The 144,179-nt window shown below is 39.0% G+C and overlaps 2 protein-coding genes across 4 annotated transcripts; one reads left to right on the forward strand and one right to left on the reverse strand.

The window, feature by feature from the left end:
- The first annotated feature begins 1,950 nt into the window (after positions 1 to 1,950).
- Positions 1,951 to 71,912, forward strand: RASA1 (RAS p21 protein activator 1). Of its 2 annotated transcripts, XM_087761368.1 has the most exons (25): positions 1,953 to 2,724; positions 19,060 to 19,209; positions 22,785 to 22,920; positions 23,802 to 23,872; positions 26,516 to 26,633; positions 27,684 to 27,715; positions 30,802 to 30,854; positions 31,564 to 31,714; positions 40,421 to 40,499; positions 43,466 to 43,586; positions 45,738 to 45,894; positions 48,268 to 48,355; positions 51,008 to 51,085; positions 52,363 to 52,520; positions 52,818 to 52,894; positions 57,717 to 57,889; positions 58,092 to 58,251; positions 58,435 to 58,577; positions 59,284 to 59,399; positions 60,771 to 60,857; positions 64,277 to 64,344; positions 67,174 to 67,262; positions 68,856 to 68,933; positions 70,201 to 70,335; positions 71,049 to 71,912. In XM_087761368.1, exons 1-25 carry the CDS (start codon positions 2,270 to 2,272, stop codon positions 71,130 to 71,132), a joined length of 3,057 nt encoding a protein of 1,018 aa, XP_087617494.1. In that variant the 5' UTR covers positions 1,953 to 2,269; the 3' UTR covers positions 71,133 to 71,912. The 2 variants fall into 2 exon arrangements, 1 of the variants encoding a protein (XP_087617494.1); XR_015705590.1 differs by lacking the exons at positions 64,277 to 64,344; positions 71,049 to 71,912 and having other exon boundaries at positions 1,951 to 2,724; positions 70,201 to 70,261.
- CCNH (cyclin H) lies at positions 71,119 to 83,379 on the reverse strand. Of its 2 annotated transcripts, XR_015705591.1 has the most exons (10): positions 83,221 to 83,379; positions 82,927 to 83,049; positions 81,517 to 81,590; positions 81,037 to 81,247; positions 80,569 to 80,732; positions 79,337 to 79,407; positions 77,345 to 77,456; positions 76,683 to 76,743; positions 73,465 to 73,598; positions 71,119 to 71,255 (listed from the first exon to the last, which is right to left on the reverse strand). XR_015705591.1 is itself a non-coding variant. In XM_087761369.1 (9 exons), the coding sequence occupies exons 1-9, from the start codon at positions 83,335 to 83,337 to the stop codon at positions 73,560 to 73,562; spliced, it is 972 nt and encodes a 323-aa protein (XP_087617495.1). In that variant the 5' UTR covers positions 83,338 to 83,379; the 3' UTR covers positions 72,046 to 73,559. The 2 variants fall into 2 exon arrangements, 1 of the variants encoding a protein (XP_087617495.1); XM_087761369.1 differs by lacking the exon at positions 71,119 to 71,255 and having other exon boundaries at positions 72,046 to 73,598.
- Between the last annotated feature and the right edge of the window lie 60,800 nt (positions 83,380 to 144,179).

Consider the following 144,179-nt stretch of genomic DNA (forward strand, 5'->3'; position numbering starts at 1 on the left):
AAGAAGTATCATGAAAAATATCGTTACACTTGTTCCTCCATCCAAATATATTTGTGTAAATAAAGCCCCATGAAGGCTTGTACAACGGGAGTCAACTTGCAAGCCTTAAGACAGAGGAAATGCAGAGCAATGTGCATTGCCTGCAGCGCCAAGCAACCTGGGACAGATGACTTTACCTGCAAAGGCAACAGAAATGGCGTGTCAGGGGCAGTGATGCAACAACTCGGCTGATCTTATTCGAAGCTCTCTTTCTGTGGAACCCTTGCCAAATTTAAAGCTGCTCTCCCCAAAATAAATCTCCTAAAGGAGTGCTGCTGCCACATTACCCCTTCCTGCAGGAAATTCTTAGCACAGCTGTCCTTCCAGTCCCCACACACCTATGCACATGCGCCTGCCCTGGAAGATACTTAGAAAAGCCTGCCTCATAAAGGTCATCTTATAAATATTTAAACTGCATTTCTATATTTAGGCATATTACTTCTACAACAGCAACAAGGCTGTGTTAAAATCATTTTATTTAGAAATCAGGGAAAGCAAACAGCAATAAATGGAAACCCACAGAGACAGCAGGCTACGATATTATTGGAAATTACATTTATAATACTGTAACACGGTAACGCAAAATGAAAGTTGTACAACTGCCATTGAAACTGCAATTTCTTGAACAGAAAAATGGCAGGGTATGAATGTGTTACAATGCTGTAAACTGAGGGCTAGACCCAGCTTCTCCTTTCACTGACATTGGGCACAAACCCAGCATAATTCCACTGATCTTAGTGGTGTAACTAGAAGCAAATTTTGCCTTTAGAAGGCAAGATATGAAACTTTGTTTCAGCAGATAAAAAGACTTTAGCTGGAAAGCTGTGAAAGTGGGAGCAGTAGTTTGTTTTAGTGGCCTCAGGAAAAATTCACTTAATACTTTTGGGTAATGCAAAGCTTTGAAAACCTGAATGTTTAGATGCCTTCTGAGAACTCTTGAGAGAAGTACAAGTGTCAACGTGCTGCTATTTGTCAGCTCTTTTAACACCGGGGAGGGGAGAGGAAAAATAAAAATCAAAAGGTATCTACATGCTATATTGCCCGGTAATATTTGTCACACGATGACTTCTTCATCACCAAGCTACTTACACGTGAGGTGAACCTGATGTGCCAAGAAAACCCACTTAGGTTAGCAGAATTATTAATGACAAAGTGAGGCTCGGGGGTGCAAGAGTCTGCAGGCTTGAGCAACTAGAAAGAAAAAAAAATACAATCTCTGGAAAGTGCAGAGTAACTACCTTTTCAGTAGCAATGGAGTCACAACTCTTACAAGATAAACAGTATCTTGTAGACTACAGGATGCATTTTTTTTACCCTTATTGCTAGAAGACCAGGTCTTTGCACTAAAAGGGTAAGGGTCCTTTTTAAGTCGATTTCTCTTAGGAAACCAACCCCCGTGAGCAGCTTGGCCACCCCCTGTGACGGCAGCCAGGCCCGAAGGCGGTGAACCAACGGTGGCTCCCTCCACTCCCTGCGGGCTCCTGCCCCTGAGCCGGGGCGGCCGGGCCGCGGGACGAGCGGGGCCCGCAGCTCACCCTGACCAAGCCCCGCCGAGCGTGGGCCCTGAACACCGCCCTCCGGGAAGGCCCCACCTGCGGCCCAGGGCACAGCCCGGCCACTCGACCGCCACCATCTCCCCTCAGCCCCCGCCTCCAAGGGCCGGGACCAGCCACACCACCCCCTCGCAACTGCTCCTCACGGCCAGCCCCCCGCCCGCACACCACCTGCCGCCCGCCTGCGCCGTTTTGCCCTTTTTATTCCTTTTTTTCCCCCCAGGGGAGGGTGAGGGGGGACGCCCCACTCCGCTCCCCCCGCCCCGGGGTCCCTCACGCCCCCCGGCCGCCCACCCGCGCAGGCGTGTCTGTGTCTCTGTGTGAGCGGAGGGGGCGCGGCGCGCAGGCGCGGTGCGGCACGGCCCGTTTCACTCCGCGCCTTCTCGGGTCGGCCGGCGGGAGGGAGGCGGGCTGAGGGTGCTCGGCGGCGGGAGCCGCTCCCCTGGCGGCCGCCGGGGCCGAGGCAGCCGCGCCGGGGCCCTGCGGAGCTCCCTTGCGCGTCCAGCCCCCGCCCAGCCGGGTATTGTTCCCAGCCCGTCTCCGCCGGGGAAGTTTTCCCCTCGTCCCGGCTCCGCTCCCCGCCGGGGCGGGGCGGGGGGGCCGGGGCCCCTTTGTCGCCACCTCCCCGGCGTGCGGCGGCCGGCGGAGGGGGGCCGGAGGGGGTGGCGAGGCTCAACATGATGGCGGCCGAGGCCGGGGGTGAGGAGGGCGGCTCGGTTACCTCAGCTGGGACGGTGGGAGCCGCCGCCGCCGGCGCGGAGCCGGGGCACTACCCCGCCGTCTGCCGGGGCAAGGGGCCGGGGCCGCAGGGCCCCTTCCCGGCCGGCTCCGGAGGCGGCGGCAGCCCGGGCGCCGGCCCCTCGGGTGGCCCGGCTTTGTGCTCGGTACTGGGGCTCCTGGAGCTGGGCGCGGGGCCTGCCCCTCCGGCGGCCGGCTCGGGGCAGGGACCGGAGGCGGCCCGGGCGACCGATCCCGGCACCGCCGTCGCCTCCTTTCCGCCGCTGCCGCCGCCGCCGCCGCCGGTCCCCTTAGCCGGGGGTCTGGGGACTGTGGACGAAGGCGACTCGCTGGACGGGCCGGAGTACGAAGAGGAGGAGGTGGCCATCCCGCTCAACGCGCCCCCCACCAACCAGTGAGTAGCCGCCGCCCCGCCGGGGCCCGCCACGCCCGGCAGCTCCCCCCCTTGCCCGGCCCGGCCTGCCGCCGAGCAGCGGGGGCCGCGGCGCCGGGCCCCCACCTTTGCCCGGTGGAAAGTGTGTGTCAAACTCCCGTGCAAGTCCCGCAGAAGTTTTGTGCCCCCCCGCCCCGGTTCCGCTCCGGCAGGAAAGCTGCTCCGCCGGGAGGGTGCCCGGGGACGGGAGCCCCGCTGCGGGCAGACCCGCCGCCCGGCCCGGCGGAGCGGGCAGCCCGCCTCCGCCCGCCGCTTCGCAGCCCGCGTGAGCGGCGGCAGCAGGGACGTGAAGCTCCCCCTCGCTTGAAGGGGGTGCTCCGATAATAACTGGGGTCAGCTGCTGGAAAAAAAGGCGCTCTGCTCGAGCCGAGTTAGGTTTTTTTGCAAGTTTTCATAGCGATACTGCAGGCTGCCAGGAAGAGTGAGCTATTCCGGTTGTGGTTTAACTACCTGTTGGGGAGACTTTTCCAATCTCCGGTAGCGCCGTAGTCTTTCTCAGAAGAGCCATAAGCTTTATTTTTCTTAATAAAAGCTAACAAAAATGCTATCCAGGGTGTAAAATAATTCATGTACCATGTCATCATTTTGTATTGCATTGTTTTCTACTAAAAAAAAAAAAGTATTTAGCTTTTCCTTTTTAATGTACGAACATAGCTAAAGTAATGCGCACGTGTTTGGTCTTTTTTTAAATTCAGGCAGTCTTGAAACGTGGATTTAAAATGAATTATCATTAATTCTGTATTTTAAAGTGTGAGCAGAGAGGCTATTTTTATAAATAATGTCTAACTGCTTTGCTGCTCAACCAATTTAAAATTAAGTTGTTTTTAATTAGATTATGTTTGGAGAAGGGAGGAGGCAGTTGAAAAAAAGAAACTGTAAACCTGTAGTTAGGTTTTATTATACTTATCCATCCATTTGGTTAATCGGGATTCCTGCAGTGCTGGTAGTAGGAAGAATCTTGCACTAGAGGCAGACCAGTTCTGTGTTTATATTGTGTGAAATATAAGATCAGATAATGTTATATAGAGTTCATGTAATTAGTAAGTACTCTAAACACAACCTTTGGGTTTAACTATAGAAAGTGTGCAGGTTTACATACAGCACTGGCAAAGGTTGTATTAGAACGGAAAATAGCCCTTGAGCAGGTACCATATTCTCCCTAAAATGAAGTTGCTTCAAAGGTTTAAATTGCTTTCGTCAGTGTCTAGAAATACATTGCTCCTGAATTTACAGTGAGTATAGTCAACAGTCTAGGGTTTTGAGGTACAGGGTGGCAGATGTATTCAAGATATAGGTCAGAAAGTTAATCTGAAAACCCATCTGAATTTGGGTTCTTTTTTTACGTTCTCTCATAACTCCACTGTCAGAGAGTTAACTGCTACACTATTTCAGGTACTTTGAAGATTTCAGGAGCCATTGTAGTTACCAGGAGGACATAAAATGTAACATTATAGGATTTCTTTTAAATTAATCTCTCTAACCTTGACAGGCTTCTTAGTAATCCTTTATTCTTTTAGATTCTGGACTTTTTGTGGAATTTTGTAAACATTAAGGCCTTGTTTTATGAAGACAGTGTTTGAATAATCTTAAACTTCTAAACTTCCCTAACGAGCTCGAAATAGGATTAGGCAGATTTGACAAAGGGTAAGGAGAGAAATAGCACATAAAAGCAAAGCTACTTCTTCAGTATTGTGTGCCAAGCTGGTGAGATACAGAATTCTGTTCTGGTTTTCTTTCTGAAAGATCAGACTGCTTCTTCTCTTAGACCTGGCTAAGTTCCTCAGAGAACTGAGGAAAAAGCCAAAAAGCAAGCTTTTTTGAAATATTTTTAGAAAGTGGGGTAGTTGTTTATGAATAATTGCCTGTTTGATACTAAATAATTGTTACCACATCTACAATTCTGAGTGGAATTTGCAATCAGAATATTGTCTTGTGAGTCACATGCAAGCATGATGGTTAATTTCCATGTAAGAGGGTGTTAGATTTCTGACAAGGAGTAGATGCTAGAGGAAGGCTGCAAAGGCCCTGATTTTGTTTTGGTTGACAAGGCTACTTACCTTATTCAGACAAGGGGGACATTGAAGTTTTTGCAGGACCAGGGCATAGCTCTGTAGTTACATCCTCTTCTCTTGAAGATTCTTTAATACAGAAACATCCAAGAAATAAAATACATTTAAAAAAATGATTCAGAAGTTCATACCTCCATATACTTAACCTTTTTACTTTGTAATTTTCTCCTTGGTGTGTGACTTTTCCATTAAAAAGACTTAAGTTGGCTAATTAAAATAATTAGAAGCCTTTTTCCCTTTCATTCATCTCTTGCTTGTTTTGTACAGCATCAGTTTTTACCACTCTCAGTTAAGACATTTAAATATGCCATATGTCGATAGTAAATTGTATCCTTCCAGTCCTGCTGTTTTATTTTGGAAGTGCCCTTTCTTTGTGGTCATACCATCTGCTTCTACAGAGCTGAACTCTTTGATTTATTATCAAAAACAAAGATCAATATTATCTATCATCTTATATAAGGAAAGGTCCAATACACGTCTTTAAGAGCAGTAATTGATCTTGTAATTTAAATTTGGATTAAATTTCTCCAGTTGAATGTGATTACAAAACTGCTGTTCCATTTGTTTAAATATGACTGCCAGCTCCACCCTTTCCCGCTTCCTCCTAATTCATTCAGTTTTTATAGGAGGCATGCAGGGTTGGCTTGATGGATAATTCCACGATTCTGTCAAATGGTTTTGTTTCTTTGTCTTAATTGCTTACAATATATTATGTGTACATCAGGAAATTGAGTGCTCTTCACTCCTGGCCTCACTTTATGTGATATAAAATTACTATTCTCCTATATGAGAATGAAAAGGCATTAATTTCTTTCATAACCGTAACAACTCACTAGGCTTCTTTGCCTTCCCATGGGCGTGCATCACATTTTGGGACTTGCTGCATGGTTGGTTACTGATTCCAAACAAAAATACTGGTAAAAGTTGCTGCTGGTGTTTCCAAGTTCATACATCAATCTTAGATTAGACTTTTAAGTATAAAATGAAATGAAGCTTTCTGTATAAACTTAGATGCAACTTCATCACTTTTTCATCTCCTAACTTGTTATGCAAATTAAAAAAAACAAGACAAAACAAAACACTTGCAACAACCAAAATCTTGAGTGGGTTCCCAGTTTGCAAGTGTTAGGCCATAAAGGTGTTACAGACCAAATGTTTTTATAAATATGAGTAAGTTTTTAAATACTGTAGAGCTGACAGTCTGGCTTTCACAGTAACTAACCTGAAGGGATGGGAAGTGAAGCAGATGCAAGTTCTGCACTTCCCATCAGGATGCTGTAAATATAGTTTGTTCAGAGTAGTCAGGATGTGTTCGTCTTCACTAGCAAGCACCTAATACACTTAATTTCCTCTTCTCTTTTCCACATACCTAAGGAAAAGGGGAATATGTCTTCCCTTAGTGTGTTTTCTTTAATTTTCTAGCAGTGGGTGGAGATTGTCAGCATGTAACAGGTTCTCTTTATTCACAAACTCAAAATCCCTAAGTAGGCTGATTTTTTTTATCTTCTTTGATCCTAAGTGAAGCTGACTTGAGGATTGTGTGTTCACTGTGTGTGTGGTTTTTCATTTTTCTGGAGCACAGTAGTAGTATGTTTATATTGTAGCTTAATACTAGGGGGCGGCACAGGATGCTAGGGAATAAAATGGGCAACTCTTGTTTTGGTCATTTTTTTTCTGCACTTTCTACCCCCTTTGAAAAGCTCTCTGACAGAGGCTGAAATAGTGTAAGAAAACGCTTTCAGATTTAATGAATGAATGCTATTTTATTCGTTGTAAACCAGTGGTGTGTGGAATAGTTTAGTTATTTGTGTATTTGATTAAAAATCTTAGTTGACAAAATTATTTTAGATCCTAGTGTTCCACTGAGGTGGCAGAAGCAGTTCCAGTATATTCCAGCCAGACTGACATTTTTATACAGTGTTTTTTGAGCAGTGGTTATCAGTTTGAAATGAAAATCAGTTGAAATTGAAAGCTATCAACCATACAAAATGAAATAGGCTGTCAAAATACTGTCTGGTTAAAACAAATCTTACCCAAAGCAGATGTGTTCTTGCAGTCATTGTTGGTGCCTGTTGACCAACCACGGATAGAGTGATATTAAATAAGCATGGGTTGCATGAAAGTAGAACATTTTTCTGCCTCAGCATAGTGTGAAGTTCTAGTTTCTTCAGGTGAGTGTGGAAGGTGGCAAGTCCAGAGTCCTGCAGTGTTTGTTTGTTTCAGTAACCTATGAAAAGGCATTTTTTTCTGAATAATGGTTAAAGGCCCTTTTCCATGTTGATGAATGAATCTGAAAACTGAGGGGAAATAATATTGGCATGTTCAGTAAGTTGAGTATAAACAATAAAAAATGAAATGTGATGTAACTTGATTTTAGTGTATGAGGTTTCTTTCCTGTTCAGCAGTTAATGTGGTTAGCAGGTAAACTTTTCTTTTTTAAATAATGAATTTCTTTATTAATTTCTGTGCTCTACTGAAGGGAAACACCTTACTTTTTTAAAGTTGATGGGTAGTGTGCTAATTTGGCAACTTAAAAAATAGACCTGAATATAAATCTGGTTTTAGTTCTGGAGAAATGTGTGGTGTAAGAAGTGATGTCTTAAAAGAATGATTAAAAGCAGCAGAGCAAAATCATACCTAACCATATATAGGAAGTGAAGCTGTAAGTAAACTGAGTATGTTAGGTACGTATATAAATGGAAGCTTCAGGTGAAGAAAACCAGAAGTAGAACAGTATTTGATGCCAGGAAAAGTCTGAGGAGGATTTTTCAGTAGTTTAGTTAATATTTCTAGCTAACATCAGATGATGTCATTTTGTTTAAACAGTGAATAGAGTCTCTTGACCTGCACTTCAGCTAGTTTTTATTTTGTGTCATATATTGACTCCCAGAACTTCAATGTGGGACTTAGGCACTTCATCTACTGTTTTACCCTATTGAGAAGCTTAATATTGTGTCCTATTTCTTCACCTTTTCTTGTCTTAATGTTTTGTGGCTGGGGAGTGGGGAGGAGCACAAACGTTACCAGTGGGGGCATCCATCTCTTCAGTGTAGGACCCCATCTGTGGTTTCAGCCATAAATTCTTAGGACTGTTATAGTAGTTTTCCAGTTGCTCCCATATCTTCCTTTCTCCTTGAACAAAAACAAAAAAATTTGGTATTTGTCTCACTGGTAGGCACACTAGGAGGGAGGAGGAGGCATCTTGTTTTAACATTGTCTGTGTGCTGCACAGAAGTATTGCAGTGAAATGATCGTGTGTCCCTCCGGAGTATGGTCAGCACCAATAAAATCTTACCAGTGCTTCACAAGTTTTATATACTTTTTCTGTTTTATATACTTTCATATACTATATAAAGCCTGCAGGCAGTCTTTAGTATTTTTTATTTTTATAGTATCTACTTTATCACACTGGAGCAGAAAAAAGTTACTGTTCTTACATGAGTCTGTGTACAAATTACGTTTTGCGTTGAAGGTGATGGGGAGTAGTTAGCCTGGATTTATGAGGGGGAAATCGTGCTTAACCAACCTAACAGCCTTCTACGATGAGGTCATTGGCTCAGGGGGAAGTGGGGAGAGTTTACTGCGACTTCAGTAACGCTTTTGACACCATCTCCCATAGCTTCCTCATAGACAAGCTGACAGCGTACAGGTTAGATAAATGGACCACGAGGTGGATTGAAAACCAGCTGAATGGCCAGGATCAGAGGGTGGTGATCAGCAGCACAAAGTCCAGGTGAAGGAAAGTCACTGGTGGTGTTCCCCAGGGTGTACCCAGGGGCCAATGCTGTTTAACATTTTGATTAATGACCTGGATGCTGGGACAGAGTGCACCCTTAGCAAGTTCACAGACAATGCGAAACCGAGAGGCGTGGCTTAAACACCAGGTGGGTGTGCTGCCATCCAGAGTGATCTGGGCAGGCTGGAGAATTGGGCTCTGAGGGATTTCGTGAAGTTCAACAAAGGAAATGCAAAGTTCTGGCATTGGGGAGGAAAAACTCTAAGCACATGCTGGGGGCTTACCAGCTGGAAAGCAGCTTTACAGAGAAGGACATTGGCATCCTGGTGGACAGAGCCAGCAATGTACCCTCACAGCGAAGAAGGCTGAGTATCCTGGGCTGCATTGGGAGGAGCATTGCCAGCAGCTTGAGGGAGGTGATCCTTCCCCTTTGCTCAGCACTGGTGAGACACATCTGGGGTGCTGTGTCCAGTGCTGGGCCCTCCAGAAGAAGGGAGACATGGCCTTACTGAAGCAGGCCCAGTGCAGGGCCACCAAGGTGATGAAGGGATTGGATCATCTGTCAGGCAAGGAGAGGCTGAGGGAGCGGGGACGGTTCAGCCTGGAGAAGAGGAGGCTCGGGTGGGTCTTATCCATGCATATAAGTACCTGATGGGAGGGAATGAAGATGAGGGAGCCAGACTGTCCTCAGTGGTGCCCAGTGACAGGGCAAGAGGCAATGGAAACAAATCAAAAAAACTTGAAATTCCATCTGAATACAAAAAAGTGCCTTTTTTTATTGGGTGGGTGGTCAAACAGTGGCAGATGTTGCCCAGAGAGGTTGTGGAGTCTCTGTCATTGGAGATATTAATTACCTGCCTGAACGTGGCCCTGAGCAACCTGCTGTTGCTGACCCTGCTTTGAAGGCGGTGGGGATGGGGGGGGGATGGGGGTTTGGACTGGATCCCCAGTGGTCACTTCCAAGTTAAGTATATGTATAAATATACTGTTCATAGTTGAGGATCAGTGTTGCAGGACCTATTTCCTGAAAATTGTTACTTGAAGTAGACAAGAATCATGTCAGTGGCCATAGCTAGTAGGGAAGACTTTAAAGGAAAGTACAAGTAATATGCTAGGTGGGTAAATAGAATATGTCATTATTTTCTATGTAGGCAGATCTCCTAATTTCTGCTGTAAAAGCTCAAGAATTTGCTTTTTAAAAAGATCTTTCTAAGGTAGCTAACAGTGCTGCTTAAATATTTAATAAATTTGCTTGGAATGCCTACCTTTTCCTTCTAAGTTACTTTTTTATTACAATTATTAGTGTGTACAAGTTAATGTATACAAACCAGTGTTGCTAAATTAACTTGAAAGCTCCAGTCATATTTCAGGAAAGGAGTATCGAGGTTGCCAGGACACCCAGTGTATCCAGTCAGTGTTCTAGGAAGTTAGCAGTCTAATTCTTGTGATGATCAGGCCCTAAAAAAGTAATTTTAATCTTCAGATTTTGCTATTTTCAGCTGCCTCTCAGGCCAACTTCATACCAATTCTTTTTTTTTTTTTTTTTTGTTAAACTGAAATAGTAGTAGTTATTCATCCTCAAGTGCTAATTGGGATTTGTAAGTATACAGTTTCATCAAGGTTGGAACATATAGAATCAGAGAACCATAAAACAGCCCAGGTTGGGAGGGACCTGAAAGATCATCTGGCCCTATGGGAAAGGGAGCGTAGTTGAGATTATCTAGCACCCTGTGCAATTGCATCTTGAAAACCTCCCGTGATAGGGGCTCTACCACATCCTTGGGTAGTTTGTTCCAGGAAATGATTGTTCTCACTGTAAAAAAAAAAAAAAAAAAAAAAAAAGTACTGGAATGCAGTGGATGGTGAGGTCCCCCTGAGCCTTTTCTTCTCCAGGGAGAAGAGACCTAACTCCTTCAGTATTTCCTCATGGGGCAGGTTCTCCATCCCTTTGATCATCTCATGGCCCTCCTTTGGATCCTCTCCAGTCTGTCTGCATCTTTCTTGAAGTGTGGGGACCAGAACTGGATTGTACTCCAAGTGCAGCCTGACAAGTGCTGGGTAGAGTGCGATGATCACGTCTTTCTATCTGCTAGCAATGCCCCTGTGGATGCAGCCCAGAATCTGATCTGCCTTCCTTGCTGCAGTGACACACTGCTGACTCGGGTTCATCTTGTTGTCCCTCTCAGTCAGACTGCTGCTCAGCCACACAGACCCCAGCCTGGACTGGGGTCTTTGGGTATGTCATCCCAGGTACAGGACCTTGCACTTGTCTTTGTTAAATGTCATACTGTTCTTGCTAGCCTACACTTCCAGCCTGCCCAGCTCTCCCTTCTGACACGTCTGCCTCACCACCTAATCTGGTATCATCAACAAACTTAGTGAAGGTGCTTTCAATCCCATCATCCAGCTCATTTATGAAGATATTGAACAGCGTAGGGCCCAGTATTGATCCCTGGGGGAACGCATTTGTGACAGGCTGCCAGCCCAAGTACAAACCTCTGATCACCATGCTGTCAATATGGCCCGCGAGCCAATTTCCTACCCATCTTGCAGACCACACATCCAGTCTGTATCTTGCCAGTTTGTGCAGTTAATGTTAGTGTTGAAATGTTAGCTGTATGTAATTATATTTGAAGAAGTTGAGTATGTAACCACATGGGAATATTTAAAATGTTACAGTTAAGGATTACTGTCATTGGCTCAGCAGTGGTAGGTATGTGATTTTCTTATTAATAGCTACTTACAGATATTTGGACAAGGGTTTCTTCGATGAACTTCCCCTTGCCGAGTACACTGCTTTCTTTTCCAGAGTAGTTCCCAGAAAACGTCTAGGTTTAGCCAACCTTTGATAATCAGCTCAGGAATGGTATAGTAATTCTGTGTAAATCTGTGTAAGAAGTTTTTCTAAAATTTTGGTCTCCTTTTTTTGTTGTTGTTATTTTAAGTCCACCTCTTGCTTTCTGTAAAATTATGCATATGTATGTAAATGTTCACCTATGTGTAGGACACACACAAAAGGATATTATGTGTGTGGCTTACTTACTGGGTTTTGTATGGTTATTTTATAGATAAATTGCATCATCTTTTTCTATATATAAAATTTAAGAGTAACCATAAATCAATCAATGCCTTTTTTGTATTACCATCTGTTAGTAGAGTAACACTGGACATGTTACAAGATTCAAGCTTGGATACTTGCTTAATCCAAAAGATTAAGGAATTGCTTGCATTATCTTGTTCATACCACACCTTTTCCCCAGATTTTTTCTTGCATAGATCTTTGTGCTTTCTAAGCATCTGTGGAGATTTTTTTTTTGTTGTTTCCACTCCTTGGCAATAAAAGGGATGCTAGAGAAATGTCTTTATTCCTCCAAAAGCAAAATGTTACCAAGCCTCTGTAGTACAATCATCTCATTCTATATTCAAGTCTAGAAACAGTTTTTTTGTCCATTTCTTAGTTGTACACACGATTCTTTTATGTCACGCTGTTGGAGTTGTTGTAGATGGATTGTACTCTCTGGGTTATATTCCCCACCGTTCCTAGTGCATGTGGATATTGGACGTCTTTTAATTCGGGGATTGTACCTATCTTTGATTTCTAGTGTATAACTGCCAGGGTTTTCTCATTATAGAAGCAGTTATCTATCCGTGGGCGCGATGCACCTCCCTAGGGAGGCATTCCAGCTTGCAGGAGGAGGTGAGAGTGGAGCACAAAACAAAAACCTGTGCTTGGTTGAAGAGGGTGAGGTGTAAGGAGGAGGGAGGTGAAGGAGCCTCTGGTACATTTAATGAAGTTAATGGCAGACAAGATGAAGATCTTAGAAATTCCTTAATTATTGCCAAAGAGTATCTGCTGATATGTGTAGCAGTATTAACATGGTTTCTGTAGTAGCTACTCTTAGTTCAAACAGAAAAAGGTGTATTTTTGACCTGAGGGCACAAGTAAGAAGCATGTAAAATGGGAAGCTTCTTGCTAAAAATATTAATGAGTTCCAGAATTCACTTCCTAAGCTGACCTTTCAGTAAGAAAATGCAAGCTGTTTCAAGAGCTATTTTTCAGCCAGTTTAGCTATATTTCACCTGGTTATCAGTGGCTCTTGTGAAAATGAGATAGGCAATCAGTCGTCAGTAAATATATATCAGGTAGGATTGGAAGGAATCTTTTGGCTATGTTGGATATTATGCTGTTGTCATGTCTCTGTCTCTTTTAAAGCTGATAGCATTGTTCGTTACAGCAATCAAAACTTTTAGAACTTTTCTTTCCTTAGTGAAGTTATTTAAATGTATTCCTCTTTGACTGTATGCTTATCTTGCTCTTTCATCTCTGCATAGTCTTTTTATTAAGATGTACTGAGGTTTTTGGTAGTTCGGTTTTGTTCTAGCCCAGAGTTGATCTAAACTCTGCTGAAAGTGCTTTAATGGCTTCTTTCGGAGGTGTGTGCAAGTCCCACGGTTAACATGTTGGCACAGCTGATATACTGAGAAGTGCCTACGGTAGTGACTTTCTACCTTAGTTGGCTGGTTGCTAGTGTTGAAGTGCAGCATGGTTCAGTTTTCCACATGCTGTTTCTAAGGGGTTTTGGAAGAGTCAAATGAGAAAAGCAGAATTATTCTTCATTAGGCTTACATGGGTATGCTTACATGCATTGTACCACCTCTTAGAAAAGTGCATAGGGATGCAAAAGGGATAAAGACCCCTCCCTCCCTTGCCTAGAAGAGTGTGTAACACTCAGTTTCATGTATACTGGACAAAGAATAGTTACTTGGCTTCAAGTTGGTTTTCAGCTCTTGTTTCATTATCTTAAAAGGTGCATGCAGTGTAGTAGTTGATACATATTTTCGGAGCTTTTTATGGCAGGAAGTTCTTTGTGACGTGGAGAAGTGCAAAGACTCGGTCAAAAATTGGTAACTACTGAATAGTAACTAATGAGACAGAAGAAGGGTGTGAGTTAAGTAAAGTCTGAGTGAAACTTTATTTAATCTCTACAAATAACGTGCATGAAGTAAGTAATGCAGCCTTGCATATCTGACAGAGATGAGGGATACAGTGTTAAAAGGCAGAGTCTGGATAAAAATCATAAAACTAAGAATGCATTTTAGGCTGAGAGAAACTGTAAGACTGAAATGGAACTTCAACAGTGAATAGGAGCATCAAGTCTTCAGATGGAAGGCTTCAAAGGGGATGGCTGGTGTTAACAGGATAAGAAGAAACAAATCAGAATACAGGGTATTTTGATGTGTTTTTTTTCTCCTCTGTCTTCATGAAACTATACTTGAGATTTCTGTGTGCCTTTTGAAATTGAAGATTTTCCCAGTTCAAGGTAATCATCTTTTGCTTCTAATGGGAACAGAGCTTATGGAGTCTCAGGAGGTGATAACAAGAATCTGTAATGTGTGAAAGGTACTAAGGCAATGACCGAATTGATAGGAGGGGAACTCTGGCCATGACTCCTAGAAGTTCTCCATTCTTCATATGGGTTTTGTTGAAGCAGCAAGGTATGGCTAAGAAGAGCTTTGAGTTAAGTGGATATGGCATTTGATGACTGTTTTTCCTGTGCACCATAACTTTATTCTAGACAGAAATAGAGAGGTCTGCAGCTATTATCAGCATCTACATTTGTACTAAGTTTACTCCCCTTCAGCACTTTCCCTTGCATTCCCTCCTCCCTAACCTACTGGGTTCCTAAATAAAAATTGCCGTGTACTGTAACAGCAGAATCCTTTAGTGGAACAACAGAGTTTCATAATATTTGCTTTTCCCACATGTAAAAAGGAAATATGTAAATGAAAGGATTTGGTTGAACAATGTGGCATGCTTCCACACACAATAGCAGCTGCCTCCTTCCAGATGGTGAATTCACCATCTGCTACCTCTTTGTGAACAGCCTGTGCCTTGAATGGACCTTGTGGTGTGTCCATGTTGGGGGCCAAAAGTCCTGCTACTATACCATGAGCTTGCTCAAGGAATGCTGTGTAGTTGCATTCCTGCTCACAGTAGAAAGTGCTGGCTGGGCCTAATGAGGCTGGTGTAACTGGGTGTCTGGTACCCGGCATCTTCCGTGGAGTGCAGGAAAATTAAGGAGTTCTTGTTCGCAGGTCAGAGGTATCAGCTCTAACTGCAGTGCACCTCATTTCATGAGGTTCCTCACCTGGCTCATGGCTGTCAGCCACATGATGTGGCTGTAGTGTTGGGACCATTCTCCTGTGCAGCTGTATGTTCCTTGTGTGTATATATAAGCTGTTTCTGATGTTGTTGTGTCTGTGTTCTGTCTGTTTGCTGTAACTGAGTTTGTGATACATAGGGTTGGAGTTTTGAATGTGCTACTTTTGATTTAAACTGGCAGATGGGAGTATTTTCTTGCACAGCTTCTGACTGCTTTGTGAAACATGGAAGTCTATTACTGGTATTCTGTTAGAAGCAAAATAAAGGTCGCAATTTAGGTAACAAGTTAACAAGCTTTTTACAGCAGTTAAATGGGTGGTCATGGAAACAACCACCTACATTGAGATCCATATTTGGTAAGACATTTTATAGCTGAATCACTCCACAACATTCTGTCGCAAGGCTACTTGTGTTTTCTCTTTTAATGAATCTCATAATAGCTATTGTATTGTCAGGGCACTAGTTGTGATTCAGAATGTCATTTAATTACGTTTGCTCATAACACTGTGAAAATAGTGGATTGTCAGCATTTAAAAATTGGCAAAGTTAATGTTAGAAATACAAAAGTGTTCCTAGGTAGGACTAGGCAAGCAAGCAGAGGTGACTGACTAGAAATGATAGGGATCTTGTCTTTGGCAATGATGAAGGATATACATCTAAGTGGTAGTGAGTTACGGTTTTGAGTGCACGCATTTGGTAAGTCACAGCCACAGGGGCAACTTTCTATTTACAGCTAGCCAGGTTTTTTATTTGATACCCTCCTATCCAAACCTTAATTCCTTTCATGAGACTTGTAGTGCACTATAGGTAGCACTCCCTTTTACGTCTGTTCAGGAGCTGTGTTGGAGGTAAATCAAGAGATCTGGTTAAGCGTTGCTTCTGACTGTGAGCATGTTAAACTTGAAGCTGTTAAAAAAACTGAAGCTGTTGATCTTGACCTATAAAACTCAAAATGGTGCAGAGCCTCCAAAGAGGGCAAGGTAGTTTCTTGTGATGTATTTTTGCAGAAACACTGAACTCAAAGCTTCGTTGAGATACCTGATGGAGGGTTAAAGCTAGAGCATCTGGGATTTATTTTATTTCAGAAGGTCCTGTACCTTCAGAGTGTTCTGCGCTCTTTATTCTCTAATGAAATTAAAATGAGTAGGGCAGGTTCTGTAGTTTAGTCATTTCTGTTGTACCTTCTTTTGATAACATTGAGTATGGAATGGATATTCCTTTATAACTGATAATACAGTATAAGTGATCTTAACATTTCTCACTAGTATGAATTTATGTGCAGTGCATTAGCCAATATTCACAGAAAAATTGATCTATGGATGTATTTCAATGCAAAAAAATCCCACAATCTTTTAATGGAATTATTAAAAACAAGATAATGCCGCTCCTTAATTGAGCACTTGATATCCTTAAATTGGATCAAGTACTGCAATTTTGTAAAATAGTCTTTACTATTTACTATCAAACTACTTGAAGATAATGATACAAAGTTGCAGAGTGCATCTTCATATAATATTGAAAACAGGTGATAGCAGGATGAAATAGAAGATGTGCACTTCTAAAAATGAAGTCTTTCAACACCATTATACTGTATATTGCTTGAATAAAATGGTTCTGTCTAGTAATGAAACTCTGCTTTCTGGAAAAATGCAGTTATTTCCCAACAAGCATTTTGCATACTCTAATGGTATCTTAAAAGCTTGTACTTCAGTGTGTATCCTGTTTTTTAAAGATGTGTGCTATCTGCAGAGGCTTCCTGAGGATATTACTTGAGCTGTTTTCTGCTATAATTGCTCAATATTGACTGCTCTACTGCCATTTGTATCTTCCTATCAGTTGGTAGTTAAATTCAGTGTTAATGCTTATTTCTGTAGCTAGTGGTATAGAGTAATTTGTGCATTACGCTAATGCGTAGTGAGCTGTAAAATACAGTGTATTTTGTGTCAGCTATTAATATTTCAAATATGTGTTCAGTGACACTGAGTTTAATTGCCCTTAGAACTTAACTAGAAATTTTTATTTCAGAAAACAAACCTTTTCTGAAATGGGGGAGCAAATAATTTTTAACCCTGCTTCTACTTTACCTGGTAATAAATGTCTTCTGTTATCTTTGACATAAAACTGTTGAATGGGAGAGAATATATATAGCCTGTTCAGCGTTAGAGGAAGTGATCTCCAATATGTGGGATATACCTGTGTGTGTGTGTGTGTATATATATATATATATATAGCTGTCACTGGTAAGGAGTGAGTTCTCTTTGTTCAAAGCTTCCAGTCTTAAAATTTGAGCACCCAAGTTTGTGCTGTCATTGTAAGACATCCCGGTCTCCTACAGAAAAGTTGAATGTTTTGTTTGCAAGTAATCCTGCCTTTTTATTTTCCTAGTATATTTTTCATTAGTAATTTGCATTCTTATTAACGCTCCCACCTTCCCCATTTCGAAGGTATGCCTTGTAATGCAGTGTGTCTCTCAATAGAGTTAAGATTATTTTTCTTAAGTGGGTATAAATAGGAACAAATAAAAGCTAGTGAACCTATTGTTAATTTAAAATAGGCTTCATAGAATGTTGGTTTCAAAGAATTTCTTGATCAGAAAGGTTTCTTGGGTCTCGGGGGGGGGGGGGGGGCGCGCAGTTCTTACTTCGTGAAAGTTGGTCTGTCCAGAATAGCAAAGCCCAGTTGTTGTGACAGGTACTGGGAATGAACAGACTCGTGTTTCAGCCATATTGTGCACACAGAGAAGCAGAGTATTTTGTTGTAGGTATTTCAAAATAGATTGTCTTGATTTTGTTTGATTTCCTAAAGGACCCTCCTGGCAGGGGTAATATGATCCACTTTTTTGCAGACCGTCTTTGAGCAACAGGTTTCTGTCCATGAGGCTGCGTTGCTCTGGAATGGGATGAAACAGGATCTCGCCAGGTTAGGGTAACTCTGCCTGCAGCAGCCTCAAGTGCTATACGTTGTACTGACACAACAGTGCTTTTTCTGGTTTAACTTGTTTTGATCAGGATGAGGAAGAGAGGCAAAGGAGAGCTATACTAGCAAGCACACAGCTTTGCCAGGATAAACAGTATCTATGCTGGTGCTACTTCTGCTGGTATACACGATGTTTATCGGTTAGTCTATCTGATTTTCATTCTGATAAAAGCTCTCAAAACTTTTGCTTCCATTTCGTAGAAGAAAAATGCTTCTGGTTAGATTTTACCAACAGCCCAGCTATTCTTTTCTTTTTTTTTTTTTTTTTTAACTGTAATCTGTGTAGTTTTTGGTATTCTTGCATGTATTAATTCAAAAGGTCATTTACATATCTTTTCCAAAATGCGTTTTTATGACTCTTGCAAGACATATGTAAACTGTTAGAACTAAAAGGCAAATGGTCTGAAGTGGAAAGTGATTTAAATTGTCTGAAACAGTGGCTGTATGGAAGCTGATGTTTTCTTGAGTATAGAAAATAAAAGTTGAATTAAGCATAGTTAGTTGATGGATGCAGAGCTAATAAATTATTACAGTATGTAGCTCTGGAACATACTGTGACTTTGTGAGGGTGATGAGAGCAATGCTTGGCTTTATATTTGAATGGCGCTCTGCATTGCTGCCTTTTTTTTTAAAAAAAAAAAACCTAGTACTTGATCATTTGGAGTAGAACGAGCATTCTGACAAAAGCTGTGTAAATGGAGGTAAGGGGAATGAATGCTTGAATGGTAACAGACTAACTCTTACTTTAGACTGAAGTGTTCCTTTGTCATATTTTGCAGTCTGTGATTTGCCATGCATCTGCACTTGCTTTTAATTGATAGGGTATGCATTGTGATTTGGAAAGACTGTTTTGGGGCTAGATGGTGGTCTAGTGACTGCTGTCACTCCAATTCAGTGCAAGCTTTGCCACAGCAGTATCTGTGGCAGCTGAGAAACACGTTGTTAAAATTCACTTCTCAATTTATGCTTTTGGAAAATCCAGCCTGAACTGAAGCCTGTCTAGGTTTAAAATACAACAGTCTTCCAAGTCAGATCAGTCACCTCCGGTTCTGTTTATTTAAAATAAGCAAATTAGGGAGGAGAGAAAAGGTGATGATGTGTACAGAGTGTCCGACCCTTGGGATGATTCGCTGGGAGAAGCAGGTTATCTGAAAAAGTATGCTGTCTTAAAAATACTGTTTATTGGAAATAAGTAAACTGGGAGGTTGAACAGGTAAAGATGTAATAACTTTGAAACAAAGGTTTGGGGCTACATCAGTTTTGACTGAAAGCTTTTGTTAGTTTCATAGGTCTCTTCTGTGAGAACAAACAAAAACCTTAAGTTCTAAGGACACCCGTTGTTCTTTTCTCAGGTGGTATCATGGAAAACTTGACCGAACAATTGCAGAAGAACGTCTTCGACAAGCGGGAAAACCTGGAAGTTACCTTATTCGAGAGAGTGATCGGAGACCAGGTTCATTTGTGCTTTCATTCCTTAGTAAAACAAATGTCAATCATTTTAGGTGAGAATTAAATGTTTTACTTTAAAATACTGTGATCTGTTTATTTTTGGTTTTAGGACACAATAGACTACAAGCAGAAAACAGTCATTGTATTATTATTGAATATTTTTGACTCTTTATTTTTGCATGGTACAGCTTCTTACTCATGTTTAATTGTTTTAAAATATTCTGCTTAAAAATTACTTCATAGGCTAAAGAACAAAAATGTGAGGAAACCAACAACATCTGGATAGAGAAGCCTGTCTAAAGTGGTTGTGAATAGACTTAAAGCAGCATACAGGTTTCATTAGTGAGTCAAGGAGATTGTTTTGAGTCTGTTTGGTAGCAGCCGTTGTGGCTCACAGGATATACTTAAAGTGCTAGCACATCCGGTTGCTTCCTTAATTTTGAGGGGAACGTCCCCCAGAAACCAAAAAAAAAAAAAAAGAAGAAACAAAGAGATTATGTATTGAATAATCCAAAGGTTTGCTGGAAACAGCTTTCAGTATGTGTTAGTTGTTCTAAATACAAGTAGCTCTTTATCCAAAGTTGTAACTAGGATTATTTTACCTTTGCGAAACTGTGTAGGTTAGTAAGTTCATTTGTTCTTTGGTATAAATGGGATGTATTCTGAGAAGAGCTTGAAGGTTAGTCAGCAAGTGGAGTGCTGCAGTGTAATGTTCATCTTTACAAAATAGGAAAACAAATGTTTCTTCCGCAGTGAAAGAAATCTTTGTCAGTTGTCTTGATAGCAACAAACAAATTCAAAGCAAATTCTTCAACTTCTGAACATAGGAATTATCCAGAATACCAACATGCGAGCCACTACGTGCATGGTTTGCAAATATAGGGAGTTTTTTGGTTGCATATGCTGTGTGATGAAATGTGGTTCAGGGGTCCTGATCTACCATTGACATGAAGGCGTAACTCTCTTAAGCACAGACAATGTGGCACACAAATAGTATCTCAAGTTTGCATCTTGCCATCTGAGCTATCAATTTCAGCTTGTCAGCTCTACTGATACTTGTTTGGGAACTGCTTACTGTGTAGCAGTAGCAGAAAAGTAAACCCTGCTAATACTTGCTCTCTAGTGCTGTTTTAAGACTCCTGGATAATTTTTAATAACTTCTTTTGAAGCTGGTATCAGGCAATTGACTAGTGGTTCATGCCCACCATAAAAGTGTTTCTGGCATCTCGGGTAGAAAATAGTCTAATGATTTCTGATTCCCTAAGGAAAGGGTCCTTACAGTACTTTCAAACCTTAAAGAATCTTCCATTCTGAGATCCATAAAACACAGCAAAGGAATCAGTTTGTTAGTTAATACTATTCTTCAGACATTGGACGTGTGCAGTTTCATTCTTTGACTGCCAAGTGTATACTTTTAATTGTTATTAGAGAGGCAAGCGTTACACTCAGAAACATTTTCAACCTCGAGAATGGCAGCCTTAAAGTAATTTCAAGCAAATACAGGGATGGATCTCCTATGTCCCACGGAGTAGAAGTGCTGTTTCCACCAAAGCTTGAGCTTTGCCATTTGCAGCCTACCAGGAATGGGTGAAACTTCCATTGCTAAAAAATGTCCCTCATATTTTGTTTCCTAAAAGTGTTATTTTTTGCATTAAACTTCTCTTAGATTTCTGTGCAACTGAAATCTCAACATTTTCCATGAAAGTTTCTTAAACTCTTTTAATTCTTTTGGTGCCTCTTGAAAGTTGCATACAGACGTATATGCTCATGCACCATATGATTGTTTTATAACATATGAATCTGTCAAAACTAAATTTTTTTCTCACAGAAGTGTTACCTTTTTTTGGTGAGTCAGAGTGATACAAAATATTTTGAAGGAAAATATTTGTCTTCCAGTCTTGTCCTCTGGAATTTTCTGTGATTACAGAAGTCTTTCTGTATTTGCTGTCTCAGTGTTCTGAAGAAAAGTTTAATTTAAGCTTGATGAAATAATAATCTGAAACACTAGATTTCATTTAGAACCTAATCTCTATTGAATAATTTACCAAGGAATCTTACAGAAAATATGCCAAAAGTTCTAGCCTATGTCCTTAAAGTTATATTGTTTTCTGACTCCCCTTGCAGTGCTATATACTTAAAAACTTCAGATTGCATCTCTGAAGATTCATCTTTGTATACATATTACATCACTCTTTCGGAGAAACAATTTAGTTCAAAGAATTGACTGAGAAGGAAGCTTTTTGGGGCAGGAATGTATCAGAATACTGACCTGCTAAAGAAAAAGAGTAAAAATGGAAGAAACCAATAAATAGTGTACTCATTTGAGATAAAGGATAAGTTTCTTGGCAATTGAATGTTTGGGGTTTGGGTTTTTTCCCCCTTTTGTTTCTGAGATGTTCACAAGCTTTGTGAAAAGGTCAAACATGAAGTACAACACCAAGAAGATTCAAATATGTTTATTCTTGGTACTGTAATTTATTTTGAAATATCCTTAAGATAATTTGTCTCTCTTCTGGAAACTGGAGAGACAGTTAACATGAGCTTTTAGATTTTAATTTTTTTTAACAGAAAAATTTGCTCAGCTTGGTAATAATTTGTTTCTCAATTTTTTACGTTTTTGTAAGAATGCAAGTGAGCTGCTACTCAGGACTCCTGTCTGATTTCTGTGTTGCTGGAAAAATTGAAGTCTGCTTGGTGCCATCGATTTACATAATGTGATCATTTCTTTGGATTGTCTAGTCAAAAATGTTAAAGTTGTTTCAGCTTAAGTACTTCTTCACTTTTGCAAATGACTCTTGAGTGTAACAGGAAGGTTATATTATATGTTACAAGTATTGTCAACTCTTTTACCTAAATAAGTAATTTCTGACTGCTTTTAGAATTTGTATGGATGTGAACAGACATAGTACTTCCTATTTTTGATATGACAGTGCATTAACGAATCTCCGTACTTTCAGAAAAACACAATCCTTAAAGGATAATATGAACAGTTTTGTAAAGACTTCTTTGTTGTGTTAAACTACTGAAATGGTTTTGTAAGCTTTTTTCCTATTAGTTAGCATATTTTTAAATTGAGTATAAGGAGATACTTTGATTATTCCAAAGTAATTTCTTAACTTTTAATATGGATGCTAAACTAACTGTAAGCAAGTGACTAATTTTTGAAGGTGTTTGTTTTCTGCATTGTATAATCAAGTGCAGTTACTTGTTGCTAAAATATTTTAATACTTTGTTAAATATATATAACCCTGTCATAAAAGATGTATGTCCTGCATGATACAAGTAATAATGCTGTTGTGTCTACTAGTGCATTATTTCAGTTTTCCAGGACACTCACAATTACCTTTTTCTGTTTTATTTCATTTAGTTCTGACAAATGTACGGGCTTTTTTTGTGAATCAGCACTTCCTTTAGAGTCTTAAAATACTGGTGTATCTGCAAATTTTGATGAAATATTAATTAGCTAAGACTTACTTACATGTTTATAGAGAGTTTGTAATACTGCATTTTGCTGAATGTGGACACTGCTTTAGAAATTAAACATTATGCTAATTTCCTTTTTCTTTAAAAAAAAGAGTCGGTAGCAAAGAATTTTTTTTATGTCAAGCTTCCTTTTTTTTATTAACAGGATTATTGCCATGTGTGGAGACTATTACATTGGTGGACGTCGATTTGCTTCACTCTCGGACCTAATCGGTTATTACAGTCATGTGTCCTGTTTGCTGAAAGGGGAAAAGCTCTTGTTTCCTGTAGCACCTCCTGAGGCAAGTAGTAAAATTTTTATAGTAAATTCTAAGTGTCATTTACTTAAATGCTCGTAACTAATTACCCTTCATAGTTTTCTCTGGAAAAAACATTGTAGGAAGTTTCCTGTAGTTCTACATAGGCTCAGCATATATTGAAATATAAGGAATATAAAAATGCATTCTTACTGATACAAAGTAATGATTAAAAAAAAAATTGCTGTTTAATGAAAATGTGTAGTGAGAAAGCTAGATGTCAGGCATTGCAGTTATCTCCAAATATAGTAATAGCATTTTAAGTAAACAGAGTTAAACAAGAAAATGTGCAGTTCTTGGCTAGTAAAGAGCACCATTGTAATATAACCTCTACTGTTTTGTGATATTTTGTGTATCTAACAACGGTTTCAAAATATGCATCCTGGAAATAACCAAGGTTTCTGAAAATGGGACTTCTTTCACAAGCCCATCCTTAAAACAATATAAGTAATTAAAATGAAACAAAGCACTGCATAATGCCCTTCTGCCCCGAAACAAAACCCAAAACCTAAATAAAGATGTTTCTGAATGTTAAACTTCTGGAAATTTCCACTCTAAGTGGAAGGAAGTTTAAAAGTTTACTTTTATGGGAATTATCTTACTGGTAATTTATTTTGAAGATGATAAACATACATTATCTGTCATGCTAGAAGATGAAACAAAATGAGAGCTCTCGTAGCTAACTGTATGAATTATGCTTTTCTAGCTCTCAGTGGTTTTGAGCTTTGAAAATTTGAAACTGTCAAGGAGGATGTAAGTGACTGTTACCAGTCCTTTGCCTTGGAATAGTGTTAACGCTGGGGAGAAGGATTCTGCACTAGAAAGAGGGAAAAGTCTTATCTTTGTTCTCTTCTCTGAAATTGTAGCCTGTGGAGGACAGAAGGAGAGTTCGAGCAATTCTACCTTACACCAAAGTGCCAGAAACTGATGAAATAAGGTATGTTTTAATAATAGTAGCAGTTGTGAAATTCTCAAGAGTATTTATAAATACTAATGATTTAAGTATGTGTTCATATGCAGATACTGTCCAGTTGCATCTTAGAATTAACACCGGGTAAAGGATGATGCCTCTCTGCTTTTTGTTTGAAATAGCAATAAGACTTTGTATTCTTGGTATTAATTGTAAGGGAAGTTACATTAGGTTTAGAGCAGTAAAATTAGTAATGTTAGTTTTGAAGTATGTTTTATAAAGCCCTGCATCTTTCTCCAAGAGGTTAAATTTCTGTATGAAAGAATTCTGTGCAGAAATGCCTCATGTGAGTGTGTGAAATAAATAAGCTAGGCTTTTTTTCCTGAACTGCTACAGAACTAACTAATTAGCAGATAAATAGTTCAAGCCAAACCAATTCTGACCACTAGAAAGAGAATGTGAGCATTGACTACTCATATATGGAAGAAGAGAGTATTTAATGCCTTCTTTGAAATAAGAAAAAAGGAGCAATGTTAAAAAAGCTTTGCCTTCATTTTCTTACCTGTGCTTAGAAACTTAGTGACTATTTTTTCTAAGTTCTCTTTACTTCTCTATCCATAAAATCATAGAATGATTCATCCAAGAATGATTCTCCCTTCCCTTCCATTCTCATCGTTCCCTCATTTTGGAAAGAGTCTGTATTGAACAAATAATACTTTCAAATGTGTAATCTCCCATAATTTTAAGATCTTAAAAAAAAAAATACTGAATTGCAGGCCCCCCTCTCATATTCTCATACTTTTCCATTAACTGTTACACACTTCCTTTCTAACATTGGTATCTCAATAATTTCTTGGGGATTGTCTGTTGTCCCCACTTTTCTTGCATTTTCATGAGATGCTATGTGGAAAGGAAATAAAACCAAAGGTCTCATCCAGTAGAAGAGCATATGCTGGTTACTTGGAATTGGTACTGCTTCCCTGAAATGTCAGAATTATTTTTTTCAGATGGAAAATTAGAAGGATTTAAAAGAGATTCATAGTGATTTCTAATCTCTCTAATGAGGCAGTCTTGGTTTCATAAGTTGATTTAAAACACCGAGTTGGGAATTAGCTTGTTCTTGGGAGTATTAGACCAAGATATAGAGATAGGTGTATAAGAGCTTTATATTCTCATTGGGATAGAAGTTTATCCTGAGGCACACAGTCCAGTCCTATCTGACCTCTTTAAAGAATGCTGTGAGGATATTTGTCTTGGAGATTATGTTTTTCTAAGCAGATGAGAAGACAGGGAATGGACTTCTAACTGCATATTGCAAGTAAGGCTTCCTACTATGTGTAAGAATAAAAAGATAAATTGAGTCCATTAAGTGGCTTATTGCACCTACCAACTTAAGAAGAAAAAAGCATTTTATTACTTTGCTATCATAAGAAAAATTATGGAAAGTTATACATTTTCTCCCTCTTTTAGGATACAGGAAAATGCAAAGTTCTGTGCTTGGGTTTTGAGATCCACATGGCTAAAATAGCTCTGTTCATGGCATAGCTGGGACCAAAGTTCTCAGTTTGTTCTAGGTCAAATTAATAGGATCTTCAAGACTTTATGCATTTCAGAGAATCTTGACCTAAAATTTTAGTATCATAGTTAATACTTCAGACTTCCTAAATATTACAGGATTAATTTCAGGCTGTGTTCCATGCAGTAATTTAATGTATAGTTCTTTGTAATAGAGCTGATGGAGGGTGCTCTTGCTGTCTGTCACCCATTATTAGGATTTAGGTTCATTAGCAGCTGAATTTATTCTGTGTTTTCAATAGTAGTTTGTTGTTTTTTGTTCTTTAATTCTTGCTGTTTGCTTTGTGCTCGAGTTTATGCCTTTTCTGTTAGCTTACTTCAAATGAGAGTAGTGCCATAGAAATTTCCTATGTAGTTTTGGACTGAAATAGTAGTTAATGAGCTTCAATACTTTATTGCTATTTCCTGTACCCTGATGCATCAGCAGACTTGATTGAGAAGTCTTGCTGTGTTACAGTGAAAGGTTTTCATATGATCTGAGTTGGAGATAACACTGAAGGAGTAACTTACACTAACCTTCCAGAAATGAAACTCTCTTAGGCATGTTAATGCTTCTTATTCATGCTTGTCTTGTAGCTAATTGCATGGCTTCTCTGGTAACTGTTCTGTACTCTCTTTGTAGTACTTGTCTTCATATGTGAGGACATAAAGAATAGATTTTCCCTGAGCTTTTATTATACAAGATTAGTTTTTGATGAAAGGAGTATTATTTTCTTACAGACTATTAAGGATATCTCTGGTTATTTTACTTGTGTTTAGTATTTGATCCCTCTTGATAAAGGAACAATATTTCTATCTTTTAATATTGTTGTGGTGTTATTTTTGTTTTATACATCCTTAGCAGACTTTGAAGTTGACAGAACTGAAGTATGTATTAGATACTAAACATAAATCAAAATTATAAATACTCATATATAGTAGCCACTTAACTGTGAGGAAAAACACATGATGTGCTCAGGGTATCAATTAATGCATTTTTCACAAACAGGTTTTCTCAAATATTTTGTGGAAATTATACTCAAGAATTCATTGTGTTCATTAAACTACATACTATGATTGTATCTCTGATTTAAATCTTGCTGTAACCCTCTTCAGTTTCCTTAAAGGAGACATGTTTATTGTCCATAATGAATTGGAAGATGGCTGGATGTGGGTCACAAACCTACGGACAGATGAGCAAGGTCTTATTGTAGAAGACCTGGTAGAAGAAGTGGTAAGTAATTTTTATATTCAAATTTCTTAAATGAATGAGATTTTTATGCTGAAATAATACTAAAATAAACCAAATCTAGTGACATTTAATTGCCTGTTTTCTAGTTATCTACTTTTCTAAACCTAGTAATTGGATGTACTTGTTTTAAAATAGTATAACAAACCTTTAAGCCTAATTCAGTATCAAAAAAGTGCATACTTGTGTTGTCCAAAGAGAAGTACAAATGAATGCTACTGTAAATTTACTAGACAGTTTCCTAAACTTGACTGTCCTGGTAAAGAATCTGCTACTCATTTTATTGCATTTCTTTTTAATATTTGCCATGAAATGTTCATAAACTGTACAGAATGTAATTTTACATTGTGGTAGGCCTTTCTCTTTTTAAGGATGCAATGTTGGTTAAAAATGCATTGATGAGCTAATTATACCTAGAAGGGCTTGTGTGGGCTCAGGAAACTAACCAGGTGACCTGCAGATAATTCAGTTACTGTAGAGGAACAGACGGTTTAATATACTTCAGGGAGCCAAAAAAAAAAAAAGATTTTTTTTTTTTTTTTTTTTTTTAACAAGCTCAGCATTGCTTTGGAGTCAAATATTATCAAATATTTTTGATAATATTTTCCTGCACAGTACATGTGTTTTGCTAATAGTAGTGTTACCTACAGATGCTTCTCACAGATCTGTGTCAGGATGTGAATGGCTAAATTGAAGTGGCAGTACTAGAATATTTAACTGCAGACTGATACCAGTGGTTAAGTTAATCTTAGGAAAGCTGAGATTTTAAAAAGTTACCACCTCTAAAGAAGGACTTGAAACATGACAGAAACAATCCTCTGAAATAACATATTTTGGCTGAATTTCCACTTAGTGAATGAAGAGGAAAACTTATTTTCATAGGAGGGCAATAAGCCCTGTAGTTCAAAAATGTCTCAGACTTCTTAATGTTTTTTTCTACAGAAGGTCTTAACTGATGAAGTTTTGTTTTGTTTTGTTTTTTTTAAACTGAGCTGTACGGTTGTCATGCACTTAATATGTTAATTTTCTTATTAGGGAAGAGAAGAAGATCCACATGAAGGCAAAATGTAAGGATTTCTGTTTTGTTATTAAAAGCAATCATAACTGTTTGTAAACTTCAGCTATGAGATTTCCCAACCTTTGGGAAGGTGAACCAGAGAGATTTATTTTTTCATCTGAAGACTTTTTTCTATACTAGCTGCTGCAGATGCACGGTTAATTAAAATGAGTCCTGTAATAGGTATGCCTATTGCTGATGGGTTTTGCAATGTTAAAATCTTAGATGAGTCCCTGTATGATCACTTTCACCCAAAATATGCACAATGGAGTATTTCTTGAACATAGTGTTTGCCTTAAAAGTAACCTTTTTTCAGATCTGTGCAAGTCTAAATGATGGAGAAAGAGCAAAGTACTATTAGAAAAATTATAGTGTAACAGTTACAGCTTGTCTCTTAGCTTCACATAATAACATTAAGCTTTAAAGAGAAAGCCGAAGGATTACAAGATTTGTTCTATTTGCTTAAATACTTAAATTTTTTTAAAGATTGAATACAATTTAGAATCAACAATGTATTGATATGTCAAGCTGTTGATAGATTCTTTTCAATAGTAAAGAGGAATGGCAAAAGAAAGTTCCAAAAAATTTCTAGTGGTCTGTTTATTTCATGTGTCCTCCATTTGCTTGCCATATTTGCACCTGCTGCTTTTTCTCGGTTGCCCAGTTTGTGGTCTCCAAGAGGGTGATGGCTGAAGGAGGCATTCCTTCTTAATAGGAGAAAGAAAATCACTGGTGTATTTGTTGTTTGTTTACTGTTTGCTAGTGTTCTGCTAGTCAATCTGGCAGTAGGAATGCCTTCAAATGTAGGATTTATTTATTTATTTGTGAAGCAGTTCGTAGCAGATGCTTGGAGCTTTGGTACTGTCTGTCCACAGCTTTTTCTGCCACTCGGAGGAATCCTAGGGAGACAGTGATTCCTTCAAACATTCCAGTAGCCAGAAATTCTCCTCTAAAGGTAGTATAGAAAGAAAGTTAGAACTGGAGCTCTTTTCTGATATGTGAAAAGATCGTAATTTTAGCTTTCCTTTAAAAGACAGAATAAACTATTAAGTTGTGGCATGTCAAGCTGTTCTGTGTAGTCATAAGTATCAGGCTGAGACTGGACAGAGGCAGCTGAACTTTAGGACACTGCTCTGACACAAGGTTCTGGGAGCGTACAAGGTACTATCAGCAGTCCTGGCTAACCAGGGAGATACCAGTTGACTGGAGGTTAGCAAATGTGATGCCCATCTACAAGAAGGGCTGGAAGGAGGAATTGGGGAACTACAGGCCTGTCAGCCTGACCTCAGTGCCGGGGAAGGTTGTGGAGCAGATCATCCTGAGTGCCATCACATGGCATGTAGAGGACAAGCAGGTGATGAGGCCCAGTCAGCATGGGTTTATGAAAGGCAGGTCCTGCTTGACTAACCTGATCTTCTAGGACAAGGTGACCTGCTTGGTGGATGAGCAAAAGGCTGTGGATGTTGTCTACCTGGACTTTAGTAAGGCCTTTGACATGGTTTCCCACAGCATTCTCTTCGAGAAACCAGCTGCTCATGGTTTGGACGAGTGTACTCTTTGCTGGGTAAAAAACTGGCTGGATGGCCAGGCCCAAAGAGTGGTGTAAATGAGTTAAATCCACTTGGCAGCTGGTCACGAGTGTTGTTCCCCAGGGCTCAATACTGGGGCTAGTTCTGTTTAATGTCTTTAATATCAAGAATCTGGATGAGGGGATTGAGTGCACTCTCACTAAGTTTGCAGACGACACCAAGTTGGGTGGAAGTGTTGATCTGTTGGAGGGTAGGAAGGTCCTACAGAGGGACCTGGGCAGGCTGGATCACTGGGCCCGGGCCAACTGTGTGAGATTCAACAAGGCTAAGTGCCGGTTCCTGCACTTGGGTCACAACAACCCCATGCAATGCTACGGGAGGAGTGGCTGGGGAGCTGCCTGTCAGAAAAGGACCTGGGGGTGTTGGTTAACAGCCGCCTGACCATGAGCCAGCAGTGTGCTCAGGTGGCCAAGAAGGCCAACGGCATCCTGTCTTGTATCAGGAATAGTGTGGCCATCAGGACCAGGGAGGTGATAGTGCCCCTGTACTGGGCACTAGTGAGGCCACACCGTGAGTACTGTGTTCAGTTTTGGGCCCCTCTACTCCAAGAAGGACATGGAGGTGCTGGAGCATGTCCAGAGGAGGGCAACGAAGTTGGTGAAGGGTCTAGAGCACAAGTCTTATGGGGAGCGGCTGAGGGAGCTGGGGTTGTTTAGTTTGGAGAAGAGGAGGCTGAGGGGAGACCTTATTGCTCTGTACAACTACCTGAAAGGAGGTTGTAGCGAGGTGGGGGTTGGTCTCTTCTCCCTAGTAATGAGTGATAGGATGAGAGGAAACGGCCTCAAGCTGCGCCAGGGGAGGTTTAGGTTAGATATTAGGAAAAACTTCTTCACCGAGAGGGTGGTCAAGCATTGGAAGAGGCTACCCAGGGAAGTGGTTGAGTCTCCATCCCTGGCGGTATTTAAAAGACATGTAGATGTGGTGCTTAGGGACATGGTTTAGTGGTGGACTTGGCACTGCTAGGTTAAGGGTTGGACTCCGATGGTCTTGAAGGTCTTTTCTGACCTACACAATTCTATAATTCTCTAAGGTGTGAGATCAAAGCAGTTTGCATTCAGTAGTCAAACAAAGCTAGGTTTTATTTCCACACCTAGCAAAATTCAGTTTGAGTTTTTCTATACTGTATTTAATCTCCTTGTTTGTGCTTTGGATTTCATGATTCAAGTAAATTGCTGTATGAGAATGACTTCAAATAATGCCTATCAAATTATATACGATTTAGACAATTCATTTTCATCTCTAATACAGTTGGATTTGAACATCAGCTCCAAATATTGGACATTTTTACTGAAATTAATTTATTAATATGCCTGTTAATGTTAGGTTTTTTCATGCTGTTGGTAGAACAGAATCATTAAGTAGCATAATCATTGATTATCTCATCTATATGTATTAGGTCTTTTTAAATAAAGGTCAATTCTTAGGTGCCAGAGCCTTGGATGTCACCACAGCCAAAAAAGAGAGCTGGTAGTCTTGCTTTCTAATTTTTCTCTTCATCTTTGTTAAGATGGTTCCATGGGAAGATCTCCAAACAAGAGGCTTACAATTTGCTGATGACAGGTACTTGTATTTCTGATTGAAATACACTCGTAGTGAAATGGCACAAAAGTGATCCTATTCATATTAAACTGTAGCAAAACTTCCTTTTATGTGTGAACATATGAGTGTCTCAATCTGACCAGCTCCTGTGGTTGTTATCTCAGTAGAATACTACACTGGAAGAAAACTATTGTGGCTATGAGTATTGAGTATGTTCTCAAGTACAGTTAATTTAATAATTTTTGATGGAAATATTTTTTAAATTAACATGTGTAATAACTTTACTTATTGATGTCTTCATCAAAATGCTGTGGAGAATAGGCTTTTATATAAAAAAAAATATACTACAAACTTTTTTAGCCTTTTCATAGAGCAAATATTTCTTTAAATGAAACCATGAAATTTCTGATCCATATTGTTAAATAGCATACTTTAAATATTAGAATAGAAATTGTTAATTTTTGAAAACATGTTGTCAAACTTTTTTTTTGTATGCTCTTGTAAAGAGGGGGCAAAGATGTGGCTAGATTGCCAGCTACAGCTAAACCATTTTGCATTAATTTTGGCAGTTTAGTACTAGTTCATGTAGTTTGAGATCACTGTTGGAGCTTACCTTACAGACTTTATATTTCTTCAAGTGTGCAATTCTTGCTAATTTAAGTGGAAATAGATTTGATAATGGCTCATATATAACACTAAGAAAAATAACACAATTATGATGTCTTTCCAGTTGGTCAGGTGTGCAGTTTTCTTGTGAGGCCTTCAGATAATACACCTGGTGATTATTCACTTTATTTTCGGACCAGTGAAAATATTCAGCGTTTTAAAATATGTCCAACGTCAAACAATCAGTTCATGATGGGAGGCAGATACTATAATAGGTAAGTTTTAATGGTAAAAGGAATTGTGCATATTTTATTATTTGTGTAAAGAATTTGTATAACATGCTCCTGATAATTATTTACTGCTATGCTTATAAGATTGTAGTTTCATTAATAGTATACTAATAATTTTACCTAATTTTCCTAGTAGTTACTTGTAACTGACCAAGTTGTTAAAGCTTGCAGAAGTTTTAACAACTTGCCTGATGCTTGCCTAAGCGTAGCTTGTTTCTTCCGAAGTATTGTCCTTCTTCTGCAGACCAGTTTCTTCACACTATAAATTGTAGATTGTATGGATCATATGTGGATCTGTAATTAAGAGAATGGTGTGTTGTCTTGGAAACTACTACTTGTATTCTTGTCTATTTGAGAAGAGGAGATAAAAATGTTAATTTTATCTGAGACATTCAATACGGTTTTCAAATAATAGACATGGGTATTTACAGGAACGGGGAAAAATACGTTCATTGTTGGAAAAAGTAATTAAATTTCATTGTAATGTGTGTGTAATACTAGGGTCAGAAGTGGAGATCACTTCATTTAGAGTGAGCAAACTTGGGATGCATTTGTTTTGCCATTTACCAATGGCAAAAAATACTAATTTGTACAAAAAGGAAAAGAAATAACAAGAGCTATGTTTCCCCTTTTGTGGGAGAAGCTATCAATACATCTTTGTATCCATCCTTGAAAACCTTGTTTTTAGAGTTGTAGATGCAAGACTTCACAGTAGTGAAAACTCACCTCTGTCTTTCAATGGAGGCTGTTGCCTGCCTCACATCAGCACTTTTCCAGACTTGCTTACCTAGAACCAGGGCATTCTTCATCCCAATAGAGAATTTCTCTCACTTCCAGCTTGGCTTCTGACTGGGTAGAATCCAGCAGCTGGTGTGTCTGAGAAAATGTCAAGGTCTCCTAACTAAGAAGTTCAGTGGACTTTTTCATATGATTTCAAACAGACGATGGTGTAAGGCTAAACAATTGGAACCATATGAACCTATGCATATCCCATGGCCAGGCTGCTTGAATACCTTCTACATTAATCAGTCTGGCCTCCAGACATCCTAATTGAAAACCAAGCTAGCTGCAGTGTCAGCCTTTCATGAAGGTAAATGGTCTTTTGACCATTCTCTAGTTACATGGCTTATTAGGAGGATGATAGGCTAGGAGACCCCACTCTAGGTAATATCAAGCTAACTAGCAAATTAGTGGAACATTTATTAGTCTCAAATGGTTTTGTAGCATTAATTAGTATACCTTCAGAAAGTTACTACATTAAGTTGTTACTTTACTTTAGAATACAGTGCTGGATTCACTTGAGGCGTGTATATGAATTACATTTATCTGAAGAAGATTCTTTCCATGGTATTGAACAGAAAACAAGATTGTAAAGTTAAGCAGCACTAAGTTATGAGAAAATGCTTTTAAATGTTTTTTTTAATATTTTGGTACCTAGTTTGCAGAGATCTTCCTCAGTGTGCACGAGAATCTGCATAGCTTTAAAAGGCTTCATTTTTGTTGCATGTTTTGGAGAATTACTACCATACTAGGCTCACATTCAGTCCAACCTAGTACGTGCTGCAAGTTGCTAAACTTCCTGGCAGTTCAAACATCTAATGAAGTATGCAATGCAAGATAATAAGACCGGAAGATGAAGATGGTAACTGCCCAAATTCTGTAATGTAAGATCTACTGCAGAGGGCAATAAATAAGGAGCAGGAAAGAGGGAATAACTTTGTGGGCTTTTTAATTCTTGTGTTAGTTCTTTTAATGGGGACACTGTAAGAAAGAAATCTTTATATTTATGAAGACTAATGTGGTTTTGTTGTATGGAATAATTGGAAGTGAAAAACAACAAACAGGGCATTGAATCCAGAACAGAGATAAACAAAGCATGAATTTATGCAAGATAGTGAAACTATTTGTAAGCATTTCTTGGTGCAGAGAGTTCTGTCTTTGCAGCTTATCTAAAAATGTAGTGCTTGTCTTCAAGGTGAGAATTTCAGATTTTGAGGAGTGCTGTTTCTTGTTTAAATGCATCTGTTCAACAGTCTCCATTAACTATAAGCTTTTTATATATAAGCTATTTCAATAAATGCTCTCAAGGCATCTCCTTTGAAATCTGATACTAGTATTAGACTAGATCTTTGCAAAGTTGTCCTTGGTAGTAGAGTACTCTTAATATTCTCTTATAGTTTTTGTGATTGTAATTGGGGTAAAAGATAAAATGAAAGCAATCTGCTCTTTGTCTGCAGAGTATTGATTACAGTTATAGTCTTAATAAATTATTGACCAAGATTTTCCATACAAAGGTAAGAAGCTAAAGAATAGTAAGGAAACACAAAATGGAAGAAGTTTGGTTTATTTCTTGGTTATTTTGACTATCCAGGTGTGGGACTGGAACCATGATAACCAATATAAACAACCTATATAAACAACTTATGTATTCCAGAAGAAGTTACTCCAGGTGATCATAGGGAAAGAGGTCCTGGGTACATCTCGGGAATCTTGTAATCTGTGCTGCATAGGAAGACTTACTTTTTCCACCAACCTGTTCCTTTTGCATGTGCTCCCACCACTCTGTATGTAAATTGCTTAAAATTTCTGTAATGAGTATGACCAACAGGCTGCATTTGCAGACTGTCATACAGAGATCTGCTTTCATGATGTCGTTCTCTTGTATCAGAGGTTGGCAGAACAACCAACCTGTAGTCTTTTAGCTGTCCACTTGAAGGTCCCAATGTATAGCACCTATATTGCATATATAGTGCGGGAATTATGTTGACTGTGTAACAAAGGAGTATTTTCCCATGGACTTTAGGAAAGCATTTAAATTTTGTGGATCTTTCTGTTTATTCCATGGATAACAAATTACTCCATTAGTCATCTTTCTACATTTTCATGGAAAAATTGGCAAAGCTGTTTCTTGGTTGTTGTACGGAATCTGACTGGGGTGGAGTTAATTTTCTTTACAGCAGCCAGTATGGTGCCATGATTCAGATTTGTGGCTAAAACAGTGTTGATAACACACCAGTGTTTAGGCTCTTGTTGAGCAGTGCTTTCACAGTGTTGATGCTTTCGCTGCTTTCCAGAGACCCAAATTGACCAAAGAGATATGCTCAGCACTAAAAGCCAGAGGGGATGCTTTGTCTTCCAAGGTGGATGTTGCTCAGGCTGTCTGAACATCAGTCTGCTTGTGAGAGGTGGTGAGTGATTGCTTTTGCATCACTTCCCCCCTTCCCCCTGTCTTCACTTATTAAACTGTCTTTTATCTTGACCCACGAATTTTGTCATATTTGCTTTTCCTGTTTTCTGTCGTGTCCAGAGGGCAGGGAATGAGCAAGAACTGCAGGGTGTCTAGCTGCTGGCTGGGGTCACCCCTCCCTAGGTCTTTTAATGTCCCCGTTTTCCTCCTCCTTTTCTTGAGCTTTTATTGCTGAGCATGACATTATGTGGCAGGGAATATCCCTTTGGCTGGTTTAGGCCAGATGTCCTGCTGTGTCTGCTCCCAGCTCCTTGCCCACTTGTGCTACTTGCAGGGTGGGCGCAGGGGAGCAGAGTGGGGAAAAAGGAAAGCCTCAACCCTACAAGTATGGCTCAGCAATAGTCAAAACACTGGTGTGCTATCAACACAGCATTTCAGTCACACATCTAAAACACAGTACTGCATGGGCTGCTATGAAGAAAATTAACTCCAAGACAGACCTTGTACAGTCGTGATTTTAGTAATTGTGTCATGAGATCTCAGTCTCACGATGTGCAATTACTGGTGTATGGTTTTTACTATGAGGGTGACTGAACACTGGAACAAGTTACCCAGAAAGGTATGGAGTCTCCATCCTTGGAGATGTTCAGGACGCAACTGAACAAGCGCCAGAGGAACTTGCCATCGTTGACCCTACGTTGAGCAGAGGGCTTGGGCTAGGTGGTCTCCAGAAGTGCTTTCTGTGCTCAGCCATTCTGTGAATAACTTGCGTGTGTGGTGGTCAGAGGCTGTCTTGGGCTCAGCAACCATGAAATGATAGAGCTTTCAGTGCTAGGAGAGGTAAGGAAGGGAGTCAGCAAGACCGCTACCCTGAACTTTAGAAGGGGGGACTTTGGGCTGTTCAGGAGTCTGGTTAACAGAGTCCTTGGGAGTTTGTCCTGAAGGGCAAAGGAGTCCAGGAAGGCTGGACGATATTCAAGGAGGAAATCTCAAAGGCGCAGGAGCAGGCCGTCCCCATGTGCCTCAAGTCGAGCAGGCAGGGGAGAAAACCAGCCTGGCTGAACAGAGAGCTTTGGCTAGAACTCAGGAAAAAAAGGAGAGCCTACCGCCTTTGGAAAAACGGACAGGCGACTCAGGGGGATTACAAGGATGTTGTGAGGATATGCAGGGAGAAGATCAGAAAGGTGAAGGTGCAGCTGGAACTTAAACTGGCCAACACTGTTAAAGACGACAAAAAAAGTTTTTATAAATATATCAGTGACAAAAGGAGGGCCAGGGAGACTCTCCCTCCTTTGTTGGATGCAGAAGGTAACCTTGCCACAAAGGATGAGGAGAAGGCTGAGGTACTCAATGCCTTCTTTGCCTCAGTCTTTCATAGTCAGACTGGTCATCCTTGGGTTTTTCAGGCCCCTGAGCTGGGAGATGGAGATAGGTTGCAGAATGAAGTCCCAGTTGTTGAAGAGGTGGCAGTCACTGACGTGCTCCTCCACCTGGATGCGCACAAGTCCATGGGCCCAGATGGGATTCACCCGAGGATACTGAGGGAGCTGGCAGAGGAGCTGGCCAAGGCACTCTCCATTACTTATCAGCAGTCCTGGTCAACTGGGGAGGTCCCAGGTGACTGGAAGTTAGCAAATGTGACGCCCCTCTACAAGCAGGGTCGCAAGGAGGATCCGGGGAAGTACAGGCCTGCCAGCCTGACCTCGGTGCCGGGGAAGGTCATGGAGCAGGTCATCTTGCGTGCCATTACGCGGCACGTGCAGGACAACCAGGGGATCAGGCCCAGTCAGCATGGGTTTATGAAAGGGAGGTCCTGTTTCACTAACCTGGTCTCCTTCTACAAGAAGGTGACCCGCTTAGTGGATGAGGGGAAGGCTGTGGATGTTGTCTACTTGGACTTTAGTAAGGCCTTTGAGACTGTCTCCCACAGCATTCTCCTGGAGAAGCTGGCTGCTCACGGTTTGGATAAGTGCACTCTGTTCTGGGTTAAAAACTGGCTGGACGGCCGAGCCCAGAGAGTGGTGGTAAATGGAGTCAAATCCAGTTGGTGGCCGGTCACGAGTGGTGTTCCCCAGGGCTCAGTACTGGGGCCGGTCCTGTTCAACATCTTCATTGATGATTTGGATGAGGGGATTGAGTGCACCCTCAGTAAGTTTGCAGATGACACCAAGTTGGGTGGCAGTGTCGATCTGCTGGAGGGTAGGAAGGCCCTACAGAGGGACCTGGACAGGCTGGATCATTGGGCCCGGGCCAACTGTGTGAGATTCAACAAGGCTAAGTGCCGGTTCCTGCACTTGGGTCACAACAACCCCATGCAATGCTATGGGAGGAGTGGCTGGAGAGCTGCCTGTCGGAAAAGGACCTGGGGGTGTTGGTTAACAGCCGCCTGACCATGAGCCAGCAGTGTGCTCAGGTGGCCAAGAGGGCCAATGGCATCCTGGCTTGTATCAGGAATAGTGTGGCCATCAGGACCAGGGAGGTGATAGTGCCCCTGTACTGGGCACTGGTGAAGCCACATCTCGACTACTGTGTTCAGTTTTGGGCCCCTCTACTCCAAGAAGGACATGGAGGTGCTGGAGCATGTCCAGAGGAGGGCAACAAAGTTGGTGAAGGGTCTAGAGCACAAGTCTTATGGGGAGCGGCTGAGGGAGCTGGGGTTGTTTAGTCTGGAGAAGAGGAGGCTGAGGGGAGACCTTATTGCTCTGTACAACTACCTGAAAGGAGGTTGTAGCGAGGTGGGGGTTGGTCTGTTCTCCCTAGTAACGAGTGATAGGACAAGAGGACATGGCCTCAAGCTGCGCCAGGGGAGGTTTAGGTTAGATATTAGGAAAAACTTCTTCACCGAGAGGGTGGTCAAGCGTTGGAACAGGCTGCCCAGGGAAGTGGTTGAGTCTCTATCCCTGGAGGTATTTAAAGAACGGATAGACGTGGTGCTCGAGGACATGGTATAGTGATGGACTTGGCAGTGCTAGGTTGATGGTTGGACTCGATGATCTTAAGGGTCTTTTCCAACCTTAATGATTCTATGATTCATATGTGTTTCACAGTCTTTTTATGTAAGATAGCATTTATTAATGTTTCAATTCTGATTTTAGAACATGGGATAGGAAAAGCATACCAGGTCATTTCTCTTGTCCTTTTCTCTCTCTATCTGCCTTCTTTCCAAAATTCAACATACACAACACATAGTATTCAAAAAAATTAGGGGGGGTTCTTTGTTTTTAGTGATCCTATGTCAAAGGAGAAGATAAGAAACATTGGCCTAATAGTTTATAGAGTGAACAAGCTTTCAAGTTATCTTGAATTTGAGAGACAGTACAATTTGAAAACTTAGATTACTGGAAGATAATTTTCTTTCAACTGGTAGATTAATCTGTATTGTGATGGGCGGAAGTATATGGGTTTAATGTTAGTTCTTTGTCTTTATAATTTAACAGTGTATAGAATGGTGTCACTTAGTTCTACTTTCTGGGTTCTTTGTTATTTAAAATGTCAGCCGTTGGAATAACTCTCAATTCACTCTTTAAGTATTAAAAATTGATACTGCTCATGATGGGGAGATACTTTTAAAATCATCCAAGTAACTAAGACCTGGGAAACCTAACAAGCCCTATGCTGACCATTTTAAAATTACTAAAGTAACTGTAATGTAGTATTAAGATCCATCTTTATTTCTGTATATTAAACCAAGTTTAACATTTTTGTTAATACATGCTTATTTGTACCTTCCTTGATGCATTTTGTGTAAGATTGTTGTTGCTGTCAGACACTGAGAGCTATGATTTATTTTCCTGTCCCCTAGATAAGTTTTGTGGTCAGTCTGATTTCATGCTTGACGTTTTACATGTTATCTAACTCTGATAACTTGCAGATTCACATTCTGTAGTGTACTTGTCTGGAGATACCTGGTATCTTTGTGTTTGCAGTGTTCAGTTTGTTCAGTCATTTGGATATTGTAGTGGTAAGGCAATACAGAAGTGACCATCTGAATCGAGTTTATTTGCAGGAGGAGAGGGCTGCAGAGCCAAGCCCTTTGTTGCTCCATCAAGGCATAAAGTCCTAGTCCATATGGTAGTCTAACTACAAAAAGAGTTTTCAGGTACAACTGAGTTTATTCTTCAGCCCATTGTATGAAATTGGAAGAAATTAGGCACCTGCTCCTTATATTGAGGAACTCCTGCTGGCATTTTTAACCAAGAAAGGAGAGGAGGCATTGACAGTCAAGGTATACGTGATTTGATGAGTGAGAAAAATTATATAATGCTGTTTTACTTATTACAAGATGTTGGCAGTAGCTTTTCAACATGCAACATATAATGACTGAGTCATTATTTTCCGTAGCATGGCAAAGTTTAAATTTTTATGGAGAAAATGGCATATGCAGATTGCATCTCAGTAAGAATTGAAATAAATCATTTGATTTCAGTAATACTGAAAGAGAAATTCATCTCATTCTACATACCTGAAAAACAAAAATATTTGTGGGAAGATTAATTATGTTTTCAAGTGTACACTAGTTCATAGCTTTAGAATGAGAGAGAGAAAAGTGAACAAAGATGTCTTGCGATAGCTTTATTTAAATGTTTTTGAGATTATTTTTACAGTATCAGATATTGTTCCTCTGGACCCAACTGTATCCAGTTGTAACAGGTTAAAGATTTCATTGCTGCATGCGTTGTCAATTATCTTTGCACACCCAGCTAAGTATGCATGAAGTGAGAGACACAGTATATTTTTGTTTTCTATTTAATTATTTAGTTCTTTTTTTAGGTTGATATTTTGCATACAAATTATTAATTTCTATCGATGTTCATGTTGCTGTTCGTTATTACAGTGTATGTTTCAGTAACTGCAAAAATGAGTTAGAGTAACTCAAATACCTTGAATTTCAGCTTGTATCTGTCACTACTTCTCTCCTAAGCCTTCCATACACTATTGCAGTCTGAATCTGGTGATGACAATGGATGCTTCCCTGTAGAGGAGTGCTACCAACTGAGTATCTAATTTAACAGGATAGCTCTGTGATTTCCAAGCATAATCTGTATAAGCTCTGCTACAAACCTTTTCTGTTTTCTATTCCTGTACTCCTAAAAGGAAACGGCTCTGTGCTTGCAGTATCTCCCATTCCCCTTCCCTAGTTACTCTAGGAGTTTGAAAATTATTGCCAGCGAAATAGCAATTTTCAGCCTGATTGGAGAGCTGGTAATGCACATGTGCTACTTGAATGTGGGAAAAGCAGTATCCTCATTTGGCATTTTAAGCAACTAATTAAAATATTTTGCAGAGTTTAGAATTAATACATTCTGAATACAGTTTTGTGAACTTTCTTGACTTCAGTGTATTAGTAAATTCTCATTGCTACAAATAAGATTATGATGTTTAATACTTGATTTCATTAAAACTTTGTGAGAAAGTTTTCTGTGGTTGTATGGAAAAGCAAATTATCAAACAAAGGAAAAACTAACTGGTTTAACATTTGAATCCTCTTTTTCTTATTTGAACAGTATTGCTGACATCATTGAGCACTATAGAAAAGAACAGATTGTTGAAGGATATTACCTTAAAGATCCTGTTCCAATGCAGGTAAGATTTCATCTCTGAGTGTTTGTTGTTGAAGACACAGACATAATCATCATCAAATCAGTTTATGAACTGAATTACAGCACAGATACCACCGGTAGTTAAACAGCATCATCTCCAATTGTAGTGTTTTCAACTTGTGTGTTTCTTTTGTTTTACCCTCAAATGCATTCACTTACCAAAGGTTGGCTTGTAGTCAACAGAAAATATGGTAAGCTCTGTCTGTCTTCTGAGGTGTTCATCCTCTGCTGTGTGCCCCTAGCTCTGGTCCCTGGCTCAACCATGCTGTGCCTTAGTCTTAGTTACAGGGAACCAGGCTGCCCTCCTGTCTTCTGTGTCTGGGCTTTTTCTTCTGCCAGAGGAAACCTGTATGCACAGAAAAGCGTCAGGGATGATTGCAGGGCTGGGATTGCAGGGCTTGTTCTGGAGCACTCTTGCCCTGTAGCAGAAATTCATCCTAAGACACCACTAGTAGTAAGTACACCACATCATCTAGCTTTTCATAAGCTTATAGCTAATTATAAAGTATACATGTATATTTTGTTCCCTCTCTGTTCCCAAACTTTCCTGTTTCAATGGTTAAAAATTTGCCTTTAATTTCCTCCCTAAATAGAGTTACAGTCAATTCATACCCCTTTGTGAGATCTGTTGTATTAATACAAGAACATTTCTTGTATTATCCCTTAGTCAGCTCACTAAGCTAAGCATACCAAAGCTGATCCTGTTGCTTTGTAATGCTCTCGTAGCCGCCCTGCTGCCACCAATTTTGGTGCGAGCTCACCTTTCTTGAATGCCGTGGACCAGAACAGTTTAGAGTACCATGTCATGGGTAATTCCCTTTCTCTCTGGAAAATACTTAACAGAAATATCCTAGAATAGGTGTCATTTTTTTGTGGTGGGTTGACCCTGGTGAGCAGCTAAGGGCCCACACCTTTGTTTGCTCACTCCCCTCTTCTGCAGGATGGGGGTAAAAGCAAAAAAAAAAGGGTTGAGATAAATACATTTTAATAAGCAAAGAAGGAGGTGGTGGTGATACAAAGGTGATCACTTACTACCTCCCACAAGCAGACTGACGCCCAGCCAGTCTCTGAGCAATGTTCACCCAGGAAGACACACCACCCCCACCCCACCCACCCCCATTTTATTGCTGATCATGATGTTATATAGCTGGGAATATCCCTTTGGTCACTTGGGGTCAGCTGTCCCACCTGTGCCCGCTTCCAGCATCTTGCCCACCCAAGCCACCTTGCTGAGGAGGGGGGCAGAGTGGGAAATGAAGATAGCCTTGAGGCTGTGCAAGCAATGATCAGTAAGAGCCAAAACACTGGTGCATTTCCAACATATCACTGTTTTAGTCACCGAACCAAAACTAAGTACCATAGGGGCTGCTGTGACAAAAGTTAACTCCATCCTTGCCAGACCCAGTACGTTGTCACAGCCATGTTATATCATGGCTCTGTCCTCCTGTGAATGACTCAGCTGTTCAAGTTTCTCATTTTCTGTTTTCTAGTGGTAAGTATTAACAGGTGTAACTTTTATGTTTTGCTAGTAGACTTACACCTTGTTATTCTTGGTCTTTCCTATAATGCGAATTGTGTTGTGTCACCAGTGCTTCCCAGGTGTTTGCTGCTGTTAACTCACGCTCAGTAATGTGGTTGGGGCAAAAAGCAAATATGAATCCTGAGACTGCTCCTTGAAAGGCTTCACTAGTGACTTTCCTCATGCTCCATCATTCCTCTTGAATCATGGCAGTAACTGTCTTCATTTTAGCTTTTTGCATATGCACTTTACAGTTCCTGTATTAATGATCTTCCCTGCATTGACTAATTTTCCATGTGAGACTACTTCAGATTCTTTTAACCTATTGAGATATATTTGTGACTTTCTTTGTTTAAAAATTTAGTGGTCAGTGGTGCAATTTATGTTCAACTTTGTGTTGTCTCCCTTCCACATACTACCATGCTCTGTGGTTTTGAGGGGAAAAAAATTTTCAAAAGTCTTGTGTAGTTTTAGTGTTGGTCTGATTGACTTCCTGTGTCTAATGAAATTTAGTTAAAAATATTTGTCACTAAATCTGTTGCTTTGTACAGTGTTCCTTTTATAGTTATGTTATGGAGATTATTTTGAGCTCATAAACATCTGGATGTTGCTTCCATTGTAGGTCCTGTAATTCCTGTTAGTATTACCAAAGTATTTTTCATCTTGCCTTTGCCATGTTGTTCAAAATCATAATTCTTGTAGCCAGTTCATATGTCACTTTTCATCTCAATGCCGTTCTCACTGCTTGACAGTCTTGCTTTTCATGTTTTCTTACGGCTAAAGAACTTTTGCTGATCAGCTTACTCGGTAAGGTCAAACTTTGCTTGGCTTTTGGCCATTCTCATTTGTTACTTGCGTTTCCAGATCCTACAATGTTCTGTGTGAATTTGTCCTTTTTGTTTCCTGTTTCTGCTTTCTTCTCTTGTCTTAAGTTCTACTCAGTTACAACATGTGAGTTCTAATGAGATTAATGAGGGACAGTGCAGCATTGAGTGGGTCAATTTTAATTGTGATCTGCACCATTCTTGTTGCTTCAGAGTTTATCCATGATTACTCAGTCCCAAAAGCTTTGGTAGAAGACAGTTAGAAGCTAGATAAATCTTTAAAGACTTGCATAAATTTAACAGAAATCATGGTGAAAGATATGGCTTTGTATTTAATATGAAAAAGACACAATGTTACTTTGTAGAAGTTGGTCTGTGTGGAAAACATTTTTCTTCTGTCATAATTCTGGAAATATGGAAATAGTTATTACATATCTAGCAAGAATATTGTGTGGAAAATTATATTGCTTTATCAAAATGCGTTGGAGAACAACAGTAGTGAGTTGGTAGCATTCAGCAAGATGATCCTGGTTGCAGCTTCATAGTATGCAATTTTTTAATGGGATTTCTGAGCTTAAAATATGTTTTTTCTTACATGTTCACCAGCACCAAGAACAAGTGCTTAATGATGCAGTGGATGGAAAAGAAATCTACAATACAATTCGTCGGAAAACAAAGGATGCTTTCTATAAAAATATTGTGAAAAAAGGTTATCTTCTAAAAAAAAGTGAGTTATGTTTACTTCTATGAATTTTTTTCTTTAAAAATGCCGATACGGATCATAGAATATCTCAAGTTGGAAGGGACCCCCCATAAGGATCATCAAGTCCAATTCCCTGTTCCTCTCAGAACTATCTAAAACTAAACCATATGACTAAGAGCATCGTCCAGACGCTGCTTGAATTCTGACAGGCTTGGTGTCAAGACCACGTCCCTGGGGAGACTGTTCCAGTGACCAACCACCCTCTCAGTGAAGAACCTTTTCCTGATGTCCAACCTGAACTTCCCCGATGCAGCTTTATTCTATTTCCTCGTGTCCTGTCACTGGTCACCAGAGAGAGGAGATCAGCACCTCCCCTTCCGCTGTCCCCCTCAGGAAGGTATAGACTGCGATGAGGTCACCCCTCAGCCTTCTCCAAGCTGAACGTGCATTCCTAGTGAATTTAGTATAGTAGTCATTCTAGAAAGGACAAAATTAAAGTTGGAAAAAGGTTCTAGAAAGTGTGTGAAGAGTGTGAAAGATCTCTTTCCGTAAGTAGTATGTGAATAGAACAACATGATACATAAAATTACATGCAGTGTGAAAATGTTGATTGGAAGTTGTTCTGGAAAAAATCAGAGCACAGCACAAAAACCAGGCATCCTTGTCAAAAGTAGCATTCAAACTCATTAAACGGAGTATATTTTCATAAAAAGTGTTTGTATCTAATATGGAACTCTTTAAATTCTAGCTGATAGAGTAGGTTAGAGAGAGCTAGAATAGTGTAAATCTCTACATTCATTAGAGAGAACAGCTGGTTTGTTATTCCAAGTTAGGTCCTATGTTTTAAATCTTAAATTTAAAATGTGTAATCTGCCGTGCAAGATAATATAGCGACTTTTTTAGGGTTCTAACACTGACAGAGTAAACATAACATACAATAAATACATTAAAAGCTAACTGCTTGACTTATCTGGATATAACCCTGAAGAATTGCCATTGAGCGAGTCTTTGAAGTTCTGAGGAAGCTAGTCCCTTACCAAATGTTCTATTTCTACTTTTTAAAAAATCAGCGTTAATGGAAACTTATCGATAATAAAATTTCTACAAAGGACAGAGAGTATAACTAAAAGGATAAGTTACAGATAGTAATCTGGATAGCGACTAGAAGTGAGAAAGAAGATGACATTAAAAAGAAAAAATCACCCCGAACTGTAGACCCTTTGAACAGAACAAGGAGAGCATCTTTTCTATTGAGAAGGCTGATTCTGAGAGAAGGTGTAGAGGGATGTCGTAGAGTGAGGAATCAAATAAGAATTAATTAAAAACCTTTAGCTAAAAGAGATGAGATACTTTAAATGTGCAAACCAGAGTACTGAGTAGGTGTAGAGGGATGCACATAGCTGCATATGGAACAAATGCAATAAAATCACTCTTCCATCTAGGAGACAGAGTAAAATAAGTGGATGTTCGATTTGTCTTTTCAAAACAGTGCTAGTACTCATTTATTGAGGCTCATGGTGGATTTATGATGATCAAAGTATAAAATTGAGGTTGAAAGTTTTTTCTAAATGGTACTGTGACTTATGCATTAATTAGCTGCAGAAAGTTCCTAATCCATTGTAGTTCAGAAAATGTTTTCTCTGAAACAAGTGGAACCAGCCAAATTCTTAGATATGTATGTGTTTGGGGCATGATTCTGATTTAAATTTGCATATAACATATTCCCATTTCTGTTCTTCAGCCATACTGTTTTAAGATACTGTAATGCAATCTGTTAAACATTGGTCAGAGTTTAGGAATAACTTTCTCATGTCAAAAGTCTATTTCTTAATTAAAATTGTAATATATGCATCATTATTTGCAAACTATGCAGATAGAATCTTAACACTGACAGGAACTCACTGTCCAGGCAGCTCATGTGTACTTGCTTAATACTGTTGAAATTAGTGAAAATGTTTGGGGAACCTGCATCTGTGAAGAGGGTCTAGTTTTAGCCACATGTTGCATAAAATTGAGTATGTATACTGATGTTATTGCTTAAGCGTGATTACCTGTACATTGTTCTTCTGTTTGCAATTTGACAAAACCTTTACTGCCCTCTTTTACTTTATTCATTTACAAAATTTACACTTTCTTTTAAACACTATCATAACTTTTTGCTTGACTCTTCTACAGGTAAAGGAAAGAGATGGAAAAACTTGTACTTTATATTAGAGGGAAATGATGCCCAGCTTATTTATTTTGAAAGTGAAAAACGAGCCACAAAACCCAAAGGACTAATAGACCTTAGCGTGTGTTCCGTCTATGGAGTACATGACAGTTTGTTTGGCAGGTAGGACACTGCATTTCAATTCTCGTATGTGCAGCAGGAGAGTTGATTGCTAATTGAAGCATGTACAAGACATCGGCAACGTGTTGCTAGCGAACAAGTAGCCCTGTCTTGCATTGTGGCTCTTGGCTCATACCAAGAGTCTGTAGTTGGTGTGGATTGCAAGAGCATATGTACATAGATGTAGCTGATGAATAGTAACTTGTTTAGCCATGGCGACTCGATTGCTAGCAACTGTACATAAACAGTTTCTCATTAGAAATTTTAGAATTTAGTAGTAAAGTTTTATTGTGAAGTGAGATGTGATGATGATTCCAGCTTTTTTGCATTGTCATTTTTTAATATTGAGTGCATTAATTGTTCGGTGTTTCATTTTACAGACATTAGAAATTATGAATTGAGTGTTTTAGTCCGTTTGAACTAAGAATTGACAAGATCAAGAATTTTGTCAATCCCAAAAGATCTACATTCTTTTGATAGGTATTTGAAAGCTAACTTGGTTAGACGGAGTCTGTAAGTGCTTTTCTGTTTAAGAACGAGTACTTTTGTTAATTAGACCAACTTAGCAGTAAACTAGTTCATGTAAGGCAACATCCTCAGAAATTGTTTCTGCACAATTACTATATTCAGAGATAATTTTCACATCAAATCTTGTTTACTGTAATATTTTGGTATTCAAAATATGCCAACTGCAAGGGATGTGATTATCAGCAAAGACACTGAGAATCAAAAGTCTTTCAAATATCATTGGTAAGTAACAAGATAAATCTTAGATATTTGTTCATTGGTAGTTACAAAAAAAAAGTCCACCATCCTGTATTACAATGTTATATGGAAGAAACAGGTACGCTTACTCCTACAAGTCTTAGATAGAAATTCTGGTTATCCCATGGATCTTAATATTTATTAAAAAATTATATGTAGTCAACTTCTAGTTATTTTTGTGAAAAAAACTTCAAGACAAATGCTTAAAATTAGTGGCATTTCTTAAGCTGCAAAGACTGGTGCTTTTGTTTGGTGTGGTTTGTTTTTTTTTAATATTTGAAAAAATGGAATGAGGAGCATAGATACAAATAAAAAAGTACCAGAACGTAATAAAAAAATCTACTGAAATGTTCCTTATGTAATTTGGCAATTATGTAGGAAGCTTTGGTGTATGTGGTAAACAAGGAGCATTTTGGTTAACAGCGACTGTCTCTTAAACAGCTTTTAAGAAACACTGTCCTGTGGGTTAAAGTGTAGTTGGACAGTGAGTGGTACTAAATGCAGGTAGGAGGAGATGCATGGTTGCACCAGCTTAGGAAGCTGCTAGTGAGGAGCTGTAGCTGAGACAAAGCTTCTCTTGCATTTTAAGCAGCTAGTAAAAACTGCCTTTGCCCTTTTCTCAGAAGTATGGTGAAGTCTGTAGCTTTGCATGGTTCTTTGGTGGCAATGATTTAATTAGCCCCAAACCTGGCTGCTTCCTGCTCTCCCCCCACCCTTCTCCCCCACCCTTCTGCGGCATGGCCACAGAGTGCTGTGTCAGCATTTCCCAGGCAGTGAAATGGAAGGGGGAAGTGAAGGCTGAAACTCCTTTGCAAATGAAGTAGGATCCTTCATGTAACGTTGCTTTTGAGAGAGCTAAATGTCCTTGAGCACAGTGAAGCACGCACTTTAAAGAGCTTGTAATTTAACAAAACAAAATATTTTTGATTGACTCTTTGGCAAATGAGTGGAGGTACACAAAATGGCAAAGATGCTGTGATTGCATTTAAGGTTGTAGAGATTCGTGTCACATGTATCCAATGATTAGTATGTGATCCAATACACGTTATTGGTCACGAGAGCCATGGGACACATTCACATAGGGGATTCCTTATGTTAATGTTGTTTCCTGAACTCCTGAAAGAATGAATCCATAATGTGTGATTAATTGGTTGGGAGCTAATGCTCTCCTGCTTTTAAGGTGTCTAGGAATAGTCCTTGTTGACAAGTCTTTTCTGTTACCAGATGGCTATTTTTTGCCTTGACTGTAAGTCAGCATACATGCCTATTCAGTACAGGCCATCCTAAAAGTTTCTCAATATTCCAAAACAAACTAGCTGTACTGAAGTGTGGTTTTCTTAAAATGACATAATACATTCAAAACAAAAGGCAGTTTTGTTTTGAGAAACCTGAGAAATTTTCTAGTTAGAGTTCTTCCTCCTTCCATGTGTGATGATGCTACATGTATGCAAACAAAAATTGATACAATGTTCAATGCTCCTTACAGACAAACAGCAGAAATTTATTAGTTCAGTGTAAACTTCGTTTTAGCACAGATCAACAAGTGAAGGTGTCTGTTAATATTATGAAGATTAATAAAACTTACATTTTTTTGTTTTGTTTATTTTTAAGGCCAAACTGTTTTCAGATAGTAGTTCAGCACTTTAGTGAAGAGCATTACATCTTTTACTTTGCAGGAGAAACTCCAGAACAAGCACAGGTGAGAGCTTTTGTTGGTAAATATAATTTGAGAAGTAATTTTTTGTCTTGTGGTGGTTAATGATATTGCCCTTCTGAAACAGGAAGGCAGTGTATCGCAAATAGTTAGTGGCTACGTCTGTATTAGCTAGGTGTTATAATGGAGTAGTCGCCGATCTGTAAGGGGAATGGTTGGTCCTGAGAATCCAGCACCTACGTTACCTGCGGTTGGGGGTTTATTTTGAACAAGTTCCAGTCAGGTCCCGTGGACTGAACTTTCACTATTTTCTACTGTATGTTTCTGGAGAACATTTTTTTTTTTTTACATAGTTAATTCAGAAGAATAATTTACTCTCCAGGACTTTTCCATGTTATAAACCAGAGCATGGTAAGAGGGAGCCTTCGTTCAAAGGCATGTTCCTGATACGAACTAAAATGCTAATGCACGTATGTGTGCCCAGTGACCAAAGTATATTGAACAGCTGCCTTTTGCAGTTACTTGTCCTGTCCATAAATTGGTGGTTGTTTATAGTCTTGGGCCCTAATCATGCAGAAAAAGTAAGGTTTTCTGGGTTTAGTTGGTATCCTTTAGTTACTAGCTCTCTAGCAGTTATGTTTGCTGGTTAGGAATTGTAGATCAGAGCCTAATTCTCTGAAATTCACTCACCAGCAGGAGAGCATATCTAAGATAAGACAATGTCCTTATTTATTAAGTTTACAGCTCTGAAAGTCCACAGCTGTGAAATATACCTGTTGCATCAGAAGTTAAGCTTTGCATTTGATTTTATTTGAATGGAATTAAAGCTGTTTAAAGCACTCATAATAGACTGCTGTTCACCAGAGCATGAAGCCTGTATAAACTTACTATTCTTCTTGTGCTGTTTATAAAGGAAAGCACAAATTTTCCTGTTAAATTAATTCAAATTTATGAAAGTCGCTGAGATGACATCAGAATGATGTAGTGGCATTTGTCACACAACTCTTAACGTACTGTCTTTGAGAAGCAGCATGCTGTATAGTAATGGAGAATATATACATTAATTTCCACACTCATTACTGTACATTCATTGTTGTCACATCTGCAATGTTTTTTGTGTTCTAGAAATTAAAAGAATTAAAAATGTGTAGAAGACAGAATATCCTGTCTTGTTCCCTGAACATTTGGTATAATCTGCTTTTGGGTTTTATCTGCTTAACAGGCTGTTCACTGCATTTACACAGAATACAGTTTGTTGGGTTTTTTTAATAATATGGCTTTGGCCCAGGAAAGTTTATAGATATCCTTCTTTCGAAAAAGTTCAGCTTTCTTTACTCTGTAGCATTTCATAGAAGAGTAGTTTTGTTTGTATAGTAAGGCTCTCTTATAATGTGGTAAATAAATATCAAAGCAGTGCCATCCTGTGGACTGCATGTTGTCTTTATCGTTTGTACAAAACAAAAGTGAATGTAAAATATAGCCTTACATGCTCGTGTCACTGTGTATACTGTGGCACGTTGTTCATTCTCACTGCTGTAAGCTTTGGCATTTAAGGGGAAAAGTTTTCCTGCTGTGAGTGAGTATAGAGGCGTACTATGCATCCAGGAAACATTTCTGCTGGAATATTTAGGAGGCATTTGTTTCTTCGATTGCTACTCCCTCTGAGAATAAGGAAACAAGCTACTGAAACTTCATGATGGATAGCTGAAAGCTTTTCCTTCTGTGGAAGGTTTTGAAAGCTGAAACCTGACTCGCAAAGTGGTCTAGCTTAGAATAGATGCAGTAGATGTTCCTGTATTTTTAAAATGTGGAAGATATTGTGAAGGGTAAGATTGAAACAGTGTTGTGGGTTTTCTTGAATGACAATTTTGAATGGTACTTTGAGAATAGATGGCAGATCTTTGAACGAAGGCTGTTGGTCAAAACCTAAATTTTGTGCTTTGCAAGAGCTATACAAAATTCAGTGGCTGGGGGACAAAAACTAGAGAATGAGGCTGTAATGTATCTTCTACCTTCCAAAGGCCCCTTGAAAAGCTCCTCTGTTAGGAACTTTCTCATGCTGCAGTGACTTTTTCAGAGGTGGCCTGGCGAGTTGGCAGTGCCTTTTAGCAGCTTATTTGTTTAAAAAATAATACACACAAAGGTTCTACAGTCAGTTTGGTGTTAGACAACTGTTTATTTCCTTGATCAAAACGGAATCGATTCATCCACTTTGTTGGATGCATTTGTGAGCAAAGTGGGGAAAGTCAGATGCATGCTCTGTGTTTCTCTGTTAATGTTGTTTCAGTTTTTGTTTGAAGTATACACAATATTATGACTGCCATACAGAAGTACTGGAGACAATAATCAGAACAGTTTGACTTGTTAACTATAATTTTCTCAGAAGCAAACAAATTTTGCTGCATTTTATATACCATTTGTAATTTCATGTAATATTACTATAAGGGAAAATTGGTAAAGGTCACACTGTATATCCATTAGTAGTGCGTGGTATTTCTAAAAGGCAAAATGGGGTTTGCTCAGTAAAGATAAGAATTTTGCTTTAATATTCAAATTTTTGTACTTTGGAATTACAGAAAACTTAGGTTTTGCCAAGCTAAAGGGAAAACTTCAGATACTCTTTTTAGATAGGTCTGTTCCACTGCAAGAAGCTGAATCTGACTTTTTATTACACTATTATGTGTCCTTCTCTCTTAGGACTGGATGAAAGCTCTGCAGATGTTTTGCAGTTTAAGAAAAACCAGTCCAGGAACATCAAATAAACGTCTACGTCAGGTGAAGCTGATATTATGGGGTTGGCGGTGCATGTGGAGGAGTATTTTGTCTCCTCGTTGCAAAACAATACTGATAAATCTCAGAATTTTGTTTCAACAGTAGTAAATCCTGCATGTACTTACTTTCCTTTTTTGGAGTTATGCAGTACCCTTGTGAATCCAACCAGAGTGACTTACACTTTGTTACAGTATGTACTTACATAAAAGCAAAATGGCTTTAGGCAATCTGCACGTGCTTTGCTAGGTATTATGTTCTGACTACATTTGAGTAAAAGTGTAAAGAAGTCAATGCTTGTATCATCTTAACTTTTAAAATTTACCACAAATGGGAAACTTTAAAAATTTGAGAGACTTATGTGACATGTAAAAAAATGCTCGTTTAATTAGTATTATTCATTTTCAGTAACAAATACATGCTGAACCATGCTCATGGATTAATTTCTCTCGGCCTCTTGAAAATGCTGTGTTTACCAGAATTTCCTCAGAGGTAGAGGACAGATAGTTATAAATGGCTAAGTCTTTAATGACTGGAGAAGAACAAGGAAATACTTCAAGAATCCCTGATACTTTTGAATGTTAGGAACATTAAATGTAGTTGTTTTGACAGACAGTGGAGAAAGGAATAAAACAAGATGTTTTTCAGGACACACAACTGTTCTGTAGTTAACACTAAAGATGTTTGGATGCTTCTGAATAAATGAACTAAATTAGGTGAATTTCCAGATAAAGTGGCAGGTGAAATTGGGGGCTTCAAGCTGCTAAAACAAAGCAAAACCAGTGACAGTCTGAAATAATTCTTCAAAAGGTGAAGAAAATGCTCATCTACATGAAGGAAGAGAATGCAAGGTGTAGTACAAGGGAATTTTACATGATCTGTTAAAGCACCAAATAAGCCATTGTGTTTGGAATTGTTCATGGCTCTTATTCAAGGTTCCAGTCTTTGATTTCAGTAAATTTTCTGTGCATAGAAAAGTTAGTATTTGCAAATCCTAATGCCTCAAAGGTAATTTTAAAAGAAGGAAACAAGATGCCCTAAACCCATGGGGCTGGAGATTTGTTTTCAGTAATTATTTGGGTTACTCTTATTTTGTCACTTGTGCCTCGTAAAATGTTGTTCCATTACTTCTGTTATTTGCTCTTTTTATTAGGAAATTTTACTTTGTATTCAGTACTCATATATTAACATTAAGCTTCCACATGAAGGATAAAAAATAATCCATTTGTGTGTTTTGTATTTCTATTTTAGCAAATTTAGTAAATTTTGTGTATTTTCTCTAGGTCAGCAGTCTTATTTTGCATGTAGAAGAAGCTCATACGCTCCCAGTAAAACATTTTACTAATCCGTATTGTAACATCTACCTGAACAGTGTCCAGGTAGCAAAAACACACATCAGGGAAGGGCAGAACCCTGTGTGGTCAGAAGAATTTGTCTTTGAGTAAGTCTTATCATCTTGAACTACTGAATTTCACTTGTAAATTGCATTGCATTTAAGATTCTTGGCACTATCTACTGTTTTGCATATGCTTTTTAAAAATACTGTATATGTGGTTGTACAGCAGCAACCTTTCAGCCAAATTCTGCATGGGCAGAATTTTCTGTAGGCATCTAAATATCTTTGTTAATGTAAGTGTCTTTGGCTGATAACGAGAGCTCAGGATTGAAATGAGTTTAGAATAAGCTTAAATGTCAGCCAAGTATAGTATTAATTGAGGCTTTCTGTCTTTTCCCCTAGTGATCTTTCATCTGATATTAATAGATTTGAGATAAGTCTTAGTAACAAAACAAAGAAAAGTAAAGATCCAGATATATGTAAGTATTTTTCTGTAAAAGATGCATATATGTTGCAGCAATGGCTACTTTGTGTGGTTTTCATTACTTTTGTCAAGTGTTATCACAAGAGAATTCAGTATATATTTACACTCACCATACTGCTGTGCTTGTATATTTTGGATGTCTGGTGCTGGCTTTCCATTAATATTTTTACAATAAGAACCTGCATGTTTTATAGTAATAAAATGCACAGTAATCCAGTCCTGTGTATCTGATGGTTTTCCTAGCTCTGCGCTAGAGTAGCCATTGTGTTATACAATGACTGTGCTTGCCAAAAAGCAAGAGGAAAGAGAAGCTGTCAGTATTTGTCTGCTCCGTAAAATGCTAAGTTCCAAGGATTTTTAAGCCTGATTGCATGGAATTCCTTTTCAGGTTTTTTGTTGCTTCCAGTGAGAAAGGGAAGAAAGGTGTAGTAATGTCATCATAAAAAAAAAAAAAAATCTTGGTGGTCTCTGAACAAATTTGCCTTGTTTTGTTTCCATTTTACCTCATCTGTCCACTTTCCTTGTACCATTCTTGGGCTTAAAGCTGAAGTTGCCTCAGTATCACTTTGAATGGGAAAGGATCCATGTTTTCGTCTGCCTTTTACAGAAGTTCTCCAAGAATTTATTTTCCTCGTGTTACCCAGACAGCTGCTTCTTCAACTGTGGTTTTGTTTCTACTCCAGCAAATTAACAGCAAGCTGGTAAGACCTATCAGCTTTCTAGAAAAGAAAGGACTTGGTTTGAAGAACGTGGATTCTGAGCTCTTAGATAGGAAAAATTGATTATTTTTTTTTTTTTTTTTAAGTTCAGTTCTCTTCCCACACGATGTGTTTTTTGGTTTTTTGGTTTTTTTTCTCTCCTCTTAGTCAAGGTATCTTGTTTCCCACCATGCTTGTTCTGGAGCAACTTCAGCCCCCTGCCTCCTTTTTGATGCCTGCAGGGCAGGATGCCCTCCCTGCCCGCTTCAGATTTGTTCCAAGATTTTTTCTTTTCCATTGTGTCCACAGCTGTCTGTTCCAAAGCCTGTCAGAGTATTTATAATCTATTGCAGTTGTTTTCAGTTTGTGTATATTGTGTTACTGGCCTGTTACATATGCCTCAGTGCTAATTTCTTGATTTTCTTTTTTTTTTTTTTTTGAGATTTGTAGGGAAACCTTGACCAAAGTGGAAGAATTACTTCTAAGACTGAATGCTCTTGCAGAACCTAATTCAATTTCAAAACTCTTGCCGTTTCCTCTGACTAGAAAAGTTTCTGCATAGCAGGAGGAAAAAGATACATTCCCTCTGACAGACAAAAGGACTTTCTAATTGCAGTTGTGACCTTGTTCTTGCACTGTTCTTTTATTCATTTGAGCTGGAAAACTCATTATCTATCTACACCAAAGCTCTGGTTAGTAAAAGAACCTTTAAAAGGGTAATTCTTGAATGGGATACTTCAGTAACTTCTTTAGGAGTGTTTTTGTAGGTTCCTTCTCTGTCCAGATTAAGGAGGTTGTGTTGGCTTTGGATGCATCCAGCTGATAAGAGGTGATAGAAGGTTTCCTTATCTAGGTCAGGAGCAGGATTGGCCAAGTTTCATGATTGCATTTAGGTACGCTCTTACAGCATAACCCAACAGTCCTTTCATTTTGGGATAACGATTAGACTAAGTCAACTTGAATGAACACATATCTCTGCTTACATTCCCAGCCCTATTAAATATGTGAAGTGCAGGGAGGGAAAATGAGTTAAACCAGACCTTATCTGGCATATTTATGTGCTGCGTTGCCTGAATAACCCTTGAACTCTTCAAAAGCAAGAGAATTGGTTCCGTTCCTGAACATTCTCCTTTTCAGTCACAGCTTTTAAATGTGGACTGCTGTGAAGTGGGAGTCATAGGAGGCTGGTACTATTCATCTTCCCAGTTAATTGGGTTAAGTTAGCTTTCTGCTTGCTTTTCCTGCCATGTAATGCAGATTGAAGGCCCAAAACTCTGTTATTGGTCTCACTGCTTTATTTCTTTCATTGTAACACACTTAAGTTAAATACCAAAACGATACTAGCATGAAGGCTATTTTTTCAGTACTTTAAAATATTTCCTGAGTTTGCCAATCATTGACTTTGAAGTTTGCCTATTATGAGTATTCCATAATTATTTTACTATTTTTGTTTTTAAGAAGTATTTCAAATAGTCAGAAATTATACTAAACAGTTTAGTATCATTTCTATTTAAAGTTTTCTTGTTTCTCTAACTGTAAATTGCATAAGGATTTATTCAAATGAATATATATAATATGACTTGAAAAAAATAAAGTCCTAGAATGTGTTAGTAGACTTCATCTGCTGCTGCTGCAGACTGGGATGCTCAGGTATGATTAGACAGTAGGATTAGTAAATCTCTCAGGTCAGTACCACACAGTGTTGAACTGGAGTGGAAGTTCTGGTGTGGTTTTGCACCATAATAGTTGGTTAATTTTAAATTAGTTCATGTTGAAAAAGAAACGTTTTTATAATGGAAGCAGTCACCTCATGCAGGCAAATCCACAGAGCAGAGTATCAGTCAATGTCTGTCTTTCCAGGCACATTTATTATTTGCAGTAGTGCCAAAGCTTGTTTCTGAAACTGATAGCTGAGATTATAGGAGGATGGGCTGTGCTAACATAGCAGTGACTTGTGGCTGCGAAAGGCAGGGTTTAGTATGTCCATGTATTGAGCAATTTTCTCTTTCTCAAGATCTCAAATGCCTTTTATTCTGAATCAGTAATTAGATGGGGGGGGGGTTGATGGCTTTGTTTTATTCTGGCAGGGTTAGACAAAGGTTTTATAGTAAATTTAGGTTCATTACCAATCTGAGAACTGGAACAAACCTACGCTTGAAGACTTTTTACTTTGATTTCCAGGTTATAATTACTAACAATAAAAAAACAATCTTGTTACTAAATACTATGCCCGAAGTTCCGTGAGCAAATACAACGTCAAGAAACCTCAGTCATATTTTTCTGTACTAGTGTTCATCATGTAAAATACTGTGATTCTGTCTGGATCAAAATTGTTGTCAAGAGAATTCTTACCTGTGTCTGGAGGGAAGAGATCAAGTCTTGTTTGTTTTGATGATTTTCTGTATATTTGTTTCTCTTTTAAAATGTGCTAGATTGCAGAATGTAAATATCCTGAATTTTTCAACTAATAGGCTACCTTCAGTAAGCAACTGCTGCTAATTCAGTGTAAGCTGCTAAATGAGAAAAAGTCTTGTTCCTTTAAAGTTATTGAATGTAAATTATGACAGCAACTGTTCTGCAGTCCCTATACAGATATTTCTGTTCTTTTTTTTTTTTTTTAATAAAAGCAAGATTATAGTATTTATATTATAGCTGTGAAGTGCTACTATAATCACAGGGAAAAATTAAATCTTCTAGATTTTGTATTTCATTCACCATTCCTCTCATTGAGATATATGTGCCTTACATGTGCAAGCAAAATAAGAAGAAAAACACATTGCTCAGTTGTGGGTACAGGAGCTTTGATGCTGGCGAGAAATATTCTAGGAAAATCAATTGATTATCTGGTCTAAAGACATAGTCCCATCCACACTGGTGATAAGTAGCAGGTGATGGTGAATTGTTTTTCACACTACTTGACTGATTTGAATGCATTAGCTTATATCAGTTTATCAGTGCCGAAGAACATGAAATAGACAACAGGGATGTCCTGAAGTGAGCATTAGAAATGTGATGTTTTTCTGTTCCAGTATCAAATGATATCCTGCTGTGTACTGCAACACTGCTGCAATGGGAAGTCTACTGGAACTGTTGACAATTTCTGCAAGGCAGTGTGGTGTGTGGGCTTTGCAGAAATGTGGAAAAAAAAAAACCAACCTGGTTTTGGTGTATTTTTTTTTTTTTTTTTAATCTGAGGAAGCAGATCTCATTGAGAGGTGTGGAAAGGGAGGGTGTTTGCTTGAAAGATCCAGACTGACAGGCTAAATGTGAAACTTGAACTGTGGACCCCTCCTGGACCGTGGTGGGTGTTTCACAGGCAGAGTGTTGCCTCTGCAAGTGCCTGGGCCCTTTCTGTGTGAAATAACTCCGTTCAGGAGCCGGTCTGCTGGCTCTGGAGGGGCCTGTGCTCCAACTGCTGCAGCTTGCTAGCCAGCTGCTGAGGCCAGACTTCAGCTGCAGTCCCGGTCATTGCTTGGTGATTTCAAGGTACCAACATGACTGAAAGGTGAATTAATGATTTGGCTGTTCTTGAGTTGACTTTCATCATTATTTAGGCAACAAGGTGCTTGGGAACACTTTTTTACATAATTTGCATAAGCCGTTACAGTCTTAACCTGGGAGTTAGTATAAGAGAAATACATATGGCAGTGTTTGGGAAAGCCATAGCAACACTATACTGATAAATAAGAAGAAGTAACAAAGTGGTCAAGGAGCAGATCTGATGGTGGTATCAGCCCAAGGCTGGAAAGAGGACAGTGAATTCTGAACACTTTATCTATTTTTAGTTTCTGACTGCTACCTGGATTTGCAGGGTAGCACTTTTTTACTCGTACTTGGGTGTTACAAAGAAAACTGTGCCAATATCCATACGGCATTTCTGAATGTATATGTATACGTTCTTTACAGAACACTTTCTATTTCTTCTTCAGTTTACAGAAGTCTGTTGAACCCTTGAAGAGAGAATTTGTCAATATATTGATGGCAAAAATCTTGATTACTCTTACTAATGCTCTTGCTGAAACAAGATGACATGCTGAAAATAAGCTGTTCTTTTTTTAATTCAATAGTAGCACTGTTTTGCTGGAGATAACTTACTTGAACAATGCTTTTTTTCTTAAGTGTTCATGCGTTGCCAATTAAGCCGATTACAAAAAGGACATGCAACAGATGAGTGGTTTCAACTCAGTTCCCATGTACCATTAAAGGGTATCGAGCCAGGATCTTTGCGTGTTCGAGCACGATATTCTATGGAGAAGATCATGCCAGAAGAGGAGTACAATGAGTTTAAAGAGGTACGAAGTTGTTCAGCTTTCCTTGGTTTATCTGTCAAAACTCATTTGGTTGGTTGAGACAGATATCAATAACACTGGCTGGCATAATTAAACAATATTTGTAGTGACATCTATCACTACAGATGTACGATATCAGTTTTTCAAAAGCTGTTTTACGTTAGGAGAAGCTTCTGAAGATTTTAAAATTCTGTTTTTCTTTCAGCTTATACTCCAGAAAGAACTTCATGTTGTCTATGCCTTATCACATGTTTGTGGACAGGATAGAACACTGTTGGCTGGCATTTTATTGAAGATTTTTCTTCATGAAAAGCTTGAGTCCTTGTTGTTACGAGCACTAAATGACAGGGAGATAAGCATGGAAGGTACTGAACTGAATTACACTAAAGTTTACTGGAACTCTGGGCAGGTGGGGAGGGAAGGGCTCGAGTGCCTTCTTTTTCCTGCTCCTTTAGTTACAACATATATCAAAGTATGAACACAACAGATTTTTCCTCTGCTTTTTGTTGTCTCCTTTTCCCAACTTTTCACTTTATTTTTTTTTTCAGATGAAGCTACTACTTTGTTTCGTGCCACCACTTTAGCAAGTACACTTATGGAGCAGTATATGAAAGCCACAGCAACAAGTTTTGTTCACCACGCACTGAAAGACTCCATATTAAAGATAATGGAGAGCAAGCAGTCCTGTGAGGTGATACCTTGAACTATGTTTTTAAACGTTTTGTTTAACTGTGTTTGTTAACACAGTTACCTACTGGTTGTTATGTTTTATGTTTGCATTAAATGTTAGCTTCAGAGACATTAATCTTTCAGAACTAAAATTCATTTACATAAGAAATACAGGAACCAAGTTCATTGAGAGATTTTTTTCCTAGATGTTGGTTTCTTCAAATTATGTATTTATTCTTTAGCAGTTGTAGGCCGTTCTGTAGTGGTTACTGAATGGCCTAAGTAACTTCTAGTACTCAAGGTAGCGTAGAAGTCAATGTCTGAACTTTAGTTTTAATTTAAAACTTCCTGATATTAAATGATTGTTATTGATCTTGAAACTGTTGTTTTTAAAATTACTCCCCTGACTTCTGTGTTTCACTTTAACTTAATTGTGGAAGGGATGGGAGTCCTCAGAAGTTCGGATTGAGAGAGACAAAAAGGTCATGCAGATGGATAGTGGTGAATATCTGAACTGTTAAAAGCCTAGTGTATTAGAACTTAAAACCAGTGCTTTTTCATATTTCCTGACTAGCCATTGAAACAGACTTGTGAGTTCTGTAAGAGACTTGTACAGCAGCAGAATATTTAATTTACTTTGAAGTAGTATTCAGTGTGTAATGTTATGAAACTATATATGTAGTTCTACTTAGGAGAATGAACTTAATCTTTTTCTCTTTTTGTTTTAGTTAAATCCCTCAAAATTAGAAAAAAATGAAGATGTAAACACTAATTTGGCACACCTACTCAGTATACTTTCAGAATTGGTGGAGAAAATATTCATGGCTGCAGAGATACTGCCTCCGTAAGTTTGCACTTTTCTGTTCAGATCTGTATTTAAAAATTCCTGTTTGTGTGAATTATATTGCACCTTAAAATTATGTTCTTACTGGTTCATCTTCTGCTAATCAGTCATAAGACTAATGTCTTCAGAGTTGCTGTATGTACACAGAGGAATATAGATGGGGGAAAAAATAACACTTTCAGGAATTAATAGTGCTTTTTGCAAAACGTGTAGATGTGGTGCTTAAGGACATGGTTTAGCGGTGGACTTGGCAGTGTTAGGTTAATGGTTGGACTTGATGACCTTAAAGGTCTTTTCCAACCTAACCAATTCTATGATTCTGTGAAAAGCCTCTGGCTAGGACACATGCTTTTCTTTGAAGGAGAAGCTAATAGACCCAAGAGGTCAGGGAAAGAAGAATAATAAAAGCAGTCAGTCTCATAGTTCCACAAAAAGGTAGAAGACAGTAGTGGACAGCAGACAATTATATGTATTTAAGTTGATTACAAGTTCTTTCCAGTCCTCCTCCTCTGAGAAAGAGATGAAATTATTAACAGCATATTAAAAATACAAGCAGGTAGTAGTAAAATGATACTGTGCTATGATTGCTTCTGTCTGCTTGGGAAATGCAGAGGTTGTATCTTTTTTTCCCTTTTTTTTTTGTTTCCTTACTTGTTAAAATAACTTGTGTTCATAGTTTAAATTTGAACCATCTAATGAAAAGTGGATACTACTACCAGTTTTCTTTCACTGTGTTGTTAGTTTTAAAGTAAACAAAATCCTCAATTTTGAGATGGCAGAGTAGCACAGAAGTGTTTCTTTTGTGTTAGTGCTGGCAAGATTAGCGTTAAGAGTCACACTCCTTTTAAGTATATGATGCAGCTCTGAGCATTTTCTGAAATACATCACAATTTCCCCTTCTTTTTTTATGGAAGAGGACTGTTACTGTGGTTGCTTAACTTTTAAACACCTAACCCTTGTTTATGGAAAGAATAGGTGGTGTTAAGAAGAGAAATTTTTTAAAAAATCAAACCATCAAAATTGTCTTTTTTAAAAGGAAACACTACTTAAGAAACAGAAAACAGTTATAAAACATTTAATGCACATCTGAATAATCACTGAATTTCATATAAAATTGTGTATTAATGAAGGTTTTTCCCTGCCATTTATAAATTTACTTTTTAGTATGAAATTAGAAATTTAGAAATTGACTTTTTATAAATTTATTGACTTACAAATTAACTCTTAGTTAATTTAAAGCTTACGTCTAAATTATAAACGTAGATTGATAATAGTTCTGCATCAAGTAGGAGGTTGGTCTAGATCCTTTCTGACCAGCTTTTTTGATTCTGTAAGTTTAATGGAATGAGTAATTAGCTATTATTTCTGCAGGACGTTGAGGTATATTTATGGGTGCCTACAGAAGTCAGTTCAAAACAAGTGGCCAGCTAATACCACCATGAGAACCAGAGTTGTTAGGTAAGTTACTTGTCACTTTATTCTGAAAATAATCTTTTCAAGTCTTGTTAAAGACATACTTCAGTGTGCTTACCTGTGTTTCTTTCAGTGACAAAACTGTACAGCAATTACATAGGTTACAGCAGTATTTAAGATATTTATGATGCTGAGGCATGATGTCCCAATTTAGGATTCTGAGGTTGCTAGATTCTTAATCATGGTCTTTAGAGCCTTGACAGAATGCAATGATGTAGTACAGAGGTCAGTATAGCTTTACTTAATAGTTTCAACTTTGAATTTACTTGCATTTTGTCAAGTTTTACAAACTAATCTAAAATAGCAATTTCCTTTTCATGCTGGGAAAGAAAAACTCCTCTCAAAGCAATAGTTAACCTTTGTGATACCTGTTGAGAGCAGTTACTTCTGAAGATCATGTTCCTGTCATATGCCACCTGGGAGGACTGTGCCTGGGACTCTTATGTAGTGTGTGTTAATTGCTAGAGAAGTCTTACATGGTTTAAGATCCATGCCCTTTAAAATGCAGCCCCAACACGGTAAGGAATCTAATACCTTCTCACAAAGACAATTGGACTGTTGTTAGATTTCGCTGTGGTACTGTCTGCATTGGGATATGCAGTTTTCGGCATCAGAGAAGGCTCCCCGCTGCTAGTGTTGGGCTGCTGGTTCTGATCACTCTGTGTTGTGATTTAACCCCAGCCAGCAACTAAGCACCATGCAACCTCTCGCTCACCCTCCCCTTCCCGGTGGGATGGGGGACAGAATCGGAAGGGTAAAAGTGAGAAAACTCACAGGTTGAGATAAGATCAATTTAATAATTGAAATAAAAATAATAATAATGATTATAATAATAATAGTGAAAAGGAAGACAACAACAAAGAACAAAACCCAGGAAAAACAAGTGATGCAACTGCTCACCAGCCACTGACTGATGCCCAGCCTGTCCCCAGCAGCGATCACCGCCTCCCAGCCAACCCCTCTCCCCTGCCCACCCCCCCCAGGTTCTATACAGAGTATGACATCATATGGTATGGAATAGCCCCTTGGGCCAGTCTGGATCAGCTGTCCTGGCTGTGCCCCCTCCCAGCTTCTTGTGCACCTGGCAGAGCATGGGAAGCTGAAAAGTCCTTGACTCTGTGTAAGCCCTACTTAGCAACAACTAAACCATCAGTGTGTTATCAACATTATTCTCATCCTAAATCCAAACCACAGCACCATACCAGCTACTAGGAAGAAAATTAACTCTATCTCAGCTGAAACCAGGATACTCTGAATCAACACTGTTGGTTTCTGAAAACACGTAATTCTGTGCTGTCCCAGTTTTGTTTCATTTCTCTGCTCCAGCCCAATCATGTTGAAACGTTCCAGAGCTCCTCTAAAAATGTTGCAGGAGGGTACTGAACCTGGCTCTTCTGAACTTGCACCAGCCACAAAAACTCCAATGTACATTCATAAACCAATGCAGTACACAAGTTCTTCCTCTAACACTGTCCATTGCCAGTGCAGGTCAAACGGAAAACTTTGACAAAGATGTGATCTTGACACTGTTTTTCTAAACACTACTGGGGGTTTTAAGCATATCAGAGCTACATATTTCCTTTTTTGTGGTGTCTGGCAGTCATACGATGTGCCAAGGTTAATCTCCCATGGAGGGAGTCTTTCAGAGGATTTGCCTTTGGCTTGTGTTTATCATTTTGGCACCAGAACCCTTGTGTCATCAGGGGCATTGCCTTCAAATGGAGGCTGCTTGTATTGTGAGAGCCCCTCTTACTTTGAGGGGCTAACCTAATGGAAGGCTGTAGACCTCAGCAGTGAATACCCTATCTCCTTCTGTTCCTCCCCACCTCCAGAGAGAACCGTGTGGCTTTCCTTAGTGGATACAGCTCACATTCAGGGGTTTCCAGAGCTCTCCACTGGATGCTATAGATATGAGATCTCTTGCTCTTGTGATGTTAGTCTTCACAAGTGGATACTAGTGATTTCTCTCTAGAGTACAGAGTTTCACAGCCTTCAGTGACGATTATTATCTTTTATTGCACGATTTTTGTCCGAGAATGATGAAATATTCAGAGGCAGATGAACAGTTTTTAGATGTCTGGGTATCTTCCCTACTATATCAGTCAGAAGGTGCTGCACTTTCTCTCTGGTTGTAAAACCCGCATGTAGATATTGACTCATTCTTAATTTAGGCAGGTTGACCAAGGTAAGAAGCACCCAATCTTCTGTATCAGCAAGGTCCATGCTAGATTCATACCTCACTGGCCTTCAACTTTGGGCACTTTAAAAGAGGAATTGGTATATATGCCATGACTTCAAAATTAATTACTTCCTCATAGCTTTAAATTCACACCATAGAAAATATTTAAGCTTCACATATGGCCAAGAACTGTTGTTTTACCAGCCCATAATTCATGGTTCTTGGAGAAGTAAGAAACATACATAACAGTATATATTGGGTGTCTTCGACATATGGAAGGTTTGTTAATCTCACTACAATGCTTGTCATTTTCAAGTAATATGGACATTACCATCACTGTGTACTTACCAACAGGCAAGGTAGTGTAAGGTCCCCTTCTTTCTTTTACAAGTGGTCAGGCTTTGATATTGCTGTAGTGAAAACCAGTCTGCTGGTAGTGTCCAAGCACTCCGAGCAAAATTAAAGATGATTTAGATTGCTTTAGTTGGTCCGTATGTCACTTCATTGTATAGCAATTAGCTGGAATTGAGGCTAACCTGAGGTCGATGTTTTTTACTTCTGCTATTAACAGAAAGTTAAATTTTTCTCGTGCTACTGAAGGCTATTCTGCGTTTCTGTTGAATATGTTCCTAGTTCTGCAGTCAAAATAGGCCACTTTTTTCCCAGCTTTCTAGATGGCAGCAATTACTTTTGGAAGGAAAGCAGCAGATCCCATATTACTATTTTACTATGGCATACAGTCATCAGGATGTGGATCAGCTTAAGCTGACCTAAGGCTTTGTTTCTGCCAAGAGACGTTCCCTTTGCTCACTCCCTCTAGTGTCCCTCCTTACGTTGGCTTGGGGGAGCAGGTGGCTACAGGATGGATGCCTTGTGGTAGCAGACAACGGAAAACCTTTGGGAGGTCAGAGACCCGGGGCTCCTCCTTGTTGAAGCCAGTGTGGCCTGAGATTGGCTTCAGTATGATTTTACAATTAAGTTCTGCCCACATGGTTTCAACAGTTCACCTTAATTGGGAAATCAATATGCCTATTCTTTCAGCTTTTATCATAGTTGAAGTCATAGCATGATATTCTTAACTTGTTAACGTATTCACAGAGCACAGGCTGGTTGGTTGGTGTCTGTCTGAAAAAGTTTCCACGCTAACTTGAATCCTTAAAGACTACACAATTTTCATTAATTCTCTAATTTTACTGAACAAAATACAATTTTCTTCCCATTTCAGTGGCTTTGTTTTTCTTCGACTGATTTGTCCTGCTATCCTGAACCCAAGGATGTTTAATATCATCTCAGGTGATTATATGCTTCAGATTGAATTCGTACTTTATACAGTAGTAGGCATGAAATTACTGTAGTGTGTAATATAGCAAAATCCAAAGTTTTTTTGAATGCTGTGTCCAAAGTCATGTTATCCACATCACTTGACTGACTTCTCCATAAGGCAGCCAAGATATGCTTTTCACCCTTAAAGGTTAGGTTGTGGTTTTCCCCAATGTCATTTTAAAGTCCAGAAAAACATGCACTGTGGTATTTAATAACACAATTTTGAGTTAGTCTAGCAATGTGGCATATATTCTAGCAGCGTGAAAAACATAAGTGTGTGATCTTCAGATGTCACTTTGAATACAATACAATGCCAAGGTTAATGGCTGAAATTCAGTGGTATCTCTTATTATTAAGTTGAAAATGTGTCTGCAGAGCTTGGAATATATTTGTGCACCTAGAAAATTATGCTTGAATAATTTCTTTGAACATCCTGCTTAGATAGCTTCCAGCCACTGGAGAAGTCTTTGACTCATTGAGTACAGCCAATCTCAAATACGGAATCTTAAAGATGAGAGGGGGCGGGGCATTTAGAAAGCGTGGGTTGTGTAGACTGGAGGTGGTAATCTTCGTTGACTTAAAGGCCATGTTTAGGAGAGTTCCCATGGGCTTGCCTAAGTGAATGTCCCCACTGCGTAAAGTCTTACCCTGTTTTTTGATGCTCTCTTGGTAGAGTACATCTATAGCAGTTAACTAAAACAGCGACAGGGAACGTTCCTGTTCGCAAGACCAGGATTGCAGAACTGCTGTGCTGGCCTGCAGCACAGCACTGGCCAGTATCAGGTAGCGTTCTGCATGGCAGCCCACGTCAGGGACCACATCTGACACGCTGCTGGTGTGGGGCCTTCCTGTTGTGAAGCTTTAAGGGTGATGGCATGGATTAACCCATGGCAGTTGCCGTGAGCACCTAGAAATATTTGTAGGCATTTTTAACTTAACTTCTGTGGAGGAAATAAGGAAAAGTGTACGCTGCTGAAAACTCTAGTAATAGAGTTGAAATATTCAGACATCTGAGTTGCTTAGTTTTAAAAGTTTGCATATGTTATACTTCATCTTTGTTTTCTGGGTTGTTTTTTTTTTCCCTGGCAAAGATCACCCCAAGCTAGACAGCACTTAGTTTGCACTAGCCGTTGCTCTTCCTCCTTCCCTCCCTAGTAGCTTCTTGATTTTTACCAGTAAAATGCTGATCTGGAAATAGGAGGAAGTCTGAAATCTCATTCAGAATATTCATAGACAGGTTTTTAAGACAAGGCAGCATGTTTTCTCATTTAGTACAGCTTAAAGAGAGACAATAGAAGGGCTGTGTCAAATGGAAAATTCCTTTCTCTCACCCAGTAACCATTTCCATACATGCTTTGGGGAAAGCATTTGAGAAACATGGCCTGATACACAGTGATCCTTTCTTTAGCATTTTATTATCTTCAGGTAATTTGCAAGTTAGGTACCGCCTAACTTGGGTTGCGCTGTGTCTGCAAGTATAAAAAGTTACCTATAAATTTGAGTAATACCTTTTAAGCTTGTCTGTCAGTGTTAAAGTCCTGCTCGTGTACATCCAGCTAACATTCTTGACTACTGCTAAGGTAAACTTACAGATGCCATGTAGGGCTTTTAGAGCTGTTTAGAAAAAAAGGGATGAGGCAGTTCTTTTGGAGCAAAGCTTCCAACATGCCTTCTTCCCACAATAGGGGAAAAAAGTATTCTGAAGGCTGGATGTGTCAGTACGGCTCAGTATCAGCAGCAATCCTATCACCTCGACAACTGTGATTGGAGAAAAAAAAAAAAAAAAAATCTTTGTTTCAAAAGCTAAATCCTTTGTTTCAAGCATCTTTGCGTTTTTTAAGGTAATTAACTTCATTAGATCAGTTCTCCTAACTTGAAGTTTCAGAGGCTAGGCTAGGAATGTTTTCCAGCATTGCCGCTTCGAAGGCTTGTACTGTACCAAGCCCTAGATATGATGAGCTACTGACATTAGTTGCATAGCTCTAGCTAGGCAAGAAAAATTAGAACTTAAATCAGTGGATTTTGGAGGGGGAGGGGAAGAAAGAACAACAAAACATGCAGGGAGACAATGAGCATATAGCATTCTTATGAAGGATTATAAAATTCAGAGCTTATATAATAACCATGTTAATTTTGGAATGCTTCAAACCTGGCTTTCAACCAGGCCACTTACTGTAACTGGAGGGAAAAATAATTTTCTAAGATATTGCTGGGTAACATCACTTCTTGGAAAAGAAAGTTTTTAACTGACAAAGTCGTTAATGTAAAGTGTTAAGTGTAACATTAAGTACAGAAAGTGACTATAATTTCACAGAAATACAAGCCACGATTGTACGTAATGTTTACTGTTTTCCTGATGCCAGTAACTTAGAAGTATAATTTGTGTAACTTGTCAGAGCTCACTTATGTGGGTACACACAAGTAACAAAAAAGGTAAACTTGCCTTTTTTTTAATTCTAAAGGTAAATTAATTTTTTTTTATTCTAACAACAAATAAGGTAGTTTCATTTTTGTGAAAATGGTTCTTACTTCACCTAACTCTTACTAAGACTTTTGCATATTTGTTCTGTATGCAACCATTAAGAAAACCAGATGTTCATATTAACATATTTTTGTGGATTTTATTAAGCAACCTAAGTTTTACTTCACTAAGTGACATCTTCCACATGTAGCTCTGTTATACTATTAAAAATATTTCATTCCATGAAAAAATATGAATTGGAGAAGAGCTTTATGTTCATGTAACTGCTGTTAGTTTTAAATGGAATGGCCAGTAACTCTACTTTCTATTCCTGCCAGATTCTCCTTCCCCCACTGCTGCAAGAACGCTGACGCTGGTCGCCAAGTCTGTGCAGAATTTAGCAAATCTGGTTGAATTTGGAGCTAAGGTGAGTATGATTTTACACACACAGAACAGCCTAGAACTATGTTTCCAGTACATTTCAATGTTCAATACCTGCAAGAATCAGCAAGGAGGCCTCGTTGCTGCAATTTCTTCTGTCCTGTTAATTTAGAGCTAAACAGGGTATTGATTGGAAGTAGAGCACTAGCATAAAGTCTGGTCAAATTGGGAAGAGGAGCCATAATCATTTGAGAGGAAGTGATCTAGAAACTCGTACTAATGACTTGGTACATACCATGAAGATTTTGAATCTGGTAGTAGGAACACTGGCAATGGTCTGTTAAAATAACTGATGAACGAATGACCATACCAGTAGGTATTACAGAGTGTGATGCAACCATATATTGATGTTATAAGAACACAACAAAACTCAGTAGGCATTTGTTCCAAAGACAACAGTGGAGGTATGTGGAGCATTCTTTTTTCTGTTTGCAACAGAAAAGGTAGCAGTCATACTCGAGTATTTCCTGTGTTAGAGGGGAGAAGTGGGAGAAGAAAGGCCGGCAGCTGTCCCACCACAACAAAAATGTCCATGATGGTAACACAGGCACATTTTCATTTGGAATATCTGTATCAAAAAGACAACTGAGAATTGCTAGAGCATGCATCTGTGATGGGAAAGAATCAGAAGGATAAATATTCTGCCTTAAATAGACGATGGAAGCTTTTTTGCATTTCCGTTGGTTATTTGATGTCAAAGGAGGGGGTATCTTTCAGTAGTATTGGTGTGCTTCTGTACACAGCCTTGAAATGTGTTCCACACACATATTCTATCTATATATAGTAATCAACTTTCAGATTCAGACTGATCAGGACTAAATCCCCAGCTTGGTACAGATTATCCAATTCTGAAACAAAGGAAGAACTGCCAACCTCTCCCTCTTCCCCTGTCTCACTTTCACCCTGTGTTTACTTACTCCTTAGATTGGTGTTTTATGCAGTAAAGCACTTCAAAGCACCTCTTCTATTTGTACTCATTTTCATATTGCTAGACATAACTAATGTGAATCAAGTGTACATATTGCACTAAAAAGCCCCAACTTTCAGTAAAGTTCTATTATAACACTAAGAGAATGCCAGCAACAACTGTTCTGTCTCAGTTCCCAGGCTGAAATGTGGTTGAAAAATAAATTTGTTGACTTAAGCATAATGAAAGTGACTTCAGGCTGGCATTATAAAGTTATTTCTCTGACACACATAACTTGGAATGTAAGCGTTAATGAAAGAACAAGAAAGAGGGCACTTACTCCTGATCACACCTTTGAAAGCAGAGCATTTGTTCATTGCAGCTAGGGTATCGAGAGACATCCATCTTAATGCAAATTCATGTCAATATGCATGTATAAGAAAATTTCTGAGTCGGAGATTCTGAATCTTCTGAATACAAGAAACTAACCTATTCTGGAGTCTTTTGAATAGCTGCACACCAGACATTAGAAATTCACATGAAAAAATAAAATCACTCCAGATGACACCCTTGGTTTGCAATGTCATTTGTCTGACTGCACTGTGTTCACTTCAGGTATGACAATTATCTTGGCATTGATTTGTTCTAATGAGTACTTTTAAAAATTACTAGGAGCCATATATGGAAGGGGTAAATCCATTCATCAAGAGCAACAAACATCGCATGATCATGTTCTTGGATGAACTTGGGGTAAGTGCTTTACCGAAGTTACATAGCAACTTTGTAAGTGAAAAATCTTTAGACAACTTAGTTAACTAGCTCAAAAATGCATCAGCTCCCACACAATTTTGAATGGTTGTAACTGAATAAATTGCTCTTATGTATGTTTAGAAACTGCAGATTGCTGGCCTGTCATGTGGAATTAAAACCATCAAATGTCACCTTAGACTTCATTCATTTAGTGTTTCTGTAGATGTGAGAAGCTCAAACAGACTTTATAGCTATGAGGATTAGAAATTTGGGCCAAAAATACAGATCTTTAAAAATACGTTTTAAAACAAAAATTCTTACATATAGTTTGTCATAGAGATGGAAGTTATATTTTGCTTTAAAAAACAGTAGGTTGAATTTCAGTTATGCATTACTAAACGTGTCACTCCATGCATTCTAGATATTGTAGTTTGAAAGTGAATGGCAGTTCCTGTATTCTTTTAAACTGTTACTGTTCTGTGTATGATAGCTGTAACAGGAGTTGGGACCTCATGTTATATACGTGTATTTTTTAAACCAAGAATTCATTTTAAAAACCCAAGATGGAAAAAAAAATGTGCCAAGCTTCCTGAATTGATCTCTTAAAAGTGACCTAGAAGACACCTCAGAATATTTTTATAAGATATAAAAATGAGTGTGGCATTCGGGTAGGTTGCTATATGGTCACCTTCTTCTGGTTAAATTGCAACTTCTGCATATTATGATATGTCAGTTTTCCTTAAATGACAGATTTTGCATGAGGTCTCTGAAAACTGTTGGTTTGCAATTAACTGTTCGATTAATCTCCTGTTTTAATTACAACATTATTGTTTTACAACCAGTGTAACGAGTTACTTGATAGTTCAAGATTTTGCTGAATTTTTGTTGCTGCTGTTCTCATTTAGGTGGGAAAAATGCACCTGATGAATGGATTCCCCCCTCATTTAGGGGAAGGTTATGAGTCTTTATATGCAGTAGCTTTCTGGTCAGCTCAATGGTAGTGTAGCAATACCAGATACTTCAGTAAGAACCCTTCTAGCAGGAGTAGAAATTGCAGTATACTCATAAAACGCATGCTTGCAGAGAGGAGGAAATACGTAATTAATAATAGAAAAATGGACTGGAGACTTAGCTGGGAAGACTAACATTGCAGTACTTGCTTGCAGTATAAAACAATTGTGTCAGCAGAGCCCTAGAACTGTAATTTATCTTCCTATGTGCCCGGGTACTCCACACCCTCAATCTGCTCTCATCTTTTTTGTTGAAGAATGTTCCTGAGCTTCCAGACACTACAGAGCACTCTAGAACTGACTTATCTCGTGACCTGGCAGCCCTGCACGAGATATGTGTGGCACACTCAGATGAGCTCCGGACGCTCAGTAATGAGCGAGGCGTAATGCAGGTGAGCGACAAAGGTTACAAAACAAATCACAGGTACAAACGGTATGTCTTGAGTTACTCCTTAGTATCAGGATTCGTTTGTAGTATTTCTGGCTAGCAGTATGACTCGTAAACATTTTTAAATATGTGCATTTCACCAGGAGGTTATTAGCTAGCTGTAAAGGTAAATACTTAGTCCATAGTTTTGTTTCTTCATGCAGCAAAACCAAAGAGGTTTTTTTAAAGTTGCCAGAGGAAGTTTTAGTTTCTAGAGGAAGCCTAAACCCACAAAATTACTGTCTCCTGGCAGGTTCTCCGGGTCATTAAGTTTTAGGATCTTGGGGTTTTTTCAGTTCAGAACTAAATTTCTTAGCTTTCTATTGATACCTCCCATTTCTGCTTCCTAATTTGCCAGTACATTTATGAACAAACATGGCAGACTCTTCTAGCCAACCCCAAGAGCATGTTAGCAGTACACTTTCGTAGCCTCCATGTTAAACCACAAAGGAGCAAAAAGATCCATGGCTGGAGAGGCAAAAGTTCATAATGCTGTTTTAGACTTCCCTTTTGAAATAGAGTCTTACTGACTAGGGAATCAGCTATTTCCTTTTTTTTTTTTAATATATTTTAACATACCTAGTAGCAGGTCTGATAGGCTAACGTTGCAACTGCTTCTGAAGCAAGACTGTTCTGTTTCCAATTGCTAACGTATGGTTTCACTGACTCTCTCTACAGCATGTTCTTAAGAAGCTTTTGGCTATTACCGAACTGCTTCAACAAAAACAAAATCAGTATTCAGTGTCTAATAACATCAGGTAGCAGCCCTCTACCTGAATTCTGCATGGATCCAGCATGCCCAACATGGCGACTCACACCAGTATCACTTTCTTCTTGCTCTTGCCAAAAACAGCACACCCTGTCACATTCCCAGTGATGTGTGAACTATGCAAAAAGAAAACAAAGATTCTGTTGGTGAATGATTGTACCAGCAGCTTTTTTTAAGCTATTTGTGCAGGACATTTGCACTTTTTTCCACTTGGAAACAGTTTTCACAACCTCTGAGCCTTGGTGTACAGTTCACCTTCCGCAAAGAAAATGCTGTGACTGTGTCTTGAACTTCAAAATTCAGCACCTCTGATTGCCAAAGTTTTGCTGTCTTGTTGGAAAAGGATTATCAACTGACATGGAAAGAAATGTGTTGTTTTGACAGCTACATATAACTGGATAACATTTCTTACTGTAATTTCTGACTGGTTACAACAATTACGACTTTTGACTGTTTCAACCACTTTAACTTGTATTTACAGTTTCCAGAATTTGATGTTATGGTAGGAACAATCTTTACTGTACACTTTTTATACCATGCTGTTTCTCTTGCTGGAATCATGTTGAAAGAGAATATGCAGAATGGGTCTCGTCAGCTTTATTTTTTGATGTGCCACTGATTCAGTCTGAGTAGTTCTTCCATCAAGAACTGTATATCCAGATAAATCACAATGCTTTTGTAAAATGTTTACAACAGTAAATAATTTGAATTCAGTAAATTTATTGATCATTGTATCAGACATGCATGCATTCATTAAACCATTTTATAAAATATGTATTGGTTGGTCTTTTGTGTACTGTAAGTCTAGTATAAATATTATTTTTATAAGTGAAAATTAAGTTTTTAAAATAAATCAAGCTGCAGATCAACTCTTTATGGAAACTGGCTAACATTGGCTACTGTGGATATTTTTTACAGTGTCTGCACACATGATGTACTTTGAAATGTTCACACGGTCTCACTTTTTTAGCATGACTCCTCAGAACAGGCTTACCTTGTCCATATGCCTTAATTTGTACATATCTCTCATGGGGCGAGAAAGTAGATTTTAAAACTGTTAAAAATTAAAAGTAAAATGTGTAGTTGATTCAGAGGGTATTTCCAGCATCGCCATTTGTAACTTTTCTAGGCAGTGATCTAATAAGGAATAAAAAGATCCTGAGATTGACTGACAAGTCTAATGACGTAATCACATAAATAATCGTGTAATATGAATGTGGTACAGTTATCTCCTGTCTATTAGAACTGTTTTTCCCATTCACTTTCCTACTTCGTTCTCTTTCTGCACACTGTTAGGTCACACAAGTCACAGTCCCAGTTTGTAACATTTTTTTGTGTGGTGAACTACTGCCGAATGCTCTGCTTATAGCTTCCAGCCAGTTCAGAACCGAAGTATGTGACTTAACACAGTTTCAGCTAAGTCACACTTCCTTCACTTGATTACGAAGGTGGTGTGTAAATGGTTGTCAGGCTTTCCAAAGTGAAATTGCCATAGCTGCTTTTCTTCCCTGACCAGTCAGCCAATGACCCTGGTGTAGAAGAGTTTGTCAAAAACAGTGGATAAAGCAGGTTATTTTGTAGATTGGCTGGATGTAGGTAGTCTAACTAGTAAAAATAAAAACACTGGAGAACACATATTTACCTATTACATACAAAATGCAGTGATGAAACTAGGAAACTCTCAAAAGTTGCATTTAGGTGTGTGTGTACTGTAGAACTGCTTACATTCTAAAACCGTATATGACAAGGAAAGGGACTTTGCCCTAGATTTGGAAAACATCGAACTCCTTAGGAGGATTTCTAAAATACTCTTCTTGGTTGTCCCCAGGTAAGTCAGTCACAACAACCTAATCTGAGATCACAGCTGCAGAGTAAGTCACAAAGGTGTGATTATTACTTTCCATATCGTAAAATATGTTGCTTGCAGCCTCTGAGTACATTTGAGAAAAGCTTCCCAAAAGTATCAAGTGTTACAGGTCCAGCTGTATTCTTGCAGCTGCTTCAATGACAAGCTTGGGATGAGGGGAGCACATCCTGCTCTGCAGCACATATGGGTCTGTTACCAGATCTGTCTCCTCCTTGCATTTTTCCGGTTCATTAAATGTGCAGTTTGACTTCAGTGTAGGATTGCAGCATGGCAGTAGCTAAAGTCACATCTCAAACTGTTTCTGAACCAAAACTCCTCCCTGTAGTGGCAGATTTCTTAAACATTTCTTACTAATGTTTGACCTTGAATGGATAACGGTTTAATGGAACTACAATGAATTATTTTAGCGAAGTCAAATGCTTTATTGCAAAGATGTTAAAAACTGACAGAATGAATACCTCATGACACAGAGTAAGGAACCTGTGGCAGACAGGTTCACACTTGACACCAAACAGTTGTTTCTGCAGTAGTAGGATTCCATCTTCCTTCAAGGTTACACTGAGTCCACAAGATCATCATCAGTCCACTCTTCCTAATGGAAGGGGAAAAATGCAACGGCCTTGAGCAATGTCTGAATTCGGTGTATTTTACCAGTAAGGTGGGCCAAGCCATACGTGACTGTAGGTACACAGTACTACCACACAGGCTGTCACAGTGCCAGTTAAAGAGAATTTAAGTAACGTAGATAACTTTTCACATCTCTCAGCTATGTCTGCTATCAGTAACAGACTTAAATAGCAAGTTTAAACATACTGCTTAGTGGTTTGTCACGTCCGCATTACCTGACAGGTGTTTCTGCCAGGACACTTGACCATGCTTTTCCTGCATGTTCCATTCCACTTCTGACAACCAGGTAGCAATTGTCAGTCCTGGTTAACTTAAAAGGCTAGCTCAAACTGGAAGTAAGAATTCATGCAAGGCCTACACAGAAGCTACTCAATGAAATGCACATTTGTTAAGTTCCCTTTCAGATTCTCATGACGTGCCTTGCCTTTCCTTAGAATCCCCATGATTTGGATTTCTGCTCAGACTCGCTCCCACTGCTAAACATGAGCACAGTTAAAGGAGTTTCTTTAAGCGTGCCCTAGTCTGTTCTGAGACTCCAATTAAGTTTTGATTCCTGGGTTCATTTAAAATGTTTCTTGCCTGCCTCGCCCCCTGCACAAGCAATATTACCCAGCATGCTCTGTGTCTGGTGCAGGGAAGAAAACAGAAATAACTCAGTCAAGTAAATACATCAGAGAGAAGATTTTCTTTTCAGCTAACAGTGGCTCATCCCAGAACACAGGATTGAAGCCTCCTGGGATTAAGACCTACTTCTTGCTTCTGCAAGCATGCCATAATGCTTATCAAGAACACCAAAGAAACTCTACATACACAAAACCCACACCAAAAAAACCCCTATGCTCTTTATGACCAGATTAAGTACCTAACAGAAGTATTCCATGAACAGAAGACTAAAAAAATATTTTAATTAGTGGTGACTAAGCCCTTTAATCTTAAGGCTAGTTATCCATCTAGTCTTAAAGTCATGGAGGTCCAGTCATTTCAGGAGCTCCTTTTCAGCACCTGTTTGAGGTTTAGCTCATTCTTCTTTGTTATGGACAACTGCGTAGAGATTTCCACGAAAGCTTGTATTGCAACCTTTTACTAATACCTTGTGCTTTCTGTGGCTTCATCACTTTGGCAGCTGAGTCATCTGTGCTCAACTAGTACCCTGCGTGTTTCTTCTATTGTTTCAAATTCATGAGCTCTCCATACCAGTTACAGCCTTGCTGTTGGTATTAACATCAGCTACGAAATCACGACACTAAATCTTACAAGTAGATTAGAACAGATTGTGCACTTCTACATTACAGACTAATTACTTACAGCTATAAATATTGTTAGTATCAGCTAGCTACAGGATTAGTGAGGTCTCAAGGTCTGAGCAGTATGCACATACTATAAGCTTTCCAAAAAGGAAGCACACTTTTTCCTTTATGTCCCGGCCAGCTCAGATCTGCTCTTGCATGTGATGATAACTCAGAAATGAAACTATACAAGTACAAACCCTTAGAAGTTCATGCACATCAGTATTTAAAAAAATTAAGTTTCAACAGCTGCTTATCGTGAAATGCTGTAGACTACCTGAATTTATCCAATTAGTTTATTCCCTTGGGAAAAGAATTGTGACTATAAGTTAAGAAACCCCAAAATCAGAACTTCCTCAAATCATAGCATCTTAACTAAAATAAAACCCTCTTCAAATTAAACTGGGGCAAGAAGAAGTGAGACTCCAGAGCTTAGCTGGAGCTGTTCTCTATGTCATTTTGGCAAAAAATGCCCTTACGAAAGTGCTAGTTTTACGGAGTTGCCAGTTTCAATATGCTTTTTAAGGCTGGCATTTGGACTAAACATTAGTCAAAGTTTTTACAGCATTAAATAGCTATCATAAAACATGCTTGAGGTTCCACATTTTGTTAGAACGTACCTTCAATGCTGATTTTTTTCTTGTTCACGTCATTTTTTAGATTCTAGTTTGACATTATAGCATCAACCTACTACAATAATGTATAATAGCAGGACTCCTTGAATTATAAAAAACCACATATCCTGCATTTTATGTTAAGATTTTGACAGATGACCCTCTTCAGCTGTTAGCAAGGCTTTCTAAATGCCGTACTTAAGCTGTCCTGGACTACCAGGATGTACAATATCTTCACTATCAAGAGAAGTCCAGTTAAAAAGCGCTCTTCACAAACCTATTCCTTCACCAGAATGCATTCTCCACAACCACCAGTCAATGTTACAAATGAAAGCTCTGAAAGGTGTTCAGATTAGATTCTGTTTTCATTTGTTGAGCCCCCCCCTCAGTCTATCTCCATCTTATTTATACTTGGTCTTATAACCTGAGGTACTAGCAACCCATCTGTAATTTATGCAAGCCTTACTAGCAAATTGGCCAATGTAGAAATTTAGTCCAGCAGCTGACTTCTGATTTGTGCAAGAAGCCAAAGAAAGTAAATTAAAAGTTTTAGAAACACTGGCCAGCAGAAAAACGGCCACATAAAACTTCTGTGAAAAAAGCCTGCTTGAGTATATTTCAGCATATACTCGTTTACTTCATCCACATTCAGAGGACTGAGTTTCCACCTGTGGAGCTAGGACTTCTCCTCAAGTGTTCAGTTCCAGGCCTTCAAAAACCTCCTTTCATCACAATATTCCAAATCTCAGTTTCACAGCTATTTCCCCTCACTGGCATCATGCAGTTTCACATGCTGGAATTATACGTACTAAGCTTTATGCTGTTCTATGTTTAGTTCATATGTCATATGTCTATGTTTTATCTTGTTCTACCGTTTGTCAAAAGACTTTTAAGGCACAGGAAACAGCAGGAAAGATGGCCTGCATGTTCTTCCCCCTCCCCACAAAAGACCGTGGAGTTTAAGAACACTTCTACATGCAGGCTAATAGAAACTCCGGCTCATTTTTAAAAGCGAAGTTGAAAAAGATTCTGTCTGAGCAACACATATAAGAATATTAACAGGTGCAGAAGTCTGTCTCAGTAGCTGTGTCACTTTTGTCTTGGCAGTTACAGTGAAAAAACAAGTACTTGTACAATAGGTTTACTGACCTCATCCATTTTAGATTTCTTTGCAACATATTCATCATCTTCATAACCTTTCCTCTTCTTCCTAACCCCCATCCAGAAAAAAAGAGAAATGTTTAGGTATTTTTCTAAGAGTCAGAGTCTCCTTATTTGGCCACAAGATTACATTATGGACATATTTGCCACATAAAAAAAAAAATACTGAAGCCTCAACTAACAGCTTACTGAAGTTCACAGTAGGTACTAAAGTGAAAAGGGCAGAAAAGAAAAATCAGGAAGTCCTTTGCCAGCCACTCAAGTCTTAAGAAAACATTAACACTTTATACAATTCTTGTTTCAATCATGTGATTTTGAAGCCCTTGATTCTCATTACACGTGACATCAAGTGGCCAGACCCTAGAAGCCACCCGGGATTCCAGTTCTGTGTTACAGAACAATCAGTATTGCAGCTTGCAGTGCCAATCAGCACAAAAGAATGTATCTGCATGTTACTGAAAGCACTACTTTGAGTCTTGGTTCTCAGCTTCCAGTAGACACTCTCATAGTAAGCATGTGAACAGACATCCTCATGTGTACATTTAGATGTTTTCATTCTCAATCACTCACACAGATCACAGAAACTTAATGTTTCTATAGCAATAAAAAAGGCAGAAGTTTAACACATTAAAGAAAAAGTATCTACTTACGGGTTTGTATTAAGTGAAAGCTCTGAGCTGTGACACTTCTCCAATTTCTGTTTTAGAGCAGCAACCTCTTCAGGCCTTGGCAGTTCATATTTCTTTATGAGATTTTTCATGCCTACAGTAGCAACAACACAACTCTAAGCAAATTAAATAATTCTGCTCTACTTTGTGAATTACACAAGCTTATCAATCAGTAGTATGGCTACTATTATTGCTTATCCCTCATACTTAAGCTTGAGACAACAGTTTACCCTCCCTTCCCTTGTAATACCAGGAGCACAGTATGCATTTTCAAGCAGCTTCTACTAGGGAAAAAAAAAACAAAAACACCTACACCAAAAACATCAGAATGGTACCCAGGGAAAAAACAGAATCTAAGAAATGTTGAAGTCCACGCCTCTGTAAGGTTTTGAAAGCATCATATCTAGTTCTTAAACAGAGTCAAAAGACACTACAAGCCAACATGCAACATATTGCAAACAGTTGAGACAGAAAGCTTACCAAGTAAAATCCTTGTATTTGTCAAAGCAAGCATTAGACAAAGTACTAACTCCTCCCAAAATAATTGCTTACAAAACCTTCCATCCCACATAGTACTCAAACTTTAGAGGATCAAAGATTACATATGTAAGACTCAAGTATCATCTTACATCTGAGGATTAATTCTAAATAACATCACGGCACAGCACAAGCTGAGCACAAAGAACTACACTGAAAGAAGTTGTTAGCATCATTGATTCTGGATTTCTTCAAGGTAAATTATAATTAATGTTGAGTGCACATTACTCTGCTAACAAGCTTCAAAATACACAGGGTTTTTTTTGCATTCAGCATTGTACCTCAGTCTTAAAAAAAAAAAAAAATTGGTTTCAGGCTTGTTAAGAATGCAAATTAAGTTTACAGCTACTCTGCAAGAAAGAAGATTTCTCCCTTTACCACCATTTCTCTGTAAAACTAGTCATTTACAGATGCTTCAAAATTTCCTTTCAGCCATCATATGTTTACTGAAGAGCTGCCTCTGGGCTAAAGCTACCTTCCAGAATAATGCAAGTGAAGAAGAAGTGATCCCAGCATTCCCTTTGCATCTCAGCAATGGAAACCTGAGGACTGGATTTGTTAGCAGGAAGACAAAGGGAAGAGCATCTTAAGTTTTATAAATTCAATTTAAATTGAATTTGTAGACCGTGGTGACTTGTACGGTTCATTAACTACTAAACTCAGCTTAGTCAAAGGACTGCGTTTTTAATGCTACCCACACTCTCCCATTTTAAATGTGCGCATTAGCTTAAAGCATTAAATAACTGATTACTTACTGGCAATTTCATATCCCAGCCTTTTCGTTTAATTTAGAAAAGGTAATAATCAGTGTACTACATTCCCCATTATCTTAACTAAACCATGCTAGCATTCTTGGTATTTTTTATAAAATGTCTATCTATCTCATAGCGTATCTGTCTCACACTAGCAAACCTCAACATCTTTTGAAGCATCTTTATAGGTGCAATACAGAAGTGAAGTATAAATCCTGTCATATCACTTAACATTCATCATTTAGCTTAGAAAAGGTACCCTCTGGTGGTACAAATAGTTATGTGCAGGCTTTTGCCTGAAGCTGTAATTTAAGACACAGTGACTGAAAAGAGTCATTTCATCCTGACTTACAAAAAACATTATCTAGCTCCCAAAACAGATTTCTCACTTTTGAGTCAGTTGCTAGCATTTAATTGACTATACCACTTATGTTCTGAGAAGCATCAGGCCCTTTGCGCTTTAATTTCATTTGTTCATATCATAGGAAAGCCTCTGTTTTCTCCCCTTGCATCCACATGCTAGGTACTTCATCCTATTGCCCATGTTTTACTTACCTTATGCATGCCCTGAGGTGAAGAAAACCACTTGGAAGCACACCTCTCTGCTTAAAGCTTTTGTTGTTTGAAAAAAGCTGGTTTTCTTCTTTTAGAGATACTGTTTATCATTTTTCCAATGTTTACTTACATTTCATGCCATCTAGTAGCTTGCCTAAGGATGTTCTGTTTTCTTTCAGCATGAGACTTTCTGATAAATAACTGCAAAGAAACATGGAAGAATGAGTTCTTAAAATAAAGTGTCATAATTATTTGTGGCAGCTACCATCAGTTAATAAAACGTGCATTATTTATTATTTACATCTGCTAGAGCTTTATGATTAAACTTAGTAAGAACACTTTGATTACGTAAGTGAAATAAAGTGATAAAAAAGCAAATCTGTCACTTGCAACAGTCATCTTCTGTAAGAGCGTGACAAAAGTATTCCCTGGCCATGTAAAGAACGAAAGTTCCAACATTGCAGAAAGATTTGTAAGTAAGCATTTGTAAGTAAGCCTCACTGAGTTAAGTCAACTTACATTTAAGATTCTATGAAGCATCACACTAACATCACACTATTCCACAGTAGACTGCTGGAAAAGCAAATACTACAGAAGAGTAGTCTTCAGACAGACCAACAGCCAGGTACTTACAGCAACTACCTCAGTTGTTTTTCTGAAGACAAGAATATGTTTTGTCCTTAAAAAGGACAAAACTGAACAAACCATGCATTTCCGCAAAGATATAGAAGCGTTTGATAATACCTTTGCAAACACCAGTGGCTAGACCACAGAAAAGAAGGGGCAGATTTAACACAGCACCTTACTATTAGTCCATTTCCATGGAGATTGAACAGTTGTAGCAGCCAAATACAGCACTTAGTTTTGCCTGCCTAGTATCTGTCTGTTCAGTACAAAATTTCATTTGACTCTGTAACCTTAGATATCTTAAAAATCTTACTTTCTTTTTTCTTTAAATGAGTCTTCAGGTGTTTCATACTCTCAGTTTCTACTGTATTTCCACTTTCTTCAAGCTAATCTTCAAGATCAGTCTGAAAATCCTATGCTGTTCTAATTAGGGCAAAGTCATCAGTTTGAAATTTTTTTTTTCCTTCTTCCAAAGGAATGTAAAAACCAGACACCAACTAATTGGTGGTTTATCATTTGCCATTTATCACCTACTTTTTGAAAATGGGAAAAAAAAACCCACACCAAAAAACCAGTACCACTTCAGTTTTGAAACATACTTAAAGAACATATCAGAGTGTTAACAACCAGTAAATACACACTTCTACTAGTTAGGAATGTCTAGAACAAAACAATTTTATACAAGAAGCAAATAAACTGTTTAAATCATACCTATAACGAAAAAGAAAAGACTACCTTTCCATATTAATTCCTGCTCTTGAACCACTAGATAATATGGCAGTGAGAGCTATCTGTGAGGGAGTAAACAGCAGATACGCATCTGTCAGAGCCACTCGACTGAGGAAGTCATCAGCTGTTTTCCTCAAAACTTCAGGATTCTCCAGAACTGGATAGCGAGTCTAAAAAGTAAGTATTTAGAAAAGTAAGTAGCTGTTCCTCATCTTCTGGTTAATGAGCTTAGAACACACGATTTGACAATATTTTGCAAAGCTGAAGAGCAGCAGGACATCTTATTCCAAAAATAATCTAAAGTGCTTAAAGATCACAACTAAACCGACTTCCTTTCAGATATCTGCCTATCACTTTAGAAACTACATCTTTTAAGATCACAGGCATAAAAGGAAATAAAGTTTTCCAACACAACCCATGACAGATTTGTATCACATTAGTGTATGGAGTATGTAGCATATAAAACAATACTACCTTCAAATCGATTAGAAATCCCTCAAATGGCCTGTACGGATTGTGGACGATAAGATGGAAATTCAGTTGCTGAATAAGCAGTAGTTCATATTCCAGTATTTGTTCAAGAGCCTTTTCCTGTCCAAGAGGGCTTTCTCGAAGATTACCCACAAACTGTGTACTGGACACATTAAATTCATCTACTTTACAGGCCAAAAATGCACATGTCAGCCTTGAGGAGGGAAACAAAGCAAACAATTGATACATGCAGTATCCATCTTTTTATCAAGAGTCCTGTAAAGAAAATTTATATCTTCAAAACACTGTGTTCTGAACACTGTAAACTTTTTCCAAATGGAAACTGAAAGTGACCATACTTTGGTTTTACTCATATTTAAGCTCTCATATTTCCCTTCTCATTTTTCAGGTTTTGACAGATATGAAGATTATACCTTCAATGTTCCACTTGATAGAATAACTCAAGATGCATTGGTAACTCACATTATTATCCGAGGATGATACTCCATCACCGAGTTATTGAGGTAAAAGCGTTTGAAATACATGCAAGCTGTTCCCTAAATTAAAAAAGGGAAGGAAAAGTAAATATAGAAGCAAAAATGGATTAAGAAAAAAGAACAATAAATACATTTTAAAAATATCACAAAACAGAACAGGCAAGTTCGAATATATACTATAGGCATACAGGATACACCAAGGCACTAAGATGCAGACAATGCCATGTCATTAAATATTTCGAAGTCTAGTACATTTATGCCTGCAAGAGCCCTACAAAATGGCAGCTTGGTTATCTTTTCTTCCACTTTTAGACATACTTAGGAAGGCAATGCTCAAAAAGACTACAAGATCTTCATGAGAAAAATCTGATATTTAAATGAAATTTAAAAACCAAAGACTGAAAAAATTATTCTGAAAGTTGTGAGTAATCCTAACAAGGCACCTGACTTTATAGATCAGTAAATTTCATAACGTTTAACATTTCTGCTTCTCTGTGTGTCTAGAAGTACTTCAGTCTGTCATATTTCCAAGCTGATCTGAACGCCATCAGCATGAAAGCAGGTGTTTTCCAAAACCACTACTTGGCGAGTCTGATCCAGCACACACACCCTACAGGGGCCACTTCTGAAATATAAGGTCTGGCTCCACAGAGCATGTAAAGACAGCCTACTCCTACGTTTCAAAGGCATCTTCAGACACGACACTCTTCATCTTTGTTACTCACCTCATCTACCAGAAAGAGGGAGAACGGATAGGGGAGAGTATAAGTTATACATCTTAATGACTAGGTGAAAAAAGAAGCACAATTTCATTCCCTGCTTCAGCTCTAAGTCCCCACTCTCTCTCTCCTGAAACACACTCTTCTGCATTCACGATAAATCTGTCTGAAGATTTTATTTTGCCTTTGCAATTTAGTTTACTGCCAGTACAGGTGCTTGAACCAGCTTGCTTTGTGGTCAGACAAGCACCAATGCTTGAGAAACAACTGCACCAGACGGCCCAACTTTGGGACTGCTCCTTTAGCTACAGTGAGATCATTTTACTGTATCGTCAATCCATATACCATTAGGTTTGTTTCTACTCTTTGCTTAAGGGAGAGGAAAGAAAATGGTTCAAAGTCATCCATGCAAGTGTACCAGTCACAAGAAACGGATGAAGTTGAGAAATAACTCTCTGTTTTTGAAAAGGCTACACTGCCCAGAAAACAGAAAGAGGTAAAACGCAGTCTGAAAAAAAGGACTGCAGTACTGGAAGGCGAAAAACTTAGAAGATATCCGTGCTCTCAACAATGAGACAAGCAACTGAAGGAACAGGAGACATGGAAGGGGAAAAGCCTGCAGCTCCATTAGCTATAAGACTGGCTCAAAGCCACACCGACCAGGCACTCCTGCTTACCACCACGGATCTGGGCATGGCAGGCTTGAAGACGGCGCAGAAGTCCAGCAACCGCTTTTCGTAGTACTTGCATATCGCCAGCTCCTCGTGGGGCTCCAGAAGGACGGGGTCGGTCTGCTGGACCTTGAGGTGGGAGCAAAGCTGAGCCTGACACACCGGCTGCGCTCCAGCACGGCCGCCTCCCGCCCTCCCCGCTTCTCCCCGCCCAGGCATGGGGAGCGCCGGCCGAGAGGAGGCTGCAACGGTCACGGTCCCCTTCCCTGCCGCTCCCCTCACGGTTCCCCGGCCCCGCACCTTCCCGCTCGCCACCGCTTTGCCGCGGAACTTGCGGTTGGCCTCGGCCCGGCACCGCGCCAGCTCCTCCTCGCCGCGGAAGGTCCAGTGCCGCCATTGCGTGCTGCTGTGGTACATGATGGAGGCAGCGGCGGCGGCAACACCTGCCCCCCGCGGTTTACGGCAGCCCGCTTTACGGCGGGCGCGGGGACTGCCGGGAGTTGTAGTTTGGCGGAAAGGCGGACGCGGAGCCGCCGGAGGGCTTGGGGCAGGGGGGGCGGCTGAGGGGAGGGCGTCCGAGGTACCGGTCGGCAGCCTGGGGCTGCGGGAGCTCGAAGGGCTGGGGACGGCTCTGGTGGGCGGGCTGAAGGTGGTGAGCCCTGCGGGAGGGGACGGGAAAGGCCCTGGCCGCCACTGGGGGCAGGGAACAGCTGGAATAGGCCACAGCGAGATACTTCTCCTTGGAGCTGGGACGCTGTTTTTAGCTGTGAAACGCCACACAAAAACGGCATTAATCTGTCATTGGATCTTTTAATGGAATAAAAAAACGAGCTTGTACGAGCAAAGGAACTGGGATCAGGCCCAGGGGAAGCACGTGGTGGAGTACATTATGGTGTACAACGTTATTTACCCTGGAAATGAGGAATGCCTTTTTCTTTGTGAAAATGGTATAGCAAAAGGCCTTGTTGCCCGGCATGAATGCTGTACGTGGTGTGGAGAGCCAGAAGCCATTGCACTATAGTGCCAGCAAAGACAACACACTGCTGCACTTACAGCAAGTGCTCGTAATGACCTGGGGAGTGCTATGGCCCTACGTGTCTGTGGATGGTGCTTTAATTAAGATGAAGTTACCTTATCCCAGCCAGACCCAGTACATACAGGTAGGATGATCTAGAGCTGAGGTTAGAAGTTAAAAATTCAAGCCTATCTGAAAAGTTCCTCAAGGAATAATAAGAACCCTGGCAAAAAGCATGTGATAAAATTTTGCAGAATAGCAGCACTCTCTCATTCAGTTTTATCCATGTAAACCTGCAGGTTCATACTGCTCCCTTTGGTTTCTTCAATAGTCTCTTGCTCCCCCAAAATAGTCATTACATATAGGATCCAATTAAGTTATGGAAGCAGCATTTCATAGCCTCTGTGCTTTAGCAACCAAGTTTTATATCTTACTGCACTTGTATTTGAAGTATGTGAGATAAGTATGTTAAGCACATGCGAATGTTCGCAGAGTTGGTAGTGAAAATTGTTTCTTGTGGTCTGAAATGTCAAAGGTCCTTTTCCTAAACTGTGTAGGAAATAGTTGTATTGTCTACGTAGTCTGAATCTATCATTTCTTTGCCGTAAATTACAGCAATTTAACATGTCTAGTTTGGAATCAGAACAAAACTGATTTTCAAGAACCATAGATACCAAAAATGCCAAAACAGGTATACCTTTTTGTTGTGCATCTAATTTTAACAGTTCCGTAGCAAATTAGAGAATCATGAGAATTGTGTATTTGAATAATCAGTCAATTTAATGAGCGAGCATATGTCATTTCACATCATCACTGTTAGTGTAAAACATATAAGAATAGGAATGACAATTTCTGAAAAGGAAAAGAGCAGCAGAGACAATAAGGCAGATTTTTTTTTTTAATCTCCACTTATTTTATACCTTTCACTTTTCAGAATCTGTACTTCAAAGGGGTATGGGTTTAAGATTTAAGGATACCCACAACTATTGACTTTATTGATTTTAGTCTTACATTGACTTTAGCTGGTATCCTGGATTATTAGTGATTCTAAAATTTAGGCTGAAAGTGGAGAAAGGTGGATTTAGATAACACATTTGAAAACACTATCATAAAATACTCAGCCAAACCTTTGGCAAGTCTGTTACCAAGCCATGTGCAGAACCAAGAACGTTTCTAGTGCTGTGTTTTGACTATAGCAAGTCAAGCTTTTCACAAGCTCTTTACGTACAACACAATCTTAATATATTATCTTGTAATTGAAGATGTTAATAAAAAGTAGAAGTGATGCAATGTGATTTTTGTGCAAGTAACAAAATCTACAAAGAATGGTATAGAATACACTAATAAAGTGCAGAGTAGGGATAAAATAATTTGTTAGTAAAATTGGAAAGATAACTGCAAGAACTGAAAGGTTTTGGGGAAACTGAATTCTAAAGCTTTAAAACACAGCAACTTAATTATGAAATTCAGAACCGTGTTGGGTAAGGCATCTATAGGCAGCCATGAAATTAGAGATACAGCCTGTATTTTCATAAGTAACTGTGTGTTTTTAATCAGTTGCTCTATTCAGTCAAGTGTAAACATTTGCAGTCTTATCTTTTATTCTGGTTTTAAACATCACATGTGCAGGGATATTTGTTCAGAGTTATGCAAGTAGTGAGATAACAGAGCAAACCTTGTGATGTAATAAATGTTATCCAGTTGCCTAGGCATTTGAACATGTGCTTAGCAATTTCTCAGAAAAATTACCTGAAAGTGTAAATAATGTCCACCACCTAAATATTGTACACAGAGCATAATTTACCTGCTCATATCAACACGTGCCACAGAGGTGTTCCTCCTGATGGAGTGTCTGAGCAGAGCTGGCGTGCTCGTTAAGGACAAAGTTTCTCCCATATCCATTTGTAGAAAGGTAGGCGTTTCCTTGAGAGCAATTCTAATGAGAAGTGTGTGATGGGAGGTAAAGGGTCTGAAGCTTGCCTGGGGAGTGCATTGTGGTGTGATGACAGGATAGGCTCATCAGTGTGGATACAACTTGCTGAGCAAATACGTGTATTTGCTATATGTAGTATACAGGGTAGACCTCTCCCGGTGCTTTCCTCTTTGATGGACATATTTCCCCAAGGATTCCAGAACTCCGTTGTATGGCAAGGAGAAGCACTGACTTCTGTGGGAGGAAGTTTAGGAAGGCAACAAATGGTAATCCTCAAGTCAAAATGAGACACACTGGCATCCCTGGGACAGCATCTCTTCATCTCTTTTTCTCTGGCCTCTTCCAGGTTTGCATTTCTCTTCATCCTTGGACTCTTCTTTTGCCTCTAGGAGCTTTCCCCCTTCCAAGCAGCTGTGGGTTGAGTTGAGTTATGTTTTCACATGTGAGATCTTCTTGTTACTCCCTACTCCACCCATTCTCCAAGGAGGTTCACACTCACCAGCCAAGTCTGCCAGGAATTTTTGTCTGTGGTGTCCTCTTTGCCTGAAGGAAGATGGGGTGGCATGGGCCTGTGGTATGGGACTCTCATATAAAAATAGCTGATAGCTTTCTAGGATCCCAAAAATGTTCTGCCCTTGCTACATACCAGGAATAAGTGAGTAGCCCACTATTTACATACAGAATAAAACTTCCATTGCCTTCAGTGTGCGCCAGCTGTGTTCTTACTGTCTCTTTATAACGTGTTGTCTCACGTAGATCATAAAGATCTTGCAAACAGCCACTGTGCATTTCTCCAGTCTTCATTGCAATTGGATTCACATGTAGTCATGCTCTTTCTGGTACTGTTGTTACCATAGATATGGCCTTAACAGGAGGTAACACAGATATATTTCTTCTTGGGACAACAGGGTAGTTTTTCTGTAGAAAGGATGTGTCATCAAGGGGTCCAACCTTGCTCAACTTAGTCCAAGATGTCCTTCAGAATTGTGACCCTTCTAGCCTGAGAAAACCTAAGTGCTGCAATGTTTTTATGATGGCCATGGCTGCTGTAAATGTTCTTTTTTCCTGTGTTGGGTGATACAGAGAACCAGAATCTCTTGGAACAGCTAAAGGTGGCTGAGCAGGACCGAGAAGCACTGCACGCACCACCTAAGAAGAGAAAGATACCTAAAGCCCAGTGGCTTGCCCTGTAGAGTTTACTGTTGAAAATAAACATTCATAAAACCTTTCAAATTGTTGTCAGTAGTGTCCTTTTAAAAAAATATGGGAGGAGGGGATTGTGAACACAAGCACACAGCCCTTCAGTTGAGTTGTAAGTTTTATTTACATAATATATGTACAAAAATCATTACCAGAAATACAGGTGTGAGTCTTCTGAAAAAGTTTGACTAGCTGTGGCCATGGGGAAAGCTCCATATTAATTTTTTTACAGAATGCATCACTATGTGGATGAGTTTTCAAAACCACCATGAGTTTTTAAAACCGTGCCGTCCTCATTAGGCTGAATTTTTAAAAGCTATTCTAAAGGTAGTCCAGTGTTATGGTGATGTAGGAAAGAGACACAGTGTGTATTGGTTTGCATGGCATGGTTTTGGTAGTGGGGGTGCTACAGGGGTGGCTTCTGTAAGAAGCTGCTAGAAGCTTCCCCCATGTCCAATAGAGCCAATGCCAGCCGGCTCCAAGACGGACCTGTAGCCTGTGGGAAGGACTCATGTTGGAGAAGTTCATGTACGACTGTCTCCTGCAGGTGGGACCCCACGCTGGAGCAGGGGAAGAGTGTGAGGAGTCCTCCCCCTGAGGAGGAAGGAGCGGCAAAGACAACATGTGATGAACCGACTGCAACTCCCATTCTGTGTCCCCCTGCGCCACCGGAGGGGAGGACGTAGAGAAAATTGGGAGTGAAGTCGAGCCTGGGAAGAAGGGAGGGGTGGGGGGAAGGTGTTTTAAGATTTAGTTTTTATTTCTCATTATGCCACTCTGATTTGATTGGTAATAAATTAAATTAATTTTCCCCAAGTCGAGTCTGTTTTGCCCTTGACGGTAATTGGTGAGTGATCTCTCCTTGCCCTTATCTCGACCCACGAGCCTTTTGTCATATTTTCTCTCCCCTGTCCAGCTGAGGAGGGGAGTGATAGTGCGGCTTTGGTGGGCACCTGGCGTCCAGCCAGGGTCAACCCACCACACAGTGATATCCAGAAGCCATGGAGAGGGGATGCTACAGTCCTCTGTAAAGTGATACCTATCCTGTTTTCCCCACAAGTCCCCCCATGACCAATCCTTCAGTACAGCCATATCTGATATATTGCAGGGACCTAGAGGTAAGGTCAGGCAGAGTGTCCATCCATTGGACAGAATTAATTTAGCCCCGACAATTGGGTGTGTGGAGGCTTGCCCATTAGTGTCCATGACTGATAGAAACTAATTGCCTGCCAAGCTGAGGCTGTCCTTTGTAAGTGTCACCAATTGATAGCTGGGCTCCTGTGATGGTGGGGAAAGTTGTGAAGTAGCAACCCATTAACTGTGACCTTCATCTCGGTGTCTTTGCCTAAAATTTGAGTTTCTCTGTTCAAAGCATACTATATATGCAACACCACTTGAAGAGGTGGAACTTAAACTGGAAAAGTTATCCAGAATTATGTTCCTGTCAGCTTCCATGAAGGAAAAATTAAATTTTCCTGAAGTATGATCAGATAGACCTGGAATTAGGAATTAGGAATTAGGAATTAGGACCTGTTTTGCTGACCCACCATCTTACATAGGACACATCATTTATCTTCAGTTTTCCCATATTGCTGTTAATATTGATGCTAATTAACTTTGGTGGTTCTTTTTTTTTTTAACAACTATACATGAAAAGTCCTGTACAATGGCTTCTGAATGTTAAAGAATTATGCTGGTACTCTAAAGATATACAAACAGTACTTACTATACAGTGCTTTCACAGTAATAAATCAAAAATGGGAAAAATGTGGAAAAATCTATGTCACATGTATTGTAAAACTGTGGAGGAGCTCCAAGGAGCTGCATTTCACCGAATAATATAGGAAAAAATATTCAGGATTATGTATATGAGTGGTGAAAAAAGAGCAAGCCTGTGATGTAAAGATAAAATTATTTGCCTACATTTTTAAAAATTATCTAAATTTTAATAAGGTCAAAGAATTGGAATTTTGTGAGGCTACTGACAAGGAAAATTGTCTTCAGATATGAATATTTTCAGACTCTTGTCATTGATTGTGTTTTCCTCGTGTCAGGTTCTTTACAGTTGCCTCAGTTTTTTTGAATCCAAGGGGCTAATTCTGTTTTCATTCAAATCAATGGCCCAAGTCCTAGTAATTTTAGACAGGTATGAAGAAAGGTAAAGCTTTCCTGGAGATGGCTGAACACGTGCCTGCTGATGGGAAGGAGTGAATGAATTCCTTCTTTTGCTTTACTTGCATGCACAGCTTTTGCTTTCCCTATTAAACTGTTTATCTCCACCCATGAGTTTTCTCACATTTACCCTTCCGATTTTCTCCCCCATCCCAGCAGTGGGGAGTGAGCGAGCGGCTGCATGGTCCTTAGTTGCTGGCTGGGGTTAAACATGAATAAATTTAATGTTTGAAATACTATGTTTTAGTCCTCACTTTGCTGAATATATTAATATAATATCATAGGGACTTGTACTTGAGTTTGCAGTGTTTGACCATCAATTGTCCTAACACTGAAACTAGTTAAAATCAGATTCTTACCTTTCTTGCTTATGCTAAGTAGTACTTTATTTTTTATTTGGTCTCAATGATATCAGTGAGATTATTTTGTCAAAGGAGCACTATTCTGTATTAGCAAAATGTATTGGTCATTCAAACCAGTACAAAAATGTATATGTATATAGCTATAATTCACTTACATTGAATATGCAGTACAGGGACATAAACGTTAGGATGCTCAGCAAAAACACAGACTTTAAGCAAAAAAGGACCAGTAACAGCCGTTCGGAATTCCTGACCTTTTCATTTTTTTAAGTATTAAGGAAAACCTTTTGCATTTAACAATGTACAACTTCAAAAGCACATTAAGTGTATGATCTCAAAGAAATCACAAATCCTGGGAGCAAAACTTAAATATGCTGAGGCAAAGACATTTGTTTATTCTTAAATTAAGGGCATCACATTCGTTCAGCAGTGAGGGCTGAATTCCTTCTGTGCAATCAGAATTGTATGCTCCTTTTGATACCATGCAGGGCATCTGTTGAAATCAGTGGAAGATTTGCCTAAAGACCAAGATCCAAAGCTGTTTTTTCCGGAGGAGAGTGGTTGTTTTTGCCATTCTTCACTGACATATCCTGAATCATTCATGGAGAAAGTTCTGTTGCTTCCATCCCTTGTTTCTTGCTTTCCTTCTCTATGTCTCCCTTCCCCTTCCTGACCTTGCCTTGATGTTCTTGACCTTTCTTTTTAATTTCTTCCGAACTCCATTCTTCCCACCCTCTTCACTCCCAATATGTCAACTCATATGATTATAATTAAATTATTGATACTGATGCTGAAAAGTCATCACTGGATTTCTGGACTGATGGTACCCTGAAGTTAAAAAGCAACTGAGGATGTGGACTTCTGAGTCACTTACTGCAACTGTCTTCATATTCAGAAAGCGCTGTTGTGGCATGTTTGTGAAGCTTTCTTTGGAACCGAGTGTGCTTGAAATGTACTTTAAAAGTGAGAGTAATTAGACACTGCAGAATAAGCAAATAAATATCTTGAAGGCCACATAGATAGGACAAGTAGGCCACTTCCAGCCTAGAATATGTGTGTTGAACACCTCTGGTTTAGGTTTTTCAACATTTCAAACACTTTCTTTAAGGTTTATGATCACAAAAAGCCAAGATAACATGTGGATCAGTGATTTTGTGTTTAGTTAGCACAGGAAGGTACCACTTTTGTAAATACATCTGAGTTACAACACAAGATCCAGGTCTGGACCTGGGTTGTACCAGAACATAGTGCTCAGAGCTGGGGCTTTGGTTCACTTTAGCATAAAGGAAGCAGGTTGTTGCAAAGGTAAGGTTTGATGCGAGCTCCCCTAAATTTCGGAGTTAGTTGCTGCTGGAGTTCTTTCTGAGACCTTACTTCAAATTGCTATGTGATTGCACACTGATGGGAAAGGATAAAGATAGGTTGCTTCTACTAAAGATCTGTCGGTTGTGTTGACCCTGTAGGTACATCCTGCAGAGATCCATCAGCTCTCTTTCCTGTCCTAAGGCATAAAAACACTGAAAATTAAAGTTACTTTATGTGATTACTTTACGTGCTTTTGGCCATGGCATTCTAAGAAGCCTTTACATGTGAGCACCTCATATATGAAAGTGCGGTGTGCCAATCTCATCCTTTTCCCCATGCTTCTGCCATGCTGTGATGTTGTCTCATTGAGCCAGTGGTAGTGGGAAGCCAGACAGATGTGCCACACAGGATTTCAGAGGATGTACTTGCCCTGGCAGCAATGGCCACGTGGAAGCAGACAAACCTACTTTGGCACTCATGATGTGAGTTTTTGCCCTCTGGCCTAAATGCCACAGGTAACAGAGTTGGATGCTGTGCAACTGATTCTGAATCTTTAGTACCTGACAGAATTACAGCAAGCCACAGGAGCTAGAAGCATCTGAAAACTAACAAATGGCTCTTATATGATAATATGTTAATAAGAAAAGTTCTGTTTTTCCTATGAAGTCGCTGCTTTCACTGTGTTGTTGAGACAAAGTGGACTAAGAGACAAGTTTGAGAATTCATTTTCTCTTCCAGAAATCATGTCAGTGACATGACCAGTAGCAATTATTACACAGGAAAGCAGTTCTTCATATCTTTAAATAAATGAAATAAAATTATGTAGAGATGATAAACTTCTCAATGCTGACAGTGAGCCCAGGAGAATCGAAACTCCTTTCTTAAATGCATACAGTTAATATAGTTTGGCAGTTTGTATTTTATAGTTTGTGATATTTACTCTTTTTACATCATTCCTTATTACCTATGTCATCTGTATGTTGTGTGGAAATTGCATAATTTTGATTCATAGCTGTGTTCATGAATGAAAATAAACTTCTAAATTAAAATATTTTCCCATATTTGTGGTTTTCTATCTCATCTTACCCAGAATCCCTTAGTGAGAAACAAAGCCTGATCTGTCCTGTGTAGTTACTTGGAAGACTGAATAGTAAAGATCCCTATTTTTTCTACAGCTTTAGAAATGTGTTGTGTTACTTGCTTACTTGGCTTGCTCCCTCCTCCCTCCTCCTCTCGCATCATCTTTATTAAAGGACAGGTGTTTCTTCAAGGAAGAAAAGAAGTGAGATGATTGTTTTTATACACCACCCTTTCACTGGAAATAAGACACTTATCAGCCATTTGTCTTTTTTTTTTCCTCTGAAGATGACAAAAGGAGAATAGAAAATAAAAGAAGATTTATAAAATTCAGCACAAGAAATAAAGACATTTGCTCACACCCAGCAGCTCATGGTCTGTGAAATACCAGGGATCAAATCATTCCTTCTGTTCTCCATCTTTGCCATAAGCATGTTTTAAGTGGGATGTTCTCCCTGTTTGGCTTGCTCATTGTGCCAGAAGAGAGAATACCGTTCTGAGCAATGGATGGTCCCACGTGCTGGTGCACCATGTCATCTGCATTGCCAAGCCAAGATCTCCCATACACTGCATGGTCTATAGCATTCTGAAAGTTGTTCTTTGCTGGACTTAGGGAAGTAGCTCTTCACAGAGTTCAGTGTTCTATACATGGGTTTAGCTGTTTTTTTCTTCCATTTAACTTTATTGCATTAAATTTGGGAAGAAAACATATTCTTCTTTCTTGTCTGTAAGGTGTGCTGAAATGAAGGAACTGGATCCCGGTTAAACTAAAGTGCCTGAAATAAATATAACATAAAGGAATCTGATGAAGGCTGGCAAATGCTTTTTTAGCTTCATTGTAAAGATATAAAGAAAATGAATGAGGATTTTGAGAAACAGATGCACCAAAATTGTCAGGCAAATTGGATTATATGAAACCTCATATATATAAGTACTGTTCTGACCTGTTATTCAAAACACTACTAACTTAAGCCCATCAGGGAGCAATTTTCTAAGGGCTAAATAATTACTGGCTGCACATATAAGGTTTCCTGACCTCATAACCACTGACCTGTGAACACAGGAGGTTGCAAGAAATGGTATAGGTCTTCCTTCTTGTTACTCAAAAGCATCTCAGAAATCTTCTTGATGGAAGAGGGCTTGACTTGCAGAGATGAGGTGCCTGCCTTGTTGAAATGCCTTTGCAAATCTTCAGATTTCACTGTGCTGCCTCATGTTCGCTGTTGCCTTTTGTACTGCCAAGCTCTTTGGGGACAAAGAGGAGTAGAGATTTCGGGGGGCAAGCAGGGCAGAGGGCTTCAGCAGCCTGGACCCTGACATGCCTTGAGAACCTTTGGGTTACAGTGAAAATTTTGGAATAGGTTCTCCTCAAACTAGACTTTTCATAGGAAAGAAAGCCTTATCTTTCCCAACAGGCTGACTGAGAAGAAGTATTATTAGAAATATAAATGGTTGCCACGAGGACTTACAATTTTCTTTTGGCCCTGGAGGAAGAGATAAATTGACTGTGATTCTGCATGTCTGAATGGCCTTCAGTTGCTGGCAGGGCATTCTGATGACCATGGACATTGGTCTCAAGTATTTTCTCTTCTTCTTGATATTAAATAATTAATAGTTTCGGAATTATTTCTACAAAATCATCTAACATATTCCATATGTTTGGAAAAGACAGTGTCAAATTAGTTTTCCCATTTTTCCTTGAACATGTGCCCTAACATATGGGATAGGAATACTTTGTGATGTGTGGAAAGCCAGCCTACTACTTGGAATTGACTGTGTTCATTCCTGTTTTATTGTTAAACCAGGAACAGTTAAATTATTTTAATTATCACAATAATGATTTGTGATCAAAAAAGGGAATAATCAGTGAGATTGAGTAGGCTTCCATAACAGTCTGTTCTGCATCTTATATGCTCCAGTAGTTCCACCTGGATGATGTAGTATGTGTACAAATATTACATTTGCACAAAACTGCAGCCTAGGACACTCTGCAAGTTCATTGGAAAAGAGGATTGGGTTTAAAGTGATTTTGAGAAAATTTTGTGAAAGTGCAAAATACGGTTATGCAGGATAAGCTGCACAAATAAAAGATACAAAGCATCTGGCTAAATAGTTACTCCCTGGTGGGTGGCTATCCCTTGGAAAAGCTGAATATGAACCAATGTCAGGCTGCTGCAAATGGGTGTGTCATTATTAATATGACTTTTCTGCTCTGCCTAGCACGGGTAAGGCTGGACCTATTCCCCATTTGGGGCACTTCCAATAAAAAAGTATGGTCTGCTTTAAGATTCTAAAAGAAAGAAACAAGAAAAGCTGAAAATTCTAATGGTCTTGTAAAGATGGGAGTTGTCTGAATAGAAGAGAAGTCTGAGGAGGAAAGTTTGTCATAGACAGAAAGATTGCATGTCTTTGAAGGACACAACATTGGGCTGAAACAGAAGAAAGGAGAACAGTTTAGATGCTACCAAAAACATAGGATTACTGTAGAAGAGATGTTCCCTTGCAAGGTGTCTGTCAGAAATGCCACCGATAAGAGGTGATTTTGACTTGGCCAATGGGGTGCATGATGAACTCTTAAAATTTTCTTCACTCCGATGTTTCTGTGGTCATACTGGTTGCCATGTAACTGAGATCATGTGTTAGCATCTCATGTGTGCAGTAGAAAGGAAATTTTCTACTAAGATTAGAGTCTAAGAATCTTTTTCTTCTCACTTTGCATGAAAGCGTGTGGTGTATGAATGCAACATTCTTGATTTTTTTGGTAGTAATTTTTGCAAGTTATGAAATGAGATGTCTTACCTGATTGGACTATATGATACATTTCATTTATAGGTATAGTCTACTTTTCACTTGATGATGACAATCACAGTCATTTAAATCTGTGTAATAAATTGTGCTTTGAGTTTTCTGGGGTGCTTAATGAAGAACCAAAATACATATTGAAACGTAACTAAAACTATGTCAGATCATAATTTAAGGTTCATTATTTACTCTTGTGATCTCTCCCAAATTCTGAACTAGTCTTGAAGTGATCTGTCTGGGAGCATCATCAATGTATGCCTTAAGCAGGAATTTAAAAGTGAACATGTTTAAAATGACAATTGTTCTATGAGTATGCCAAAGAGGAAGGTTGCATCTAAGAAAATTTCTGCTGTATTCTGGGCATGAGAGAATTTCCTTTTTTGAAGGTTACCCATGGAAAATTTAAAACACGGTATCTTTTCCTGTAGATAAACAAGCTGAACTTGAGTACAATATTCCTTTAAAATATTAAGGGAGATGTTGATAGTATTCACAGGCTGTGACTTGCATGTCCATGGTCTTCTGGTTCAAAACACCTTATAGAACATGGGATGACAGATTCTTCCAGTGATAGGAGATAGTCATAAATTAACTCTAAGCATGTAATGTATAGCTGCTTATTTATAGGAGGAAAAGTGTCACCTACATGAAAATTTTTCCAAGTAAAATCGGGTGTCAGGCCAAGAAAGGCAGCTTCTTTCTGTTTGTTCAAAACAAATGCCAGGTCTCATCAGTAAGTTCTGGACAGCAGTTACCACTTCTGGTATGACAAAAATTTGTGCCTAAAGAGCCTCATTTATTACAATACTGTGGTCAAGTTTGAAAATCTGTGGGCTGAGGACTCACCGGAAAATAACTTGAAAGTGATCATAAGAAACATTCTTGGGGGAAAAATATTACAGGTATCATACTGAAGCCACCCCCAAAACTGTAGGGAATATGACTCATTCTTTATATGAGATAGCTTAATTTGTAGAGCAAGTTGTGCTTCATCTCAGTTATGGTTCAGAACCAGTCCTCATTTTTGTTTAAAAAAAAAAGGTCATGTTGCTGAATCAAAGACTAGAAACAGCAGGAATTTTTTGTAGAACTATTTACAATAGCATGGCAGCCTCAGCGCTGCTAGTGTAAACCACTGTGGTGCTCGTGCAAAGAGTTAAAAGGAAAATGATGATGACAGAGAACTCGCACAGCTGAAGATCTTTCTGTTCTCACAGTAATGTGTTGCTCTTTTCTCTGAAGAAAAACAAACCATATAATTTGCAAGATTCCATCATTTTTCAACCTGCTGATAGGTGTATTATTTTTGATAAAATAAATATAAAACCCTATTGAATTTATTCTTCCTCTGTATTACTTTTAAAGTAATAAATACTTCTGAGAGGGGAGCAATGTCATCAAATCCAACAAGAAAAGCTTTGGAGATCAGTTTATGCTTGGAGAAGCCCCTCTGAACCCATTATTCCTTCAGTGCTTTTGGATGTTATTTTCAAGATTCATATTTCTGAAATATTTTTCAGCTTATTATGTACTTTGTTTCAAGTAAACCAGCTGTAAGTTGTTGACTCTACTGGAAATTACAAGCACGGAGCAAATACAGGTCTCCAAGGTACTCCTCTGGAAGTTCCTTTTCTTTTAAGGAAAAAAAAGGCATTGCTATTCTGGGGTGTGTCCAGAGATATATTTCAAAGTTTATTTTTCCTCCCATCACACAGTGAATTCAATAATTAACGCAGAGAAATGGCAACCAACTGATTTTCATTCTCTCACATCTTCCTGATTTAAATCTGTAAATTCAAGATGGTAACAAAAATGTCACCAAGGCTGCACTATGTGAACCTCTCTGTTAGCTACACAAACCAGTCAAGTTAGAGTAGTTCAGTTACTTAGATGTTTTCTAAGTGACTGTAGTGTAGAAGGATTAGAGAGATAAAGGGAAGCAAACAGAGAGGCAGGAAACCTAACCAGCCCATCCTAATTCTTCTTTTTGAATGCTGCTTAGCCATTGCAAATACGTAAAACAGCATTGGAAAGCAGAACAGGATCAGTGCTTGTTATCAGGGGTGACTATGAAATTATGCCAGAAAAATACTTAGTCTCTGAGTGCTGGGAATATCACCTTCTCTGTCCACAGCTGTCATTTATTGTTCACAACATCTCATCAGGAACAGTTATTTGGTTAGCCAAAATACTGTGCAGTTTTTGTGCACTGCATACTGAAAGCATCCACTGCCAAAACATCTAAATGTAGCCTGGCAGGCATCTTCCTGTGCTGCTATAGACATTAGAGAAATGAGACTTCTGTAATACAGATCCTATGGAATATAATTATGGAGAGTACCTAAAATATTTGACTAACTGACTTCTACTACCCATGTGTATCCATGCAGCAATTCTGATTCTTACAGTGTTATGCTATACTCATATTCCTTCTCTTATAACAAAGCTAGAAGTTTGGGGTATTTTTTTAGTAATGAAAGAGTAGATAAATTTAATTATAAGGATTTTTTTTTTTTACACAATATGTAACACCTTTTACCTGATGATTTCAGAATGCCTTTCAAAAAACTATTTATGGTTCCATCACAGCCCTGAGCCATATCCTGGGAGCTTTATAGTTGCCATTCATAAATCTCATTCATAAGTTTCTTCATCTTAAATTTGGTAGATTGTTTGGACCCAGTATTCCAAGTAGAAGGTTATCCTAGAATATATTGGCCTAGAAGTTATTAACCTACTTTTCCATCTACTTTTATTCATGGCTATGTTAAGTGCTTTGGGTTTTGTACCAGCATAGTTCATTAGCTTAAGCAGATCTTCTCCTTCACCCTTAGCCCACAGTTTGTCAGGTTTAGCATTTTTAGTGTCCTGTAAGACAGACTTTCTATTTCTCAGGTCATGCAAATATACTTTCTCTTTACTCAGTCCAGTTCAAATTTCCTTTGATCAGGACTGTATGTCCTGGTAAACATCTTATCATTGCTCTGAGTAATAGCATTAACACTTCCTCCTTGTCTGTGCTAGAAAAAGTGTTCCTGACATGTATTTGGATTATTTTCTTTTTTTTCTTTGTTTTTTTTTTTGTTTTGGATTTTTTTTTTGCCATGGCTTCATTAGATCACAGTCATCCTATGATCAACAAAGGCCTCAAGTGTTGTTTTTTGAACTTTGCTTTTGCCTCTTGCCATTTTCAATGTGGACTCAAAATCCCTAGCACGAAGTCTGCTTAACAACTAAACACATGACTTTCTACTTCAAGCTATTAAATGTCATCCTTTCTCTCTTACTCTGTCCCCCAAGGTCACCTGGTTATTCCTGTGTGATATTCTGACTCTTTTCAACCTCGATGGTGCAACACCACCTAGTTTAGGTGCTAGGTTAAGAAGCTTCATTTTCTCAAATATATCATGTTCTCCAATATATGTTAAAGAACACATAAGGTGGAATCCCATTCTGGACCATCTTTTTAAAGATCCTCTCTGATTCCCTCCATTGTCTGTGAAGCGATGTTAAATCATTGTGATTCTTGTGCTGAATGATGTAAATATTCCCCTTCACACCCTAAACCTGTGTCCTTAGCAAGTGTGCTTGGCATGCTCAGATTTTTTTGTGACAAGATCACTAATGGAAATATTAGAAAATATTAGTCCTAAGGAAGTCCACTAATAACTTCCTTTCTGACACCCTTTTGTTACTAATCTATTGTTCATTAACTATCTTGTTATTAATCCTCATCTTTCCCTTTTTAAGCTAGCATTTGATATCATATCAAATGCTCTACTGAGAAAGAGATGCTTCACTGGGATCCATACTGAAATGATATCCACTGCAATTCTTTTTTCTGGGTAATTGGTTATTAAGGAAAGAGGTTAGTTCACCATAATATATATTAGATAATATCATGTTGCATTTTGTCTTATATCCCACTTACATTCCTGAGGATATAATAAATGCACATGTATTTTCATAAGTGTTTGGGCTAGCCTTTCTGTCCTCTTGTTAGGAAGTCTCAGATTCATTCAGAAAGATTAATTAAAAAAAATCCTTGCAACTGAACGTTGTTTTACATACCAGTTCTTTTGGGAAGGCGATGGATGCATATTTTAGCATGTAAAGATATTTTAGTTTTATGTCTACCCTGTACATAGTAGCTACTTTCCTGTCTTTGTTCTCATCCTAGACCTCATCAATATTACTGAAAACTCAAGATTCATTTAGATTTGGGGCCATACTTAAACTGTCTTCCATTTCTTTCCCATCTCAGACTTGTATTTGCCTTCATGTAGAATGAGGAAATCTTAAGAAATTTCAGTGGACAGGAAAAATGGTGGATGTGCATCTGCATGAGATCATGCTAGTCATGAGATCTAGGTTGTTAAGATCTGGTTTACTTCCCTGCTAACAGAAAACTTCCTATAGACTAATGTCTTTCTAAATCTATGTTACAGTACAGGTTTAGCAATTACTTAGACAAGATAGTGCCACAAGTTGAATTATATTTGTACGAAATCTGTTTTTTAGAAATGCATGACATTACTGGCAATGATAATGTCAGAAGCTAATTGACAGGTCATTTGCTATTTCATTTGCAATTGCATTTGGTATCTGCAGTGACTATCCCTATGGATGCCCAGATCAAACAACAGTTGAGAAACGCACAAGTATTTATGAATTTATCCTCAAAACATTGCAATAAAATTGGGAGATTTGCATCTTTCTGTATTACAGATAGGAACTAAAGCACTAAGAAATGATCATTGAATGGCTTATCCAAGGTCATGTAAAAATCTGTAAATGTTTCAAGAATTGACCTTAAACTCAGTCCAGTGCTTTAACCATAATAATAATTGCTCCATAACATAAGTAAACAAATAGAACAAAAAGGAATAACACAGATAAGTCAGTGTTTGCTAAATAAAAAAAAAAAGTTACATAAATGATAGGGAAATAAAAGTGTATATTGTAGATAAGGAGCAAAAACCGATGTAAACCTCTAAAAATAAATCAATGATAGCATTCCTTTGCATAGACTAAGTGGAGAAATAGTAAAATACAATTCTGCCCTCATTGTCTGTATAAATATTTTGGGGTAAATATTCTTTGGTGAGGCGAGGTTTGGAAAAGCAGAAATTCTTACTCGTTATTGTTCCTACAAAGTGGCACTAAATAAAAACTAGTCTGAGAAGAATGATTAAGTGTAATAATCCATGGCATTTTTCTAGCTTACACAAATGGATCTAAAGTTTTTTAATAGGTAGTCAATGACTGCAAAATGTGTGCCATCTCAGAACTCCTGACCAAGGCAACAAGAAGCATTACCATTTCTACAACTGAGTATGGTCAGTTTCTGCCTGATATATTTTTCTTGAGGTTTTACATGAGTGACATTATACAGTATTTTCTTAGCAGCCAGAGCTAAATGAGACTTTGTATCTCTTGGCAGAGAGCTTAACAATAAACTATTATTAATAGGCATTCATCTTTTAAGGTATATGACAACAGCGATAATGAATAACCTTGTATTTCCTACATTTTTGGCTTAGTCTGTTTGTCAGAGCTGATTTTGAATTGTTGCTTAAAATTAGGACCAAGCAACTAAAAATGTGTATTATAATGTATGATGTCATGTATTACTATTCTGTAGTAATATAGATTTCAGTAGAATCATGCTGCCATATAAGATGCACTGAACTATGGTAATTCAAGTGTAGTGAACTTTAAAGCCATGAGAGATGGTGAGCTATTCAGTGTTGCTTTGAAATGTGGTTAGTAACTGTTATTAATAATTTTTAATAAAGGCCATAGTTGCACTTGATACTGGGCATACAGAATGAAGGCAGTCCCTGCCCAGAAGAGTTCTCATCCTAAAAAGGTTTGCGTTACTACATCACTGGGACTCTCATTGCTAAAACCCAGGGTTGTAAATATTTCACTTTGAGATCCAGCTTTGTGTCTGACAGTTCTTCCTTTCTGAAGGCCAAGACTATATGTAAGGGGCATAAAACTAGGATGGTGCAGCTGTGCAAGGACAATACTACAGGAGAAAAAATACAGTAGGAAATTAGGGGTTTGTGTCCCAGCAGTTTTACAGACTATTTGATGAAGTGTACATTTGTTGTTGAGGGCAGGAGAGCTGGGTGAGGAAGGAGAGGATAAAACTCTCAAGTCACATCGTGTGGCTGTGGAAATGCAGTATGTAAAAGAATGGATTACTCAAAACACCATACTCTCTACATATTCCAAACCCCGTCCTTTCCATCTTTAAAAATAACATGCCTTTCCCACTTTGATTTCACATAACATGCAAGGAGTATATATGTTGTGGTTTAACCCCAGTCAGCAACTAAGCCCAACACAGCCACTCGCTCACTCCCCCACAGTGATTGGGGGAGAGAACTGGAAGAGTAAAAGTGAGAAAACTCATGGGTTGAGATAAAGACAGTTTAATAGGTAAAGCAAAAGCCGTGCACGCAAGCAAAGCAAAACAAGGAATTTATTCACTACTTCCCATTGGCAGGCAGGTGTTCAGCCATCTCCAGGAAAGCGGGGCTCCATTTCACATAACAGTTACTTTGAAAGACAAATGCCGTCACTCCAAATGTCCCCCCGTTTCTTCCTTCTTCACCCAGCTTTATATGCTGAGCATGACGTGATATGGTATGGGATATCCCTTTGGTCAGTTGGGGTCAGCTGTCCCAGCTGTGTCCCCTCCCAGCTTCTTGTGCACCGTCAGCCTACTCACTGGTGGGGTGGTGTGAGAAGCAGAAAAGTCTTTGACTCTGTGTAAGCACTGCTCAGCAATAATGAAAACATCCCTGTATTATCAACAGTTTTCAGCACAAATCCAAAACACAGCCTCATACTAGCTACTATACAGAAAAATAACTCTATCCCAGCCAAAACCAGCACAATATACAATTCAGCTGAGATAATAAATATACATAACTAAGAGAATGAAGTTATGGAAATTTTAATTTGGACTCTTCTGATTTGTTTGTGTACTTTGCATATAGAGGATAATGGTTTTTCTGTTCTCAAACACTTTATACAAACCTCCAATGCCTGAATTTCTGTCTTTCAAACAGGCAACTGATCGTCATGGCTGACCTCTTACACACTGAGAACATTTTGGGCACAGCAGGTATCATGGCTGCTGCACAGGTATATGCACTGTGATAGGGTTAATTTTTTTTTTTTGTGATTATGATTTTCTTGGTAATAATCTTCATTGCCAAGGGTGTTGGAAGGAAAGAACAATTACTAAATGAAAAATTGCTTTTTAAGCTAACTAACAACATTTCTGTAAACAGGTAGCAAAATTCTAGGGAGAAAAAGCTGTTCACTGAGACAATGGAAAAGCTTTAAAGGTAGTGCTGTATTTTTTATTTTCCTAAGGTTTTATAACAATGCTTTTTACCATTTTCACATATTCTCCTAAAGTCACTTATGCTTCTTTAGTATTAGATAGCAATGACGAATTAGTATGCCTCTGCTGGCACATTTCTTGTTGCCTTGAGCACAAATCCTACCCAGGGAGTCACTGTAGGATGGCAACATTAGGATCTCTCAAAAACCCAAGCCTGGCAGCTGGGCAGACAGATAGATTTGAAGCTGGAACTTTATTCTTGTGCTTTTTGCTGCTTTTTGGCCACTGAATTTTTACATTTCATCCAGGTGGGTTTATTTCCCTTCATGCAGTTGTAAGGAATCATGTAGACAATATTTAGGCTAACCAGAGCACATGCAAAATAAGCCAAAGCAGAGGTAACCCAACTCTTCCCAGCACTGAATTATTTTTTATGCTTCTGCTGTCCAGGAAAGTGACACACTATACTCCTCAGGTGCAGGTCTGTCCAATGCCTCATCCCTGGCAATGCAGGAACCACTGGATGGTCAAGGAAGTAAATCACATTTTCTCATTTAATGCATGCACATTAAGACACCTAGTTCAAGAATAATTGTAGCAAAACCTTGTACTCTTCAATGTATCTCTCTTTGCCTATTGTTTACACATGAATATTTGAAAGACCGATTGTTATGACCTATGTGCAGATTTCACAAATAAAAGAATATTTCACAAATAAAACAGTATTTTCCCCTTGAAAGCCTAGGAGACAGTTTTACTCTACAGAGGTTAATACCAGTATGTAATATAAAACTCTCTGCAACCTTGGAACTTCCACAGGTATTTTTTTCCTTTTCATTTTATTGAATGTCCTACAACTGCTCTCTTTCGTACAGTCTACAACTCAGCAGGCAGAAAAAATGAAAAGCAACAGCTAGTAGTTTTTGCCTTTGAATAGAGAGAAAGGTGATGGTACTGTATGTAGATAGGTGGCACTCATCACTCGTGTCTTAGGAATCTCCTTCTGCAAGTTGTGATCTCTGTCTGGAAAACTTCATTCAAGATACAGCAATACTGGCAATACAAAGAAAGTTAAGAAAAGAATAAAGTAGAATGCTTTAAAATAATTTTGTTTGACATTAAGGTTTCTTACCTAAGTCTTTATCCCACTTACCTTTCTTCCCAGGTGTTTCTTCTGGAAAAAAGATTTCTGTGTCTGTAAGGACACGTAAGTGTAATCTGTTGAGAGCACATGGAACCCAAATGAGATTTCATCACTGTCACACCCTGTCTTCTGAAAAGTAGTTTTAAAAAGGACTTAAAAGGCCATCCGTGCCTGTTGCTGTGAGGTCTCTACTCCATGCAGCGTGCACTAGCTACAGATACGTCTGCTGCTGGTGCATGCAGATTAGTAAAGCCAAGGTTTAGTATTGTATTCTGGAGCCAGGAGAGTGATTTTTTAGCCAAGGCTGTTTAATAGTTTCCATTATAACCCTGAGTTCCTCTGCCCAGCTGGTTTGGCACAGGGGAGGGGGGAAGGGAAGATCTGAAAGTAGTGGCCGGAAGGAAAACTATTTTCTAGCTGAAATTTACTTTTGATTACTTTAGCACTGGGTGTTTTTTGTTGTTGTTTGCTGTGATTTTCACCAATGGGACACAAAAACTGTGGTTGAGATACTAAATGTCAGAGAACATGGGAAGTAGACAAAGTATAGCAACAAAAATTTACAGGATACTATTCACAGAGAGCTTTTCTTTCTTCAAAACAGGATCTTTAGAAAGAAATGGAAATCAGTAAGGGTTCTGTTGGGATCATATCTAGCTTTTAAGATGAGATTTTGAAAGAGAGAAAGATACTACTATTGTTACTGTGGATTTTTTTTTATTGGGGTCTTTTGTATGAGGGGCGGTGGACTTGTTTTGCTTGCCTTTGAACAAGTACACCGATTCTGGCAAGGATTGTTTTTATTTCATTTTCTTTCTCTGTATTTAGCACCTATTTGACATTCTCTTTTCCAAGCCCTTTTTTGATTCTACCTGTTTGCCCTGGGAACATGGATTTCCCCTTCAAACACTTAGCATGTGATAGCGTATAGTACCTGTTAAGAATATGATATTTCGTAGGCATTTTTTAAAATGCTTAAAAATGAACAAAATTACTTTACAAATTTATTAATCTGTCAGATTTGTCTAGTCTTCTATTGTGTACTGCTATATATACTGTATTCTGCCTAATGTGCCCTCTTTACACATTTAGTGAAAGGCCTGCAGAAATAATATATAATCTGTAGAAAGAGCAGTCCTCAAAAAGACGACTGACTCAATACTGCTTGTCCACACTGTTACCTGAAAGAATGAGCTGAAGCTTTTAGGAGGCTTAGATGTAAATTAATTTACCTATCTTTCTCCCAGGTGTGAGGAGATCCTCTTGTCTCCCCTTCCTGTAGATTCATTCTGGATTTCTGGTTTCCATCAGGATTACTTTATGACACTGTTATTGTATGTGATCTTAAAATGGGCAGAATTCATTCTCTTGGTTCTGCATGAGCATTGGTTTACAGTCTTGAAGAGTGGCTTTACTGGAGAAAGGAGAAAACGAAAAGGCCAGTCTTCTTGTAACACGAGATGTACCACTGCTGCCGCACCACCACTCACTCTTACATCATGGCAGCATCATGCTTTGTTATTGTAAGTGAAAATCAGACACACTATTTTTAGGCAGCTGGAGTAATGAAAGTTACTTGGCAGCTGTCTTAACTACAAAAGCAGAAAGAAAACAGAAAAAATTTAGAGAGCCAGGACGTAAGTCATAAAACTGTAGGGTTTTTTTTTCTTTTAATCAAGTTATATCAACTTGCAAAACCTAGTAATTTGTTTCTTTTCTGATGGGAAGGTATCTGTGACGTGGGGTATGGGTTATTGGTAAATTGGCATAAGAGTGAGTTTGTACTTCAATGGAATTTCATAAATTGTGCACTCCTTTTATTGTCTTGGAAAACCTTGTTAGACTGATCGATTTAGCCTTAGTGGTGGACTTGGAAGTGTTAGGTTTATGGTTGGACTTGATGATCTTAGAGCTCTTTTCCAACCTAAATCATTCTATGATTCTGTATCCTTAGGAGTATTCTCTTTATCTTCTGCCCTTGCTGCAAAGCTTTTAGTGCATCCACAGAACAGTGAGATAAGATTTTCTCAAAGAGGGAACTGACTTTCCAAAATGGACTTGTTGCAGAAATCTGAGCTGTTAGAGACCTGAGGAGATTCCAGCTGCTGTGTGTTATTGAAAATCAGCAGAAACAGGTTAGGAGGCAGTTACATTACAAAATATGTTGGAGCCTATTCACAGATATTCAGAAAATTTCTCTTCATATTTTCATTCGATTAAAATTCTACTGTCTTCCACTCTTTTTATGATCTTTTCAAATGAAAAATGTGAAAGAGTTAGTCTGTTTCTTACATATAGGTATTTGTCACACGGAGGATTTTAAAAAGCTGTGTTTTGTAACAGTTTTATTACAGAACTTACATTTTACTGGTCCTGTGAGTGAAGCATAACTTAATGGAATTTAAGTTCTGTATAACAAATCTATAAGCCTGATATGAATCTACTTCAAATCAAATAAAAGCTGTGATTTCTGCTGTCGTACTATCATTCTGTATTTTCAAGTGATTGATGTAACTGCTGATATAAATGTTCTGGTAATTAAGTATGTTTCAAACACTTTCTTTTGATACAATGAACTCTGTTTAGCCATGTGTGAAAACCTTTCCAGGAGCATTTTTACAACACCAAGGACTTCAGTAATTAATCACAGACTCCCCAAACTATACAGATTTCCTTACAGATTTGCTATACAGTGCTGGATTTTATCCCTGTCCGCCCTTGAAGAGGAGATCTCAGAAGCACCTCTGTTCCATCCAGAAACAAGAAGGATCAAACAGGCTTTCCCAGCACCTGCCATCAATTCCCATCTGCTGGGTTAGGTCCCTGCATTGTTCTCCAGACACATTTGGGGTGGCCTTGGGTGGCCAATGCATCCACACAGGACTAGCAGACAAGACACAGCACCTATGGGAGACTTGCACTATTTTGGAGCATCAAACTGAAGCCAGCCAGGATAACCTGCAGCATCTTAAATGGCACTGGACACCAATGTGCAGCAGAGTTCAACCAAATCCCCTCTTTGTTTCAATTTTTTTGTGGTTGCATAATTTAACATGCACTGGCTTGCTTTCACCCCCACCAGTCCATGCTGGTGCCGTCATTTGGAGTGGTTGGAGTCAGGAGTATTGATATCATTAATCAGTGTCACATCTCTATTAAGATGCTGTTTGAAAACAAACAAAACACCCTTCAAAATCCATAAAACAAGAAAAGGGAAGAGCTTATTTACCCTTGGATAGAAGTGACATTGTCTGAATTGTATTTATGGCTGTTTTTATTGTAGCTACTGTTCTTTATCCCCAAATTAAAACAGACTTAGGTGAAATGAAAGCACATGGCTACTTTTTACATGTTGAAAGAGAGGACTCCAGTGTTATTGGTCATCCCTCCTCAATGTAGAGTTATGTGCATGTTAATGAATCAATAATATTCAGGAGATACTGTAAGGAATAACATTCTTTGATAAAAAGCTGTGTTAGATGCTGCACATTTCCATCTCTGCGTTCAAAATTAATCCCTGAAAAGTGGAACTGGGAAGATTCATTGCCAAAGCAGGTAATATACTAGATTATCCAGGAGGAATAAATTTTAGTCATCACAATATGTTGAGTTTACCCTGGAGGAAAAAGCACATATCCCTGAAGCGTTGTTGGGATCCTCAGCCTGAAAACAACTGTGTTCCCTAATTTTTGCTGGGCTCCTACCTTATACCATTGCCTAAATCCTACCTCTTTCAGCAGCAGCAGCAGCAATGGTGGTGGCAGCCAGAAGGGCTTGGTCATGCTCCTTCCTCCTCAAAGGACCAGAAGCACTCTTGTCACTCCATCCTTACTGCTTTTGTGCCTGTTGATACGTCATGAGACTGTGAATATTTAGCAGCTGGGGAGATCTGGCTCATTTACCTGGGAAATTAGGAAGATTTGGCACTGGCAAAATCTAGAAGCAATTTTTTAATTTGTTTTGTAATCATAGCTCTCCTGTCCGTCTTGACTACTGCTAGAAGCAGAATTAGTGATCTCTCTAGTCTCATTTACATCTGTTAACACTAACAAGAAATCATGATACCGCTTGTTGGCTATCAAATATCAAACAACAAATATCATCTAGCATCCAGTGCCAAAATAACACACTACATCTCAGATTTCTGTGCCCATGGAATCCAGGATCGTGCTCCTATTTCATCTGTTTAATTTATCTCCCTGGAAATTACCTTAGAAATCATAGAGTAACTTCTGCATCTGCCATGGATTTACTCTGATATTTTAAGAGGTAAATTTTATGTCTTTTTATTTTTGATACAGCATTGGTGTTACAGCATCCAAGGATACTTGACCACTTTCCTAAAACATGATTTGAAATAGCCTGTGTTTTGTATAAAAATATCAGCAGGTTTCAAACAGGACATTTCTGTACAAAGACATGGAAATAATTTCTTCACAGTGTTTCAGTGCAGGCAGAGGCTGTTATTGTGTTAATATTGTTTGAATAACAAAATAAGCTTTGTGTACCTATTGTTCATTCAGAGTGTCAAGTCCCTGAAGACTTTTGTCCTTTCAGCGCACTATTTCTCATTCCATAAAATCCTGACAGTCTGATTGAAAATATAGACTTCTTCCCATAATAAACTTAAAAGCATGTTCCTTTAGTTTATTTGAGAAACTATTGACTTGTGATCTTGAAGTTCTTAGTCCTAATCCCATTAAAGAAAACCAAGTATTTTTAGAATTTTACAGTGAACACATAACAGTTGCAATGCTACCTTTGATCTATAAGTGGCAGTATTTATTTGTTGGAACTGGTAGTATTTGTAGCAGGAATATCTGATGTTTGTGAAGTCCTATGTGTCACATTGCTTCATTTCCAACTATGCTGTATGTAAATCAGCTGCAGCTTCATGCCAGTGAGAAGCACAATTTTCAGAATAATTGCTGGCATTTTGCAATGATTCCATTTTTAAGTTATAGCTTAGTTAATGTATATTTGAGAGAAAGGTTTTCATAAACAAAAATCCACAAATATTCTGTAATCACCCTGATGATTTTTGCTATTTTTGTCTTTCTGCATGTTTAGAAATGCCTTTCCATCAGTTTATCATTCATTCAGTCAATGACTGTGTAGCAAGTAGAATACATTGCTGAAATGGTATTGCACATGTGGTTTGACCTACCTATATCCTCCAATTTTGGCTAAGCTACAGTATCTGGATCTGACCTCCCAAGTCTTATGGAAGGGCTGGGAATATGAGCCCAGATCCTTTCTTCATCTTCTGTTTCACCAGGTGCTTACTGTGCACAACCTGAGCTGAAGTTATAATGCAAGGTTTGTGTTTAATTTGGATTATGTCTGTATACAGAAGATCTCAGAGGTTGCCACGGCAATCCTTTTCGCTTGAGATGGTTGGGTCGTCGAGAGTCTTAGGTGACAGCTGCCAAGTGCTCTCCTGTTGTCTAGCGCTTGTATGTTTTCAGCATGTTGCTTTGCGACCCTATCTGGGCACCTGAAAGAGCAGCTTTAAGAGACTCCACAGTCATTCTGCACTGAAGGCATAGCTTTGAGTGGTCCAAACTTTTTGAAAATGAGGGTTGGAAATTATGCATATATTACCTTCCCAGATACTTTTAGATCACATCACTTCATAGTGAGTATGCAGGTCATTTTATTGGAGAATTGTTGAACCCCATACAGCCCCACAGAGTCTGCCTTGTACTGATAACCATCCTGTTGGATGTCTGCCTCTGAAGTGAATTTGTAACTGTATTCACCATAAACTGAAAGAAGACCATTGCATAGTACATGTTAAAGTATTTCTGTACTAAATGTCATTAATTTAAATGTCTTTGCTTTGTAGTCAGCTATTGGAGCCTTCCAGAGCTACATGCTGGATACCAACGAGACCCTTCTGAAAGAACAGAACTTCTCTTTCTAATTTGGCAAGTCATAGTACTTTTCAGCTGACTTTCAGAACTAGGAAGAGTGTTACACTTGAAGACTGAGAGCTGCTCTTCTTGAACCACGATGAGTATGCTAAATTTGCTGCTCAAGAGATTATTTTGAGAAACATACAAGAAACACAACTGTTTAATAAATTGCCTGAGTAAGAAAAAAAAACATGCTGAAAGACTCTAGGATATCAGCCTGGATTTTAAACCTCTTAAAGGTTACACTGATAATTTTTCTCAAAAAATCCATCTGCACTCTAGTCAAAACCTTTACTGTGTTTCTTTTCCCTAGTTCAACCTCAACAGGGGATCAAATATCTATGTTGCTTCCTAAAATTGCATAATGTTGTTTGATCTCCTTATTTCATAGTATCTCACTTGGTCCTTTCACAGTCACAATATTATCAGAAAGGTATATATGTTAATCTTTCTGATAATACACATTTATACAATATAGATAATTCGATGTGTGTGTGTGTGTATGCAGGAAATATCAGGTAAAGTCTGTAGCCAACCATTCCATTCCACTCCACGGTATCAGGGATGTTGAGTACTGTATCACTGAAAGGAAGATGCCTGTGTCAGCTGGGGTCTGAGACTGCCAGACTTGTTAGGTACAACACATTCCTCGAAGACACAAAGTCTTTTCAGAGAGGTCTGAATGCAGAAGGTTCTTCTCTGGAAGGGTCTTTTGAGTGTATCTTGCTTATCATTGGGTTAACAGCATAAACTAATTACAGTACTCTGTTCTCAGACTTCATGGCATTGAATGTTTCTCACTACAGCCCTGAGAGGTGAGAATCAACATAGTAATATAGGTCCTCAGCTCCTTGGCCTGAGGGATTTTTGACATTCACAGCAACATTGCTAAGATACAACAACCCAAACCCTTGCCTACATGTTTCATTATGGGCATTCTCAAATGATCTCCGTACTACACGTGTAGGAAGACAGTGATGGAAAGGTGCTTGATCTGTAAGTACATGTAGGAAAAATAAGGAATGGACCAGTATTCTGGAGGGAGATGTTTGGTATCAGAAGTCTGTTATTCACTGAGTGTTGCTTGCCCATGTAGGATTATGGCTCCAACTGCCTACCACAGTATTTTCTACACCCTAAAACCAGCTCAACAATGAAGTTTCTGAGATACTTTAACATTATAGTCCTGGTGCTATTTGCTCAAAAATCAGCACTGTGGTAGAGTGGAAAAATGTCTTTCAAAACCCTACTTACCTATCAGCCACCGACCCCAAGTTTCCTCTCTTTCTGCCTGTGGTTTGTGTGGGATACCTCAGGATTTACTCAAAATACCTGTATTTTTAAAGGAACATGGATTGTTTGAGGTGCAAGTTGTAAGTCTGCAATATTCAAAAAGGTGTTCGTTTTGTTATAATGCATTATGGGAAAACTGCAGTACAGAACAGGAAAAAATGTCCTGCTCACACTAAATGTGTAATTATGCAGCTGTTGTCACTCAATAAGTTATGCTCCAAGCTTAGGTCAAGCAGCAGTTTTATTTAAAGAATGAAAAGTAGAATGATTTCATGTAATGTAACATCAATGTAATATATTGTCTGTTACATTCATTAATATAGTATAACATGTATAATATATAGCATATATGTATGATATATATTTTCAAGATAATATAACACAAAATTTAAACACATTAGAAGGAATTTACTAAATTTTGTATGCAAATATATGAATCCAAGAACAATCAATGTGTTTGTGCTGTGTGTGCTACTCAACTGCAGAGGGCTGCAGAGTCGACATCGAGGTAGAAAGCTCTTTTACATAAATGCTTCTCCTCCTCCTCCTCCTTCTCTTTCTCCTCCTCTTGTCACTCATAATGCCTGAATGAAATTAGGATCTTAACCCTTGCCTGTGTTTGTGTAATGAATGTGATCTTCTCTACAACTCTTCCTTTCAGAAGATGGTATATGTGCCTCAATAATAGGTAGTGTAAATGGGTGGAAAGAGGAGCCTTGACCTAGAAATGTTCTGATTTTGTTGGAAAGAGTAAGTTTAAGATTTTTTTCTATTTTTGTAAGTTTTCAGGTGACTATTCAAGCAAATATCTCTCCTGCAGTTTTAAATGTATAACTTCCCTAAAAGTAGGACCATCAAATCTCCACAGTGCCTTTCTGAATGACTGAAAGACTCACATTGTCTTTTGTATTTATGTAGTTGATCCAATATAAATGTTGAAAAATATGTCTGTCCTAGAGGCCAGAAAGTATATTTGTTTTCCATACAGAATATGTCATGTGATTGCACTCATTTTTAACTAGGAGGTGTAGAAGGGGCATACATATATATATATCTATCTATATATGTATATAGGTGTATATATATAGATATCTCCCCTGCTAAGGTACAGTTTAAGGAGGGTATTTTTATCATCACTCTTTTGCCTCTTATTCTGCTCTAGTATACACTTCCGCCTTCAGTAATTTACATAAACATACATAGTCTATGAATAATGCATAAGATGTATTTTAAATGCAGGTCTTCCAGCTCCCACAGTGCAGTAGTGTATACAACAATTTGATTGGCTCTGTTTTCATTACTGGCAATTTCTGGGAACACAAAAGAGGTTGAAAAGGCTGACAGGAATGGACAATATTTATTTTGTAAGAAATATTTGTAGCCTTTTCAAGGCAATTGTATTGCAAAGTTTTGCCTGCGATTGTTGTTCCTTGTTTTGTTTTTTTTTTGTTCCCCCTGGGAAGAATGCATTAAAAGGTCTGTGATTGCTGTTTTGTAGATTCAGTCAGATCTGTGATTTTTTTTAAAGAATACTGCTGGATTTTTTCCCTATTTGCATAAACGTGAGCACAAGCTATAAATAAGTAAAGAACCATCAGATTTCTTAAGGTTTCTCAATTAAAGTAAAAAGGCAATGCTAAGGAACACTTGAAGAAGTTGAAATATCTTGACATACCGAAGTTAAAATATAGAGTTTTTAGTTTATAGTATTTTAGGGTTTTTTCAGGAGAATGAAATGGCATCTAAAACGTACATTCATCTTTTTCATTTGAGTCAGCTGATGCTGTTACAGCATATAGGTTATTCTTACCTTAAACAGTCACATGTATTTTTAATAGAGGACAAAGAGGCAGTGTTAATTAACCAAGATGCACAAAGGTTTTACTTTTATTTTAGCAGTATCTTAGTCATGTCATTATGTTTATGCAGAAAGAAAACCAATTTTTTTTCTTCTTGTCACCCCAAAAAACTGTCATTTATTAAAAAGGTTGGGGGTCCTGATGTTGCTGATGATTATGATTTGCCCAGTAATTTTCCAAGTTCTTCAAGCATGTTCAGGAAATTAAATAGTATTTTTCCTGATATAAAATAAAGGTCAGTGTGCCAGCCTGACTGTGAACCTGTAATCATCCTTCAGTTTCATCCAGATACACAAACAAAGGTTTGTTTTAGAAATTTTTGTATCAGTAAATGACTTGAAAAAAAATTTCCTGATTTCTTTCAATATTATGGGGAAGTCTCCAAAGTTACGATAGCAAACAGTTTCACAAGGTCTTTAGCTGGCGCTGTAGCTGATCAGGTCATGTACAAGTTCTCACACTTAGCTTTGACTAATATTTTTAATAGCTGAGGATACTGTCATTTCACCATCTGCTGCTTATATTAATCATTCTGTAAATGAATTGGTTTTAGCTGCTGATAGCACATCACATCTAAGCAACCAAAACACAGTGCTGAAATGTCTTTTTTTCTCTTTTTAACAACAACAGTTGAACTTTGTCAAGCAGTTAGTATTTCAAGTCCATGACAGCTTGTTTCTGATAGATTACCTGAGCAAAACTTTATTTTTCTTACTTCTGACCTGACCAAGACAAATAAATGAATGAATGAATAAATAAACACAACTTCTGAGGAGTAAATAACCCATACAAAGGCATAGCAAATTGCAGAGCCTGCTTTTCCACATGTCCTCAGAGGTGCAAGGTGCACGGGGAGAAAGGTGTGCCCGTGGCTGTTTTCCACCTGCACAATGCCCTATTGTGCAAAGGGCAGTGAGCTCCCCACACGAGGGCATCTGGTGGGAAGTACCTGGTCTGTGAGGACTGCCAGTCTGCAAGGCAAGTGTTGGCTTAAACAAGTATGTTTTCTGTATGTGCTCCAGCGTTTTGCTATTTTGAAAACCAATTCCAAAATGTTGCTAATAAACACTTGAAAATATTTAAGAGGAAGTGCTTCTTTCTCTTTCTCTGCAAAATCCTAGTGCAGGGTTTTGTTTTGATTCTGTGATACCATCAGTTCTGTCATAAACCCATAAACAAATGTCTGTAAAAACTATTAACCCAGCTGCTAAAATATAAAGCACCTTTCATGTTGCTTATCACCAAAGAAGAGAAGCTTTTTTCCAGAGACATGCAAATGTCTGGATGGAAAACCAAAGCCAGTGAAGCTGCCGGATTGCATGGTTCATTACAAACCAAAAATTCAGATAATTTTCTCTTACATTCAAAAACTCAGACCCTCTTTTTAGTGAACATTGGACTAAATCAGTTTTTTATGAGATATTTTTGTGATTAAACTTGGTGGAAAGATAGAAAATGAAGTTGTGGGATTTGAGGTGCTTTGGGTTTGTTTTTTTTTTGTTTGGTTGGGTTTTTTAAATTTTTTTTTTCCTGTCTGAGGACCAAGGGGAGGCAATTCCTGTGCATTGAATAATTCCAAACAAAAAAAGAGAAAGAAGAAAATCTGTTTTGGTTCGCTTGGCTCTGATCTTCCCACAACTACTGTAAATTTAATACACTGGAATTCTAATCAAGATACCCTGGCAGATGGTCCTTTGTCTCCATTAAGAAGAATACTTGATTAACTGAAGACGTTACTTGAATAATAATTTCTCTGGGAAGATACAGTGCCCATCAAACAGCTGAGAGGCTCTCAAGCCACTTCCTCAGTGGGTGCAAGGCAGAAGGGCTCTGCTGGAACCAGGAAAAACATCTGAGCCTGTGGCCGTGCTTCCCAAAGTTGGAAACCAGCATATCTGAGTACAAACAGAACTCCAATCCTAAAAGGTATTTGGGCACCTGGATTCTATTTACGCAGTGAACTGCAAGTGATTGGCCAAATCACTTGCCAAATCAAGGTTATCAAGGGTGACCAAATCAGATTATCCAGGCTGGCTGTGAGATACCTGCCATGGTAACTGATGATATGCAGCTGAGCTGAAACAAACCACTGAGATGCAGGAAAGAATGTTGGACTTACTGCGCACCAAAGATGACTTAGGCAGTGGATAAAAATGCTAATCAAGAAATTAAAAAAAGGAATTGGTGAAGTATGGAGATACGAAAAACTCACACATGCCACAGTGTCATTAGGTCATGCCCCTGCAAAACACTTTTTAGTCCTAATGACTTAAGAAGTGCTCAGCATCCTACAAAAGAGTTCACTCCCATCAGGAGTTGCTCATAACATCACCCTCATCACATCTACCTTTTGTATACCCGATACCAATCTATCGTGATTCAGCTCCATCCTGTCAAGATACAATCAATCATGAAACAAAAAAAGGACAACATCTCATTTTGATCTTGAGTACCTGAAATTGTTTTTCTGCTTTTTCTGTAATTAACAAGGATTCTGATTCTTGTGGTCCTTTCCTTTCTGAGAGGACTATTCAGTGGGTGTCATTTCAGCAGCTGTGCAATTATTTCCATTGTTGGAATATTGCCCTGGTGTCAAACTGTTTTCGCACCATTAACATCAGTGCCGGGCCTGGGGGCTGTTGGGTTTGGAGCAGACCTGAATGCTGAACAGCCCTGTGTTGTGTCATGTTGGGGTGCAGGATGATGAACCGGGATGGAAACAGTTTCCATGCAGAGGAATGAGTTGCATCCAAGCTTCCAGAGGCTGGGCAAACTCATGCTGTTGTGAAACCTCCTGCTCAGAAGGGTCTTTTCATGAGGACACTGGTCGCAATCCCACTCAGTAAAACTCTTATCACTAACATGGAAGGAAAGTTAAATCACAAAAGTCAAACACTAATCCCGAATCAGGTTTTACCATGGATGTACCAGAGGTATGAGAAGTTCTGTGAAGTCCTCAATAAATTTTGCTACCAGTTCAATGCTGGCATGCAGCCATTGCCGTCATGGTAATTCACCATGAGGGACTCATTGTGGTGTTCTTCATTTCTGAGTGTTCCTCCTGTTTTCCTCGTAGATAGAATGACTACCAATAATTACTAAAATTTTGGAATCAGGAGAACTGATGGCATCTATCTTATAGTGCATGCACACATGCATGTGCATGCTTTCCACGCACCTTAAATCAAGCCAAATGGTTATCTGGATGTAATTATTTAAAGGTAGTATCAATTAAAGCTAGTATCCCAGAAATTCTGATCTGATGTCATGCATCAGGCATTGTTCAACATTATCATTTTTAATTGGGAGCTGAGCTGCTCAAGTACTACTTTACAATTTGTGAGATGCCTTTTGAAGTGCAATTTGAAAGCACTGATGTCAGTATGAGCAGGGTTTTTAAACTGTGTTGTTGGTTTGTGCCTTTCCTGTTTCACAGAGGAAGACAGATAAAATCGAGGTACTGCTTGTTCAACTAGAAGCAGCTACACAGTGATCACATGAAAAAAACTCTGCTTCAGAGCAATTGAAGAGGACATGTCCGTTGGTCAGTCCTGTTCACACTAGGAGGACTCCATTACTTGCTGTGAGCACAAGAAAGGTTACCTGACACAGCTTCTTTCTTCTGTGTGAAAAAATTGCTTTGCCACTTAGGTCAGCATCACGATGTAAATCTTAATGAAAGATTCTGAGATGTCTGAGCAGATCAAGCCGTTTGGCCACCCTGATGCTCCTTAATCTATCTCCCTGCCTTTTTCACCTTGTACTTTTTTATTTTTGAGGTAAGTAGTAGGGGAAAAACACAGTTTAGTTATAGAGCAGTAGCTACTGCAGCCACCATAGGCTTTTCCTCTCTTGCAGCTTGGGCAGAACTGGCATCTTGATTATCATTTTTATTAGACTCCTTTCGTTACTGGAAGTGAATCAAAACTTTAATATTTTGAAAATGATTCCTATCAATTCAAGTTTTAGTCTTTGGGGGCTGAGTCCTTAAGTGCTGATGCAATCCTTAGTCAGTCAAAATTTTCACTGCAGTCATTTACCTGATTAGGAGATTTTCCTGATTTTCAGGGATGGTGTAGCAGTAATTTTTGACATTGAGTCTGCTATCTGTTCTCCTGTGCTATAAGAAAAGATGCATGTCTTTCCTATTGGGGAAAAAAAACACCCACTTTTATATATTACAGTATACTGTAATAGCCATCAAACCTCCATAGCTGTTTTTCAAAATGCTGGGAGACAGATTTTTAGCTGCTGTGAATCCACTTGGTGAAGCTGACTTTAATGGAACTATATGTTTTTTAGCTTTGCTGATTATATGCCCTTAGATTTATTGAAGAGCTACAAAGATTTTCTGCTGATTCACTGTTACATTCATCTAGAAAGATGTGACATCCTAGAACTTCCCCCACCCCTTTTAGGACCTCTTTGCTCTCCTTGTCTTGCTAACCAAAACCTAAATGGATGAGGAGTTGTGTCTGCATCCAAGAGAGGCTATCCTTACAGGTTTATCCATTCAACATCCAACTAAAATTCCCAAATTAATTCAATTAACCCCCAGGTGCCTCAGCTTTCTGAGGTTCCAACTTTTTCTCTTCCTCTTCTTTCACAGAAGATTTTCATTTTATAGCATCTTGGTTAGTTGTCAAGGAGAGTTTAGTGGAAAAAGCTGGCATTCTTGGGGATATTTCCTTGTCTCTGTGAATAAACTATGCTTTGTAAATCCTTTCAGAACCCTAGTGTAAGAGCCAGTATTTCTTGGTTGGTTCATCATTACCATGTGCATGCCTAGTGATGGATGATGTATCTTCAATCAAATATCAATGATTTCCTGACACTTGCTACTGCTTCTTTAGAAAGAAGCTGTGGATGGATTCTCAAATCTCAAGAAACTTTTTTTAGGCTGAGAGATGCACACATTATCTTTAGCAGCTTATCATGAAAGTAGATAAAAACCATTGTAATCCCAGGAGATCAATTACCCTGAGAAAACACTGACAAGGATAGAGGTGAAGGTACTTTCTGATAGAGGTGAAGTACTTTTTGATCCTCAAAAGTATCGAACTCTAACAGAGCAAGCCTAGAACCCATATGTCCAGGAAAGCATAATTTGGATTTACGTTCTTTCTTTCTTTCAGTACTTTTTTTTGGGTTAGCATTTAAATCCAAAACATAAATCCATTTGTGTCGTTCAAGAAACAGAGATCCAACAGAAGACTGAGCTCCCTTCCAGGATCCACAACATGCAAATGTAAGTTGATTCCTTTGGAGAACTATTTATTTTGGTTAGGATGTCCAAATCTCGAATGACACCTGTACAACAGATTTCCATCTATCATCATAATAGCTGTATGATCAAATAAATATAGGGGTTTCGTTGTCCTTGTAGACAAGCCAGAGGGATGACTGTGCATGAAGATTGCTGGCACTCTGTTACGCTTTTCAAAGTGCTTCTTTAGGTCTGGTTTTTCGTGCTGCTGGAGTGGGCTTGTGGCAGCCTTTGGGCTACATCACAGGAGAAATCTTATATCTATTTTACCTCTTGGTGCGGTTGAGATGGGTTTGTCCCAGCCACCTCCATGGATTTCTTCTGTCCTTGTGCCAATGTGAAGAGGTGACAAGCACTTTCCTTGTTGGTATTAATTTGAAAATTATGCAATGCAGCAAAACAAAACTGAAAATGTAGCCAGTGCTAGTTCAGTTATGCTAATTTAAGTTAAAAAATGGAGGCAAGCATGGTAACAAAGGCACAACATAGTGGTATCCAGGAGAATACTGATTCACAGTTCCGAAGATCTTATGTTCCAGCTACATTGGCTGAAGCCCACCTTGACCCATTTTTGTGACTGCTATAATCTGAACCAGCCAGATTAAGTTAACTCTCTATCTGATGGCTGTGTTTTGCTGCATAAACATTTCTTGATCTGAATATGATTTCCCATAAAGAGATGATGATAAGGGAGTTCCTTTTGGTTTTAAAATCTATTCACCTACAGAAGACCATTTCCTTATAAACATGCACATTTTCCCTATGTGCCGGGAGCTATGGCTGAGAAACTTTGAGTAATCCGCACTGTTCCCGTGCTTGCTGTTGTTTTGACACATCTGATACAATTATTCACATTCTGTCTCTGCATAGCTTGTAGCACACCGACACGAAGCTGTATGCGAATGTATGTTCTTTATGTCCTCCTGTTAAGGCCCTGCCTACTGTAACCAGTGCTGCTTCTATTCATATGATAAACAGAAAGCTGCAGCCACTTCACATTATTATTATTTAGCCTATTATTTTTCAGGTGGTGCTCTTGTTGGCTGTGGGGAAAAGGAGCCTCATTATACAAACACAACTGTAGATTTTACATTTTTTTTAAAAAAAAGAAGACAGCAGTTAATCTGCAGAAAAGGTAAAGAGAGTTTTACAATTGCTCTGGGCCACTGGAAATCTCAGCAGACAAATCTGATAGTTCAGCATCTCCAGCCAGAGATTAGCAAAGAGCGTGAAGTGAGATTAAGACATGGAAGGTTTGTCACCTGCTGTGTTCCTGCAGGTCATGTCCAATGTAATACTAGAATCATAGAATCACAAAATCATAGAATTGTCAAGGTAGAAAAGACCCTTAAGATCATCGAGTCCAACCGTTAACCTATCACTGCCAAGTTCATCTATACCATGTCTTCAAGCACCGTATCTATCCGTTCTTTAAATACCTCCAGGGATGGAGACTCAACCACTTCCCTGGGTAGCCTGTTCCAATGCTTGACCACCCTCTTGGTGAAGAAGTTTTTCCTAATATCTAACCTAAACCTCCCCTGGCACAGCTTGAGGCCGTTTCCTCTCATCCTATCACTCATTACTAGGGAGAAGAGACCAACCCCCACCTCGCTACAACCTCCTTTCAGGTAGTTGTAGAGAGCAATAAGGTCTCCCCTCAGCCTCCTCTTCTCCAGACTAAACAACCCCAGTTCCCTCAGCCACTCCTCATAAGGCATGTGCTCTAGACCCTTCACCAACTTTGTTGCCCTCCTCTGGACACGCTCCAGCACCTCCATGTCCTTCTTGGAGTGAGGGGCCCAAAACTGAACACAGTACTCACGGTGCGGCCTCACCAGTGCCCAGTACAGGGGCACCATCACCTCCCTGGTCCTGCTGGCCACACTATTCCTGATACAAGACAGGATGCCATTGGCCTTCTTGGCCACATGAGCACACTGCTGGCTCATGTTCAGGCGGCTGCAACCAACACCCCCAGGTCCTTTTCTGCCAGGCAGCTCTCCAGCCACTCCTCCCCAAGCCTGTAGCGTTGCATGGGGTTGTTGTGACCGAAGTGCAGGACCCAGCACTTAGCCTTGTTGAACCTCATACAGTTGGTCCTGGCCCAATGATCCAGCCTGTCCAGGTCCCTCTGCAGGGCTTTCCTACCCTTTGAACTTTGAGTTATGAACTTTGAGTTATGAACAAACTACGTCTGATCCTGTTAAAAAATGCAAAGCAGAGGCTCTCATCATGAACACCAAGGTGATCTTGCTTTCTCAGGCAGACAGCACAATTTGGGAAGAACCTCTTCAGAATGCCAGGATCATCTGCTTAATGACTCACTAATTTGTTTGCCATTTGCACATTCTTAAGAAACTGCTGATGTGTTCAGGGTCCCTCTTTTCCTCAGCAGAAGTGAAATTTGTTGATTATGAAGGCCTTTAATAGCATCATCCAAGCAGAAAGCTGAAAGATTATATGTTAAATCAAGTCTCTGTGTTGACCTGTACTGTGCTTTCCAATATTTGTATCCTATTTCTCCAGTCTTTGTGCACAAATGGCAAGAGGAATATATTTTCTTTAAATTTTACCTTTTGTGGCAGATGTCCTAGGCATCCAAGATGCTCTTGGTGTTCACTGTGAAACACCAAGGAGCTCTCCCTTCTCTGAAGCCTCTTCTTGTACAGCCAAATACTGTAAACTTTCTTTTATTCACAGCCATTACTTGCCCTTAAATCTCAACAGCCTACCTCTAAATTTAGCCCCAGTTTTTGAAGGTAAAGATGTTTCCCTGCCTGCCCTTACTATTAATGCCTTTTTTTACTTGCTTGTTTTTCTGCATCCTTTCCCCCAGTCCACTTCCATATAAATGAGGTGGAAGAGGACTTGGGCTGAAAAAGCACATGTTTCTCCTGACACTCCATTTCTAGACAGACTACCAGGGCTCAGCGCTGGCAACTCCTTGCCCTTTGCTTAAAAAATGAGTCTGCGAATGCAGCCGTGAAGAGTTTTTGCATCACATGTAAAATGTTGTCAAAAAAGAATAGTACTTTCCAGACACATTCCCAGGTGAGGAGTTGTCATGAGCGTGTTAGACTATTGGCTGGGAGCTCCACCTACTTCACCAGTACTTGTACCATATTGACTGCCAGCCCTCCCATTCTAAAAGACATTTCCATCTTGTTGCTGACTCTTGTCTTTTACAAAAATGCAATTTCTTTCCTCAGTGGGTATGAGATGGGCAAGATTTCAAGAAGGTAGCCACTAAATTCTTCAGAAGCTAGAATAAAATTGATTTATCTGAACTAGTTTTCACTCAAAAGCGTTTTTTGGGCATAACAATGCAGGTAAAGCTATCCTAATAGAAAATAAAGCTTATTAGCTAAGCCAACAAAAGCTTATTAGCTAAGCCAACAAAAGCTTATTAGCTTATGCCAACAAAAGAACTTGTTTCCATCTAAGACCAGTTTCCTGATTAAAACATTAAAGTCTGTCATTTCGGATCCTTAGGATTATGGCAATGGTAGGGTTTTTGCTGGTCACCTGGGAATCTGTGGACTTACCAACTTTTTTGGTGGAGCACTAAAATCGGGCTTGCTTGGTAGAGGTTCAAACAAGTCAAGTGTGCAGCAGGCTTCTGCAAAGTGATGAGAGGTCCTGGCTGCTGCTGACTGAGGGCTGAAGAACCACAATACTTCATGGGCTCAGTCTTGTGTTAAGGGGAATTTGATACTATTGGTGTAATGATGGACATCTAGTTAGTGAGCTGGAACTAAGAAACAAGAAAGAAGAGAAATTTGAGAAACTGACAGCCCAGTACTTTTCTTTCGAGCACCTTGTGTAATCGCTACCAGTTGTCCAAAGTGTATGGTGGAGCAAAACTCCGTCAGTCTGTTCCATCATCATTTTACACCACACTGGAAGTGATTAGACAAGGTGTAAAGTAGTGGAAAATGAAGGGTTGTTTAATTGCAATAAACACAACATATTCCATCTCAAACTTTGCATAATGGGTGTTAAAGGACTATTAGAGGTTTTCTAGGCTTCAGAGTTTCTGATTAACATTATGGGAATAAAACCGCGAGCCCAGGAGCTAGGCTACATTTCACTGTGCATATTAAAATCTTGTTTCAGTCCTTGTTATTGTGCTTTTGCTAGCCTGTGGTATTTATCTACTTCAGATCTTGTTGCTGTTATCCTATCATTGTGTGCTCCCATGCTGTTAACAGTCCAGAGGAGTTAGTGTTGGCAAATGTTCCAAAAGATATAATGGTTTACTATTGGGAGTCTTGCAGTCAAATAAATTACCTGTTGGAAGGGAGAAAAGGATAAGCCTTTCAAAGCAATCCTTTAAGAAAATTAACATATTTATTGTGTTTCTTTTGTGCATCAAGGTCATCTTTGGAATTTTTTCTTTCCTTTAGCTAAGGCCATACATTGCCTCTGAAAGTTGGGCTAGGGTCACTGTGCCTCATTGCAAACATCAATTCAAGAGTGTAAAATCATATGACAGGTCTGCAAAAGCTAAATTTTTGTCTAAAAATTGTTTTGGGTTGAAAAAAAATCTGCATGGCAAAATGAAAGAAAATTATAAGTGCTTGAATGAAGATGATGGAGAACTCAGACCCAAATCTGCAAAGGTGCAGGTTTGCAGAACCATGCTGAGGTTTTAGCTAATAAGCTTTATTTTACAATTGGGACAGGGTGACTGTGTGCACCCAGCTGGTTTCTGTGACTCATTTGACAGATGGTAATGTATGAAGTCACCAAAACTCATGTTTTATCCTGTATTTTGAGCATTGATTTTGTACATAAGTGCAGTTGCACATATACTACCAGCCTGACTCTTAGAAATACGATACATATCTGATCACATTACCTGTCTGTTAGTTTTCACTGAGTAATTCTTGAACTTTTTGGCCAGTTTTGACAGCCAGCCAGAGGGCTCAGAGATATTAATTTCTTGTGAATGCTGTAAAGAATTGGCAGCTAATAACAGAAAGGGACCTGTATTCAGCCATGACAAAAGTGGAGACGTGAAGAACCTGTACGCTTCTTGCTGGCAGTAGCCAGCAAACTGTGGGCAGGGCAGAAAATGCAAGCCCAAATTAATGCCCCCCAGTGAAGCAAAGACAGTTATAATTCAGATCCTTGTCCTTTCTAAGAGGCAACAGCCAGCTGGTCAATCAGCATGCACACGTTGGCTGATCCATCAGCACACACATAATCATAGCATATGCGGTCAAGCATGGCAAATAGGGGATAGGAGAGGGAGATGAATAAGCAGCAGGAAAGAATTAGCGGGCACATCCTTAGGAAAACAGTCCTTCTTAGTTCATTTACTACACAGTAAGCAACTTTTTTCCTCCACCTTCACTGCGCGTCCAGCCTGGAGACATTGGCCAGCAGCATGAGAAGGAATATTTGAAGGAGGAGATGCTCTTCAGCATGCAGCCCTGATGTGTTTGTCACTGCATCTCCTTTTAGCAGCTAGTTATCTATAACACGATCAGCTATATATAACAGGCAAAAATCATGCACACAAAGGATGGGGTTTTTTTGGCAGGATTTGGGGTTGTCAGGCTGAAAGAAGTGTAACAAAAGCCAATGATCACTCTGGAAGACCCCATGAGTTTGTTAGAATATGGCTAAAACTGCACTTTGAAATTCATTATTGGCTTTAATCAGACTTACCCAGGTTTATAAGTCTAATGACTTTGGTGACCTTTAAAAAAATGTCAGGCTTGTTTGCCAGGTAGATTTTCTGCATTTGAAACATGTGTAATTATCATAAAAATTATAAAGAGTGTAGATCTTCCTCAAATTCAGTGGATGATTGTTCTTTTATTCTTTGTCTTCAGCAGTAATAGCTGAGGCCAGTAAATCCAGTGATTTTATTCATATGCTTTGTTTTGGTAGGCATATTTTGCAAAATATTCAGTAAGTCATATTTTTAGAATTATTCATTTTGTGAGATGATTAGCCGACATCTTTGAATGTCTCATTTCCCTTATGTAAGAACAGAAAACATTCATCTAAACTCAGACTTGTGATCCACCTGCATTCACATTTCAGCAAGGTACTTAAGACTGCTGCTTTATTGGTGTTTCAAGAGTTGCTCTGGACAGAAACAAACAAACAAAAAAATTTTCTGATACCACTAGTATTTTCTTTAAAAAGAGAACCAGGAAAGAGGTGCTACACTGCCTATTTCACCTGAATTATTCCCCGCTAATGAAGTTAGAAGGGGTCATATCTGCTGCCTCAGTATGGGAGAGATGTCTCATTGGTACAATGCCAAATAAACATCCTTTCATTTTTTATCAAGTAGCTGGCTGCTGTCAGATGTGCTGACTGTGGTATGTAGCATGTGAAAGGCAGAGCAAAAGGAAGGGTAGAGGGTGGTTCTCCTCTTTCTTGGGATGTACAGGGAGTAATTCAGGTTTGGGTACAGGGGCTGCCCTTTTTAAGACCTTAAAATTTTACCTGGATGGTAATTTGTAAGACATGGTATAGCAGATTGGGTGGTGGAGAGGAGGCATTTCAAGACTCATATGATCAAGGGAGGGAGAAATCATGCTGTGAGAAATTCCTGTCAGTTGATCGCAGTTCATCTGCAAAACCAAAGGCTGAAAGGGATTGCCAAAAGTCTATCCCTTCTCCAAGGGCAGGAATGCTGATTGTGATACAAGCTCATCTTAACTATTCATAAAAATCTCTGGAGATGGAGACTCCATAACATCCCCAAGCAATTTGTTTCAGGGTTTCATCACCCTTACTGTTTGAGTTTTTTCTAATGGTGAATCATCCGTGTTCAGACATGGATATACTGTTCCCAGCCTTTCTTTAGAAACCCTTGCATATTTGAAGGCTCTTACCATCTTCCTCTGGGGGGCGTTGACCCTGACTGGACGCCAGGTGCCCACCAAAGCCGCACTATCACTCCCCTCCTCAGCTGGACAGGGGAGAGAAAATATAACAAAAGGCTCGTGGGTCGAGATAAGGGCAATATCTCACATTTGAGCTGGATTTACAGCCATGCTATTCCATTCATCATGTAGGAATTACTCCTGGTTTGTATCAGTCAAACTGGTTAGAAATTTAGGCGCTCAGCATGTAATAATGACAGAGGAGCAACAGAACTTCTCTGACATCAGCTGTGATGTCCATGCTATATGATGACTATTGCTATAAGGTGAGTATAAACAAAAATGCAGATAATAATAAGTAGAGGGGAATGCATTAAGGCATTTCCCAGTTGTGTTGCTAAAAACAACATTTTGTAGGACGGATAATTGTTAGCATGACTGAGAAAGAAAAGATAACAGGTTCAGGGATTTTGCTCTGCTGTCTCACAGCGACTTGTTTGACGGTGGTCTCTCCCTCCAAGAAACTCAAGTGAGCTCCATCCCTTCTTCCAAAGCATGAATTCAGCAACATAGACATGAACACAGATATGGGCATCGGCAGGGACATGGGCATGGACATGGACGTGGACATGGGCTTGGACATATACCACAGAAATAGCAAAACCATGTGCTGGTTTTGGCTGGGATAGAGTTAATTTTCTTTATAGTAGCTAGTATGAGGCTTTGTTTTGGATTTGTGCTGAAATCAGTGTTGATAATACAGGGATGTTACCATTATTGCTGAACAGTGCTTACACAGAGTCGAGACCGTTTCTGCTTCTCACCCCACCCCACCAGCGAGTAGGCTGGGAGTGCACAAGGAGTTGGGAGGGGACACAGCAGGGACAGCTGACCCCAACTGACCAAAAGGATATCCCATACTGTATGATGTCATGCTCAGCATATAAAACTGGGGGAAGAGGAAGGAAGGAGGGGATGTTTGGAGTGACGGCATTTGTCTTCCCAAGTCACCATTACGTGTGATGGAGCCCTGCTTTCTTGGAGATGGCTGAACACCTGCCTGCCGATGGGAAGTAGTGAATTAATTCCTTATTTTCCTTCATCCTTGCATCTTTTGAATGACCTTTGAAAGATCTTGAGGATGCTCCACAATCTTTAGTCTTCACTGTTTCCAAGACCTTTTATAGGCTGTAACTTTAACACAGAGATGAGGCCTACAGAGAGCATAACTATGAAACAAAAGCAAAAGATGCAACAGTGAAAAAGCTACTAAGCCCATTTGTGATCAACAGTATTCTTTGAAAAATTATTCATTATTTTAAATTTCAAATTCAACCATACGGCCCAATAAGCCAGGGAAATTGCAGCTAAAGATGCTTCTTCTGTAACCAATACTTCAAATTAGCCCCTTTCAAGGTTTGTCTCTTCTAGAAAATTAGGTCAGGATAGAACATGTACTGGGGAAATGGTGTCAGTTAGCTGCAAATCTGGCTTTAGTAGGGTTTTCCCTGTGGTGTTTACCCAAGACCTGCCACAATATTAAGTGACAGTCTATGTTCATGTGAGTGACAAAATTATGTTAGCATCTTCTTAGTAAATGTAACTCCTAGAGTTCATGTCCTAACCTGATCTAATTTTTGTAATAGAGGGGACTTTGGCTTTAGATTGTTATGTGAAGTGATATTAAGGGTGCCATCACATTATTTTAATTTGCATTCTAGCAGAAAATTTTAGTTTTGATTTCAGCAACATATTTCAGGAATATCAGACAGTATTCAACTGGGACAGTCATGACTCTAATCTGTGAAAAAAAAAAGACATTGATAGTGTAAAATTTGGAGAATCCCCAATTTGTCTACTATGCTATTAGAAGAATTAGGGAAGTCATTATTCAAAATTATTTGAGAGAAACAAAAGTATGCACTATATACTGAACCTAGAAACAATGTTTTCGATAGTTTTTAGATAATTTAGGTAGTTCCAGGAGCTAATTGCTCATGGATTTAAGTACAATTATTCACTGTGCACAAATTAATTGCACTGTGATAGCAGAACACAATGGTCAGAAGCTGAAAGTAAAAAAGTTAAATGAAAAGTAAGGCAAAAATATTTATCACTGATTAATCAATGAAACAGCTTCTCGAGGGATGAGATGGGTTCTCTGTCACTGGAAATAATGCAAACATGACTCTCTATCTTTCTAAAATATATTCTATCATTGTACTAGAAATTATGGGTCAGTGTAGAAATTAATGGTTCAGTTTGTGGGACCTGTGCTACAGAGGAGGTCAGATCTGGTGACCACAATAGATCTGTCAAGGCTTAAAACGTATGCATCCATTGACATTGATTTTTAGACATAATATAAAATGAAGCTACTTAGACATTGTTCTGTTTGAAATGATAGACTTTTAAAGGAAGCTGATAGCACAAAATAGGTAACACTTTAGCAACATCAGTTTGCATTTGGAAACAATTGTGTTTTACTGGTCTTTCTGCTTAATTTGCTATATAACATAGTGAAACAAAATGCCTTTCTCCTTGTTCCCTATCTAAAATAACAAAACTCTAACTACTTTTAATTCCTTGAGCTTAAAAAGAATAACTGAACAGAAAATTGTTTAACCTCTATTTTTTTCCTTTTCCAATACACGCACATTCAGGAGTATTTTTGTGTGTATGCATTTTAAATGAATTTGGTTTAGTCTGAGTTATGTTTTAGATTACATAGACTAGAAAACCTTTATTACAAAGTCAAATCTTTTCCTGTTTCTATCAATTGGAATATTGTTGCTTTTGTAATTGAGTGGCAAGTTTATTAGAGGACAGGTATAAATATCATAAACCAATAATCAGACTCTTATTTTTACAGACTTCATGAATTCAGAATTGTGATGGCTGATGAACATGACGGTAATAAATTTTGCAACATAGGGAAGAACATTTGTAATATATTAATTCATGGATGCCTGGCAAGGCATCAGGACAGTCTGGCATGGTAGAAGTGCTTGTGTGAGTTCTGCATGGTGCATTTGTGTGTTTTGTTTGTGTTTGTGTGTGCATGAGTGTGTCAATGTTTGCGCCTATGTGCATACATGTTGGATTTAAAAATCTGTAAAATGCAAGTAACTAAAATAGCAATCTACGCATGCAGTTATCTCATGTAGACTTCAATTTTTTTTAACTTTGTAAAATGTTTTCCATATTAAGTACAGCTCAGTGCTGTAACTTCTACAATTTGCTGTTATAGTATTTCTTTAGCACAAATATGTCTTTCCTCCCCAGCATGTGATAATCAAAGAATCCTGTTTTATTACAAAAAAGAAAATTGCTTTTCAAGTATGTACTGCTTGTCCACCTCTGTTCCCCCGTCTTAACCACCCGCCTAAAATGTAGCTTTCCAGAGTATCATGTAGCAGTACCTGCTGGGAGGGATGAGCAATTATATGTTACCCAAACATCTCTCTCTGCCACTTCTAATTCCTGACTCAGAGTGATGTGCTGCTACCAAACCAGGTCTTACTGCTCCAGCAAACCTAGTTTGTTTGGCCAAAGAAAGCAATTCCCAAGTCCACAGAAGTTAAGTCCAAATTGTGCCATATTTGTGTTTTCACTCTGAGACAAAAGGAAACTGATACTAGTAGTGTATGCCCATAAGAGTCATTCTCAAGAGTAAATATTCTCTTAGATTTGAAATAAGATTTCAAAGTGTAGTTGAGCTAAATAACCTGGTCAGCAGATGAAATCTTATCTATAAGCTACCTATATGCTATCTATATACGATATACTATATACTATGTACTATACACTACACACTATACACTTTTTTTTTTTTTTATGTAGAAAATGGAGTCATCAGAAGTTATTTCTTCAAGATAATTTGAAAGGCCCATGACAGATGGGACTTCAAATTGGCACAAATACTCTCAGTTCAATGTCTGCTAGGTAACTCTGCCCTTTGGAAATTTTTAGGATTATTTTGACAGAAAGCTTTCAAAAATATTGTCGGCTTAAAATGGCTATTAAAACCCTCAATTCCCTCTTGCCTTGCATGATGTTCTGTCTGGGATTGGGAAGGTGAAACCTATCAAATTAAATGACACATTTTCTCCTTAGCTGTTGCAGGAAGCTCATAAACAGAGCTGACCAGAAAGCAGGATACCATTTCAATCAGGGACCTGGCATTCTCATAGCCTAAATAAATGTCCTGAGCAAAGTCTGTCTCTTTCTCTTGCTAAGTTCAGGACTTCATAACACTTCTGAATGAATATACTTCAAAACAGGAATGTCAATGGAAGTTGATTTATTTTTTTTTCTTCAGGAAGAGTTTTAATCTTTTTTTTTTCTTTTCCTTTATTTTACTCAATGAATATCCACTCAGCCACAAAAGGCCACATTTTCAGAAAAAGCTCGGCACCAACAAGTGGGCATCAACTGTCAAAAGAACTTGTCCCAGTGAGGGACCAAAATTAGTAACCACATTTTCAGAAGAGATCAGCACATTTTAAAGTCTCTTGAAGCTCTGTGACAATGAGCGCTGAGCTGTTGGGTACTGAGCTCTTCTGAAAATCTGACACTCCTCTAGGGGATTAAATTGGAACTGAGTCTTTTTTGAAAGTTTGGACTCAATTGTGATGTTCTGAGTTCATTTTTAAAATAGAGATCTGTACGTGCATCTTTGAGAGGGATGAGTTATGAAGGATGTCTGCACTAGACTGTGAATCACATGAAATTTTGTATGGAAGGCTTTCTTGTTAGAGAACATTATTAATAAAAGCTGCACACTGAGGTGTAGTGAGAGGAGGATGATTTAGGACGGCAGAAAGCCCCAACCTTCTTTTCTTTTCCTTTCCTTTGAGAATGTGCACTGACATGACATTTCTCTTTCCTTTATTATGGGAAGATTGGTTAGTAGTATTCCCCCTGTTTCAGGTCAGTGATTGACATGAAATCTGTGTGTTGAAAAATACCTGCCTGCTGCAGATCACTTTTACCAAACTGAGCAGAAGTTTTGAAGAATAGGAATTTTTACTAACTTTGATCTAGCTGAATTATTTTGTAAATGCCCCCAAGGTTGAAAAACAACAGTGCAAATCTTGCCATTGAAAAATTCCAGTTCCTAAGAAATCTTTCTCAGTATTGTGCTGAAAATATGTTCCAACCTGAGCTGGTAAGTTGTAACCTGACAAAGCAATGTGAACCAGCTTCTTGGAGCCATAAAATATTAGCTATGCCACAATGAATGCAGCACTGCATTTCACGTGGTTTTATTTTTTTGTTCCTTACACATCTTTTGTATTACCACTGTTGATTTCTTGATTGCACTGTAGAATTTAATAGTCTCAGTTCCAGGCACAATTTGGTTTGTGCTGATGTGCCAGCCTTATTTTAATGGGGCTAAAACCATGCAATTGGTCAGGTGCAAAACAGCTTAAGGGGAAATTTCAGCTATGGAGATTTCCATGACAGACTGTCATTTATGGGGGGATTTGCACAGCCAGGTATTTCTATTTAATTTTTTTAAAGATTGCAATGCATAGAATTGTGAAATATGGCCAGAGTAACTGATACTGTTCTCTCTCATCAACATGAATAGATCCTTCTTGGCCACTCTAACAGGGGATGAATGAATGGGTGTGAGCTGTTTAATTACATCTGTAGCACTTATTTCCTTTAGCCACATTTTACTAACTTCTTCAGATACTGCACAGCTGCATCTTGGAGTGAATTCATCATGATGTCATTATCAACCAGCTTTATTCTATTTATACATAATCTATTGAGCACAAGTCATTATGACAGTTTCTATGGAAAAGATCTTCTTAGTTTCATTTAAAGAAAGGAGTAAAAAAGTAAGAAATATCTCTAATTTCCCATTGACATTTGTAGGCATGGAGGGTGTGCAGCACATTCAGAGGTGTATGCTCCAGGCAAAATTTTCAAAATTACTCATCTCAAAACAGCTAGACAAAACGACTGCTGAAGGAACCCTGTATTGTGGCATTGGAAAAAGCAAACTTTAAAGAGCTGGGAGGTTTGCAGCTGAAGATTCCTGAGTGCCTCACCATGTCTGAAAATCTGGATGTCAGTCCAACTGGAGAGTCAGTCTGCAGCTGGTGTTGCACTACAGGGACCTTCTGAGCTCATGCTCTGGAAAGGGGTGAGGTTTCACACAGATCTGATGAAACATCATCTGGTTTCACTGCAGATTCAAAGAGTGACAGGTTTAATGAGGGAGGGGACACAACAATCTCTCCTTTAGCACCCTCTGTCAGCACTTGCTCTTCGGGCAAGAAATGTGGATGCATTATCTCTTTTTAGCCAGGAGGTATTGCTGAAGTATAGGAGAGCTTGTCAGCTTGTGGTGCTGCAACCTCCTATTCATGTTTAATTCTTTGTAGAAAATATTGAGTAGAAGGGAATCTGAAAACAACACTGGAAAAGCGCAGTTTTGTGTATCATTGCATGAGTATCCCATCTTAAAACGATGTGCTGAAAAACAGTGCTTTTCATAATAATCCACATGTTTAATAAGAATTTATTTTAAAATGTTCCTGGCTTTCCAGTGTAATAGTGTATCTGAACCTTGCAGCCCCAGTTTAAACCATATATTCTTTCTAATGGAGAATAATTCTCTTTCATTCAATGTAGAAGACACTGCTGACTACTGATAAGTAAAAACAATTGTAATCGTCATCTCTTTTTCATTGCTGCTTTCTACTATTGGTAAAAAAGCTTAAGTAGGGAAAACCATACTCCAATCAAATTATCAAGAGTATCAGATCAACTTCTGAGTTTCACACCAAGAATTCAGCTGGGCAAAAAAAAACAGCATTAAATTTCCTGCAATGCTGAAGCCATATAAAAGCAGGATGGAAGACTATTTTCAGCCTCTCAAACCGGGACCTACTATTGCAAAGCATCTGGCGCTCTGTTCTTATTTCTTTTACAGTGTTATAAATTTGAAGCAGCCTCACTGCATCCAGTGGCGTCCCTCCAGAATTAGAGTGAAGAAGCAACAGAGAGCCTGCTCTCAATAACACTTTTTTACCAGTATTTTGAAGGCTACATTAGTTACTCATTCTTTGTAATTTCTCCCAAGGCTAACCTAGCAAATCTATGACACTTGTTTAAGTTAAAGCCTTGGAGGTGGATTCAGACCGCCCAGCAAAATCAGAGGAGATGAATGGTATGGATTAGGGGAAACACTAAGAATTCAGTGGTGGATATTTGACTTGCTGTACTACTTTAGATGTCAAAGATTATAAACTAATCTTAAATGACTGCATTTGGTCAATGTGGCACCTTCTGCTGGGGGATTTTCTGATTGCCAAAAATGTTTTTGTAAAAAAACCTCCTTGTTCTGCTTGACAAGTGTCCTATGAAATAGCGTCTGCTGATTTAGTTTGATGTGCTCTAAGCAATCTTAGCATAAGTTCCCAAAATATCCCCTGGAGAATGTTGCTGGACTATGGAAGTCTTCTTCAAGCAGCATTTTAAAAAACTTAATAGTATGGTATGTACAGTTAGGTTTAAATGTTTTTACATGTTAAATCAGTTGATGCAGAAAAGAATGGTAATTTGACAGATATTTTTGTGCCAAAAGTTGTTGAAAGAAGCATGTTTTCCCATCTCTTAAGGACCATTTTCTGCCAGGGCTCTGTATATATAACAACCACATGTACTCCAGCTCTTACTAAAGAATTGGAGAATACCTTTTGGAGAAAGACAAATTTTCATTAAAAATGTAAAAAACCCAATGATCTGAAGTTTAAAAGTTGAGATCTTGCAGTAGGACTTCACTCACGTGAATTCAGTGTAAATGTTTGTGACAGCCGTAGGGACAGCAAGAACGGCTCTAATAGCAATAACATCAGGTCCTCAAACACTGAAGATTACAAGTATAAATGGATAGAATATTTAATAAAATTTTAAAGAAACTGAGTCCTATTTTGAAGATGTCTGAGCTGCCTCTACCTCTGCTCCTGCAAGCCATGGTCTCATCCTTGCATCAGCTATGTGTTGGTCACCTTCACTGGGAATACTGTCCCAGGCTTTGGACAGGTAGTACCTTGGGGAATGGCAGAATATTTTTCTGTTATTCCTTGATCACAAAACAAAATGGACAATTTACTGAACTCTGGAAGGACTCTGAGAAAGCAGGTTGTCCTTCTGCATCCATTTTGTATTAAGAAGCAGGACAGATGTAGCTCCATCCTGTTGCAGCCCACCTGGTCACATCAGACATGGAGACCCTTTCCCTCAGGGGAAGGAGTGGAAGGAAGTCCTCAGTGTCAGTTCCTGGAGGTGGATGTCTTTCCTGGGTCAGGATATCCAATACCTTGAAGCTTCTGTGTATCTGCCAGAGGTTCACTTTTCACCTCATAATGTGCAATAACTTGGTAGAGGGGAGGCATTCACGGTAAGTCCACCAGCAATGGAAGAAGCATCTGCACAAAAGCCCGTTTCTGGTCCCCCCTTTGCTCTGCAGGGTTCTGATTGCATTCATTTTTACAAAGTCACATTATTTGCACATCCTTTTTCTTTCCTACCTGCCTACTTTTGCCAGGAAACATGACAAAAATTGGTAAGTTCCAAGTATTTTTGAGATCCAGCATTCTTACAGAGTTCCGGAACATCTCCTCCTTATGATGTGGGGCCAATTACACTTACAGTGGTGCTCAGCTTAATCCGTGAACCAGTTAGGCTCCATCCAGACCACTGGGCTTCAGAGCTTGCCCCATCCCAAGGCCGATCAGCCCGGGTCTGTGTTTTGCAGCCTGAAGGTATGTTGTAAAATATACTTGCTCAAGTGGTGATGTCTTTTGGAAAAGACTTGGGGTGGGGTTTTGGAGGCTGCGTACTATAGTATTGCAAACACCTAGCATGGTCTCTTCTGTGTTATTTCTGTACTTTTGGGGAACTTCACAATTTTAAAAGCACTCTATATAGGCATCCTATTGACAATTTACAAATCTCTGTATGAAATTCTATCCCCTTCAAACTCCCATCAGAGTTGCTCAGAGCAGAATCACCACCTCCACATCTCCCTTTGCAGATGTGATGGGCCCTGTATATGCCAGGTCATTTTCTTATGATTCTTGTCCCACACAAACCTGTTTTTTCTTGTACCTGTATTTCACACCACTGTGACATCAACATAGCTGGATGTGTCGCATCACATAGGTGAAACTCAACGAGTGGCACCTCTCATCTTGTAAAAAATAAAGGTGTGACTATGCTGCACTTTTCAACTAGTGAGGGATTATAGATTTTCTAAAAGAAATGGACTGCACATAAATAAAATATGTAAGAATAACATAAGCTCTGTGCTGGATTTTTTGGTATACATTTTTCTTTATAGCATTATAATATATTTTAAGAAATTTCTCCTTAGTTATGTTATTCAATTCAATGAATTCAGCATTCCTCCGCTACCCCAATAAAAAAAGTCTTTGTTAGAAGATTTTAACTGTTTTTTATAGTTAAGGAAGACTAGTCAGTGTAAAATAAAACTCTTGATAATACCACTAGATATGACATAAGCTTCTGTAGGAATAACTATGTGACGTTATTGCTATGGTGACCACAGTGGAAAAGGTGTTAAATGTGAGAATATTAAAAAAAATACGAGGAGCTCTTCTGGATTTGGCTTTGTCATAATTTCTGTACAGAAACAATATTCACCTTTCAGCAGCTCTGTTGGCACACATTACTCCATCAGCCAAGTCATCAATATACCCATCAGAAACCTGATGACAGGACAGAGAATATTCCTGTTGCATTTGCAGCCTGTTTTGTGATGGGAGGCAGTGCCAGTGTGCTTGCAATTCAAAGTGCTCTTGGGAAATTATAAACGTGATCTTACACTCTTCACAGGGAGATGTACCAGGCATTGCATGTCAGCGTAATTAATTAGCTACAACAAAATGCAATGGGGAATAACTGGAGAAAAGCTTTAGAGGCCAGCTATGTTTCACGTGCTGAACATGTTTTGATGGTCCCATGCCACAATGAAAATAGTGGTGGCAGGTATAATCAGAAATGCAACCTTAATGCTTTGAAGTTGTTTTTCTGCTCATTGCTAAGATCTCAGCTGGAGTAGCGTAGCCATTCTTAGCCACTATACATCAAGAAAAATATAGACCAGTTGCAGAGAGTTTCAAGGAAACAATGAAAATGAGCAGAAGTCTACAATACCATGTCCCATGTGGAAAGGATTAAACAAAGTGGGATTATCTGCGTAGGAAGGCTGAAGCAGGATATAGCAGTTTTCAGGTTTGTGAGAGCAGAGTGGCAGGGAACAACCTCTCGATGTCTATGGGAGGAAGAGTATGAAACAGTAATCTTAAACTGCAGTGAATAACTGCAATAAGTTGGACATTAAGAAAAAATTTCTAGTAGTACTAAAGCACTGGGACAGCTCGCATGAGGAGGCTGTGAATTTAGCATCACTGGAGATACAAACAAATTGGACAAGTACCTTCCAGGAATGACCTGCATGGTTGTGATGCTGAGCAGGGGAATAGGTCGGTGACATCTTTTGGTCATTACTGGCCTATGCTTGAGCTGGTTGTGGTTGCCCACTTGTGCTCTTGCTGGCCTGGGATGGCTGAGAAAAGGCAGGGCTGACATCATAGCGTATTGAGATACCATGTTGGCAACGGGTCCACTGGATGTAGCTTTGTTGGTACAAGTCTGGATTCTGGGTTGAGATCAGCCTTCTGTCACAAGAATTGAACTACTCATCAGCTGAACTACATCAACTCCTCCTTGTCTAAGATACAGTCTGATATGCAATATTTGACTTTGTTAGGGTCATGCCTGTTTCTCATCTTCCTCAGACTATCCAGTAGATGATAGACAATCAATCCTGAATTCCCAGCTCTTCCATGCAGCAACTCTAGTCCTGGTAAAAATAACAGAAACAAACAAGGCTATTTATGAAAACTTTGCAGTCATTATATCACTCATGTCCAACCTCAGAACTCTTTCACTGCTGTACACCTTTTGCATGTTCAAGCTTGTCTTCTTTTCTTGTTTTGATCAAAAAAATCAAGATCTCCAATCTATGTTTCTTCCTGTTTATTTGTAATAAACAGATAAATAGATAAAAATAAGAGAACCATTAAGAAAAAGATTTTCTAGATCTTATTTCTGTTCTTTTACCAGTTTGCATTAGCATAACTGTTTATTTATAGGAAGTCACTCTTGATTTACCTTTGTGTGTGTAAGAAATGAAAATCAAGCATTTGTATCACTAATTAGGCTACATTTGTATAGTGGGAGAAAGATTACTTTTGCCGACAGGATAAATTTAGACAGATATTAGATGAGTGTCTCTATGCGTCATTATTAACAATATAATTGTAGCAATAATTTAACATGAATCTCATTTATCTTCTCCCTGCTTTCTGTGCCATTTCAGCCCGTCGAACGGACAACGCTTTGTGCCGCTACTTGCTGCTTTTCAAGCTGTTATGTTTGTCTTGCATTTCCTCAGCTACACTTTAATGTCACTCGTGCCCATTTCTCCTTGCTTTTCATTGAAAGGTGCCACGTGTTGCAACAAACATTTGAGTGTGTCCACCCATGTTCCCTCATATTACTTCAATGCATATTATCTACTCCATCAGGGACATATACCCTGAAACACAAACCCAAAACACAGAGGCTGAGACCGTTCAAGGCATTTTTTTTTGAGGAATTCAATACATGATATTCCTCAGATTGCTTGGAAAAAACTTCACAGTTGTCTGTTTTTAGCTCCTTTGGTGGTGCAGCAAGTGGCACAGAGTGCCTGATCTGTGCTGTGCCATAGCAAAATGTGCCAAGCCCTGTGGTCTCAAATGCCCAATCAGTTTTGCAGGTAATAAGTGAGTTAAAATACTTTGTGGAAATATTTTTTTACAGTACTTGCCAGCAAAATGGGCTGAGTGATGCTGGCACATCTGTGAGATTAATGGTGTTATGCTTCAGTGCTGATGCATGATAAAATCCTGTCAGCTCAGTCACAGAGTAGGCGAACCAAAAATTAGATGAACATAACTACAGGATCACTAAACACAGGCAATGTTACTGTACCCAAAGGGTGCTCAGTGGTAACTAAAATCATGGCCTGCAGGTAATTTGCACAGGGAGACACTTGAAATTACACATTGGGACCACAATCTCTGCAACTAATTTAATTATCCCTGGGACCACTGTCGTCTAGCCCAGAATAAAATATTAGGGTTGGCTTTGAAATGTGAATAATGCTGATTTGTCACAGCTCAGACTCAGAGCAAGTCAGTGCTGTCGTCTGCAGTGCTGGTGCATGTTGTCCCCCATTTCTGCTGGCTCTGATCCTGAGAACCATGGCACAGCCGGCAGCCTTCATCTCTTCCCTGTGTGCTGCAGGGGATGGCACTGCTCTTTTCCTCAGGGTGATGCTGGGGACAGGCAGGAGCAGAGCAGAGGCAGACTTTCCCTTCCTTTCCCCTGGCAAGGGATCACAGTGGGAGACACAGCTGGAGAGCCCCTGGGCTCACGGTGTTGGCTCAGCATCGACTCTTGCACAGCAGGGTCAAGACAGGCATGTTTGTGTGTATGGCCCCGTTGTGAAGAGTATATTGGAGCTTTAAAATAATGTGTCTTATCCATCACTGTAACAGCTGGCAGTACCAGAGTACTCTCAGGTCTTTAGAAGCAAGGTGAGTTGTGGTTTTGCCTGCAAAGGCTTTTTCTTCTAATAGGTGACATCTAAAAAGCAGATGGATTCTGAGAAAGAAAGTCTGTGCTGGTATGACAACTTGCTGAGGCTGGTAATCGATATGCACTGGAGGCAGAACTTCCACGTGGAAAAGATTTTGGAGGAAAAATTTCTATGTGGAGGTACACTGGTACAGTTTATTTATAGAAATGGTTAGTTGTGCCTTAAACTAAAAAAAAAACAAAAAACAAACAAAAAAACCCAAAAAAACCCAAACAAACAAACAAAAACTTGATAGAAAATATTGCCAAGGAACTTGAATGTTTTATGCCACAAACAGTTAATTGCAAGCTGCTGCTGAAGTACATAGGATTATCATAATAATATTAGCAACACTGGTTTATATTCCACCTTTCATCATTATAGAATAATATTGTCCTTGGGGGATGCAGGTGAATAGCCCTATTTATTATCTTTTAAAATGGGTTAAAATAGTTCAAGGTAATTATCCTTGCAATTTTATTTGCCCCTCTTTTAACACTTCTATTTCAACACCACTTTTATTTTTTTCTTTTCCCCCAGCAAAGTCTGGCTGTTTACTGGACTTTTCAATTGTAAATCGTAAAGTACATCAGAGGAAGAGGAGATAGAAGGATTAATACTGCCCTCTGATGCAAGAGCTGTCATGTTAAAAAAGAATAAATAACTGCTTGGCAGTAATTATTCAGCTCTTCAGAGTGTAAAAAGTGGTAAAATATAAGATGCAGGTGTCAAGTCCTGGCACTGAGCTGGTTAAACTCAGAGCCAGACTGTCAAATGTGTTTAGGTGCATACAAGCTGCAGACGTGGGTGTCTATGGGGTTTTCAGAAGTGCTGGAACAAGTTAGCTGGTAAACTGCCACCAAGGTCAATAGACATCAAAGCTAAACTGTGTGCATGAGTGTTAAGTGGCTGTAGTATCAGGTATCTAATCTTAAAGAGTAATAAAGAATCTTCGTGAGCCCATCAGTCCCAGAGGATCCTTTGGCTCTTACCCTAACATCCCTGAATCAAACAGATATATGTACCTATAGGAGTGTGTCTATGTTGCTTTTTCAGCCAAGGTAACTATCTGCACTAGATGCACGGGAAGAGGACCCCAACCAACAAGTACAACATGAACCTACCCTGGTCTGTTTTGGTAAGCCAGGAGGATTTCCTTCCAGCCTTGGCCTCCTCCAGTGTCTCCCAATCTGGAAACCCCAGATGCCTTCAAATAACTTTGTTACACCTCTTTTCTTAAAAGACTGAAAAAGTTATGGAACCTGTTGTTTTACTTTTCATAACAAAATGAGAATCACTTACAGCCTGGGGATCCCCAATTGTTTTAAGTGGCACCCAGTACAAGGTCTCCCCGTCCTTCCACCCACCTCATTGCTGAAAGAGGGAACATAAATTCTGCTGGGAGATCCTTGCAAGTGTAAGGACTGGTATGGGAGAAAATGCAAAATAATTTGTTTGAGTGGTACACATGGAAGTGCCTTCATGGACTGAGAGTGACATCCAGCTTCACAAGTCTGTGCAGGGCTTTGAAAGCTGGAAGCAAAAATAATATTTGAAAAGGGGAGCTAAAAAAGGAAGCTGTAGAAAAGAATGATGTGGTCAAAACAGTAGAGCAGAAGATGAGGTTTGCAGCAACATTTTACTGTCTCCATAAATCTGAGGATGCTGAGCAATGTGACCCATGTGAAATGGGAGCAGGAAACTAGTTCTGCTATGAAGGGCTTGAAAGCCTTCCAAAAAGTCAAGGTGTTTGAAACAGGTTATTGAGTTTCTGCTCTCACCCCAGCCACAACACAGAAGTAATATAAAAATGTAGAGGTGGCTTATTCTCTGGTCTGAATCAGATCCAAGGGATAAAAGAACATTTTCAGGATTTAAGTCCCCGATCACTGGCCAGCTAATAGAAATGAATAACTAGTAGAAAACTATTTCACAAATATTTGTTTGACTTTGAAAATCAACCTTGATTTAGTTCAGTTCTGTGTTCTTTCATCGTCTCATAACATTTGAACACTCAAGCTTCACTAGTGGGGATATGCAGAAAGAGCAGAGTTCAAGCTCAGATATTTAGCTGTTCAATTTAAATTTTGCTTTTGGCCATTCTAAATTCACAGCTTCCTTATAGCACATGAGCTGCATTATATTGTTCAGTTTTTTGTTTAGTTCATGCAATAAAATTGAGCAAATTGCTGAAGCTACAAGAAAGTAACCAAATCAGTGCTGGTGCTGTCTAGTTTTATAATGTGGAAAACGAGGAGCAGAAAAGACCTACCACTTGGAGTATGTAAAAAGAGCTTAACTGATATATTGCTTAGCTACTTCAGTAATGTTTGAAATTCATACCAGGCACAACATCCTCCTTATGCTTCATGTTATACAAGAAGGTAAGAAGAGCTTGCAGACCAAAAAGTTGCACAACACAAATTATTTCGTAGTGATTCTGGAAAACGCAAGTAGTGTTAGTAGTATGCAAATGTAGAGTGAGGACTTTGTGTAGGATGGCATGTGTAACAGGTAACAGAGCAAAAGATCCTGTTCAAGTAAAAGTAAGGAGCTAGGGCAAGGTCAGAAATTGTGACAGGTGGTTAAGTTATTAAAATATGTAGAAAGATAAAGGGTAAGGAGAGGCAGGTTTGACAGCTGACACAATAAAATCCAGAGGTTTGTTTCCAGCACTGGCAATTCATCTCAGCAGCTTCTTGCCAGCTACAACCCTTGTTCCCTCTGTGAAAGGAGAAGGAGTTGATTGGCCCAATACCCGTTATAGCCTCCTGAGATGACTACAGAGGTATCTACAGAAAGCATGACCATGCATAGGTAAATGTTGTCTTTCCCTGCTCAGGTGATATCCCTGACTTGCCCTGACTTTCAGTACACTCTTTTCAGGCAGAGATTTTTTTTTTTGGGGGGGGGGGGTGTCAGCTGAGCTTTGCTCAGCACAAAACATCTGTCACTGTGGCCATCGCTGCTACCATAGTGCAACTAATAACAACAGCATGTAAAATAAATAGTCATTTAGGGCTTGATGATGGGATAGAAATGTCCTCAGCTGGGTGCCCTTGGTTTTGCTGGGCTATCCACTGCTGAATTTTGCCAAGATTGCCCCAGACACCTAGCATGTCCTGGTCTCTGTGAAGGCCTCCCTGCCATCACTCCATTTCAGCAGCCCAAGGTAATGAATTTATTTCAGTTTATTCCCATACTGGTCATGCTAGAAGGTCTCATCTGCCCATGTTTCCAGCCTCCACTCTGATCTTAAGGCTTGCCAGCACCGTGGTGATCTGTGCCCATATCACCTTAAGTGTGGAGGGAGCTTAGGCAGAGATAAGTGTGTTTTTTTGATGTTGGGAGTATATACTTATATATATATATGTGGCTGATATACTGTTTGCTCATAGCAACATTACAAACATTACACCACTTTTTAAAAAATTTTACTTTTTGGTGGGATGAGTGATAACAAAGATTCAGTGGTCTTAGGAGGGAAACTCTTCTTCATAAAGAATCCAAAAGACATATGTAAAAATCTCTTCCTCCTTATCAGGTAATATCTTAGTGTTGTCTCCTGTGAGGATGTCTGCTCCCAGGAGAAAGGTCATTAATTTTAACTGGATCATGCAGGGTGATGAGCACCTGCAGTTACCACTGAATAGATGGGGAGGTTGTGTGGACCCAATAAAATGAACCTGAATATCCAGCTGTATGGAAATGATTCTTTACCTCCCTCAGATAGGCTGAATCATAGACCCAAATCCTACAAAATCAAAGGTAATCTGTTTTTGATGTGCTTCTATGGCTGTCACTCCTCTTGAGGCACTCTGTCCCCCTGCGTAGTCAGCCAAAGGACAAAAATTAACTCCACAACCATTTTGTAGCTTTGACAGAATTAGCAGAAACTCCTGCCAGAGCTTCAGTGTCTCTTGCTGCTTGCGATCCCCTTTGGCCACGCGACTTCTCCTTTGAACCTTCTGAGTTTCTCATAGTTTAATGCAGGGACATAAAAAGAGGCTCTCTGTTTTTGCTCTTCCCAAAATTATTTTAATAAAGCCATTTTTCTCATCTCACGAGCTCTGCAGTGTCCACTCAAGCAAACCCCGATGTGAGTTATTTTATTAATTGTGTGGGTAATAGCATGGTGAAAGTGTCACAGTGAGCATAATTGCACCTTTGAGTTTTGCCCTTGCTGCAGCGCAACTTTAAATGCTGAAAATCAGAGGGAGAATGCATAGATTGGATAAAGAACAAATGGGATTAGTCATATGGGGACAGGGCTGAAGTGCGGAGTTCAGACACAGCCTGCAACAGCAATACTGCTGACCCCAGGCCATCCGGCATTTGAGTCCTGAAATCACAGGAGCGGCTGGAAAATATATATAGTCATCTGGGGTTATTTTTATTTGCCTTCTGTTTTTGCAGAGGCTCTGTGTTTGTACTCACTTCGTATCTGCAAGCTTCTCTCTGGAGTCAGGAGGGATGGAAACTTGGCTTTTCATTAGAAAAAAAATTGATGTGGAAATTCATGCACAATCGCTTGATACCAGCCACTGGCTCTTCAAGGAAATCTCCGAATAACAGGAGACTTCTGACAAACTCATAAGAGTTACAGCTGCTGCTCCAAAAACTGCAAGATTTGGCCAGAAACAAGGACTGCAGGCTGTTTCTCCTCTCATCTTTATAGTTCATTTAATCTGATCAGCTTCCAGAAACTCTGATAATTAAAAAAATCTGCTCTCATCTAACCCTCTGTCCCTAGAAAAATGAATGAAAGACCCTCTGAACACGAGAGGAGAGAAATTCCTCCATCTTCCTCTTTATTGTGGTACCCTGTCACATCAGCTCTGTGGCATTTAGACTCTTTTATGAGACTTCCTTTTTCCGTGCAAATGATCCCCAACTCCCCAGAGACTTTTGATGTTTTTCACTTATCACTGATGAGAAAGAAAAGTTGAAATGCCGAACTCCCTGAATATTGTTTTTAACACCCCCCAAAAATATCAATAGCCTTTTAAAAATATATAAAATACTAATATGCAATATAAAACCTTTATTTAATATAAAAAAAAAACTTTTATTGAAGTGTTTTGTTCCAGATGGTTATTTCTACTTCAACTTTTATATTTATATGTGCTATATTTTGATTTATACTATAATATAAACATCATATAAAGTAAAAAATGAAATGCATGGCCTTATAGGAGCAATGTGTTCCAGTAATAGTTCAGTGAAGTTTTGACAAATGCAATATTGTTTGGAAAATATTTCTCACAAATGACTGCTAATTTTCAATCACCAGCAGTTCACTTCTTTTCAGGGAAAATGGACTTTTCAAAATACAATATAAGAAAACTAATAAAAATACTCCTTTCCAAACCACCACTGAAAAGCTTAAAGATATTTTTTGCCAGATTTTTACAGCAATTAAGTCTGATTATGAGGAGCAGAAAGTCTTCATGCTTTGCCTGTGAATCTTTTTGTAATGATTAAGGTGGATATCTTGAGTGTCAGGTTTATGCAAAGGCTAGAGATGACCACCTGTCCTACTCTAGTGTTTGGTGCTGCATTAGTAGACCAGTCCTACAGTTCACAAAATGTATTTTCACTTAAGTTTGGGGAAATTTGAAAGTTGTTTGTACCTTTCAATTATAAACTGAAGGAGGATTCTATCTGATTTTCGGTTTTTGCACCTCAATGTAATTTATTTTGGTATGGGTATTTGAGTTATTCTGAAGTACTGGGTTCTGTGCCCCTACAGAGACTTTCTAGCTTTTGTTGTGAAAGTCAGAATAGTTAGCTCTCACTTGTATTAACAATTTCATCTTTTAGTGCTACCTCAGAATTGCAAAAATGGTTACACAGATTTTTAGTGAAAACATGGAGTTTCAGGAATTTAAATATAAATGATCATTAGGGTACTTATATGTCTCTTTGGAGTGTGAATATGAAGTCTCCTCTCCATGTACACAGAGGTCCTGTACAGACACAGGGAATGGAATCACTTATAGGAGAAAGACCAAATTTGAAAAAACAGCCTAGGGTCTTTCTTTTCTCTTGAAGACTCTTTTACATGTTTTGTATTGTCTCCTCCATCCTCTTTTCTTTCTTAATCTTTCCTATAGAAGATAATAACCCGATAATGTTCAAATGCACTTTGCAAACTCCCAGTGTTCAAATAGTTCCCAAATTAGACATTATAATGAATTCACTCCTTCAACTAATAATGCTGTTATTTTTACCCACTGAACTCTGACACATGGTTATTATGTTTAGCTTCATTTTTGATGGGTGCAAAGCACCCAACACACCTACAGACAGCGCTGAAACCTGTAGTGTTCACAGACTACAAAAATCTTGACAGGGCTCTGATCTCTTTGTTCAACTCTCAAATTTTTTTTTCCATTTTATGATCATGAAAGTTGCACTTATCTGTTCTTTTCACTGAAGTAATGAAAGCAGCATATTCACTGGACTTGGTCTATAACATTGGTAGCTGTGATGACTGAACACCAGAGTTTGAAACCTTCACAGCCATCCAACAGGTGTGTGGTTTCTATTAGCAATGAGAGTTTCAAACACTGGTCAAGGATAGTCTATTTAAACAACATACAGCCAAACAGCTCTTATTGCACACTGAGGAAAGCAAAGAACACCTCTGCCTACAAACACTGCCTTAGGTCTCTCAAGATGTTACTTTTTGCTCAGCCTATTGAGACACAAAAAATGCTTTTATGGTTTTCCTCCATTGTACTGTCATCAAAGGCATGTTAATTGGTAAGCATTAGTCAATTTCTGTTTTGTTAGATTTTCTTAAAAGTGTAATTGCTAGACTTTGAATATGTCACATTATGAGCCATATCTGTAGAAGTGTATTCATATTAAAACAACGAGGTATAATGCATTAACCACACCATTATCAAAGCAGCAGTTGGGTGTCCTTCTTCTGGCCAACGTGCTGCCCTCCCC

This window comes from Nipponia nippon, unplaced genomic scaffold (genome assembly GCF_047370975.1).
Source record: "Nipponia nippon isolate SJK-2023a ecotype South Korea unplaced genomic scaffold, ASM4737097v1 scaffold_24, whole genome shotgun sequence".
Classification (NCBI taxonomy): domain Eukaryota; kingdom Metazoa; phylum Chordata; class Aves; order Pelecaniformes; family Threskiornithidae; genus Nipponia; species Nipponia nippon.

What these genes read in the sequence shown, in the direction of transcription:
- RASA1 (XM_087761368.1), top strand. Translation starts at nt 2,270, where the DNA reads ATGATGGCGGCCGAGGCCGGGGGTGAGGAGGGCGGCTCGGTTACCTCA. An exon ending in AACGCGCCCCCCACCAACCA is followed by an intron (nt 2,725 to 19,059) that starts GTGAGTAGCCGC and finishes TTCTTTTCTCAG; the next exon opens with GTGGTATCATGGAAAACTTG. An exon ending in GCTGCAGAGATACTGCCTCC is followed by an intron (nt 59,400 to 60,770) that starts GTAAGTTTGCAC and finishes TTATTTCTGCAG; the next exon opens with GACGTTGAGGTATATTTATG.
- CCNH (XM_087761369.1), bottom strand. Translation starts at nt 83,337, where the DNA reads ATGTACCACAGCAGCACGCAATGGCGGCACTGGACCTTCCGCGGCGAG. An exon ending in AAGCGGTGGCGAGCGGGAAG is followed by an intron (nt 83,050 to 83,220) that starts GTGCGGGGCCGG and finishes TCCCACCTCAAG; the next exon opens with GTCCAGCAGACCGACCCCGT. An exon ending in GCTACTAGATGGCATGAAAT is followed by an intron (nt 77,457 to 79,336) that starts GTAAGTAAACAT and finishes TTGCTACTGTAG; the next exon opens with GCATGAAAAATCTCATAAAG.